This window comes from Panulirus ornatus, chromosome 8, assembly GCF_036320965.1.
Source record: "Panulirus ornatus isolate Po-2019 chromosome 8, ASM3632096v1, whole genome shotgun sequence".
In the NCBI taxonomy this organism is placed as follows: domain Eukaryota; kingdom Metazoa; phylum Arthropoda; class Malacostraca; order Decapoda; family Palinuridae; genus Panulirus; species Panulirus ornatus.
Genome location: NC_092231.1, coordinates 13064579 through 13208757, shown reverse-complemented (window position 1 = coordinate 13208757; position 144179 = coordinate 13064579).

Below are 144179 nucleotides of genomic sequence, written 5' to 3'. Positions count from 1 at the left end.
AATGTTTTTTTTTAAAGTGAAGATAAAGTGAAATGTCTAATGTGAAGGACCATTAACAACCTAGAGGGAAGTCTGAGAACGCTGGACGAAGATAAAGTGAAAACATGTGACTCTTTCTGAGTGACTGTATCTGGGGAAAGATACATTGATACATTGGTGTCAGTGTTATATTATTGTCAGGTCGAAACTGAATAAAATGATAGGTATACTAATGTCAAGGTTGTATTGTCAGGTCGGATGGCATATTCTTCAACGATACGGTAAATAGAGAAATAACATTCTATGTATCAAAAATACCTGAAAGTCGAAATAGATATCAGATTCTGCTATGACAACAGGCAGAGTTGATAGATGTGTTTCGGTAAATGATTTTCCTTTCCATTTACCCTTCGATATGAGTTGTGTTAGATAGTTTCAGATAGTTCTGTCCAGCAGAATAACTATGATAGTTAAATGTTTTGAATGGTGGTGGTGTCCTTGAACTCACGAAGGAGGGAGGGCAACAAATAAAAGCAACACCCAACCTTGTACAAGGCGTTGGTCACCAAAACATGGTGGATCGACATACGTATCTTGTATGGGTTCGATGCCGAGGAACCCACTGTAAACGGAATGGAATTCATTTCCCGACGTGGAACGACTCTTTTCCGTGGGTAATAGCTGTGCGGACGGGAGAGAGGAGAGTCATCTATAAAATACCAAAGTAATTCCAAGACAGATATGAGGGTGCGGGAGAGAGATCACCGTTATCGCACGAAATATTTGACTTTATCTGTTTGAAGGAGAAAATGGAAGGCAGTAGGTCGAGATGATATTACTTATGAGATCACTTAGAAACATCTTCGGATCTCTCTCTCTCTCTCTCTCTCTCTCTCTAAATATATATATATATATATATATATATATATATATATATATATATATATATATATAGTAAATTTGGAAAGAGTGCAAGTTGTGTAGAAGCCCATACGTCTAGGTTTCTGAAGTTTAAATTTTCTGTTACGACAGTGACGATAATAGAAAGATGTGAAGATAATGCTGATGTGTTCCTCGCAGTCTTCGTCAACGGTGACAGCGAGGTCAATGGAATGTGCAGCCTGGGATTGGCTGGGTTTTACTGAAGCGAGGTTTACGTACACAACGGTTGCGGGTGACGTGATTTCAGGATGTCCGTTGCTTGAGGCTAATAATGTTGTACTAGAAAGCTATTGGCCATCGTGGCCTGCCATTCCGGAAGTGGAACGAGGGCCTAGTGGGTAAGCAACTAAAGAGGGTGTTAGTGAAATCCTGGGGGCATGACATCCCAGAAGACTGGGGAGAGGAGGACCTGGTTACTTGACATTACAGAGGGGTGAGGTCTTAGTAGCATGACTCTCCAGAGGACTCTGGGAAGAACCTGGTTACTTGACGCTCTAGAAGACTATGGGAGGACCTGGTTACTTGACACTCCAGAGGGGCAAGGCCTTGGTGGCATGCCACCTCATACAATCCCTCCATGTCACACACATGACACTTTCCAACACGCACGTAGTTCACACGACTCGATGTTCGCAACTTTATATTTTCAATGTGATAAGCAATATGCTCGATCTTTGCCTCTTGACAAAAATGTCATCTCATGTACTCGTACACAAGTTATCTCCGCACCATGAAAGGTTTAAAAGAACTCGAACTTTTAAGTTTAGGAAGAGGAGGAGAAAGATGCAAGATATGCTATGCATGGCAGCAAGCAGAATACATCAAAGAGAACGTGCTTGAAGTAAACGCGTCTCAACGTGCGGAGACCCAGCTTAATCAGGTTTGCAAGTATGCCCCGGGATGTATGAAAGACATCGAACAAAAAAAACGTATGAGAATCCGGCGAGTATGATGGAGCGACTCTTTAATGTCCTGCCACGTGAAACAGAAACATAAACTGCTTGGCATAAGCGCAGAAGCTTCAGAAGAAGACTTGGGTGAATGGGGAACCTTGGATAGACCTATGCAATGCCTTTGGCAGTACTAAAACAACAGCACTTTGAAACGAACAAGATAGGATGCGAGCGTGTAAGGTCAGTCCTTCAGACAAAAATCTCGTCGTGGGTACTTGAGAGGGAAATCTCTCTCTCTCTCTCTCTCTCTCTCTCTCTCTCTCTCTCTCTCTCTCTCTCTCTCTCTCTCTGAGACGATAAACACCACACGAAAACGGGAGGAAAGAAAGAAAACATTATGATGATTATGATGACGTATACACCAACCATCTATACGGTCACTGGAGAACCCATCTTGAGTCAGCTACACATGGGTGATCCCAACACAAAGAAATCCCGCAGCGCTCATTCAAATTCTTGTGGAGGTCGTCAAACTAAATCTCTTACGCGACATTCTGTTGTTCCGCCTCGTAAGACACTCGTCATGGCAGAATGGATGGTTATAAAAGATCAATTTCTTTTTAAGCTTTTACGTTACTGTGATTAAAAAATAAGAAAAGAAATAAAAGCTCAGGATGTCCTTCTTGTTTCCCTTTAGATACAGGAGTGAGTGATTGCTTCTCCAGCTCTATGTCCCTGACGTATGGTAGAGGAAAATTAATAAAGGGGGAAACTAACAACAGTTTCTATCACACGGACGTGAGCTTAAGAACTAGCCATCTATACATCTATCATCGCTGACTCCGCTGCCAAAACCATGTGTATGAAGAAGAATGATCCAGGAATTTAAGATTTGAATTTATAAGCAAAACTGTTCCAGTTTTCCATGAAATTCCACTTAGCGTATGCGATACGTCGGAGAACTCTGATATTTTCTGTCAGATATCATTTTTTTTTTTTTTTTCCAAAAGAAGGAACAGAGGGGGCCAGGTGAGGATATTCCAAAAAAGGCCCAGTCCTCTGTTCTTAACGCTACCTCGCTAACGCGGAAATGGCGAATAGTTTAAAAGAAAGAAATATATATATATTATATATATATATATATATATATATATATATATGCAATATTTTCTTTAATTCATAGCATAACACATTTCTAGAGTAGCCATAAAACTTTAAAGAATGATTAGAAAATGATTCATGCAATATAACTTTTAATATCTCCCTGCTACATATGATTTGTTCACACTCATTATGTTTCATTAATGTGGCAACTCTGCTCACTTCGTGGAGGTTTATATCCTGGTAGATGATAGTATGACAGAGAAAACAAATTATATTTCATTTTTCTAATATTCCTGTGAAAGCAGACTGTTTACGAATCTCTATTTAATGTGGAAATAATGAGATGGTGGAGCAACACCTCATTATTTTCACATTTGTCATGAGGGTATTGAATCTCTGTTTAGACTTATGTTTGATATCGAAGGAGTTACGATATTCGGAGTGCTCCAGTTTACATTGCGAGGTTGTATCATTTTTTGGAGAACAGTCTCATCAAAGAAATTTGTACTCCAAAGGAGTCTACATCTTCCTGCTGCTGGAAGTAGCACAGCCTTTAAAGAGGTTCTGAGTAACGCTAGGACTATTTCATAGAGCTTGGTCCTGCGGTAATTACTGACAGAGAAATGAGTCCAATTTTGAAATAATCTGAATTCATTTTTTGATAATCTACTATAATTTGTTTAGGTTATATACGTAAATGTATAACATGAAAACGTACTAAAGCTGATGTTATTCATTGATGGTGAAAGATATCCTCGTATCGCAAAACGTTTAACTGTTAATAGTTTAGAAAATAATTCACATCGAGTGATTCTGTGCTATCACTGATAACTGTTATGCTGTATTTGCATTGCCAAACACACAGAAAATATTGCAAACATTTGTTGATAGCAATGCGAAAGGATGCCCAAATTGTAGTTGGTTCTATCTCTCTCTCTCTCTCTCTCTCTCTCTCTCTCTCTCTCTCTCTCTCTCTCTCTCTTTCTCTCTCTCTCTCTCTCTCCCGCGTGTTCTGTGAGCGCCCTACACCACAGAATCTCATCGACCTGCCCATAAAGAACCCAGTAGCTAAGATCACAACCAAGACATTTTACTGCCGGATGACTTTCCTGTTAATGAAACGTGTGCCGTGTACTCTGAAGTCAGTAACACCGAAGCAAGTTGGATTCAACCTGGCAAATCCCATGACTGAACCAAGTCCCACTCATCTTATACCAGATCCACACTTGACAGCGGTGACGGATATATTTCAGCTGCATCACTTTACGTCTACCAAGTCCAGGAACATTACCGATGGTGACCTGTGATTTCCTAACAGACATCAGACGTGGTATAAAAGTATCGCATGTCACTGTTATTACTACACTTAAAAAGCATCGCAAAGTAGGTCATTTTCTATCATAAGCGTATGTGTGGTCGTCTATTATGATATATCTTACTAAACAAGGGAATCTTATTTTGATTGGATTTTGCTTACTACAGTACCAGCTGTAAAGTCATCGTTTTGTGTTTGATATATTACAGTAACACAAGTGGTGCTACCATGTACAGTATAACGAGAATACGTTTAAGCTTATGAATACGTTTACTGAAAAAATAGGTATCTTTTTCTTTCCACTGTCCAGGTTTTCTGTGTCATGACACACAAGAAGACTGAGAAAAAAAATCCATTCTTTTTCATCGTTTTTCCTTGCTCTTGTCCCACATATTTTGAAACTCTTTACCTTCGCCTCTTTGGTAATTTTCATCATAAGATAACAACAGTTCTCTGTGACTTTTTTTATCTTTAAGATAATAACAGCTCCCTGCTCTTTCCTCACTCTGTGACTATTTGTTTCCATGATATTAGCAGCTCCTTGGCTTTTACCTCCGTGATGCCATTTTTTTTTTCCATGTACTGTTAACAAGTGCAGTTTTTTCCCTTACATTTAGTGTAGATGGAAAGGGAGCTCCAGTTATACCTTCCCTCAATATCTTACGAGAGTAAGAAAGAGGGAGAGGGGGAAAAAGGTGATACATATGATCAATGTGGATAGTGCGCGGCCTGCCTCATGGCTGTTGTCCAGGACTAGAAGAGAATCAGTGAACCCCTGTGTGGCGAGTCTTCACTGCTTCCCTGCTGAGCGCCGCGGCTTTCACTGTCACTCACCTCTGTCATCTTGGGGATTAATCCTCACGAGGACCTTTCATAACCACAAAATTTCCTTTCTTACTTAAACTGATTTTTCGGAGACATATGCGCTGGCTCTCATGAAGTCATGAAGGTTCTTTCTCTTTCATTATCATAAACTGGGGATTTTGGGCTTATATTTCTCGTCTGCTCTTATCCGTCGATTTCATTCTAATATCTATAACAATTTATAGCTTTTAGATTCATCAGACGTGTACCTACGTTACAACCATTTCCTAATAATTTTTACGAACATGCAATATTGATAAGAACCACAGAGCGCACACAAAAAATAGCTTTACATTTCAATGACTCAAATACATTCGCTTTAATTACGTTTCCGCCTATGCCTTGTTTTCCTGAAACTGCCAGCGAGACAATGTTCGTAAATAATATGCATGGAAAACACCAACATTTTACTCAACATTTAACCAACAAAATTATGCTGCAATTATTAATCACGTCTTCCCTTTTAGAAACAATGATTCCATGGAATAGTTCCTGCGTTGGAAGAGCTTCATGCATTATTCTTTTCTTGCTCTGTATCGAGCAGTTCTCTGTACGTTATTGGTGTTGATCCTGGTCATTGATGATCCCACCATTTCCCAACCCGCCATATATATCTTTTTTGTTTTATCCTTCTACTGCTATCACGGTCTTCATTTTCTTACTTATTCTCTTCCTACGGCCATTCTGCTGATATTTTCTCATCAAGACCTACGATATTGTCTCATCGATCATCACCGATGTCCTATCAGCTTCCTGATCACCTTCTGTGTTAAGCTTAGTTCTATATCCTTTCTCTCTGCCTCTACAAGTCATTGATACTGAAGAAGATGGCTTTGATGTTGAAGAATATCTCGTCTATGGGATTTGTGAGTATCAGAGATGAGAGACCTAAGGAAAGCCTTGGACGATTAGGTGTCTGTACGGTAGTAGTGAGACGTGTGTGTGTATGCAATGCACCTCAAACAAATGACCAAACTGGAGAAGACGACAGGGGACAGGTAGTCCATCCCTGGCCCTTACACCCCCCAAGGGTGGTTTCACCCCCGAGTCTTGAGCAGACCACGAATAGCTATTATACAGCCGTGCCCCCTGGCCTGCCACGGTCATTCTTACTGACAAGCCTCATAAAGCGAGCGCTCCTTTCTTTCTTCCCCGAGCCGTAAATAGGTTGAGAAATTCTATGGCTTTTCCCTCCCTTTTGTCTGCCACAGGCAGGGTTGGGAGGACTCGCGTGTGTGTGTGTGTGTGTGTGTGTGTGTCAAAAAATTAAGTGTGGACGGGCAGTAAATGTCAGAATTATGTTATTAACATTCAGTCGTTAAGCCTCACGTGTGAGATTATGTGATTATCCTCATCCTCCTCATTATCCTAGAGCGTCAGGTGTAGTTTGTTGGGCCTGGGCGTTCGGAGCTGCAGGGCGGGAGCTGTGCCATACAAGTTCCAAGTCTTTTCTCTAAAGAAAGAACACTGAGGTCTGGCAAGTAAAAAGGAACGAGTTGCCTTCACGAGAGGATCATCATATTCATGTAAACCTGTTTATGGTATACAAATGATGACATCCCTCATGTCGAACCTATTTTCAGAATGCAGCAATTTTTGTTCATATGCAAATCCAGTGTGAAGGAATGCTGGAGCAGACTACAGAAAGGTCTTCTGATTTGCCTGATCCGAGGTTCTTTCTCAGGATCTATCTTTAGTGTCTTCCCAGGAAATGTGAAGCTGAATTTCGTTTGCTTTTAAGTATGATATCATACAGTACAGGGGCCACGTCGTTTCATTTGTGACTTACTGAAGGAAAGTTCAGTGGTTGTGTCTTGAGGGAAAAGACAAGCAAAATTCTGATTCTCATAGTTGAACACACTCGCTCTTTTTTTTATGAAGTGCATCTTTTCTTCATGCGAAGAAATTCATTTCTGTTAACCCATTGTCTTTACCTTTTTGCGAGTTCATATGCAATGTTACATGACTTTTTGGAATTGAGTAAAAATATAGATATTTCATACACCATTTTAAAACTTATACAACATATGAACCTAAACTGTGATTAATTTTCTTTTTAAGATACGTTGAAGGCATCTTTTATATATAGATCCTTTGGGTGTAAGAGTTAAGTTCCATTTGAGAACTGCATGTAATGGTGAATCACATACAGATTTAGTGAGGTAGAAGTACTTTCTACGGTAATATTTGGATGCAAGAAATGAATTTCTCAAAGAATGTGCTTCTTTTCTTTCCATACTTGCGCCAATCTGGAAGGAGCACAGTACTGGCCATATCAATTGGGTCTCTTCATCCTGGCATCCCTCCAGTTAGATAGTCTATTCAGCCATACGACAACGGAATCTCATGACTTTGACATATTGAGGATGAAAGGCTTTCTACTTTACTGTGATGACATCTCTAGTTTTCGGCTGATGATATAAAATGGCAAAAATTATGAGTATCCATAGCATAAGTACAGTATAATGAATACGCATGTGTTATGAGAGACGAGCTGAACAGCGCAAAGTTAGCTGATTGGATTATGATACCTCTTGTGAATCACAGGGACGATACTCTAATCTTGTAGCGTTCGTGTTGTTGACCCGTGACACATTCAATGGCGGGCCAAGATCGAGTCCGTATAGGTTCGAATCCTGGTCGCGGCAGACGGTCCACAGTTAACCTAGTTGTTCTTCCTTCCCATGAAGCTGGTCAGTGTAATGGGTACGTGTCTTATTTTGGGATTTGTATAGATGATCTTACTTAGAATAATTTCACTTAGCGTTAAGCTTTTCAGAAATGAGTCTTAAACATGAGTGCTGTAAGTTTGATGACTGTAATTTTGGTACTAGAATTAGCTTGCATTTTCTGACCCTGTAATCTTAACTGTTAAACCATTAGAATCCTTGGAAATCTTCATTATCTGTACTTCGGAAACAAGGCTAGTTCGGCAACTGGTTAGTTCCAACCATACCGAACTGAAGATGTTGCTTTTCTCACCCTGTTTTACAGGTATCATTTACGAACACCACTCTCGTGAGGTGTTAATATGTGTTCTTGCTGTCAGAGGTTAGACTCTTGACTTCCTTTAGCTGGTGTTTCTCAATGTTTCTGTGTAAAGACCAGACTCATGTGGACTGACTTATGACACCTCCTTCTTTCCTTAAACAGCAAAGCTCTTGGACTCTCTTCCTTTTCTCATCATCCCCTCTTCCTTTACACCTTTTCCCAATTTAAGGGTAAGGTTTACGAGCACCCTAGGAGGTCTGATTGGTCGATTGTTCATTCGTTTACTTACCGAATTTTCCTTTCTCCCGAGATGACTATAACTGAGACATGTTTTGCCCATGCCACAAGTGTCAATATAGAACAAAGAGTACATTTCTCTGGCGTTCCTATTGCTTACAAGAAGCAATGGTAAAACCTAGTAATTCCTTATTCATAAGTACGACATTTAAAGCTTAAAAGATGTATCTATCTCCATGCCAGAATTCTGATCCAGGTGCCTTCATTTTCTTAACTTATAAAAAAAAAAAAACCCGATGAACATAATTCTGCCAGTACGTTAAGCTTTTTATATAGGATGCGGGTTTCTGTTGTTGGAGCCAACTGATGCTACTTCTGCACCGAGTCCCTGTAAGCTACTCACATGGGGGATTAGAGTATATATTTTGCTGACCTTAGTGAACCTGTGGGCATTGTTTAGCTTTTATCAGGCTCGGGAACTCTCATATTTTTCACCAGAATATAGGCAACCTTGACGTCGGTTCACTCAGTCAGGTATTCTGCCAAGTTTGTATATTGGTGGGATTGCCTCTCGTTTGTAATCTTGTATTCTTTCAAAGACCGACCTCCAGGGCTTTGTTCATACGCCAAGCCTTTCCGGTTCTTTCAGTATATCGAGTTTCAGTTATCAACTATCCAATACCTGCTCGTTGCCAATTACTTCCTGGATGCCAGAAGGTGAGGATTGCTGTATTGTTCTCCGTAAGATTTTTCTTTATCAGTCAAGCTCGGTATGTATCTGAACAGTAAGGAATGTCAGTGTTCAAAACTAAATTGATTTTGCGAAAATTGTCTAGTACACGAAATTATAAGAATTATTTAGTTTATATTCAGAAATCACGAATATTATATTAGTGATTCGCTGATCTAATTCTTCGCTGAACCCTGTCGTCGTCAGACATAATGTAATCTATCTGGTTGAGTCATGGGCAGTTCTGGCTTACGTGCCGATGTCCCGTAGTGAACGACATTACACAGGTTCTCTTTCTCTTACACACACACACACACACACACACACACACAAAGTATTTATATATATATATATATATATATATATATATATATATATTCTCCCGATGGTAATGTGATACATGAAACGCGTATTGGGATGGGTTCCCATGCTAATATATGCATTTGTTTGTCCAAAAATGCACAGGCGGGCTGCCCTCACACTTTTTAACACCCAAATTTTTGACAGGATCACCAAAAGAATCCAGAACAAATGAAAGAAAATGCAATACGAGATTAGGGGAGGATTATTTCCTTCTACAACTTCCAAGATTTGAGACTATACTTTGTCGATTGAGTTTCAAAGTTTCTTTCTAGTAAAAAGAGAGAGAGAGAGAGAGAGAGAGAGAGAGAGAGAGAGAGAGAGAGAGAGAGAGAGAGAGAGAGAGAGAGAGAGACGCTCTTTTTATGGAGATTCGAAATCGGGACTAACATTATGCGGCTCATCTGTAAAGCAGCTTCTGAAATATCATTGGAAGGTGAAGCATTATAATAATGATCATCCAATACTCCCATAGCCTCATGATAACCAGTCTGTTTCCTCAACTCATATGAGAGGAGGTAACACATCAGTCGCTTAATACTTGCAGCATATGTTTCCTAACACACCACTAGAATACACTTAAAGTACGAGACTAAAAGTGTGTAATTTTCTTTCTTTTTTTTTACACTGAGGGAAATGTTGTCGTCCCCTTGCTGCAGCCTGTTCTGTATTTCAGGAGCGACGCAACAAGGGAATATCGTCACGTCCCCCGGCCGTCTTGCTCCACGTATGTGAACAGTAAATTCTTTTTCTGTTTTGTTAAGAGAACAATTTGAGCAGTTCCTCTCCCATGTATCTTAATGGATATGATTATCTTTTTTTTTCAAGCTGATGTTAATTTCAGTGTTTGATGAAACAGTGGGAATGTCCATCTAGCATCAGCAGCTGCTGAGCCTGTAGGAGGCACCAGAGCTGTGGCACAACCACACGAAATAAGAGAGTCGCTAGGTGAATGGAACACACGTTTGTTTTTGTGGTCGTCTCCTACGCAAATTAAGCGACATGAAAAAGACTGGGCCATGAATATTTCTTTTGTCTGGAGAATGACGAGATGTGTAGACACACCTCGTGAGAGAGTCTCATACAAAACTGAAGAAACAGGAGGAAACGTGTCTACTCAAACTAGTAAAGAAATACAGACGTTCCACAGTACTTAGTCAATAATGACCAGATATTGGAAGACTCAAACAATTTCAAGCATCATTTGAGTTTAGAAAAAGACATCTTATACTCGGATTTCCTTTTAATCTAGGTTTAGCTACCTGAATTTCCAGTCCACTTGCACTGTCGAGCCTGGATGTATCACGAGCTTACATAAAATGGTCTTTCATCATAGTCTGCCCAATATCATTTCGCTTGGATTTTGTTGCTTTTCAGAAATAGAATTTGTTCCTCGTAGTTTGCCCCTAGACGTATTTAGCTACTTTACAGATCTCTGGCCATATTTCGTTTTATGAGAGAAATGTAGAATGCTATTAATGAGTGATACTAACCGAGATACTTTCAAGTAATATAATCACATTTATAAGTTTAGGTAAAGACCTGATTAACGAAAATCATTGTACAAAAATTATCGGTTTTATCAACACAAATTACCGTTTACACATCATTTCATGAACAGAGAAAAGTGCCACATCGTCCCATTTGTCTTCGAATGAACAAAAAGTATTTATTGGTAACCAATTACAATCGACATTACATTTATCATTATGCATTGATGCATTCAATGTAATTCTATTGGTGTTACTTCATCTGCGAGTTGCACTTTATGTAATGAAGTGTCTTGATTATATAAGAGGGAGCTTTTGAGAATGATGACCTCCCGGTTTATCGGGCACCTGATGTTTGTGAACTAGATTACCTAAGGAGTCCAATATGTTTCGTAATTATGTTGAAGGATGTACACACATACGGACACACTTAGATAAAGTAACCAGATGACATAACATGAAATTAGTAAGAAACTTGTTCCTCAAGGTTTTGTCTTTTTGTCTTTTTCTCAACGACTTCCTCTCCTCCACAGTTAATCAAAAAATATTCATATGCTGACGACTCAACACTACATTCATCCACATCCTTCAACTGTGACCCCTCTTCTCTCACTCGATCTACATCTCGTCTTGGCTCAACTTCCTTAATAAACTCGGACAGGATATTTCATGGAGGATAGAGAAAACCTTGTCAAGTCTAATGCCTCCAAGACCCAGTTTCTACCAATCACTTTATAGAAAACTTCTCACAACTCTCGTTTCTCCTTTGATATTTCTGTAGTTTCACCTCTTGACTCGAAGAAAACATATTTGGTATTACTGTAACATCCACTGTTTCTTGCAAACCCCAAATTACAGGAATAGCTAAGTCTGCCTCTAAGAAGCTAGGTGTCCCGTTTAAATGCCCAAACTTCTCTTCTGAACAGTTGCTCCGTTTATACAAGGTAATGCTCGAGTGTGAGGATGTGTCAAATGAGGACATAAAAGAAAGCAGATTTAAAACCACACAAGAGAGAAGAAATAATCGCGGAAACTAAGCAGATCCACACAATAGCTATGGGAACGTTATTCTGGAGAAGGTATTCAGCTGACACGATACGCTTGGTCATTATGGCTGAAGATTTTGTGATATTTCCAAGGCAGGGGTAGAATACCCTAGCTTGAAATACAGACCGAGGAAATAGAGAGAGAAATATGAGGTAGGAGTCAATAGCAAAAGCAAGATCTTTAAGGATACGCTGTGGTGATGCATAGGCGGAGCTGGAAAGGAGCGCAAAGCTAGAAGGATAAATCCTTTTAACATACATCACTCAAAGAACATGAAATAGATACAACAAGACTATAAAATGAATAACACAGTCCCGTCCCGTACACAGTCCATTCGACTTGTTAGACCATATTCTTCCATTACCCTAAACAACCTCTCTTCCAGATACATATGAATAGAGAGAGAGTGGCTTCATTACTCAACCTATATCCCTCTCCATCTAGAACGAGGAAGCTTCGTATTCTCTGCCTCTCGATACAGCCTCCAGTAAATGCATTAAGCATCGGAATTAAGATGTACTCACTCGTCTCAGGCAAGTTCCCAAGGGAGCATGAGAGTGAGTGAGATGAATGGCGCGTCTCTCGGAGCGAAGATATATGGAGGTTATTAGGTGTATGCTCTATCTTGTGAATGGCGACGTCTTCCTCATATATCATGCTGTGGCCAATATCGTTAAGAGCCGCTGCCTACATGATTCACTTGTTACAGGCATTTCCCTCCGACACACAGCGCAGACTTCCTAATTCATTCCTTTTCTTGACTCCATATAGGGACTCGTGTATGCTAATGGAAAGGTATGATACAGTCACGCTTTATCACACGCAGTAGCAATGACTGTGACTGACATAGTTACCTAATAACCGAAGCAATAAAGGTATGGCATCCACATTGCTCTCGATCCTTCTCTATTTACAGATCCTATTGTAAGATACAATGATGTACGTGTTAGAAGTGATTACAGAGTGAATAAAAACATGATCTACTATGTAAGGTTTCTTATCTTCTTTTATCGTTCACTCAAAGCAAGGCGCCGAACCAGGGCACTGATGCCCAAATGTGTGTTACAATAATGACCGACTTCTTGTTACGTACCTAATTACCTTTTTCTTTCAACTCTTCTTATTCACTCATAACACTACTTCATATAAGGACTCACGCCGTTGTCATCTTCACTTGTCGACTTCCACTGGTACCAAATTCTTCTCGAGAAATATCTCATATTCTTACTCCACTGGCTCCTTGCCTTTGTCCCATTCATGATGGGAAGAGCCATGAGATCATCACGAGGTGAGCCAACAGTATGTCCTGAGGATAAAACCCTTTTCAAACCTTCCGGTGAGAGGAAATTAGAATCTCCTCCTCGGTGAAGGATTTGCTTACGTAGAAAAGAAGCTTTCTTCCACAGTATGAGGGTTCGCTGTTCTTATATGATATAAAATGTCTCACTCATTTTTTTTTTTTTTTTTTTTTTTTTTTTTTTTTTTTTTTTTTTATACTTTGTCGCTGTCTCCCGCGTTTGCGAGGTAGCGCAAGGAAACAGACGAAAGAAATGGCCCAACCCCCCCCCCCCCATACACATGTACATACACACGTCCACACACGCAAATATTCATACCTACACAGCTTTCCATGGTTTACCCCAGACGCTTCACATGCCTTGATTCAATCCACTGACAGCACGTCAACCCCTGTATACCACATCGCTCCAATTCACTCTATTCCTTGCCCTCCTTTCACCCTCCTGCATGTTCAGGCCCCGATCACACAAAATCCTTTTCACTCCATCTTTCCACCTCCAATTTGGTCTCCCTCTTCTCCTCGTTCCCTCCACCTCCGACACATATATCCTCTTGGTCAATCTTTCCTCACTCATTCTCTCCATGTGCCCAAACCACTTCAAAACACCCTCTTCTGCTCTCTCAACCACGCTCTTTTTATTTCCACACATCTCTCTTACCCTTACGTTACTTACTCGATCAAACCACCTCACACCACACATTGTCCTCAAACATCTCATTTCCAGCACATCCATCCTCCTACGCACAACTCTATCCATAGCCCACGCCTCGCAACCATACAACATTGTTGGAACTACTATTCCTTCAAACATACCCATTTTTGCTTTCCGGGATAATGTTCTCGACTTCCACACATTTTTCAAGGCTCCCAAAATTTTCGCCCCCTCCCCCACCCTATGATCCACTTCCGCTTCCATGGTTCCATCCGCTGACAGATCCACTCCCAGATATCTAAAACACTTCACTTCCTCCAGCCTCTCACCATTCAAACTCACCTCCCAATTGACTTGACCCTCAACCCTACTGTACCTAATAACCTTGCTCTTATTGACACTTACTCTTAACTTTCTTCTTCCACACACTTTACCAAACTCCGTCACCAGCTTCTGCAGTTTCTCACATGAATCCGCCACCAGCGCTGTATCATCAGCGAACAACAACTGACTCACTTCCCAAGCTCTCTCATCCCCAACAGACTTCATACTTGCCCCTCTTTCCAAAACTCTTGCATTTACCTCCCTAACAACCCCATCCATAAACAAATTAAACAACCATGGAGACATCACACACCCCTGCCGCAAACCTACATTCACTGAGAACCAATCACTTTCCTCTCTTCCTACACGTACACATGCCTTACATCCTCGATAAAAACTTTTCACTGCTTCTAACAACTTTCCTCCCACACCATATATTCTTAATACCTTCCACAGAGCATCTCTATCAACTCTATCATATGCCTTCTCCAGATCCATAAATGCTACATACAAATCCATTTGCTTTTCTAAGTATTTCTCACATACATTCTTCAAAGCAAACACCTGATCCACACATCCTCTACCACTTCTGAAACCACACTGCTCTTCCCCAATCTGATGCTCTGTACATGCCTTCACCCTCTCAATCAATACCCTCCCATATAATTTACCAGGAATACTCAACAAACTTATACCTCTGTAATTTGAGCACTCACTCTTATCCCCTTTGCCTTTGTACAATGGCACTATGCAAGCATTCCGCCAATCCTCAGGCACCTCACCATGAGTCATACATACATTAAATAACCTTACCAACCAGTCAACAATACAGTCACCCCCTTTTTTAATAAATTCCACTGCAATACCATCCAAACCTGCTGCCTTGCCGGCTTTCATCTTCCGCAAAGCTTTTACTACCTCTTCTCTGTTTACCAAATCATTTTCCCTAACCCTCTCACTTTGCACACCACCTCGACCCAAACACCCTATATCTGCCACTCTGTCATCAGACACATTCAACAAACCTTCAAAATACTCATTCCATCTCCTTCTCACATCACCACTACTTGTTATCACCTCCCCATTTACGCCCTTCACTGAAGTTCCCATTTGCTCCCTTGTCTTACGCACCCTATTTACCTCCTTCCAGAACATCTTTTTATTCTCCCTAAAATTTACTGATAGTCTCTCACCCCAACTCTCATTTGCCCTTTTTTTCACCTCTTGCACCTTTCTCTTGACCTCCTGTCTCTTTCTTTTATACTTCTCCCACTCAATTGCATTTTTTCCCTGCAAAAATCGTCCAAATGCCTCTCTCTTCTCTTTCACTAATACTCTTACTTCTTCATCCCACCACTCACTACCCTTTCTAAACAGCCCACCTCCCACTCTTCTCATGCCACAAGCATCTTTTGCGCAATCCATCACTGATTCCCTAAATACATCCCATTCCTCCCCCACTCCCCTTACTTCCATTGTTCTCACCTTTTTCCATTCTGTACACAGTCTCTCTTGATACTTCTTCACACAGGTCTCCTTCCCAAGCTCACTTACTCTCACCACCTTCTTCACCCCAACATTCACTCTTCTTTTCTGAAAACCCATACTAATCTTCACCTTAGCCTCCACAAGATAATGATCAGACATCCCTCCAGTTGCACCTCTCAGCACATTGACATCCAGAAGTCTCTCTTTCGCACGCCTGTCCATTAACACGTAATCCAATAACGCTCTCTGGCCATCTCTCCTACTTACATAAGTATACTTATGTATATCTCGCTTTTTAAACCAGGTATTCCCGATCATCAGTCCTTTTTCACTCATGTGGGCCAAAATTCATGGTACGTATAAAGTTGCCGTACTGGCCTTATACATATGTTTACTTTAATAGCATATCGATGCCTTGATACAAATCTCTCTCTCTCTCTCTCTCTCTCTCTCTCTCTCTCTCTCTCTCTCTCTCTCTCTCTCTAAGTAACGTGTGTCGTGCATAGCTTCGCCGAGACCTTGTGAAATAGCAGAGCATCATCGAAAATGGCGCCAGCTTCCCACTGGCTTGTTAGGTGTATATTTCTTAAAGGAATTCTCCTCTCTGGCGGCACTGATCAAGGAGTCTCCTCTGCGAATCGAGTCGACGGGAGGAAAGGTGAGGTAAGGTGACAAAGGTCAGAAAACGGAAGATGACTAATGGCGAAACCACAGATAATGCCATAAATCCATATCACAAAGGGTAGCTTCGTGTCAGTTAGGAACAGAAAATGGGACAACCTTCCCTACACGAAAATAGGTGTCAGAATCTCTAACAGAGCCAAGGGCATTGGGACATTAACCTTAGTTCATATTATCCTGATATCATATGAAGGTTACTACCCCACTACGTGTGACATGCGACGTCATTGCTTCACTGACCTTGTGCTGCTCCTAGCATTGAATACGAAGATAAGAACGGGAAGTGACGAAAAAAAGACAAGAATCGTCTTACAAAAGAGCACTGCCATGATCTTCATTGCCGCTTCTCAAGAGCTGATTAAAAAGTCTCGGCTGAGAGCAATAGTGAGAAGTGGTTGCCTGTTTAGGTTGTTTGCTCTCTCAGCTCTCCCTTTCATCATGTTAATTGAAAATTCTGCTAATCAAGGGAAGTGTGGCTGCTGGTAAGGGGTCAGCCACCGGAGACCTACTGCACGACGACTTTCAATGGAAAGTGAAATGAGAGTCATGCTTTCAGCGGACAGTCAACATATTTTCTAATTTTGGTTCTCTTCATTCGTGTGTAAATATCAGAGTGAATGGGCATGCACGTGTGTGTGTGTGTGTGTGTGTGTGTGTGTCTGTCTGTCTGTCTGTCTGTCTGTCTGTCTGTCTGTCTGTATGTATGTATGTGTCTGTGTGCGTTACTATTTCCTTTCCATTAACCTTACACATACACACACACACACACACACACACACACACACACACACACACACACACACACACACACAAGCCTAAGCCAGGTACCCACGTATCGACCAGCTTTGCTCAAATGGTTTGAAGCGTTACATACTATCATCACCGTTATGCACCGTTTTTCCTATAGTTACCCATCCTATTACTTATCCTCTGAATGCGCCATCACCCAGCTTCTCCAGAAATTCAAGGTTGTCTTTTATCAAGTGTACCAATCCAACTCCTCTTACGTCCCCTCTTTCCTTTCTTGCAGCTATGGATCCCTCTCGACATAAGTGGGATCTTTTCCCCTCAAGGAAGTTTGGTCTTCACAACTTTAGTAATATCCGGTGTATTATTCGTAAAGTGTTCCTTGGATTCCGGTTCCTTCTCACTTACTACTCGTCGATCTGCATCTGTGTGTACATTTACTCTCAGTCTGGAATTTCCATCACTTGACGTTCATGAACTTTTAACGGCACTGACGGGGATGTTCCATCCCTTTGCTTTAGGTCACCATTTTTTCACCTTTTGACTCCTATGTGTTACGTTTGTCCGTCTGTGTGCATTATATCTGTATATGTACGTCTCTATGTATGTATATATTATGCATGTACGTAGATAATTCTTTCCCCAATTTCGTCGCGTGGATCAAGCACAAAGAACCTCTCAGCTCGCCCTTACACAACCATGACCCATGCCCAATTTATAGAAGTGAAGCAAGAACTTCCCTACTTATAAAGACGCATCCTATTACCCACTGGGTCACCTCAATTGTTTCGCAAACCTACACCATCGTCTTCATTCACACCCCCTTTGTAAACAAGGCGCTTCTGTTGTACCCGACTCCAACGTATTTCTCTTGCATTCCCAATTGAAATATATGAAACAACCTTAGGGTATTTTCCATCTTGATCATTTCAATATTCTTCCATTTTTCTTTTCCTGTGCATTTGACGGTACCACAATATTGTCACGGGACGTTTATATGTTGATGGTGTTGGGGATATATATAAATTGTGTCCTACTTTACGATATCTAAACGAGTTACAACTATCCTCCAACCTCTCTGTACACAGCAAGGAGGGGGAGGAAAGGGGGGAATGTTCCTAGTTTGGTGGCTGCAATTCTAACTCCTTCCGCTGGTATCTATCGTTACTGTTTCTCGAAGATAGATCAAGCAGCAATGTATCAGGTCTGACCCCTGTGTCCTTCCCAAAAGGACGAAAGTCTACTTTTCCAGCACAAATTCAGGCACTACGGTGTAGTGTAATTCACAAGCTATTTTTTTTTTCTTTTAAACCATTCGCCATTTCCCGCGTCAGCGAGGTAGCGTTAAGAACAGAGGACTGGGCCTTTTTTGGCATATCCTCACCTGGCCCCCTCTGTTCCTTCTTTTGGAAAATGAAAAAAAAAAACGAGAGGGGAGGATTTCCAGCCCCCCGCTCCCTTCCCTTTTAGTCGCCTTCTACGACACGCAGGGAATACGTGGGAAGTATTCTTAGTTCCCTATCCCAAGGGATAAAAGAGCTATATTTTATACAAATATATCCAATTCTTATTACCGTAAGAAAAACTATTTGTGAACTAGAGCAATCTTAGAACTGATTAAGATAATCTTATAAAGACATTATATTTCATTAGACATTCGTCAGCGTCATGACATGGGCGATACATATATATTAAGAGCGTATATATCCTTAACACCTGAAGTAAGTGTTCAAGATTTTTTGGTGGATGGGTATGAGCTTACGCTAAAGGCCTTTATGACCATACCAGTTGACAAGTCCAGAGCCCAGATAACCAATGAGTAGTGACGCAGTAACATTCGAATCAAACAATAGACTAAGACTAGTTACACAGTGATATAATGTATGATTACACAAATGAATGTGACGAATATATACGTCTGACTATCATATGCTGTGCGTTCTATGTGACCTGGTAATCCACGTGCCTTTCCCATGACTTTTTCACGCCACACATCTCTATGGCATCTTCACTTTGCACTCTGTTTCATTCTGTTCGTTCTAACTACACTGCATTGCTTAAGTTGTCCATCGCAACTGCTGTCTTTAACCCATATTGATCAAAATGAAGTTATGTTTTACATCCACACATCAGAGGTAGCACATGTACTTCCTCTTCCATGTTTGTTGCATGCAAGCACAATTCTTCTCCCCACCACACCTCCCAGCGCCTCTTAAGTCTCATCCCTCCCTTCTAGACTCCAATAAACTCACTTTCTATACCACTGTCATTACTAAACATTACTCTCAAACACTGACAAGGCTTCTGTTTCCTAAGCACCCAAGCTGCTGGTCATCCCATGCATTTCTAAAGCTAAAGTTCACTCTTACTTGCATTCACTCTTAACCTCCCTTTCAGCAAATGCATCATCAGTGCAGTCGACCATTCCGTCGAACTCGTTTTCTGACTCGGTTCACAACAAAGCATCCTCCGCACAAAGCATTTGTGGTGTGGTAATTTCCGCTATATTTCACCTCGGTGTAGCAGTACACCGCTACACCACATCTGCCTCTCATCGCTCTTATTTTCCCGTCAACAAAACCGTGAGACATTCTTGGCGGTTTTGGTGTTAAGACGCAGCCTTGACCAGCTTCCCTATCTGTTGTAAATGAATCGCTCTTGTCACCACCTACTTCATCCAATGCACTACCTCCATTTCAAAAGCTCATAACATTCAATTTTACCATACATACCATACAGCCTCATGCTCTCAAGGAGGATTTCTTACCCATTTTACAACATTCTCTAAACTCGTAGATATACATACACACACTTTCTTAAGGTAAGTGAACAAAAAAAGAAAATGGTTTAGGCTCCTTCCCTGTCTTCAACTCCTCTTGTTCTTCTTTACCACGATCCCTACCATATGATAAATCTTACCATCTTTTGTAATTCTTGCAGTGATCTGTATTTCGGTTACCATTACACAGCTTCTCTGTATCCAAACCATTCCAACATACTATCCTCCTGGAGCATTTCCTTTAGTACTGAAAGTTTATTAAATTCCAGCTAATATGTTTCTCACCGTTAAACATATGAAACATAAGCAATAGCCTTAATTTCGTATGAATATAAGATAAACATCATTATCAAACTTCCTCATGCGGAACGAGATATTTGTTGTTTGGAAAGACAGTAGCTTCATCTGTAATTCATTAGATATTTCTTCAGTGTTCCGGGTTTTAGACGCTTGTGACATGGTTTATCTAAGGAATTGGTTTGTAGAGGTAAGACAAGGTAAACACTCACTGATGCAAAATGTTGAAGTGGATTCACATCTGTTTGTATATATTGTAATTCATATGACATCAGTTTAAATACAGAGACACATGCACACGCCAGCAAGTTGTACTGACTGAGCTAGGCCACTGATTACAATTTTTCATATTCCTCCGCTAGCCACACCACCCAATGCATGGGACACCCAATACACATAGGGTCAGCAAGGCCAACATATTTTGGTGACACCTCTATCATCTCCCAGATTCCCAGTCTGTTCGGGTACTTTTTTTTTCTCCTCGGGGAAATTATTCTTTATCTCCCATTAGTTTTACATAGATACTGCAAAGCTTAGAAACCGTCAGCAATGTGGCATTACTGAGACACTTACAACCACCTGATTTATCATCTTACTAGACTTCTTCATAGCGTAGAGAAACGGCCAGCCTCTAAGGCCTTTGTCTACTTTGACTGTCCTAAGGCTTTCGACCTAATTATCCGCTACCTACTTTGACTTTATCAAGGCTTTCAACAGACACATCTACAATCAAGTCAACAATAAAGCAATCAACCTTGGCCTCAGTAAGGGGTCGTTATTCTGCACGCTTCGGGGGAGCGTTTGCAATCTTACAAACCTTTTACCTTTGACGTCACACGAGATAAAAAGAATGGACACTTGTGCAAGTTTCGTAGTCCCTATCACTAACACCATAATGGACGCACATGTTCGACTACGTCGATAACTATACCATCATCATCATCACGGTCTTTGCCCAATACTCAGGAATGACATCGATCCAGAGGCGTTGGAACTCTTAAAAGAAAAAGTATTCCGTTGTGGTACTACAAGAACTCACGCCTAGCTCCTAAATGACCATGTGCATTTCAAGTAGAGTTCTTGTTCTCAGGTCCCCGTTCAAGTTATAAGGCAGGAAAAATTTGTAGAAATAATACTCCTACTAAAGATAATTCTTGTAATGGAAATAACTATGTCGGTAAATACACTACCATTAGTGATAAGAACGGATATAATGTTTTATCATCAATATATAATGATAAAGAAAATGCCAGAAATGATTTAGATAATGACGAATAATAACGTCACTTTCCCGGGCGAGGCTGACCTACATCCTGCTCTTGGAAACCATCTGCAGGATGGATGGATTAGCTCGGCCATATCCACCATTCGCAGTGTCGTAACTGCAGAGGCTGGTTGCTCGCCACTGTTCACTCGCCATACTTTCTATTGTAAATCTATTTCTAAGTTTCCTATCGTCTACAAATTTTGATATCTTACAACGTTGCAGCGCAGCCTATTAACAGTCATCAACATATAGGAAAAAAAGGACCACTTAGAAGATTGATTCCCGTGGCACACCATTTGTTTGGCCTAAACATACTGATGCTCGCCCAGTATTCAGTTTTCTTTGTTTACAGACAGTTAATAGATTTCCTGATCATCTAAGTCCCCAACATTACCATATCAATGTTTGCAAATCATCTTTAAAAATCCTGACTCGCCAAAAAATAGCACACTCACCCGCTTTATTGAGAAACGTGACTTCAATTGCATCCACTCCCGCTGCTTTGCCGTACCTCATCATATGCAAGACTTTCACCACCTCCTCCCTTTCTTACTAAACCATTCGCCTTGCCTGTTCTGCTCTGCGTACAACCTTGTCCTAACACCCAAAATCCCTCAACACTGTCATCTACCATATTCAAGAATCCTTCAAAAGAATGACTATCTCTTTTTCACCCCTTCTTTCCCAGTAATCACTTACCGCCTGTTCCTCTCCTTGCTGCTCCCATTTCTTCTCTTGTTCTCCTCACATTATTCACTTTCCGAAATATTTCATCATCCTCCCTGAAGTTTATCGATACTCTCTCACCCCAACTCTCATTTGCTCTTTGTTCAACTTCTACATCTTCCTCTTGACCTGCGACATTCTCTTGTATATTTGCTAATTACATTCGCACTTGTATATACCGTCCGCACACGCACCTCCTCGTTTTCACTACCAAATTATCCTTCTCGTCTCACCACTCACAATCCTTTCTCATACACCCACATCCCACCACCTACAACATACCCCTCACGCCTCACTCGCACACCTCGGCCTTGCTTCTCCTAATACCCGACACACGTCGCCCACTCCCTTGTTTCTATCACTCTCATCTGATGCAGTCGTCATTCAATCTCTCTTGGAAATCTCAACACAAGAGCTCCTTTTCCAGGTTCACTCAATTTCACCATTTTCCCCACCAACGCCATTTTCTCGTTTCCCAGAACCTCTGCAAACTTTCACACTCGCCTTTACCAAGGAATGATCAGACATCCCACTTGCTGCTCCTTTGAGCACATTCACATCCTGATATATCCTTTGCACTCCTGTCATTTAGTATATTAGGACTTAAGTGATCATCATTACCAGTGCTGCTATATCGTTCACTACTAGAGCATGATTTATAGGAGGATTCATACAACTTTGAAATGTTATCTGTTCAGCTATTGATGTAATCTCTTTGACGTTTACGGGACAAGTTTTGTATCGATGCAAAGTCATGATATTTCTGCCTATTCATTCGTCATTTACGAAACAAAGACAAAATATACAGGAGCAAAGAAAACTGATATTTCTCTCTGAAATATAAGAGAAAAAGACAATTTCCACTGTGACCACATATACTCATATAACGAATGTAATCACGTCCTAAATCGATTTACATCTGAAGCATAAGGTGGCTCGTTTTCTTTTGACTGTCATAAGTACGATTTTTCTCAAATTTTCAATTACAGGTTTCAAATTACGAATTTTGAGTAAAAGAAGTTTACATCACGATAATTAACTTTCGATCATTTGTGTACGACGACGATTTATAATCATAATTAGTAATGTAATTTCCCGAACGTTCTGGAACTTGGTAACGAAACTAAATTTCATTTTTCCACCTCGATCTGACAACGAGTTAACGTAAAGTGTCCATCACGAACAGCACAATGTGTCAGTCAAGGATCGACTGTTCAACCGGGAGAAGTTATACATAAGAAACACGGTAATAATATTATTGGCTGGCTTATGAGTAATACAAGATGCATATCAGAATTACCACAATCCCAATGGATCTTTCTTCTCGTTCGTATAAACTACCGAGATCTGCTGTATGAATCCCTGACGAGGTAAATGATATTAGCAAACGGTAGTAGTTCGTTCCACACAATCATCCCACAGTAGGCCGGATATTATCTTTCCTATTGCACTGCTCAGCGGGTCTTCTTCCACTTAGGACCAAAGCAAATATTTACTTCAAATACTTGGATGATGCGTTTTCCTTCATGTGTGCCCTAGCAACGAAGCTGATTATTCTCCTCGGTTTTATGATATCAGGGGCATGAGGTTTAGCTCTGTCATTAAGCTAACGTTAAGCTCTTTGTCTTTTACTTTTTTTGCTCAGAGAAGGTGGCGCAGATAGATCTCTTGATTAAGTTGATTAGAGCATCGCTACAACGCTGCCTAGTATGAGCTATACGATTACAAAAAGCGAATTGTAGGAAAAAAAGAAAAATTGGGCTCTTTGCCAGATGTATCTGAGCACAACAACTACGATCACCTATGTTCGGTGAATGAAGAATACGAGTCCATGTTCAGGTGTATGAATGTGAGCATGTACTCCATTATCCATAGGCCTTGTATATGAATCACAACACCTCCTCTGTCATCCCTGTGGATGAAAATGAGATTAGTCAGACGATCTCTATGTTCGATGAATAACTTTGAGAACATCCCTAAATTTGGTAACAAAAAAAAAAGAATTTCATGGACCATATCTCAACAAAAATGTCAAACCATGAGAGGGGGAAAGTCTCGGATACAGCAAGAGAGGACAGTAATCACAACAGACAGGTTCATCAGGGAAGTACAATGCATCTACCCCCTGCCCTGTCCTGCTCTTTGATATCTCGTCGCTACCCTTCCCTCCTCTCCTACCCGCCAGCTGTGTTATGCGTCTAACAAATACCACGAAAAAAAAATGAGGAAAATATCACCCAACGGAAACTCTGTCATGGATTCTGGTATCAAGCCATCGGCTTTACATTTCCAGTTCCAGTCTCCAGCTATTAATCTTCAGAACTCTGAATTTCAATTTCGGGGACATGAGGTAAACAGTGAGTGATCGATAAAAAAAAAAAAAAAGAGATGAATATTGAGTACATCCCACAGAGGATCTATTTCACCGGGCAATCGTCCATTAATCTGGTTCTTTTTTCCCCAGCACAACCAAAACTGAAATTACCGGCTCCAGTGAGGCCAGGAATGGGATGATGGGCAGAGAACTCAACACGGTGTGGTAGGTGTTAGCATTCAGAGGACATCACTGGGGTTGAATACGAAAGATATCACTGATGGAAATGTTTTCGTATTTCGGATGAAAAGATCTTGGGTGATTTCTTTCGAAAGATATCACTGACGGAAATATTTTCGTATTTCGGATAAAAAGATCTTGGGTGATTTCTTTCGCTTTATCTCATTCCTTTTTTTCATTAGATGAATTGCTTGAAGATATTTTCTAACTTCTCTTGTTTAATCTTCCCTTGTGTTAAGATTTGCTGGAACAGCTGTCCCATAGCACTTTTCCGATCCCTTCACTTCATATTTTCACAGTCATGACTTTACATTTACGAATGATAATGTATCAAGATATTCTGCAATTTTTTTTTTCTTCTAGATATCCATCATTATTTTGCTGCTGCTTATTCTGCAATTTTTTTTCTTTTTAATTTCCAGCATGATTTTGCTGTTGCTTCTGTAAGATTTAGTAATACGTGCAAACGTGTGACTTTAGTATTGCATTAGCGAATGTTGGCGTGACGTGGGCTGCTCCAATAAATGTGTGTAGCCTACATCATTTCTGCTGCTTTGCTAAGCGCAGCTTAAGATCTATCATTTAAGTATTCATGATTGATTTTGCCTGGCGTCGCCTAAGATTTTATACTCGATCATTTGAGTGAGACATTAAACTCCGGGATAGGCTAAGGAGTTTAAGATTTAAGTAGAGAATCAGTTTCACCTTATTGTGTAGGGATGGGCCGTATGTAGATTCATGTCTCAAAATCTAAACTAAGGTCGAAAGGTAAACATCGATAAGCATTCGTCTTTTATCATAGATTGCTTTCATATCTTCTCCTCGACTGCTTTCATATCCATCATGAGTCAAAAACGGCAGTGAAGTCAGAAGCAGAGAACAAGCTAAGATCTGAACAAAAAGAATGTGTATGCCCATTTTTTTTTCCTCTCTTGACATAACTCATAGTTGAAATGGTCTCTAGCCATGATTCCAAACGACTAATCGCATGCCTTATACGTGTATATGAGCAGCAGTTCATCATTGTTTGAAACCCTTTGATGGTTAGATGAAGTAAGGCATTTTTAAGTAAGATATCCACTTACTATACTTCAACAAACAACAACCCTGATGATTCTTGCGCTCATGCCCATACTGAAGTTATGTGCAAGTCGTAACAACCGTTACTACATATAACTTCCTATCTTCATATCTAAAAACAATGAAACTTTTAGCTCAGGTAAAGTAATATCATTTCGTTTGAGAGAGTACTTTCCCCCACTTGACACACCATTTCCCAACTTGTCGCGCTTGTTATTGCCTGGAACACAGAGAATCCTCGTTTATTCTCAAGGTTTTCATTACCTCACGACCTAACGAAGGCACAGCCAGCTATGTCCCATGAATCTCGCTCCCATGAAAATGAAAAATAGTGAGTAATTTCCACAGTTCTCATCAACCGGTGGCAAAAGTGCGCGGTTCTCATAACACTGGCACAAACGCACGGTTTCCTCACAGACAGGCATTCAATGCACAGTGCTCACCACCCAGGAGCAAAACAACGTTCATCATCACCGAAGTTTTTATTAGTTAGTACTATCGTTATTATCATTATTGTCATAATCATTATCATCATTTCTTATCCGAAGACCCACTTTTTTTGTTTCGAAGAGTCTCCTGCAACTTGATGGCTACGCTTCTCCCAGTAGCAGGGAAAGAATGGTCTCCTGTGGAGTTAGAAGTTCAACGACGAGACTGAACTCTTGTCTCGTCATCAGACGATGATGACGTCTCGTCTAAGGTGGTTTGTCACTAGCGGTGTAAACTTCAGGCAAGCGGAAACTGCTACCTCCTGATACCCCCGTAATCCAGCATGCATCATACCCCGCCGTTGCTTTATCAGATACATAGATCAGGTTTATGAAACGAATACACTGTTAATGATATACAATAAGCACCCAATGATATCAAAATATATCTGCTGCACGAGCGGACACCATCTCATCAAATACAACTATAAAAATCTCAAACATTAGTCCTGTATACTAAGATGGTCATTTATTATCATTATTACACACACTAGATAATCATAATAGGAAAAAAATGCAGGAGTATTCCGAAATAAGTTTTGACTAGTGTTATCGTGTCATGCAGATGGAAACGCTTGTGCAGTTATTAGCCTGAAACTGTCAGTGCAATGCGAAATATATCAAAATGTTTTTAACAAATTTCACGTTTTAAAAATTTGGTAACGTACAGTTTTACTCAAGGGGTTGAGCACTTGACGTTGTATTTTCATTCACTTATTAGCTCATATATATAATTGGGTATGTATAAAGTGACTTAGAATACGCAAGTATAAATCAGGGAAAGCTTTAACGTTTTTCAGGAAAGTTCGTTGTTTAAGTGTGGTGAACATAGTTGTCGTTAAGTTGCATTTCAACTCATTCTACCTCGGTGAAAAATACAAAGGAGAGAAAGACCAGCAGTGTGGAGAAGTTACGAGCCATTAAAGTAAATCTGTATTTCATTAAAGCAGACACGTTCTGTAACGAGAATAACGTCATTTTTCTTGAATCATTCCCACAAAGCTGGAGAGTAACTGAATGAGCAATCTGTCTTGCACATGTGTAAATTCTTTTAGTCTAAAGAGTGGAACTGAACAAAAAAACATACAGGTTTTTTGTTCTTTGTTTCAAAAAGCGTAAACAGTGCCGTTTGCAGACCAACGTTGGTATATTATTTTTACAACTAAGCTACTGTTTTCTGGAATATTAGTTGTATAAAAGTGATGAGAAATCTGACATATCTCGTAGCCATAATTACGTGGCAACATTGACCTTCTTGATCTAACAAAGAGCCAGCTGGGCTGGACGTCCAGCCAAATCATAGATTTCTCTGCAGTTGCATCTGCTTCAAGTGGAGCTTTCTCTTGTGCGTGCTCAAACCAGAGTGATTCATATTAAGCTGACAAGGGCAGATGTGTCACTCAGTTAAGCATATCGTGTAATTATTGTAGGGAAACACTTGATCCTGGAACTTATGACTCCAGATGTATACGAGGTTCACCTTGCAAACAAACAACCCTCTTTTACCCTGCATGTCTGCTGAACAAGGTAGCAAAATAAGACAATGATATGCGATCCTGATACTAATATGGAAAATGGATACCATCTAGCCTTACCAGCGGCTTTCCCAACTCGACCTAACATTATCGCAATATACAATGGCCCTTGATTCACAATGTCTTTGACTAGACCGTATTGCACGATAACATAGTTAAGAAAGGTTATTGGAAATGATAGATAACACATTCCTTCCTGTATCATCAGCCGACCATTCCATGCAACATTCTAATCGCCTTCTTAACCAGCGCTAACCAAATTGGAGGCTTTGTGGGTCAAAAGATTTCACCTGCAACAGTTCCGTCCACGTAAAATCAGAGTTTCTGTTTATCTCTGCATGCACCAGTTGACCTTTGTACGATTGAGACGGGACTTTTAACCATGCAGACACAGTATCATAAATCAGATCATCTTGTGTTTCTCTAAACCGCGCGCAGTGGCACCGCTGCCCAAGACCTTAGTCGAACGCAACGCCAGAAGTGATGCGCCATCCCCGTTCCTGACAACTGATAGCGAAAACACTCCAACCAGAAAGGCTCCTTCAGAGTCCAGCGTCCTAGTTGCGTTCGTCGTAAAAGTGTCTCCTCTTTCCTGTGATGAAGCTTGCCTTTACGTGCCAACCATCAACCCATTTCGTGGCTATTTGCAGGGTGTTTCATCGAATTTTGATGGTAAACCATTTTCCGCCTTCGCAATGTACGAAAAACCAATTGGTTTTACATCATTCGCTTCAGATATCCAAGTGATGAATGTTCAGAAGTTTAATCTCTCTCTCTCTCACTCTCTCTCTCTCTCTCTCTCTCTCTCTCTCTCTCTCTCTCTCTCTCTCTCTCTCTCTTCGTGGCAGGTTTCAGGCAGCCACCAACCGAGGAGGCACTACCCGTAATATTCGCCTGGGTATCGCGAGGGTTAGTGATAGCTGAGCAGTGAGCCAGCACCTCAAAGGTAGTCAAGTTTCACTTCTTTGACCCAGGTAGCTGTCTTTTACTCTCAGCTTCAGCCACACGTGGGCAGCTGGCTTTCAGCTCACAAACATACAGTCACTACAGCTCGTACTTAACACAGTGATAGTGGCCAGTCTGATCACCTTTCGGCCACTATTGCATTCTCAAGACACAAAGTTCATCTTATATGTATACATCCTATGATATATGGATGGCCCAATTCTAGACAGCCCTGTCACAATACTTCAGCAACCATTTTCCACAATCATGGGATACAATCCATGTTCCCCTGTTAGTCAACGGTGTAAGGAAACTCTGTCGAGGACTAAAGAAGATCAGGAACGTCAAGACATTATGCACGCTGATGCCAGTGGATACAAATGATACCATTTATTGTTTGTGTGGGTGAGGGGGTTATGTGCGCGTATACTATGCTGGCTGTACAACTTGCTTGTGGGCGGAACGGTTCCCTTTTGGTTACCAGACTGTAATGGAAATCGTATGGAAATAATTACAAGATGGTTCTTACGTGAGTGTGTATATATATGTATGTATATATATATGTATATATATATATATATATATATATATATATATATATATATATATATATATATATATATATATATATTCACAAGAATACATTTCCTATATTTCACTACATATATTGAAAAGGATCACAATTTTGCGTGTGATCAAGTATATTCTTATGAATCCACGGGGAAAATGAAACACGATAAGTTCCCGAGTGCACTTTCGTGTAATAATCACACCAGGGGAGATACAAGAGAGAAATATAACAGTCAGTTGATACACAACGAAGAGACGTAGCTAGAACGCCATTTGGTAAACATGTGATTGTCCAAGACAGACAACGAGCGTATCATAAACTTATTACCATAAACAATTATTCTCCTTGTCCACATAATAAGTTTATGATACGCTCGTTGTCTGTCTTGGACAATAACATGTTTACCAAATGGCATCCTAGCTACGTATCTTCGTTGTATATCAACTGACTGTTATATTTCTCTCCTGTATCTCCCCTGATGTGATTATTACACGAAAGTGCACTTGGGAACTTAACGTGTTTCATTTTCCCCGTGGACTCATAGGAATATATATATATATATATATATATATATATATATATATATATATATATATATATATTCATTCTACAGTTCCACGGGCTTTAGTATTCAGAATGCTTACATACTCTGTGACAATAGTCATTTACTCATGGAAATATCTATCCATATTCTCCTCAGGGTGAGGAAATCATTACATATGACATTCTATCTTTAGTATGTGCCATCGACCACAACCGTCCTTGAAGAGGAAGACCATGTTTTACAAGTACCTCACTGGTAGCACTCACTTTGATTAATGTTACCTTGTGATTCTTTGGTTGGCCTTGACCTCTGAACTTTAATGCAACGAGAGATCCGTGCGCTCATTCCGCTAACAATCCTCTGAATACTGCTAATGACTAACATGCATTAGAGAGTGCGTGAGACTCAAAGGTGGCCACTGCTACTCCTCTTTGGTTAACTGAGGCAGCAGCAGAAATCCTGGAGGTTTCAATGAAACCCTTGCCCAACTCTTTGCTTGCAAGTGGACGGAATTGAGATTTTGTCAAGCTCTGTGGGATTTGTTAGCTTGGAGCCGTCTTTCACTATGCTGAATAGATCATCAAGCACATACAGAGAAGAAGAATATTCTCATAGTTATCCTCATTTTGTCTTTCCTACTTTGCTCATTCCAGTTACTACCTCCCACATTATGTCGTCAGGGGAACGAGGGAGCTGAATGTATCATGACAGTACATGAGAAAAAATAATACACTTTGTGCTGCACTCCATGATCTAGGGGCTTAGCGCTTGCATAAAGTGGATTCTAATCGTAACGATAATCAAGAGGTCCTTAATGATACATTTTTCATGCTTCGAAATATCTAAACATGTTGGGAAACAAAATATAACAAACTGTATATATGGACCCTTGGCACATGTAATGTGGAGCCAAGTGGCTATCTGGACACCATTATCAACGGGTATGTAGAAATATGTGGATAGAATTAGAGATATAATTCAAGCTATTTCATTAGTTAATGTAAACAAATCATGCGTAAGTGAATTTTCTGCATCTAGGCCCTCAAGCAAAATCACTCGCCAAAATATATATCTCGTAGGAAACTACTTTAATGGTTCTTTACGTAACAAAATCATTCTTGGAGAGCATCTTCGCATTAAGTGGCAAGCATAATGGTAGCGCAGACGACAGCCCTGGTTCAAATTACTGTCGCTTAAAATGTAAATTCTGACTAGGAAGTGAAGGTATATTTGAGAGGAAAATTCTTATAAACAGAAAAATACATAAGAGGCGGAAATGAATGCCCATGTTTGAGGATCAACATGTAGGAAGTGTTGCTGTAAAGTGTAAACTACTGGTATAACATCACACACGTTTTATTTCAGTTATAATTTCCCCGGCACGCATTTCTGTGAGAGAGTTCTGGTGTTACCTAGAACCTCTCTAACAGCTAGAGGATTAGAAGACAATATGTACCTAAGTGTTTGTGGTAATCCTGATCCTCTTATCGTCTTAAATGCCATATTTAAGATGTAGTAGAAAACCCGATTCTATGTGTGTGGTTAGTCTGTCTTTGGTTTCTGTGTAGAGGCTTCGGTGCTACATCGTTTACCTCAAAGATCCAACTGATAGTCTGGGTTCTAGAAATAAGGCAAACGCAGTAACCATATTAGTGGGTCTTTGGAAAGTAACACAGGAAAGGAGGATTTCCAGCAACCCACTGCCACTCCTCTGTGACACACGGGATACATATGCAGTATGCTTCCTCCCCTATATCATCAGGGATAAAAGTTTTAGAAAATCACATCCGAAATGGATAAGGAGGCTCCAGTACCCCTACCATCAAGGCAGTTCGATGGTGACTCGTATTTACCATCGAGAGAGCAGAAGGTGTGTGTGTGTGTGTGTGTGTGTGTGTGTGTGTGTGTGTGTGTGTGTGTGTGTGTATGTAGCGCATGTTTACACAGAAAATTTCCTCTATTTTTCATTGAAAAACATTACGAATATGAAAATGCCTTACATTTATGTTCTACACACACACATACACGTACATACAAGTTGGTGAATGAGTTTGAAAGTGTGTGTGAATGGAGAAAGTTGAGAGCGGATGTGAATAAAAGCAAGGTTATTAAGTCTAGCCGGGTTGAGGAACAAGCTAGTAGGGTGCGCGTTTAAATGGAGAAGTATTGCAGGAAGTGAAGTATTTTAGATATCTTGACATGAAAACGAATGCAACAATGGACATAGAAATGAGTTATAAGGTAGGAGAGGGGGCGAAGGTTCTGGGAGCGCTTAAGAATGTGTGGAAGGAATGTTTGAAGGAACAGCAGTGAGACATGGGCTATAGGTAAGGCTGTGCTGAGGAGGGTGGATGCTTTAGAAATAAAATGGGTGAGGACAATATGTGAGACGGTTTGATCGATTAAGTAATGAAAGGGTAAGAGAGAGGTGCGTTAATATAAATATATGTGGTCGAGAGAGCTGAAGAGGGTGTGTTGAAATGGATTGGACGTATGGAGAGAATGAGTGAGAAATGGTTGACGAGGAGGATTTGCGTTTCAGAAGTTGAGGGATCAAGGAGAACAAATTGGAGATGAAAAGATGGTGAGAAAAAGAATTTGAGCGACTGTGGCCTAAACATGCAAGAGGGGGAAAGGCGTGCACGAGGTAAAGCAAATTGGAACGATGTGGTATACTGGGGTCGATGTACTGTCAATGGAACGAACCAAAGCATGTGAAACGTCTGGGACCAACCATGGAAGAGTTAGAGAATGAATGTGAGTGGATGTGGCTTTTTTTCGTCTGTTGAAACTCTGGAAACTGCGATAAAGCACACACACACACACACACACACACACACACACACACATATATATATATATATATATATATATATATATATATATATATCTTTTCTTTTCTTTCAAACTATTCGCCATTTCCCGCATTAGCGAGGTAGCGTTAAGAACAGAGGACTGGGCCTTGAGGGAATACCCTCACCTGGCCCAATTCTCTGTTCCTTCTTTTGGAAAAAAAAAAAAAAAAAAAAAAAAAAAAATGGAATACGAATAGACACATTTTCGCAAAGGATTAGAAATTCAAACCTCAATGAGCGTAGAATGACAGCACTTCCATGGTTATCACCATTCGACTCATTAGAAGACTGACTAGATCTGTTGTACTGTTGGTTATGTGAATAGCTCAGTGATGCTTTCTTAAGCAATAGTAGAGGCCTGTTGGCCTTTACCTCTTGGTTTTTGCTATCAACATTGTACAAGCAGTCGTACAAAATAAAGGCATGCCTCGTCTTGATGTGTACAGAGAGGCAAATTGATGCAGACAAATCTTTTGATAGTGAGAGATTCTTAGAAAAAACAACGTTAGAGATAGTTGTACAAACACACACACACGAGAGAGAGAGAGAGAGAGAGAGAGAGAGAGAGAGAGAGAGAGAGAGAGAGAGAGAGAGAGGTCCAGGGAGAGTAACAAAAAAAAAGAAATTGTGGATTGGATATAGCGGTGTTAGGACGACAAATTGGATAGGAAACTGAGCGAGAAAACAAAGGGAATTTTGAAAGCCCTAGAGGAAGGGCGCGAAAGAAGGGGAGGGGGAGAGGGCAGGAATGGTGAGGGGGATGTGGGCAGGGAGATGGGAGGGAGAAACAAGGGGTTGGGGAAAACGGGAGAGGGAGAGAAGAGATGTGTGGAGGAGACGTTTGCGAACGTTTGCGAGTGGAAGATTCGGTATAAACAGATCAGTTTTCTCTAAACCAGAACAACAAAAAGGCAAGTGACTGGAATCATACACAACATGCAGAAAATGGAATATTCAAAAGAAAAAATAAGACTCCTTTTAAAGGCAATATAATCCAAAAAGTATCTAAACCACACCTACATAAAATAACTGCACGATGGGTATAGGAATTACAGTTCTATGTTTAAGCATAATCATGGCAGAAATGTGAAAACTCATGGCTGAACAAGGGGCACTTCCATGACATAAATGAAGGAAAAGACAGAACCATGAGGTGAAGGTGGGCTACAGGAATACTACCCATGTTGACCCACGCACAAGAATGAGAAGGCGCGTGGCGTCCCGAAATATACAGTCATTTCTATAACATACACTTAGCGTGATGAATGCATACATCAACTGTGATTTATAACATACACTTTGCGTGGTGAATATATACATCACTTGTGATTTATAACATACACTTTGCGTGGCGAATATACACATCACCTGTGATTTAAAAGGAGCTCATATTCTTTAGCATGAAAGTTCACGAATGGGACGTTTTACCAATTCTAGTACTGGCTAAAAGCAACACCATAGATACGCTTAAAATTATATTTGATGAGTACTTCAGCATGGCTGCAGAGATCTGCGCTGACCACCATGCACAATGGATTACAAAGGAAACACATTATGTGACCCAGGACTGTCTACTGCTTGTTGAACGTATCACTGTATATATCAAAATATATGATGTTCATATATATATAAGTAAACAAATTTAGTATTTTTCACACTGTCGTCCGCTTGTCGTTCTCAATAGCCTGGGTTCTATTCTCGGGTGCACAGTGGTCAAACTGTTTCAGTATCATTGTATTATCTACTAAGGTATTATTCATTCCTGATGAGCAAGCACTATCCAGTGCCTGATGTAGTTTAATTCTTCGCTTCCTCGAAGTGGAATAGGATCTGAGGCAATTACGCGAACAGTGATGATAATTGGATGTACCACAGGAGCTTGGCAGATGAGGTGGGTAATTAGAAATTCGCCAGTAAATCATGATTATCAATTGATTCCTGATACTCAATTAACAGCGTTGATTAATTCAAAGGGGTCGTTGACAAGCCTCCAGCGGATGGATGGAATGTATTTGTTGCGTCATTTATGTTGATGAATTGGTCGGTAACCACAAAATGACGAGGTGTGATAACAGTCTCTCTCTCTCTCTCTCTCTCTCTCTCTCTCTCTCTCTCTCTCTCTCTCTCTATCTATCTATTTATCTATCTATCTATCTATCTATCTATATCTCTATTACAAAACGTAATGGCGCATAAACAACTTTTCAACCCCAGATTCTTAATGAGCATGAAATACACCTGAACAGATGATTTGTGTCTACAGTTTATCAGTGTCTCGGCATGACTCTGTCTAGAAATTTGCCTGTTTCCGTGTTACTGTTCTTACGTCGACATATTTTCACATATCGCTTTGTTTATAACTCCACTGCTGCAACGCTCCGGATAACGCCTTTATATGACTGGGTACGAGTATCCGGACTACGTGGTATAGTTATATATATTTAGTCGTATATATATATATATGAACGAAATCATAAAGAATAACCTGTTTTCAGTTTCAAATACACTGATTTCATCACCACCACAGCTCTGTGATAGGCAGTGGTCACACAATGATAGCACTCAGACGATTTCATTATAATTCTGCTTTCACACCAAAAGCATCAAAACAAAGCTGAGGCTCCATGAAAATCTACTGCATCTTTATTTGCCATAATGACTGTGTGCTTGCGCAAGTAACCACCTGTTGTCGAGTGACAGCATCAAAGTTGTTGATACCTTGATTTAACGAAGGTAATACATTAAGATATAATGTCATCACTTGCAGTGTTTGAAACATCACTGGGTGAAATCTTCATGCTAACATCATTTGTCCGTGATGATAGTATGAAGGCAAAATCGCACTTCAGTAGGAGTTCATCCGATATTTAACTAAAATGTTCCTGGACAGAACTGCTGTTAGGGAGTCGTAAAATGTAGTTTTGCTATCCATCGTTATGCTAGAATTCATACGATAAAAACGCTGCTCTGCTATTAATAGCTCATCCTTAGTGTAGGTCATTGGAAGCCTCTTACAAAACCAATATGTGTGAGGAGTTCATTTACAAGCTTCAGACTACAGTGAAAAAGCTGGCAGATGTCCACAAAGGGCTTTTCAATTGTCAGTACACAAGGGATGTTTGCATATCATTGCGTACGCAGTTTTCTAAAATGGAAGAGGTTCTGGGTTTACGACCGACGAGAGTTCATATGCGACCAGAGTTATGTGTGGGAAGTAAAGTAGTTGGTTGAGGCCATGTACGATATGCGATTACCGTTGCCTAATCATCAGCGTCCTTAGCTTCCACACAAGAGATAGTGGTTCGAATCCTGCTATCTGGAGGATAATGAATATTCTATGCAAGTGGCTTTCGCAGCACTACAGTCTCGTTTCATGTAACTCCACGTCTGACAGAAAGTAGTTCAGTGAAAATGGTAACTACTATTTATTAACTTAACTGGATATGACCTATGGAAACCCCAATTTTTCGTGTATGTGAGACGAGGAGTATTTGATTACAAGTTATCAAACAGACTCTCCTAGCTTCCATATACATGGTAACAGTTCAAATGCTGCTATCTGGATGAGACAGATAGATAGACAGATAGATAGACGAAATATACTGAAATAAAGATACATATAAAACAGGAATTAGTAGCTTTTTGTAACAGAGGCAGAAGAAAAAGAAAGCAACTGATCAACTACATATTATAAGAGGCGAGAAAAGAAAGAGAGGTTCCCGGCATCCTAGTAGAACAGAGAGGCAGGAAGGAAGGGATTGTACTCGCTCCCTAATGCCCAGCACTAAGGAACGTTAGGGGGAAAGGGGGAAGGGAAGGGGGGGTAAAGAAAGCCATTTGTCGGGGGTCAGACGAGGCTTATTGACACTAACTGCCGTTGTCGATTACCCTTCCTGACAGCTTTTGTTGCGAATAAATAGTCTATTGAGGACCATTTTGAGCCTAATCACAGAGAGAGAGAGAGAGAGAGAGAGAGAGAGAGAGAGAGAGAGAGAGAGAGAGAGAGAGAGAGAATCATGCTTAGGCTTCTTTTTTTTTCTCAGTCGCCAGTTCTACGTACTAGATAATTAAGGACCATCAGGGATACTTGCAGGATTTGGCTATCGCTCCTGTGAACAGACATCATGATGATGCCTGCTGCTGGGACCAGAGATAAAGTAAGAGCTAACCTAACCAAACCTAACCTTATCAACAATGTGGCATTTCGCAGTAGACTTGCTAGTTCCATAGCTACTGCGAGAACTAGCCATGATACCGGCATAAAGAACATCACAGCCAAAAAACAGCGCCAGTGAAGGGGGATGATGTGCTTCGTCGTCTGAAAAACAACAGACATCGGAAAAAAAAAAAAATGTCTTGGGAACTGGTAAGAATTCTCAAAATCTTTTATCACATTAGATTTATTAGTGATACTGTGTAGACAGAAATCGCTGATCTTCATTTCTGTCTGAATTTAGGAGAGAGTTTGAAAGGAGTTTACAGAGGCAGTCTTAATAAAAGTTAGGTTTAGCGGGAGAGACGGTTTGGATGGGTTGGAAGTTTGAATGGAGAGAATCTGGAGTGTTTTAAACGCCTGGAAGTGGGCATTGCAAGGGACTAGACAACAGAAACTAAGTGAGCCGTTGGAAGAATAAGGAGGCTAAGGTCTTGAGGGCATTAAGGATTTTATGGAAGGAGAGTTCACTGCCTTTGAAGGAAGATGTGAGCACTCTTAATGGCACGGTAGTCCCGACGGTGTTTTATAGATGCGAATCGAGAGCCACAGTTACAAAGCAACTGGTGAGGTTGGCTGTGTTGGAAATGAAAGTCCTGATAATGGTCTGTGGTGTGGGGAAGGTTGATCGATAAGGTTGAGAGAGAAGTGTGGTAGTTTTACAAGGTATACTCGTAAAAAGCGAAGGAGACAAGGATAAGGAGAAAGCAGAGCTGGAAATGGATGGATGGAGTGAAAAAAGTTTTCACAGCTTGGTCCTTGAACCTACAGGACGGCGTGAAGCGTGCATGGGACACAGCGAATTAGAATGGTGCTGCCATAGGTCGGACCTGGACATATGATGCGGTCAGGGAAATCAACGGAGAGATCTGTGGGGTATGACTGTGATTAGGGGTCTCTTGGTGTAGCATCATGAAAGACATAACACACCAGCAAGTCACCGGATGCCGTACGAGGTATAACCCCAGCAAGACACTGGATGACCACAAGGCGATGTGCAAGTGAACACCAACAAAGTATCAGCTGACCGCCAGCTGGTATATGGGTTACCACACGTTATGCAGCAGCTGATCACCTAGTGTCATTCGGCGTGACACAACAACAGTACACTCTCAGGATATAAGACGTTATAATAGACCATGCTTAAAACAGACCGTTTAACACTCATATCCAGTTAAGATGCGAATATTAAGAATGAATAGACTGTAGACAAGGGAGCTATTATCTAACTGCCAGTTAAATGTCTTCCGTGAATTAATTTGTCTGGTTCTTGAATTCATGAGAAAACGTTCCTCCTACCGCTGGGTACGGGTTTGCGAGTGTTGAAAAATGGTCCTCTGGTTCAGCTGGTGGCAAGGGGACCACTTAGTTTAATGGCAATTAAGGATTTATTTTACGGAACATTGCGTTTAAACGCCACACAATTGGTGTTCGATATCGGCAGGAGAATTACCAGCTGCAAGTGCGGAACACCAAAACATATTGTAAAGACAAGAGCTCCAGCAATTACAGTTAACCGTTTGCATAAGTAGAGTGTTATGACTACGATACCAGGAATGAGAGAGAGTCCAAGTACTAAGGTTGTGTGTAAGAGCAAGAGCTCTGTCGGAGATTATCATCTACAGGTGCCCACGCAAGCTGCAGAAAACTTTCCCTACTTACAATGACCGAGACCCCAGGCAAAGTTTTAGAAATAACAGGTGCCCGAGGTCCAAATATGAATACTGAACCAAAAGGACCGCCAACTACGAGTCCCGGATGACGAGGTCTAGTACGGGAGTACAAGCTGTACAAGCTGGCAGTTATGAGTCCTGTTTCCTAAATACTTTATTGTGTAAAGACAACAGTGCAAGCAACTACAGTTATGATGCCGAGGCAGAAAGTAGCGACAGAAGCGATACCAATTACAGGTCTAGGGAGTAGAGACAAGTGAACCATCAGTTAACATTTCCCTGGCGCCCAGGCAAGTGGGCAGTCGTCTATAGTCCGAGCGTGATCATGCAGAGTCCAGACAGTTCCTGGGTGCCAAAGTTGGGAGCAAAAAAAAAAAGGAGTAAGAAATAGTGCCAGCATTTATGAGTCCCCTTGCCCAGGTCGAGTGTATATACTACGAGGGCCAGTAGTTGAATACCTCCTCTATATCTGAAGCCACATCGTTTCTCCTTAATCACAATTCTCCTAGACAACTCACCAGGAACACTTAACAGACATAGTCAGTCTAACCCGGGCAGTGACTTTCTCCCCCTAGCTTTTATACAGTGGCACTATACAAGCATTCTGCCAATCGTAAAGTATCTCACCATGCGTCATACATATATTAAAAATCTTAACTCATCAGTCGATTACGCATCACGTTCTTCCCTAAGAAATTCAGCCGCAGTTCCACCCACTCCGGTCCCCCTCTCGGCACACTTAGTCCGGTGCTAGGCTCTCTCTCCACCTCTGTCTTTTCACCAAACCAGGACACGACCAACACCACGATATCGCAATACGATTCTTTCGAAATCATTCGCCCATCTTCCAAGCCTGTCTCTCTTTCGCTGGTCTGTGGTTTTTGTTTACCCCAAAACCAAATTAATTCAATCAGACTTGGTCACCTTCTCAAGCTTGCTGGCCGCATATCACATATTTTGTGCGTCGTTTTCCCGTCCACATATCTAAAATTCCTGGCCGCCTACGGCCGGGAAAAAAGAAGGAAGAAAAGAGTGAGGATTGCGGGAGCGTGTTTTAGGTTATTCTTACCTTTTATGTCCAAAGTTCCACCCGTGGAGAAAAGTTGTCACCTCGACCATGTCTCATATGAAACGTAAGACCAAGAAAACCGAGAAGAAAGGAGGTACGAGGAACAATAACCAAAGAGCTTTTGAGAAGGAAGGAAACTTACATTTAAGAAAGAAAAGTCTTAGATGTAAGAAGAAACGTGAATGGGTAAAGAAATAGTGAGATATGAAAACTAGGCTTATGCCTCTGATGATGATTAGGAACGGGTGGGCAGAAGAATGCATGCGAAACTAAGTTGAAAAAGAAGATAGAGAAATGTATGGGTATATTGTCCAAGATCTTATGACCAGATCAGGAGCTTAGCTTTAATGAAACAGAAAGCAAAGACAAAACTGTCTTGTAAAGTATAAGTTGGAGCTGGGCACAATTTAAGCACTCTTAACTCAAGAAGATAGTACTTCCCCGGGTGGCTGCTGTATGCAACTTACTACTTACACGAGAGAGAGAGAGAGAGAGAGAGAGAGAGAGAGAGAGAGAGAGAGAGAGAGAGAGAGAAATATTCCTGTCGTCTTTCCTTTTTGAGTTACCCTTCGGAAATACGAAACAGAGTTGTACCTCCTAATCGTTTCCCTTCTCTAAAACCTCTGATACCTGGACTACTACGGCACATGTGATCCCTAAAATTGCCCATCGGGATGAACCATCTTCGCTGCCACGCCCTCCGATCATCAGAACCCTCCATTCTCTCCACGTAACTGCAACACACACTTGCAAGCCGGACCTGCTGGACTCCAGAGCCAACAGGAGAAAGCCTGACTGATCACCCTCCCACTGCAAGGTATTGGAGGTTTTGTCAGCGGCTGAGTGTGCCAACAGAAGCCTTCACGGCCACGAAGTCCCCCATAACTCTATCGGGAACAGCTGTGGGAGAAGCATCTGGAGCTATACTAAAACAACGGGTGCTTCCTCCACACACCAACTTCTCTGCACCAGTAATTACATTCTCCATTCCTGAGGTAACTCGGCTGTGATCTGCTGATATTGGTACTAACAAGGAGTAAAGAGTCTATAAAGCCACCGATAAATGGATCAAGGATCAGTATTAGGTGGCATGTTCCACGCTGACGTGATGGGACATTGACCTCAACGTCATGTGAAAGGGGAAGGCAGTGTGGGACCTTCAAACTTATGGGTGATAGACTCGAAGTCATTTACTGTATTAATCTTATCGCAGAAAATGGCGAATCTACTGTGCATCTCCGCCCATCTTGTCAGCGATAGCGCAAACCGGTATATTGAACGCATGAATGATCTTACAATTGGGCCACAATGATAGAATTATTCATCAAGATATGAATGACGAGTAAATCATTTACGGTGGAAAAGTTGAGCAGCTTCTTAAACATCTGGGGAACTGCATATCTCTAAATTTACTGATATCGCAATGGACAAGTCCAGTGCAAAATGCTGATATGGGTGTGTGAGTATTAGTGTTTTTGACGACATAGTCATTCACCCAAACTAGCACTAAGAGACTAATAATTGATAACACTGTAGAACATAACGACACAAAACGAAAGGAAAAATAAGGTACGACGGAATGATAGACACAGAACTCCTTGTTAGGTTGAGCAACTCAGAGAGTGAGCAACCTAATAAAGGAACTGTTGGAACAACGATGGAATATCATACTGAAGGAGGAGTAATAGAACAAGGATGATTTAACACAATAGCGGTGAAGTGACGTAGTAAGTACACATCTACATGCTAAGGACAGGATAATATACTAAAGAAACGGTTGCCTTCCTTAGGTGAAATTACAAATCAAAATATCAAGTAACCTAAAGTAGGTGGGGTAAAATGAAAAGGTAGAATGCGTTTCCCAACAGATGCGATCTGCCTCTTTAGAAAAGAGATATCTTTCATTTCCTCCAAAGCTTCTGGATTATCTTCTTCTATTTATCCACCTTCTTTGCTCTTTCTACATTTGATGGCGAGATTAAGAATTTTGTCTGGAGCCTTCGACATGAATTGAAAAAAGACAATTTCACATGCCACATTGTCTTGAATTATATGGCACAGGCCAGGAGTACGTTGCCTTGCAAACAATGCCCCGCACTCCTTTGAGAACATGAAGGTATCTACGGCTCATCTTTGCTCCTCGTTCTGTTCGATCATATTCACGTCATATATTTCGTTTCCACCGACCGTATCCCGGTGTTCTAAATATTCTAGTATTTTGCGAAGGACTGAATGTATGCATCTAGTTAAGTTTTGATTGCTGCGGAACGAACGACCTGCACCTCTACTACAAACATCAAACTTACCTGAATTGCTACCTAAGTGTTATCTCCAAGGGCTATCCACCTTATGGTTCTCAGGGTCCACTGTTTTCGGCACTGCTAGGTGCCACCGTCGGCCTAGCTCAAACATGCAACACTACCAAAACTCCATCTCATGGTACTCACCTCTGCTGCCTCTTTCACTGGAGAAACCGCGCCTGTCGTCAGAAATCTCGGAGCCCTGGCGCCCAGTCGGATCTCCTCAAACTGCGGCATCAGCCATCTCGAGTGACGTCTGTAAGGAATTAAAGACAATAATTAAAACATCTCGGTTACATGACTTACTGACTGGAATCCTTGTTTGAAAAATGAAACATGAAACTTTATAATATCCTCATAACTTTCTATGAAAGGCGCGAAAATAATACACAGGAGATATTTGGAGAGATGGACAGTATATATACACATCTGGATTTTACAAAATACATTTTCACGGTGCCACTAAACGTAAGAAGACTGGGTTTGAACGGAAGAAAACTGGCTTGAATGTAAACTCAGTCAGGGAAGTCAGTTTCACTTGGTTTCCTCCCTGGAAGGCATTCTAAACACTACATAGCTGAGAGCAACCACACGCAAAATTGTGGTTACTGAAAAGGAATCTCACATAGACTGAATCCCAAACGAAAATCTTTCATATTTGCTGCATAACAATATCATGTACAGGCTGTGCATGCACAATGACCGAACGATACCCAGTCTAGTCCAAAGTGCACTACAGCCTGTACAGTACTATATATCAATGCATCCCACAGTCCAACAAGTCCAAGCTTGGATTGTTAAAATTACCTGAGAGTAAGATTATATTGAGTGTCCAAGTGTCTTGGAAATCATAATCTCTGTCGTAATGAAGATTGTTAATGCTGCGGCTAAAGCTGCTATATATTTAGCTGTCTACATACGATTGTCCAATTCATTATTTCATACGACGAATAATTACGGTTGCCTTAAACTGCAAGCTAGATGTGACCTGAAAATCCAACTGCCCAAGAATATATGAAGTTTATGACTTTCTTACCTCTGCAGGAATCCCCATTTTCAGACAATTCTCCTTCGACTGAGTGTTGATCATATTTTGTTGACCCATGGTCACTTGAATGAGAGGAGACCTGCTCACATATGTGAAACTTGCGATTGCAATATCACCGCAAACTGTTTGCCAATGGAATGCCAGAGAAAATACGAATTATGAAACAACAATGGAAGAAACAGAAATATTGGAGATATGGAATAAAACATTTACTAATGTAAGTAGATTGACGACCTCTCAAAGGATGCTAAGATATCTAATTCAATATACATGGGTTTAAAAGTTTTCAGAGTTCTTTTCCACGTTAAATAGCGCTGAATAAGCAAGCACTAGGTCGTAGCACCGTTACAAATTCCACAAAGTCAATCAGTCAATCATAACACTCCCTTAGTGCTCGTACAACGGCTTTAGCTTAAATCATCCTTTGGACAGCTGTAATCTCTAGATTCGATCTGAGGCACACGGGTGGGGAGAGATATTGGTGGGGATAAAGAAGGGAAATGGAGAGAAGGGTGAGGGGAAAGTAACGAGGAAAATGTGTGAGGGTTAATAACAAGAGAAAACGGGGTAGGCCAAAAGTGGGTTTAGTAAGTGACGAAGGCACGAGGAAGGGAGTCGAGTGAAAGGCAGAATTTGAAGGTGATAAAGGCCAAAGTATGAGAGAAGGGATGTACAAGGGAAGAGACGGAGTGAAGAGAGTAATACAAGGCCAGGATCTTCAATGTTTCTGGAAAATAGATGAATCTGGCGCTATATATATATATATATATATATATATATATATATATATATATATATATATATATATATATGTCGGAAGGAAGTAATCATAAGAATGGTTACGAATGAACACGTCCATTACATCTATTAGAATATTCTAAGGCGAGTTTTACGAGGTCAGGCAGAGGACAATGATCAAGAGTGAGGGACGTAATCTCTCGCCTGTATTAACTCAGAAAAAGCCACCACCAGTTCTGTGGCATATGGGGGTTAGTCATCCCTCTCCTGTCGTCATCTCTAGTCTTTAGTACAGCTATGGCCAGTTTATGAAGAAAAATTAAGCCATACTGTAAATTTCTTTAATAAGGTGATATAACAAGCATATATCAACAGAAACAAGTATGATGAAAACTTCAGTATACAACGGCATCACTTAGACATTCTGCCTGGCGTTAACAGTAAATCCTACCGAGGATGGTTTCTAGAAAGACCGAGATAGATTTATTAATGCGTTTCCCAGACGTTAACTAACCTGGCCGGTTAAGTGGAGGCAGTCAGGATAGGACGTTGACAATAACATCGTCACTCGAAAGGGGTTCTCGAGAATAGGATATGCTGGAATAAGACTCTTTTAAAATTCCTGGATATGGTTATGGAAAGGATATCATCCTCAAACCTAAGTTGAGCATTACCACGTACAAGACAGCACCCAAGGGCTAGATTGCATACATAAAGGACTGAAGATTCAACTTTAAGCGAAAACTAAAGTCATTGAAGCATTATAAGCCTCGTAGTCACACAAATTTATGTGCACCGAAGAAATCATGGAGACATCATTTGGTCCAGAAATTCCGACAGCGGAGCAGTTCTTACTCGGGGTCTCTGGTACCGCTCTGGTAATCCACTCACCTAAGTTACGTTCAGAGATCTTAAGTCACAAACTGGGATCATGGGATTTTGAGGTCCAGCGACCAAATTTGAAAAGATTCCGATTGAAGAAGCTGCAAAAGGGTCATATGGTTAAGAGGCACGTGCCTACTATTGAAATAAATAAATTGATCATGTGTTGTGATTTTCGTAGCGATGAAAGATACAGCAGTTATCATGGACTATTTCTCAATACTAGCTCAGGTTCACGGAATATCCCGTTCATTAAGCAGTTCACATCAGCAATGTATCTATTGTACTGTTTACTCTGAAAGACGGTCCATTAAACCACGCGTTGGAACATAATTCATTTAGTAAGTTTAAACCTGCAAATGTTATTACAATATCAACGATATATATATATATATATATATATATATATATATATATATATATATATATATATATACATACTATAACTGGTAAGGTTTATCCATCAAACTTCAATAAATATGGTTCGCAGTTCTAGAAATCATTGGATGTAGTTTCTTAAATCCTAACAAACTGCACATCATGCAATATGGATGAATAAACCATCACCATGCCAATATTACCGCACTGTTCAGTGGTGCTATTATTGTTTTCATCCTAACTTCAATCCTAAAAGTAGTAACTTACTTCGTCCGCTCCTCCAGATGAATTTTACAGAGTCCAGTAATGAATCATAACTCATTCGCATCACTGATGGCCTCTATATTTGCTTCCACAGGTGGCACTCTACCGGCTACACACAACCAGGTATCGGAGGCGATGCCCTTCCTCCACTGCGTCCTATTGTCATCTAACACAAGAGGCGCTTGGTCGGTTATCCAAGCGAACCGATTGGTCTCCTCTTTGTATGGTGGTGTTGCTTCCTAATGGTTCCAGATTGCCATTGTCGTTAAATAGTTCAAGATATCACAACTGGCGTGATAGCACGTCTGCACACACTTAGAGTCACTGAGGAAATGGCCGATCACCGGCATGTGAAGCAGGAACGCTCGTGGAAGTCGAAACAACAAACCACACGCCCCGAATTCGCTTCGATCCGTTCAGACCACGATATGCGAAATGTACTACTATTTTTCCCCTTTTCTGACCAACTGCCGTTTACATTATCAGTTAATATATCATTCATCATATTGTTTCACTCAAAACAAATGATGCAGCTGAAGAATTAACTGTATAACTTAAAGTTCAATACAGCTTTCTGAAGTCGAATGTAACAGCTATGAATTACATAAATCCGTTCAAACTAAAGCATGAACTTCAAACATAAGCTCTAGAATTATGGACATAAGAGACAGTGAGTTTGTAGATACAACAGTCTTTCTCCTTTTTTACGTTCAAAATATCAATCGTATCAAAAGACTATATCTATCAATGATATTTTGAGTCGACAATTTCTGGTGTGCATAACCCTGATTTAACCCGGTTATTATCTACCCATTAAAACGAAGCGGTACGAACACACATTACAGCTCTAAGTCGTTACTTATTAAACCAGATTACACATCACTATCTCGTAATCAATGATATTTCTTTTTAAACCCCACACGAAAAAAACAACACACAACTTACTCGCAATATAGTTTCTCCTGAGCAATCACACAAGGATTACCTTTCAAATACATAGATTTATTGATTACAAATTCTATACAACAGACAATACAGTACTAAATTGACGTAGTAGGCTAAATTGCTCATACACAAAAATATCCTGTTCAGGTTTGGTCACACTATTTTCATAAAGACGTACCCAGCATGGAGAGCGTGCACTGGCAGCACACAAGATGATACCAGGAGAAAGTAGGACGTAATGTAATGCAAGTATTCAACATCATTAGAGGATTCAATAATCTCGATCTAATAAGCTACTTTAAGGATTTATTCGTCTGATTTCACTCGTAGTAATGGAAACAAATTAATGGGCAGACGTTTACCTCGAATGAGACGAAAGACTTATTCAGTAGTTGGATTTTAACACATGGAATGTTTCACCAATTAGAGTGTGGTTGAAAGTATGAACGTTTGATAATAGACTTGAAAAAGGACTTCGTCTCATTAAATGCATAAAAAGTTTCCAGTATATTTCTCTTTGAACATATGCATTTCTTTCTACTTTCTCCATACTAATCTATGAATTTCTGATCTCTTCCATTATGACAAACAGCTTCGTTAAGACTCATTGTCTTCGGATTCCTTTGCAAATTAAGAGGATGACAGCCATTTCGGTTTAGTGTTCGATCTGGAACACTTTCCAGTCCTCCTGGAGTGCACAATAATGTTTCAATTCAATTTTAGAGATAGACTTACTTATATAGCCCATCTTGAGAGCACGTGTGCGTTTCATTCATAAATGGACTGAAACGTTTTCATACTCGGATATAGATCTCACATTTCCTTACGTGTTCTTTTTTTTCATTCAAGATTGTCCCGTAGCTATGGGTGTATTTCAAGAAATATTCTCCCGTCCATTTTTCTGGCATCTCCCTTATCTCGTCAGGACCCTGAATCGCCACAGCGCCTCAGTTTTTCTTCTCACTGCCGACGGACCATCGAGTCCCCAAGCAAAAACGATTCCTTGGTGTTCTCTGGAAAGGCTCGGGGTCTTCCCTGTATCATGTGAAACTTCTCGCGCTTCTTGCTACGCTTACAAGCGCCTCCTGTCTCCCTGGTGTTGCGTGAAACACTGTTGGTCTCAGGATATCAAGTGAGGCTCCATTTTCTCCCGGTGTTGCTGAGGTTTCATCTGTTTCCGATATTACATATTTGCCTGTCTCTTTCGCAGCGTCTAGAGATGTCTCATTTGCCTCCTGGTTATACGTGAACTTCCAAACGTTTTAGCTGCGGTTGCTAAAACATTCATTCATCATTCCTTCCTGCCACTGGTAACTATGATATCATCCAGCTTAAATAAGCATCAAGTCAGCTCCTCTCCTCTGCGAGCGCCACTTGAAGTCTACTTACCGACTAGTGGGTGGGTCCGTTTCTTGGTATCTGCCGAGGTGTACGTGTCCACCAGTCATACCAGAAGGTCTGACTTTCATCTGATTATGACCTGAAGCTCCGTCTGTTCGCCAGTACCTCTTGAAGCCAAGTCTCTGTCCTGGTATTACCGAGGGTGGGGAGTAATGCTATGTGTGCTCCCCGGGATTACACAGAGGGAGCCGTCTGGGTCGGAGTATTATGGGAAGCTCCGTTCGCCTCGGTCATTGAGGAAGGCGACTCACAGATGCAGGAGGGAGGAGGTCGATGGCACTAATCTGTAGTGGAGAGGATGGTTCTCTGGGATACTGCCAGCCTCAGTGTGGAGGATCTTCGTATCCTGACTGTTGCCTGATGCTACTGATAGTAAGTGTTGACATCGTGATATGGTGTGTGTGTGTGTGTGTGTGTGTGTGTGTGTGTGTGTGTTCCTCTCAAGTTCCAAAGTGTTCTCATTCTGGAACTAAATCAAATTTGTTGTCATCTTCTCTATTTGGGTGATGTTATCTACTCAAGCATCCACAGAACGTTGCTATGCGTTTTTCTTTTAAATATTCTCTAAGCTGGAGAGAAACGTTATCGTACTCTCAAACTTGATAGAGACATTTTGTCATCCTCTCAAGATAGATTGTAAGCGTCATACTCTCATGCTGTATCTGCATGCTATCGCCCTCTCAGATCCCTACAAGTGAGTTTCTTAATGCAGAATGTGTGACAAGAACTCATGGCCGAAGAACATGGAAGGTCAAAAGGGCAGAATCAATTGCGAAAACTTCAGCAGTTCAACCACAGTTTAACTTCATCATGTATCATCAAGACACACTAACACTGTCAGTGCCATTGAAACCGTTTAGATTTCAATCGCCCGTAGCTCAACTTTGTTCACCTCTCAGGTCGTGCTACTTTTACCTAGACCTTCTTCCCTTGGCTGGCCACGTCGTCCTTGACTACACGCTTACTTCCTTCGTAGATAGGTCACACAGCCCTCTGCGAAGCAATCCATTAGTGGGGAGAACCTGGAGATCTTCCGGGATTTTCTTGCGATGGTAGGTGACACATATTTGTGCCCTCTTGTGTTTCAGGGCTACTTTGTCCTTCAGATACTTTAATCAACAAAAGACTCGTGAAATTTGTTGTGGATCTGACAAGATCGCTATGAGTGGGTAGAGGCGGCAGTCAGAAGCATTCATTTTTAAGAAATGGAAATAGTCTGATAATTGTGATGGTCAGTCAGTAGTGACCCTGACATATTCTGATGAAGGTAGCGCTTGACTAACCCATCGTTACTGGAAGATTAGGTTAGACAAAGAGGGAAAAATAACATATCAGGACGGACGATCTACCCTTTTTTCAGTACTGTGACTTCATCTCTGAATAGTAAACTTTTTGTTTCATTTTTTCATGAAGATGCTCACTGAACATTAACTATTTCCTCGTTTTCATTATATTTCTTTTCTAACATTCGATGTTTAATGTTTGAGTACAGTTGTCAAAAGTTCTATCGCGGGTATCATGATTGATCTTTATAGACCTTTCCATTTACTGATATATTTTTATATGTTTCATGAATCAGCAGTGATGTATATCAGATCTGTTTCACGGTGAGTGGCAACAGAAGACTGAGCATTACAGAGAAGGTGAGGAAATACCATGAAAGAATATCTTGATCTTTCTGGAAACAGAAAACGTAACACGGAAGTCAAAATATAATGTAGCTTGAGTCTCTGGCGTTGGTATCAGGCACAGTAGTTATCATTTCATTGAACCTCTGTATCCAAGTCTACTCACTAACATCTCATTATGTACTCGAATTATGCCAGCCTGAAGGCTTAGGTCTACAAATTACCAACAGATTTGCTAGAATGTTTCCGCCTGAAGGCTCAGGTCTAAAAGACTATCCCCCACACAAAGCACCGTGTTAAGTATATAGCACTTGAAGGCACTTACTAACACTGCACATATACGAAACAGTGAATGGAGCTCTCACTCAATTCATTCTTCGATGTCGGTCATGCCATATCTCAATAGCAAACGAGATTGATTATCCGGTTATTGATTCGGTGGATCCTTCATCATCTGGTCAGTAGACACAAACCTGTATAAGCTTCCGTGTGTTTCTCTAGTGGCTTCTGAGGAGATGATGTTTGCTTAGCTCCTGTGTCTGTGAACGTTGTGTTTGTTCATCTCACATCTCATTACGTGGAAACTGATGCTGGAGGCGAATATGGTGATTAGAAGCACCACAACTATGTACTAAGCATTACTAGATGTTTCAGTAAGTAAATATTTTATCAAAGAATAGAAAATGAAAAAGTATATACAGAAATACTCCCCAAGAAATCATTACAGTCCTCTGAAATAATGTTTTGCCTTAACACCAAGATTTGTTTAGGAACTTGCTTTTCAGGTCTTACTGATGTATGCACATTACGGTGCCTTACTGTTATTACTTTTATGTCATTAAACTGTTTAAAGTGAGTCAGGATCTGTCAATGACAGTATAGGGAGAAGGGCAGCCAACGGAAGACAGTGCATTAGGGAATACAGTGTCTAACAGTGCAACATGGTGTGGTGTACAGTTTTTAATCCTACAGTAGTGAGGACTTATACATGATGATTCTGAAGGGATTGAATTGAATTACAGTGAGGAAGTAATCAGAGTGTGTCAGAGCTGTATAGAGAACGTTGTGTGATAATGTAGTATGGAAGACAATGCAAGAGAGGTCCACATAGAGTATTGTTTATGACCATGTGGAATGTATGACTGTCGCGAGGATGACTGTGTATGAAGAGACAGCAGCGAAATAAGTACATAACAGTACATTACATACAACAGGAAAAGACAGTGCAAAATGGAAAACATCGAATGACAGAGTTGCTAGGGAGGACTGTGCTATCACAGGGAAGATATAAGAACAGTAATGACAGTGCAATAAGAAGAACATAACGCACTGCAAACAAAGGAGGATGTTTCATGACAGTGTATCAGGGCTGAGAGCGATTGATACTGTTGAAGATTAGAACGTATTTGACAGACAGCAGAAAGTATAAAGCAAGGCAGCGCTGCCGGGAAGACTGTGAGTGACATTGCCGAAGGAAGAGCACTGTAAGACAGTGCAACTGTTAGGAAAGCAGTGCAGTCTACTTCAGTGAAGCAGCGCAGTCTCTGAATGGTAGTGCAGCAAGAAAGACAGGAGGGGGTTTGTACGATCGTACAGTGTACTGAATAGCTGAAAAGTGTATGAAGGAGTTCCAGGATGAGCAATGAATAGCAGTTTAACAAGGAGGAGACTGTATGACACAGTAGGACGCAGAATTTACAATAGTGCATCTGAGAGGAGAGTGTATGACACAGTAGCAAGATGGACAGTCTATGATAGCGGAGCAAGGAGGGACCATATATGTATATGACATTAAAACAAGGCTATATGTGAGACATTGCATCAAGAATGATATTGTCCGAAACCGTGAAGGAAAAGATAAATCAAAACAGTGAACAGGAACGACTGTATGTAATAACTACAATAGTGGCGTATGAGAGAATAAAAGTGTAATCAAAAGTGTAACAGTACAACAAAGAGGAGAGTGTTTGAGAGACTGATGGGGAGGACAGTGTGTGAGAGTGCAGCAGAGAAGACAGTATATAACTGGGTAGGAATGGAGAAATATGGAACATGGAGGTAGTTTTGCTCCCTCTCCTACTTGTCAGTCTTGGCCTGTGTTGTGCTAAGGTCCCGACACCGAGGAATATACATCTCATGTGATTTGCTTTAGCTACAGTCACCTCCACACTAGTCTATCATGTGAATATATCACCTGTAAATACACATGCAAATGTTTGTATTTTCATTGGCGTCACTGCATCCATCATGGAACGGTTGTATGACATCTGTATAATGCCAGCCAAACAGTGACCAAATTGGTCTACTCTATTAACATCATCTACCACCTCACCGACCATCAGTCTAGTATAGCATGCGAATATATACTGCCAGCATATCGTCCGCCAGCCCTGGTATATTCCGAAGCTATATCAGCGCCACAGCCCCAGTCAAGCCGGAATGTGAAACAGTGAACGATCGTTCGGCATTATATGACTTAAGTGCTCACCACCATAAAATCTTCTGGTCGCTTGAAAAGTTTCGTTTACGGCGTCGTTGAAGCCCAAAGGGATCCTTACGAGACGTGGCACCAAGATAGTGAAATACTTCTTAGCTTAAGAAACACCAAGACGCGAAATCAATGTATCTGTTCTCTGGTAGAGATACAAAACATTCCCTCCAACACCTCGAACTTCACCTCAACAGCAAGCAGTGTAGGCGGGGGAACTTGTAACGTTAGAGCTGGACTATTGTCATTACATCAGCTGAGGCATAGCTTCTGCAGTATGCAACATCTGCTTTGACCATGAGGGGGGCGGCCTTATGCAGCCATCAACTGCATTAACTCGCATTGTAATTCAAAACATCTTTAAGACTACTTCCTTGAACACCTTTAGATAAGAGAGAGCTAGAGAATAAGTATGTGAGGCATGGGATTTATGATGTAAAGTGGAAGGAGGAGTAAAGTCGTGGGTGTTGATATTTGAAAAAAGTTAAAGTGAGTTAACGATGACTTATCATAGTCTCGGTAGACTTTGTATGCAAGGATGAAAAAGACGCCACAAATGTGTAGTATAAACATAGACAAAAAAAAAAATCGGATACAGCATTCTATGTTCGGCTGTTTTATCAACCCAGCAACCTAACTAAATTCATTATAGAAGCCACTTGAAAATCACATGATGTGTTGTAGCCATTTAGCTTCGTCTCCACGAGACCAGGCACAGAGAGAGGCAGGCTTTCATCCTTCCCCCGTTCTACTACAGGTATATAACGTCTCCTCGATCACATGTCTCTTGACAAGTTTTGTGAGGAGGTTTCCGTTGCTCAGGACTCTTTAAAAATGCTCGACAAAGTTTGGCTCGTAACCTCTCTTGCCGAATTTTCTTCATCTCTCTCTCTCTCTCTCTCTCTCTCTCTCTCTCTCTCTCTCTCTCTCTCTCTCTCTCTCTCTCTCTCTCTCTCTCTCTCTCTCTCTCTCTCTCTCTCCAACTTCCGTCATTTCCTGGGTCTCCTCTTTTTCACGAATGAGGAAGGGTCACTCCTGAGATTGCCGGCAAAGCCCTCATCAGGTCAGTCTGGACCGGTGGTTCCGATCAAAAAACGTGAAAATTGAAAAAGTCAGACCAAATAACATTTCTGAAATTCGTCCCCACTTCCTTCAAATCCATCATCCTCCTCGTCAACTATTTTTCAGGGGGTTCTTAGTCACGCTTGCGTCTAATGTGCTATAAATATATATATATATATATATATATATATATATATATATATATATATATATATATATATATATATATATATATATATATATATATATTTGTTTATTATTTTCTTTTTTGCTTTGTCGCTGTCTCCCGCGTTTGCGAGGTAGCGCAAGGAAACAGACGAAAGAAATGGCCCAACCCACCCCCATACACATGTATATACATACACGTCCACACACGCAAATATACATACCTATACATCTCAATGTACACATATATATACACACACAGACATATACATATATACACATGTACATAATTCATAGTCTGCCTTTATTTATTCCCATCGCCACCTCGCCACACATGGAATAACATCCCCCTCCCCCCTCATGTATATATATATATATATATATATATATATATATATATATATATATATATATATATATATATATATATATATCCATTTTCTCTTGTTGTTCGTAAACAACTTGCGATAATGGATGCTATTAAGGGAGCTTAGCGTAATTACTGACGCTCATTGCTATTCAGTTTTGACGACTGCGATAAATCAAGTGCTACGGAGACCGTGGTGAGGATTCGTCACACCTCGCAATAAAGAAAGAAACATAATGTAATATCCACACTCTAATTGCCTTCGACATCTCTTCCAAATTTGGACCTTTTCCATGACGGTGGCATTTTCATCCTGGTTCATTGAGACAGCCGGACGCGCCGTCGTATCTTAAAATTCTTCGGTTTCTTATGGGCTTCTTTCCCTCCACACATCGTTCGTGAAGTGCAGTTTATCATCACTGTAATTAAGCCGTTTCATGTACTTGAACAGTACTATTTCGGACTTGACTCTGAGTATGATTCTGATTGCGCTTGGAACGTTTGGACTAATTGTGATCCACTTAACTCTGATCAGTTCAAAAGCAATGTCGCAAATATACTTTCGTACTCCAACTTGCGTCACGGAGCGGCGGTGATCTCTCGTATCAATTGAAAGGGTGGCGACAGTTATTGATACAGGCACACAGAATCCCTTTATGTTTAGAGAATTTCTATCCTCTTACTGCTCTGCGCCAACACAATACTTCGCTCATTTCTTGTGTTTGGCCGATTCACTAAGATGGAGTAATCAGTGAAATATGATTGAAGATTTATATCAGATTCATCCTCTTAACATTAGAATATTCCAGATGTCTTTGAAATACGTCGACGATTCTCCTTCAGTCTAGCGTAGACATTGAAAAGAGATGTGTGTGTGTGTGTGTGTGTGTGTGTGTGTGTGTGTGTGTGTGTGTGTAACAGTCCTTGGTCCCTTGCTCCATATCATTCGTTCCAGAGCTGAAAGGCATTGAATCCTACAAACACACTTTCTCTGTATTCTTTTCCTAAAATCTGTCTGTAGCTGACGCGCTTGTATATAACGCACAATGCTCTATGTGCAGTTGTTTTTTTTTTTCCTTCAAATAATGTTTGATACCAAAACATTTCCTACAATGAAATAGAAATTTATGTTTCTGTCATTGAAAAATGTTGGAAGGCGGTCAGCTTCAATGGCTTTGCATATCATTCCTCCAGCTCATGTCACAGATCAAGCGCTTGACTGGCTACCAGACGCACCTTTCTCCCAGATAAAACTTTTACACGCTGGGTCACGGCCGATATCCTTCTCATTCTAGTCGTTAGTTACAGTCAATAGAAATACTGATCTCGTTGTAGGATCCCGCCGATTCGTCTGATCCAGGTCTACTAGACTGATGGAAAGATTGTGCAGCATGAAATTTCACGTCGATATATAGACGATGTTTGAAGAGCTCTTACAAGAGATGCACGAGGGAAAAAAAACAAATTATTTTCCTGAGATATTGACAGTCGAAGGAATAGTTATACTGGATTATTTGTATCAACTATATTCACTTCTCAGCCTTAGCATAAGTTGGACACTGCTTTCCCTTCAGGAGTGTGGCCTATACCATCTCCTGAGGATGTTTTAAGCTTTTTATCGATGCTTTACAGAGAGAGAGAGAGAGAGAGAGAGAGAGAGAGAGAGAGAGAGAGAGAGAGAGAGAGAGAGAGAGAGATTCACCTGACGTTGGTCTTGTAGCTAGAAAAAAATAAGTTGGGCTTTTCCTCAAGGTTCCGTCTGTCCACGTAAAACCTGCCAATCAAGAGCATCGCAAGATTATCATAAGACTGAACGCCGAACTTCCCACTGTAAACAGAACACTGTTAACCTGCTGGCATGCTGAAACAGGAAACTATATCGTTCGTCAGTGCCCCGGTGAAAGTGCTGGCATGAAGTTTTTTAGCAGCGCAATCTTTGACATTTAGTTCGCCACACTGCTCCCGGCTGGAATGAGGGAAAAGTCTTTTACCGAGCGCACAGTTCAAGCGAGTGACGAAGAAAAATACGTATGGCGTCGACCAACATCCTAAGGATTAATTCTCTACCAAAGATCCACAGTCTTCCTATGAATTCTAGTGAAATAAGCGCTCATGCCTGACACCTGCCATACACTTTTAAGGAACAAAATTTGCGTAATCTGTAATATTGTGACATCTGCACAGTTAGGTGTTATCGAACTCTGCCTGCCTGAGATTACAGAGTGAGTAAAAGTAACCTTTGGCGAAGCTATGTCAGTGAAGCACAGTTTCGTCAAAGAGCTTTTCACTCCAAAGGGGTTTACACTTCCGTGCTACTGAAAGTAATGCAGCTTTTAGGATGCAGGACTCTTTAGAAAGGTCCTGAGGTAATCGTAGATAGATGTATGAATAAATACTTCACAGTCATAAAGTTTCTTTCATGATATATTCATGATCAAAGACAATAACATGTGTATCATAATACTGTACCAAGCGGTAAAATGTACCGAGGAAGAGAATGTAGAAAACACTTTGGATTGAGCTTGGTAAGAAGTGTGTAGAACAGGAGAGTGGAGGGCGTTACCACAGAATCCCGGAAGCATTGTTAAGGAGCTGAATCCTAACACACCAGCTGCTGCACCTCTTGGTTACATGTGTTCACTTCGCCCAGTGTTGATAATGGAACGTAATGGAACATATGTCTTTACGCTGATTTCCTTCGTGCATGATTACTATCACTACACAACATCTAGTTGGTACAATTTTAGTTCCTCTTTACAACAGTTGTTCAAATGCTCAACCTAAGACTGTTCCAAAGGTGTTTAATGAAATCCTCAAATGAAAGCAATGAGCCTTGAAGAATGTGAAAGAATGTTACACAGATTCCAAAGGTCTGGGAACTGAAATGAACTGGCACTGAAATGGGGTGAATGAGGCTGAGTATTGGTATATCTCCCTAATCACAGTTGAGGCAAACTATGTGACACAGGTCAGAACGTAGCAAAAGTTGTCTTGATAGAAGCAAATACAACTGAATGAAGAGGAGAACACCGAGCAGACTCGAAAATGAGGGATCAAATATCCTCCGTTAGAAGAAAAGGGAATCAACTGCATAAATGATGATTTGTTATCAATATGTGTGTGAACATACTGAAGATTGACTATATGTATTTATTAGTGATTTTAACACTGCAAATCAAATTCTGAGCTCTAACTCTGGAATGAGAGGGAAGAGGGAAATTTCGCTCTCGTAGATGGGGTTCTGTTTTTAATAGGATAGTTAGAGGAGTGGAAGAAGAGGTGAGGCAGGGGAAAAGATAGCTTGAAACAGAAGAGAAGACTGAAGCGTGTACAAGTATATGGTATGATTTTTCTGTGCATATGCGTGATTTTTGTGGGAGCTTCCTTGTTTTTGGTGTCTTATTCATATATCCCCGACAGACATTAAAGTATGTATGTCGCTATGTTGCATCTTTGGGTCTTTGAAAAGACACTCACATTATTCGCTGTGTATATCATTGAACGACTGGAGTCTGCCTGAGTGCTTTGCGGCTTCGAGGGTACCTTGTTTTTATTGTATTTGAGATCTCGGATTTTCCGTAGTTTTATCATCGTTGTCTTCATGTCTCTCCTATACTTTCTGGGCTGCTCCTCTTAACTATAAACCGACTGGTTTAATCACCACCTTCTCTTTACCGTATCATTCGCCAAGGCTCTCGCACCGCACAGAGCTAAGATCTAAACACCCCACATGCGTCACCCTATCATCAATAAACCATCGTAATGGTCTGTTGTTGTTGTTTGAGATTAACCCTCCCTACAACTCAGGAGGTGCGGGCCCTATGCTCTAGGGCGGCCCGCCGTTGGTGAGGGACCTAAGCAGCGGGCCTATGTGGTTAGGCTTGTTATTCCACCCGACTCCCATGAGAGCCAGGCTTCCTCTGTCAAAATGGTTACTCATTTCTCGTTCACCTTTCCCTCACCTGTTATCGCATCCTCAATTGCCCTTCCACTGATGCTTCCATTTTTTTCTGTTCATCTCCTTTCAAAACATGTTTCTATTTTCCCTGAAGCGTTCAGACACTCTTTCACCCCATCTGTCGCTTGCCTTCCTTGTCAGCCTCTGTATCTTCTCTTGACGTCCACTCACTTTCTCCTGTACATCTCCCAGTCATTCTCCCGCCTTCCCTTCAGGCACCGCCCTTACTACACCACCATTTCCTTTTCTACAAGCAACTTAACTTACTCATTCCACCACTCACTGCACTTTATCACTCACCCACATCCCACCCTCTGTTTACTGTGCACATATCCGGACACGTAAGAGCTGCTTCCCTAGATGCCCTCCACTTCTTTACCACTCCTTCTGCTTCATCTACTCTCACCTGGTGCTACGTCTCTCATTCTGTACACAAGCTCTTTCCTCATTTCACCTTTTCCTAAAGCCACTACAACGTCTCACACCCACTTACCCCAGCTTTTATGCAAAAGATCGAGTCTTACTGTTGGAAGATTTGAACTTAAGCTTGATATAGCAGTTCAGGGGCGGGCTATCCAATGTAAGTGAAAATAGCGAACAGCTTGTCGAGTTGCGTGATGGAAAAGGATTGGTGATTGGGAATACATGGCCCAGACAGAGGTAAATACATATGCATACGTGGACGAATGGGGTTAGGATTCAACGGGTATTACTGGGATATGTACTAATGACAGGGGTGTATAGGAGAGATTAATGGATGTGAATATACGGGGCAGAGCAGCTGGTGGAATTTTTTATCGTAAAAAAAAGAAAATTAAATCATTAATGAAAATTATAAAGATAAGATATGATAGAAGTAGAAATGAAAATCAAAGAATATGGTAAGTCACACACACACACACACACACACACACACACACACACATACACACACACACACACACGCAACACACACACACACACACACGGTCGCTCAAATAGGTTTCGTTTTTGTGTAAAGAAGTAAACCTATTTAAGTGATATGTCTTGAAACTTTAAGTCATACCCTGACTTTCTGCTTTCTTACACTGACTCCAGAACGTGCGGCAACTTAAACTTACTAAGGCCAGTTATATAAGAAATGAAATTAGCGGTAAAGTGTTTGAAATGTCAGCGCTTATTTGTAAGGACTGCCAAAGAGAAAGGTTCATTTTACAGCAGAATAGAATTTAATCTAATCAGCAACAGACCGCTTGGTCCTAACGACACTATTTGTGACAGTGAAAGAGAACAGATCCATGGGTTATTGTGGTTGGTTTAGAGGGGCATATGGATTTGTATTTCAAAGAGGAAGACCTGCTAACGTATCGTGTAGATAAATAGATGCAAATAGCGGCAGTCGTGGATTTGAAGCGAAATACTTATCAAGTCTAAGCTTAAACTTATCTATGACACTGCTTTCAACTTCTCTAATGAGTGGATTATTCCAAATGTTAACAATGCTGTTAAGAAAAAAGCACCTCCCCCATTCGAGTCAAACCGTTTGTCCACGAGTTTGTATCCATTACTGAAAGTGAAATCAGACAACTCAAGTCTTAAGTAACTTGATAGATCAAGAATATCAAAGGCTTTGATATCAAATAAGCACTTAACTTTCTCTTGTCTAAGATGAATGGATCTAACTCGTTTAATCTGCTCTGGTAATATTTGTTTCTCAGCCAGGGAATCATCTTGGTAGATAAACGCTGCGCTCTCTCCATTTGGTATGTCCTTTTTAAGGTAGGGTGACCAAAACTAAGCATGATACCGAAGATGGGGGCGAAACAGCGAACTGTAAAGAGTAAGGATGATTTCCCCATACTTAAATTCGACGGCCTTAACTATGAATCCCGGAATTTTGTTTGCTCTTTCCACTGCATCTGTGCACTGCTTTATTGATTTTAGGTCGCTAAAGATTATCACGCCGAAGTCTTTTTCCTCATCACCTTGTAAACCACTCACTCTCCTCCCTTCCCACTCGTACACTTGCCTTACACTCTTAAACAAAATGCTCACTGCTTTTAAAAGCTTTCCTTCCACACAATATGTCGCTCATAACTTCCAAAGGGCTTCTCCATTCTCCAGGTCCATCTATGACTAATATAAATCCATATATTTCTCTAAGTATTTCTCACACACACACTCTTCAAAGCAAACGCCTGATTCACACGTCATTTGCCACTTCTGAAACCACACTGTTCCTCCCCAGTTTGATATCATGTCCATGTCTTCACACTCTTAGTCCATTTCCCGTTACTTCGTCACTATCTTTTGCTACATCCCCATTCGCCCCTTGGCAGATTTTCCCATTTGTTCTTTTGTTTTTCCCACGCTATTTACCTCTATCCAAAACACATTTCTATTTTCCCTAAATATTACTGATACTCGCTCACCCCAACTCTCATTTGCCCTCTTTTTCAACCCTTGCACATTCCGCTTGACCCACTGCCGCTTTCTTTTAAATCTATCTTGATCATTTGCATGATTTCCCTATAAACCCCAGCCATATACATATCTTCCCCCTTCACTAGCAACTTTACATCTTCATTCCACTACTCACTACCCTTTCTAATCTGCCCACTTCCCCCCTTACATGCCGCACATGACAGCACTACTTTCCTAAATATCTCTCATTCCTCACCTACCTCCCTACTTTCTCTAACTCTCACTTTGCCATTTTACACCCAATCTCTCCTGGTATTTCTTCATACAAGTCTCTTTTCTAAACTCATTTACTTTCCTCGCTCTCTTCACACACATAATGTTTCCTCTTCTCCAAAAGACTTTTACATCTGAAATCGTGTAACCGCTCCTCCTTCACAATGACATACATAAGGAAAGGGATAGATAATGCAAGTCAATATATGAGCAGGGGGCCGTCATTTCTCTCGACACATGCGCGCATACACATGTAACTCTGTATCTCGCTATTGACTTCCGTAATGGGCTGCAAACACTTACAGACTTGCTCACACTTGCTGGCAGCATGCGAGATCGCAGCAATACACTATGAGTTACACAGTTGTTTCAAGAGCTGCTCTGAAATGAAGCAATTCATGGCGAACGAATATGATAAATAACAACTGAATGTAAGGTTGCCAATATAACAATGATTTATGTTCACGGAATCTTAACTAATCTCTCTCTCTCTCTCTCTCTCTCTCTCTCTCTCTCTCTCTCTCTCTCTCTCTCTCTCTCTCTCTCTCTCTCTCTCTCTCTCCTCCCACAGGCCCTTGTTTTTTAAAGAAATTCTTCCCGCCATCTTTCCCCATAGACTTCCACCCTAATGTCTGTGTCCTCAAACGTCTCCCCTGCTCCCTTTGTTATTGAATTTCCCAAGAGCCATTAATCTTTCAAGTCCTCCTCTGCCGCTCGCTTGTGTCTTGACGTTCTTAAGTCGGTCTTCACGGACGCCGCCCACAACCATCTCATTCCCTTGATCGATTCACCCACAATGCTCACACTCATCTTTGATGTAGTGCGTTGGTACCAGTGTTCCATTCATATCCTAGCTTGTTTGATTCTGTGTCTGTTCTTGGCAGCTTTCCAGCAACAAGAGATATCTCTCTGAGAATGTATTCCTGTGACACGCTCGCCTTCTTGCGCTCACGTTCACTACAAATGTATTTGAAAATTGTTTACCCATTCATCTCTCTCTCTCTCTCTCTCTCTCTCTCTCTCTCTCTCTCTCTCTCTCTCTCTCTCTCTCTCTCTCTCTCTCTCTCTCTCTCTCTCTCTCTCTCTCTCTCCTTTCACGCCCTCTCTAGATCAAATACAGACATCAGCCTCTGCAGTCTCTCACTCAAATCTGACTCACTTAAGTGAGGTATCGCCGGAAACAAATGAAAAAACAGCTCATTCCATTTGCCAGCTGTCATGAATAATGCATAAAGCCCAAGCCCAACATCGACAGCAAAGCCCTAGCGACCAAGAAACGAATAAAGAGATAGCAAGAGAAATTTGTTATGCAGCATTAAGGTAGTGGCAGAGAAAACACGAACTCCATGAAATTCGACCGGAAATAGAAAATGAAGAAGACGAGAGCTATGGTAGAAAAGTGAAAGTAAATAGTGAGGTGCCATGAGTATGACACTCTCTTCACTTATGGAGAGATAAGTATTCATATCAGGGAAATTGTCTAAGAAGCATAATACACGATGAAGAGTGTAGAATTTTCCTTGAAATGGAGAAAGAAACATTTCATAAACATGAATCATAGTATCAGACCCAAATCAGTATATGGTGCACCGGTTTGGTCACCCTCCTAAATGAGGCATAAAGATTCGCTCGGAAAGGTGAAAGGAAGACAACAAAAACTGGACTTGAAAAAAAAAAGAAATAAGTTGTAAAAAGGTCAGTAGTGAACTTAACGCGAAGGATAAACGGACTGCTAACAAATATTGATTATTTTTACTGTCGTCAGTATAATTTGTGATGTAGTCATATGGAGCCGATCTTAAAAGTGAGAAGAGACTGATATATAGATTGATCGACGCCTCTTCCAGGGGCATCTGGAGCAGTTGATTTAATATTCAATACTTTATGTCACGAAAAATGCTTCGTGGAACACACGTGACGTAATGCTTTTAGAATAAACTCCATATCAACAAGAGTAGACGATGGGGGATCGCATATGGTGAGTGGAGACGTGAATATATAATGGCAATCAGATGAAGGATCTTCTTATTGTTATCATCTCACTAAAAGTTTAATACTTTACCACCTGTGGAACTGAGGGAAAACAGTTTGCTTGACATGTGGATGGTCAAAGTATGAATATCATCCACAAAGTACTGGGGTGTTGTACTGTTGAGTAGCTCCACTGTGGCTTGCACCATGCTGCTTCAGACGGAACTATAGTTCTCTCTCTTGTTAATGGAGTTGGTAGAGGATGGTTGTTTGGTTTTCTGGGTCTTAGACCCGTCGGCTATCAAGGTCTGACAGTAAGGCCGTTAGCGTCAAAAGGATCTCTGAGTGTTCTTGGTTAGGAGAAAACCTGCTGGGAAGCCATTGCCGCTATTGTTCCCCCGATGCCGATGGGGTAAAACACTTACCTGAATGTTTTCCAAGCCATCAGAATGTAGTTGAAGTGGACTGAGAGGCTCTCTGAACAGCTATGTTCGTTTACGCAGATGCCCTCTTGCAAGTTAGCATATAACCTTGCAGCACTCCTTACGCTACCGGGCGTCTCCTATCGTTCAATTCTATCCTCTAAATGCCTTTGTTGTTATTGTCAAACTGCTCTTCCCGAACTTCAACTTGCATCCTAGCTTACCTAATATTTCGTCTTACTTTGATTACCAAGAGCTATATATACAAATGGTGTTCTATGTTTGTCCTCTTTTTCAAGTTAAGATCCAATTATTTTTTGAGTTTTCTATGAATTCTATGATTTTTCTTTTTTTTTTGGGGGGGGGGGGAGATGCATATCAATATTCAGATAAACTCGATTTCAATGATGATGTATTGCTTCATTCCATGGGTTTATGTTGGAGTTTCAGGACAATATTAGGAATAGTTCTGTGGTATTTTATAGCTGTTGAATAAAAGTTGGTTATGGCTTGTTTTAGATAGGGAGCTTGTTATTGAGTCGTCACAAGTTTGCCTGAATTTGTTAGCGGTGAGAGGACTGGAAGAATTCAGTTTTCACAGTTTGTGGTCAGGGATTACAGGCTATTGTTAGCGCACATGATCATCACAATGTGGACTGCAAGTAACTCTCAGGATATTGCTAGTATAGCCTTGCTGTATGCTTAATTCTATGCCTCTGAGGGGCAGGGGTCACATCAGGAATTCTCATACTTGGCCTAGTTTACCAAATGCCGTGTCATGAGGGTTTGGTATATGAGAGAACACACAGTCAGCGACGATCCTAACACGTCACCGCTGTCACTGGTGTTCGCGAAGTGAATATCTCATGGCGGCTTCTGCCGAAGGGGAGACTCCGATCTTGCAACATCCTCTCTCCCTCAGTGTGCCTGCTGTCTGTGTTTCATATTTGATTCGAACACGTTTGAACGGGCCAGGGATCGTCTTATTTTGGCATACACACCAAGAAAAAATTAAAATCTGGTAGAACTTGCTCTAAACTCTTGTGTCTGGTTAAGCCAAATTCTAATACTTAATAATATATTTCATTGTCTAAACGGCATCACCAAACAGTGGCAGTGTTCTCTGAAAGACACTAATCTATTGGCCAACACAGACAGCTACGAAAGCTTTCGGAATGACAAGTTACCAGGCCACACACACTGGCAAACATGAGTGATACAAGATGAAAAACTGCGCTTGAGTATATAAGGAAGACTGTAATTCAGCCGGCGGAACGACTGATGACTAGAAGTAAGTCTATATGCACCAAGTCAATCCACTCTGACTCCAAAAGAAGGACCTGGCCGCGCAGGCCGCCTTGTGACGTCACGCGGCCCTGAACCCTCAGTTGCAAGGAAACTGTGAGGGAAGATATGGATACTGTGAGGAAAGGTATAGAAAGTGTGAGCAAAGTGCAGATGAAGCTACGTTTTCGTTAGTCCTGTACCAGCACGTTTTCTTTGTTTAGGGCCAATGACGTAGCATATAGGCTCCAGCCAAATGCGTATGGGTCGACTTGGATATAAGCTTTGGACTGGAAGGCAGGCGACACATGCCTCCGGCCTACATGTAATGATGTATCATATTTGGATTTAATTGGAGACACACGACATATGTCTCTGTCTTTCATATAATAACACGTTATATGATTTATCAGATGGAAACACTGTTTTCTCCCACTTTGCATTTACCGTTAAGCGGAAACATGCGCAAATTTTCTGTATCCTAGATGTTAGATTACTGATTATCATCATCATCTCGTCGGCGAAGTTCTTCATTGCTTCGAGGTATTAAAACATTTGTGGATTTCCCTCCTGTTTGTATTCATAATCCGCATAATAGTCACTCTTATGGTGAAGTTTTAACGTATCTCAAGATGACAGGTACTGTTGTGTTACGTCCACATTCATCTGTTTCCAGAATGTGCGTTGTAGTCACTCCTGTGTTGCGGTAAGAGAGAGAGAGAGAGAGAGAGAGAGAGAGAGAGAGAGAGAGAGAGAGAGAGAGAGAGAGAGAGAGAGAGAGAGAGAGAGAGAGAGAGAGAGAGAGAGAGAGAGAGAGAGAGAGAGAGAGAGAGATTCTGTTTACTTTGGGAGCTCATTCTTCCCCACTCCCCCCAATCTCTTCCTACTCTTGCGTAATTATTTCATTCTTATCTTTTTCTTTTTTCCCTTGGGTATTCTCTGTTCTTCCATTACATGTTTATTCTCTTCTACTTTAGATTTGTAGTCATATTCTTCATCTTTCCATCTATTTCTCTTTCATTATTTCTACTTTTCATATTTTTCTTTCCTCGTTCTCATTTTACATTTCTCGGTGATTAAGAACGTCTCTGCAGGATTCATAATTCTAACATTTAACAACTGCAACAAAGCAACAACTACAACAACAACTACAACAACAACAACAACAACAAAAATAGAGTGAGATACTGTCTTAAACTCGCTTTACTACCAAGGAACATCCTCCAGCTTCCATATTTTGCTACAACTTCAGTTTATCCTTTCTCTTTTTTCGGTGGGAAGCCTCTGAACCACGGAAAGTTTCCAAGAGAATCACACTTAAGAAAGAAAATACTGATTCTTAAAGAATGTTATGCGGGGGAAGACATAAGGAGGAAGAAAGACTGGTTGCTCTTATCTGAGGTGAGGCTTTGAACCAGACCACTGAACAACGCGAGAAACTTTTAAGATCTGAAAGTGCAGTGGTCTTCGCCTATGTTCTGTCCCCTTTCCATGAACGAGCAATGGCTGGTAATTTCTTTACTGTATCCAGAGAGTTATTTTGAGTTCCTCAAGACACATAGTCGTTTTACTGTAGCCAGAGTGTTAGTATGAGTTCCTCAATACATAGCAGCGGTTTCAGCCCTCATGGAGGGCGTAAATGAGAGGACGAGCAAAGGACAGATAACATGATCTTATGACGTTATAATCTGGAGGACGGTAATACAGCCTAAGTTCCTATCCTATAAAGACAGAGATAGGTTAGGAAACAAGGACTCATCCCAACCCATCAAAAGTTCCTGCAAGATTATATGCTGGAGGAGAGTGATATTGTCGCATCGAAGTCCCTAATGTTTATGGAGAGAGAGCAAACAAACAAACAAAAACAAAAAAACCTAACACCATCCCGACTCATCAGTCGGCAAGAAAATACCTACAATTGTACACTATGCCTGTATGAGGGAAGTGCACTGACTAACATTAAAGGTGTGATTGATATTTTTTTTTCTCTGAAAGGTGTGAAGAGAAAATTCATCCTGCTTTAAAGTTGGTAATAGGATAACGTAGGGAAAGCTCGATTATGAAAAGTATGAAAAAAGGGGGAAAGTTGATAAAAATGCATTTTATGTATTTATTTTCCTTTTTGAAGTTTAGTCACTGATAACTTACAGAATATGTGGTTACACGAAAAATCTAATGGTAGATTATTACAGTTTCCTCTAATTATTCAGTGTAAAGAAGGAAAACACCTTTACTCACGACTGAATCATTTCTCATCTCCTTTTATAACTTAACGTTGTATCTCGTCATATTATTCATCTAAGGCGAAAAAATTGTTGTGAGTCACAATGGCGAAACTATTTAATTGGTATTAAGGATACATCAGTCAAATATGCTCAGAGTTTGAATATTGAATAGAAAGAAAATGATTATAGATCTTTGCGACAATCAGAATTAGTTTTGTTCCTCTTCCTTGTATTCATTCTAGTTTTTCCTCGTTCTTGATCAAGTGTGGTAACCAGATCTAATAAGCATAATTTGAATGTCATTTGGTAAAGAATATAAATTTCAATATTCATTTATAGTTTGTATTTTTAGTTATGAAACTTATCATTCTGTTTACTAAATCATACACAGCTAGACAGTGCTTTTCATATTCTAGTTCAGTATGGATTATCATTCGAGCACATTTTTTTCTCCTACCTCTGAGAATAGTTTATTGAACATCTTACACCGATGTTTGCTGTTTCCTTTCGCTAACATGCATTACTTTACATTTGTCTTTGCTTGTCCACAACCACTGAATCACTTTGAATCATTTAGCTCTTTCTTTCTTCGTTTTTCATCTGATTTCGTATCATCGAAACATTTTCAGATTCCCCTGGTGACTTCCCTCTCAAGATTACTGTCAGAAGCCAAACGAAGGCCGTCCTGACAACGGTATCTCCATTAGTGAAACCTTCATCACCATAAATACCTTCCTTCCATCATCATCAGTACATCTAGCACCGCCAACATTGTGATCCCTCCCATTACCATCATCGCCACCTTCCCAGACACCACTATTACTGACTCACACCTTCAGGAAACACCATCAGCACAAGCTGTGCCTGTAATGCTACAATCAATACCACAACTCTACTACACGAACGTGCTCACTGCCTTCATTGTACCGTCAGTATCACCAGTTCCTCCAGTAACAACACTGTTATCAGCTACAACAATGTCTTCACTTCTACAAACACCAACAGTAGTGTCTCCACTAACACCCTCAGCGGCAACATCACCACCACTACCACCACCACCATCACAAGCACCATCACGTATGATAACATCACCAACCACCACCACCATCACAAGCACCATCACGTATGATAACATCACCAACCACCACCACCATCACAAGCACCATCACGTATGATAACATCACCAACCACCACCACCATCACAAGCACCATCACGTATGATAACATCGCCAACATCTTTAACATTTCCGACACTTTGGCCAACAAATCACGGAATAAGGAAAGACTTTGTACATCGGCGAGGCTGAGTGCGCTCATTACCAAGTTTAATGCCCCCCTCTGGTGTACTATCGCAAGTATTTACGACGGGATATTTTACCCCATAATTTGTTGAGATTGTTCACAAGCTGCTACCCTTCGTTGGTATGCCAAAAAATCTGTATTCGTGTCTGTGTACGAGAATGGCTTAGGGCTGGTTTACGGTTGTGTATATAACCAAGGAATTACAGGGAAAGGATTTGTTCATAAGGCGTATGCGGATCAAGGATTAAGAATGGTTTGATAATTGTTTGATGTTGCGGTGCTATATGGTTCATTAAAGCAGAGAAATAGGTAGCTGTCTGGATAATGGTGTCGTTATGAAGAGAATGATAGGGTGACCGGGTGTTACAATAAGCCGGGAGCAATGTGACTGACATGAAAAGGAACCTGTGAATGAACGCCTTCAGGTCTTTCTGGTAAGATTTACCAACTGTCACCCATTCCTCAAAGCTTCAAGTCTTCCTTGATCTCCATCCGTAACCTCTGAGGTAGCCTCCACTTCAGCGTCAGTAATCTAATCTCTACAATGAACTCTTTTCCCCCCCGTCGACGTTTCCCAGGATCAGTCACTATCAAAATCAGGTCACTTCCCCGACCCTCTGATAAAGTTTTCACTCATCATTTATCTCCCTGACCTCTGAAAATCTTTAGTTCTGTTCGACGCAAGTGTCCATCAACTCTTACACAGAAAGTGATGGATATGTACTCAAAGAGAAGCAAAACACATATGTAAGCGCATGCAAATGTACATGTACCCACACAGATTAGAGATCAGTTCAAACACTTAAGGCATTTAAGAACCGTATGTACTTACAAAATAAACACACACACACACACACACACACACCACACACACACACTCACACACACACACACACACACACACACACACACACACACACACACATATGCCTTTATGTTATCAAACTAGCTTGATGACGCAGACGGTGAACAGTATATCGAAAGATAGACAGAACAACCTGAAGCCACAACATGAGATTAAGAAAGGATGTACAGAGGTACTTTTGACAGTTTAAAGATACTGTATAACTGATGAATGCAGACAGCTTATAAAAGTTTGATAAGTTAACCTAGAACGTTCAAGAGATGAGAGCCCTCCTCGTTCAAGAGATGAAGGGCCCTCCTCGTTCAAGAGATGAAGGGCCCACCTCGTTTAAGAGATGAGAGCCCTCCTCGTTCAAGAGATGAAGGGCCCACCTCGTTCAAGAGATGAAGGGCCCACCTCGTTTAAGAGATGAAGGGCCCTCCTCGTCCAAGAGATGAGGGCCCTCCTCGTTTAAGAGATGAGGGCCCTCCTCGTCCAAGAGAGGAGGGGGCCCCTAATCGTTCAAGAGATGTAGGGCCCACCTCGTTTAAGAGATGAGAGCCCTCCTCGTTCAAGAGATGAGAGCTCTCCTCGTTCAAGAGATGAAGGGCCCTCCTCGTTTAAGAGATGAGAGCCCTCCTCGTTCAAGAGATGAGGGCCCTCCTCGTTCAAGAGATGAGGGCCCTCCTCGTTCAATACAAACACGTAATCACAAACATATGGAGGAAAAAATATGCTATGGACGGTGGTATATTTCCTCGCTATATCATATGGCAAGTGTTGGCGATATCCTATGGCCTCATTCATCACCTGATGTTTACTGTCCCGTGACTCGGGGATGAGATGGGTGTCAGAGAAGGATTTATCGGGGGAGCAGACGGAGCTCTAACCTTTAATCTCTCTCTCTCTCTCTCTCTCTCTCTCTCTCTCTCTCTCTCTCTCTCTCTCTCTCTCTCTTTATCTATCTACCTATCTATCTATCTATCTATCTATCTATCTATCTATCTATCTATATATATATATATATATATATATATATATATATATATATATATATATATATATATATATATATATATATATATATATATATATATATATATATATATATATATCCCCTGGGGATAGGGGAGAAAGAATACTTCCCACGTATTCCCTGCGTGTCGTAGAAGGCGACTAAAAGGGGAGGGAGCGGGGGGCTGGAAATCCTCCCCTCTCACTTTTTTTTTAATTTTCCAAAAGAGGGAACAGAGAAGGGGCCCAGGTGAGGATATTCCCTGAAGGGCCTAGTCCTCTGTTCTCAACGCTACCTCGCTAATGCGGGAAATGGCGAATAGTATGAAAAAAAAAAAAAAAAAAAAATATATATATATATATATGTATATATATATATATATATATATATATGTATATATATATATATATATATATATATATATATATATATATATATATATATATATATATATATATATATATATATATATATATATGTATATAGATATACATATATATATATATATATATATATATATATATATATATATATATATATATATATATATATATATATATATATATATATATGTTTTCTCTTACACCATATACTATCCATGTCATTGTTCGCTGTCATAAATAAGTGTCATATTATTATCAATTTTGTATTACACTATCTACAAGTATTTCTTTCATGGTCTCGTACTTAGATTGTCATTTTTTTATATTATCCCAAACACAGAAATCCCTATTATGCACCCGAAAAGAGCGATAAAGAATTTAACTCGAAGTGGCCAGTACACTGAAGAGTATCTAAGATGACTGTACTATAAAGCGCAATGTAAATTGTCGGCGCACAAGGTTTGAGTATGAGGGATGTCATTAGACATGCTGAACTGCCAAATGTCCTCAAGAACTGCCCAACACAAACGCTGCCACACGGAAATCGTTCGTCTCTTGCTCCAGTTCTGTTTAATTGATCATTCATGTATGCAAGGAGATATTTCGTTATCAGGATTAGGGAAATTCCAACGTTAGTAGGGGTTAGAGAGAGAGAGAGAGAGAGTGGAATAGGTTTCGCGACATACAGACTGGATAAGTGGGGGAAAGATTAACGTTGCATGTACCACTCTTCCCTTAATTTGAGTCGGGAGAAGGATTCCTCCTCTTTTCGCGTCAGGAATTCCTCGGAAGGTTCCCCTGGGAAACGAATCGGGGTGAAACTAAAGGAGAGAGAGAGAGAGAGAGAGAGAGAGAGAGAGAGAGAGAGAGAGAGAGAGAGAGAGAGAGAGAGAGAGAGAGAGAGAGAGAGAGCCACACCACTTGTCTCCGCAGGTGTAGTATTCGCAGTTCATTTTAAACTACAGCAACATTAAATCCTTAGGATTTGTTCACTTTCATATCTTTCAGCATTTAGACCATAGATACAACTGTACCATGTATTTCGTGAACACATACACAGAAAATAAAGAAAATGACCAAGCTTCTCTGATGAGAAGCTAAGCTGATAAGAAAAAGTCAGGACCTACATAAAATCTTTCCCTCTAATGTCTTGTAGATTCTCCGTACACTCAAGACACCTGGCCCTCAATAGGTCCTCCGTACACTCAAGACACCTGACCCTCAACTCAAGGACGTCTACAAGGACCTTCCTCTGAAACGGACCTATGCCAATCCGCCTAGTCTAACATCGTATACAATACACAAAAGAGACTAATAAAACGTGCGAAAAAATGACTTTCAAAATCGTCCTCCGTCCCTTCCTGTTGTGTCTGTCTAAGAGGAGTTTGACTCACTGCTTCCCCCTCGACTCTGTCCACCATCACTTGGACCTCATCTCACAGTCTAGGAGCTGCTGCACCAGTCTCGTCAGTGCTTCGAAACCATACGGCCTCATACTATACTGAGCTACTCGATCAGTCCCAACCGAATCATTTTAAGCAGAGTCAGTAAGTATTAGACTATGTTTCAAGCTCCTTTAGAAATATCATCTTGGTGCATAGTTTGAGCCTGACCATTTAGAAGAATGTGAGGAGAGTTTATGTATATCTGTGACCGTGCGAGCGTGCATGTGTCTTCATGTGTGTGTGTGAGCGCTGTGAGCGAGAATGGGTGAGACTAGCGGCAGAGTCACTGTACAGTAGTACTCAAAGGTCGATTTCCATAAATGCATGATGGCCAAGATGGCCGTTATATCAGCAGCATGACGGAGGTTCTGACGGTGTGATGGGGAATGAGTTGGCTGTAGATGATGATGATCACTGCTAGTCTGGGTGTGCTAACCTGGAGGGAAGGTCCTTTGGTTGTAATCCTTGGACCTAGTGATGCCAAAGGCAGTCCTACATGATGACCTGAATCATTTGTTTACCAACAAGTTCGTTTATTATCCTCTGGAATGAAATTAGACAATTTCTTACAACAATCGTGAAAATAATTGAGAAACTATTTCGCCCCTTCCAGAAAAAAAAGGAAGACATGATAACAGGCATTTGTGTCTTGATGCTGGTGTGATGAAGTCTATAAAATTCCTGCCACGTTACGGTTTACGAGACGCCATGAAGGAAATGGAACGAGACTCATCACAGTTTTCCCTTCCTCGGTGCTGGTGCGTGGAGCGAGTGCTGATAAGTAGGTTTTTATCAACACATTTCCAAGATTTTGACGTCTTTTTTTTCTGTTCTCGTTCGAAATGTTCTCTCAGCCTGTGAATGGTTCCTCCTGTAAATAGCTGGAGTAGAAATGGACTTCGGGAGTGTGTAAAGGTATTAATCGTGAATGGAAGTAAGAGGAAGTTGCTGTTTATCACATAGATCGGCGACATGGCAGACAGATGGTATAGAGGTTGCAATATTATATAGGTAGCTCATTCAGGAATCTTGGTGTAAGGCAGGTCAGACAATGACAGTGATGAAGGGGTGAGTTGAAGAGGGCAAGTGTTTTGCACATCCATGAAAAAAAATATCTAGAAAAGGCACTAAATTCCAGACCAGTCAGTTTCCTTAACAAATGTGGTCAGTAAAACGCTGGAAATGATGTACATAAAACGATTGGATGACTAAGTGCATAGGAATAATTACCCAAGCGAAAGAAAACGTGGAATCAGGGAGAGATCATGTGTGATAGATCTCATAGGCTTCTATGAGAAAGTGAACTCCATTCTAGGCAAACGAAATTGATGTATAGACTGTGTTTTTGGACTGCCAAAAAGAGTTTACTGCTATTTTTCGAGGGAATCGTAAAGAGGGTGAATCTTTAAAGTAGGATTAACGGGGAGAATTATTCACTTCACAGGGAAAACTAACTCAACAGAAGGGAAGAGAGGACACAAGTCAGAGGAATATGTCCGAAATGGACTAGCTGTAACCAGTGTAGGGACCACTGCTTATCTTGAACTTTGTAAGTGGGCTGTCAGAAGGATTAGACTTACATCTGAACTTACTTGCAGATGACATCAATTGTATGAGACTGGTAGAGAATGATGAGGATTGCACCATCTTACAAGAGGATCAATATACAAAAGTTGATTGGCAAATGTTTGACGAAACTCAACCCGGGAAGATTCTAAGTAATGAATATGTAACATTTGAGAGAGGTCACCAGTACGATTGCTATTCAGCAGGAAATAGGCCACCGAAAATTGTGGGTGAGAGAGATGGAACTCGACAATGTACCAAGTTTGCCACCATAAATCCTTATCAGGAGCGTTCTTTAAGAGTCAAACCTTTACCAACAAATCTTAGAATAGTCTGTGAGTGCACGCATTAGGAAATGTTCTGCAAGCTATTGACAACGTAAATCAGATCAAAGCTAGTATACATTTCTCATGCTTGGTCACCACACTTAAAGAAGCATAAAATCATAAATGGAAGGATGCAACGGAAAGCAATAAACATGGTGCCGGGATTAAGGTAACTGCGGTACAGAGAAGGGCTGGAGACCGTTGAGGAGAGAAGAGTAAGGGTGATTCGGTCATAGTTTATCAAAATTCTAAATCAGTTTGATAACGTCGATGGCAGTCAATTCTTCGTGAAATGCAGAGACAGAACTGTTTAAGATGGGTCACACCTTAGCAAGAAGCTAAGAAAGCTAAGGTGGGCTAAGAAAGAAGCTAAGAGAGTTAAAGTAACCTAAGAAAGAAGCTTGTTGGAGAGGATAAATGGATGAGCCGCCTCAATCTCAGAGTAGTGCATGACTGGAGTAAATTATGTAGAGAGATGATGAATGTGGGTAGCATACGTAATTTCATGAAGTCGACTAATTGGAAAAGAAAGCAAAAGAAATGGGGACCAACGAGTGCGAAACTCCCATCCCGTAGTTGCAAAGTGGTCGTTAACATACACCAACACACATACGCAGATGTAAGCATGTATGCTATGATATTCTCATGCAGGGTTATAATCTACTTGATAATTGTAAAATGTTTCAAAAGTGCATCACTGAATGATGGCTTTGAAGTGTATGTTGGTTGACGGCTGAGTGCTCAGGCTCTGTTCAGGAATGATTGATACAGGCTTGTCCAATATGATCAACTCTAGTGAGGCTTATGTAAAACAAGTCTTTGAAATGTGGAAATAAATCATGTTAATTGAAAAGTTATTCAGTTGTCATTGTAATGAATTTCATTAAAACTTGACATACAATATTCATTTCGGGGATATGACAGTTCAGATGGTGTAAGATATGGGTTAATGATACTTTGATTTTTATCAATTTTATAATAGAATCGTCCTTCGAGAGTATTTACTAAGACTGTGACAAAGAAATACAGTAAAGTTAAGCCTTTAGGTTTTTTTCCCAGGTTCAGTATCTTGAGATATCATGCGAGTACTAGATATATGATTGTGTAAGTTTACTTGCCTGTATGTGAGGTGAGTTTCAATACGTTAGTGTCCGTATCTTGGTGTGTGTGTGTGTGTGTGTGTGTGTGTAATTGCCTATTTTTCCTGTATGGGGAGGCAGTTTTACACAGTTTTACATCTCTTGACCATTTTCTACTCCCATGTAGCGTCTTGAATTTATGCATGCTGCCTGTATTAACCATGTCCTCAGTCACAGTGTTCCATTCATACACTACTCTTATACTATAAAAGTGCTTCTTTGCTACTCTTTTAACAAGCTTCTTGCACAGTTTCATGTTAGGTCATGTAGTTGCTATATTCCTACATATCTTGAATGACTGCCCACTGTCCACGTCTTCAGTATGTTTTGAAAACTTAAAGGCTCTGCTCAGGCCACTCCTCACTCCTCTCACCTAATGTCATCAAATTTTAAGCCTTTGATCTTTTTCTGTCAGCTACCTTCTTAATTCTGGTACCGTCTTTGTTGCCCTCTTCTGTACATTCTCTGTTAGCTCTTTGTGCTTCTTTAGGTGGCGTAACCAAACTTGATAAGCATATGCTAGTTTATGCTTCATCTTAGCATCGATATCTCGGTATCTTTGTCTCCCTTCTGGGAGATGATACAGCTGTTAACACTCATTCTCGTCTGAATTTCAACATTCTGATTAAGTTCCCTTCTTAGCCTAATACTTGTCTCGTTTCTATGTACCACATATTCAGAACAGTCAACCATTTTGGACTGGGAAAGGAAGAGAGGTTGATCCCTTAATAAATGCAGAGACAGATCGACCACAGAGGGAACATAGAGGAAAAAGGAAGCCGGAAGAGGAGAGCTAGAGATAAGATACCGATGCCATACCCTGTCAAAAGCTTTTGATACACCAAGGTCTACTTCATAGGATTTTCAGAGATCTTCCAGATATGATGACAATAATGAGATAGGAGAGGATATCACCAGTGGAGCTGGCCGTGTGGAGGCCATACTGGCCATACTGATCTATCAGAGATGACAGGGATTCAAGATGTATGGGGATATGGGAGTCAAGGAGAGATTCAAAGTCTTTGATATATCAGTAGATATGCTGCACACATTTTCCGAGGACGTGTGTTGCCTATGAGCTGCGTCTTTCCAGCTTTCAGTCCACCTGATCTTTATCTAATCTCCAGCAGGTATTGCGAGCTAAGGATCAGAAGGTGTCTTTGTGGGAACACCAGCCGCTAGAAAGCCAGCAATGAATTGTGTTTCTCAGAGCGCTTTGTTGGATCATAGAGTTATTGCACTGTCTGATTGCCTTTTGAGGTACCAGAAATATAAATCCTTTTCACCTGCTTTTGTCGAACGCAGATGTTAGCACCCCATGTACTCTTTTCTTCTGAATTGCTATGACGTAACAGAGAGGTAGCATTATAAATCTGGAGAAAGAAAATTACAGGATCATCATTTACTAAACCTTTGCCCATAGCACCCAGATGACGCGTTTGGCCTACGATATATATTTCATATCTGAAGTACTGGATTTTAACTTTACAAGAAAATGTAATTCCACTCAGCAGTTTTTTTAAGCTATCACCGATTTCTTGCTGCTGCATATTAGCTTTCTAGTGTCCCCGTTATCGCAGTCGTTTATACTTTTTATTTCTGGTGTTTTTCTCAGGGTATACCGGAGTTTATAAGATATTTGTCTACAGGACTTTTGAAGGTACTTATAGTCTAAGCAGTCACTATATTCTTTTAACTAAATTCACATTTCCCAGACCCATATTTCTTATTAAGCTCCTTTGGCCGCCCTTAAACTTTTTACACACACACACACACACACACACACACACACACACACACACACACACACACACACACACACACAAGGTAAAGTTTGATGATGACGAGGTTGTGACAAGCCTTACGATCATAGTTTTTATCTAGACTCAGTCATGGACACGAGAAGACGAGAGAATCTTCTTGCGAACCAAAAACGAAAAGAATGGAAGACTGATTTTATCGGAAGCAAGTTGGAGGCCGGATTGTATCGTGCATGTCCGTGCATCCACACTAAAGAGACACCCCCCAAGGACTCAACGATTTCCAACAGTTGCACACGGTTTTCACGGTTTTCCGTTCTCACTATATTTCTTTATCGGAATTTTCGGAATCCATTCATATCTGAAGACCTATAAAGTTTGGCCTCCGCTGCCGAGGAAACAAACTGTCACACAAAATTGTGTTCCCCCCCAAAAAAAAATTTCTCCATGTACATATTTGCAAATCGAAATATGATATTCCCTCTGAAATCGGTAATGCATCGATGAAACAGCTTTTCCCCTGTAGTCTGTATACCTGATGCAGCAATTAATGCTTCTGAAAACTTTATTTTATTTTTTCCGGCTTAACTCCATATGGTTCACGAGGTTCAGATTGGGAGCAAGCTTTACTACAGATGTAAGAACGTAGATGAATAACACGCACACGTTTGCTGAGACTCCAAACAAAAATCTTTTGAACATTTGCTATCGTCTTCCTTTTCATGTTCATTCCTCTGTATCATATGTTATTACATTTCTCTGTCACCTCCTACTTCTCTGTTACTTAATCTTTTATGCATATGAATTTATATACTCTGCCTATATATATGTATACATATATACTTTTTTTCCTGAGAAAGAAAAGTTCCCATGGCTTCAAGTTATTCGTTGGTCATACCAGTCTGGAAAAAATTTACCGTAAAATTTTCGCACGTCCGCTGTTGAGGTCTCAAAACTTGAAGGTATCCAGGCGTTCGGTCGTTGAAATGTTTGGGGAAAGATTCTTGCAGGCGGCGTTCTGGTATGGCTGCAGGGAAAGCGACGTGACAGAGATTGGAAATACGTTAAAGAGATCAGGCAAGCAAATATAAATCGTGAAATGTGAAAGAATATATTGTTATGACGGACGTGAGCACAAAAAAAAAGAAAAGAAATGCTGGTCGTAGGTAAAACCTTATATAACGAAGAAAATGGGGTCACTTTTCTCTCGAATACTATACGACGATTTACCCAAACGATCATTAACGATCATTATAACGTATGTTGAAAGTCACGGTACGGATTTCGGCTGATTAATCCTCCAACCTGTCTTAAGCCCTTAATCCAATTATAAACTTTCATGCTGTAAAAATACATGAACGGAAACATACGGCTGAATACAGTAAATCCACCTGTATCATGACCTATTCCAGGCCGGCGATCCAGGTCCATTCTGACTGTGGGTGTGACAAACCCCTGAGACTTTCAGTGGCACGTGTACTGGGGCAATGAATTATCTCCCTCCCTCCACTATGGGTGACATCGACCCATGACATGAAAAGGAAAGATTTTATGCTTCTATATTTCTCCATCTTTCCTTTTTCCAGACAAGTTGAGAGGCACACACGCATGATCAGAAAAAACTGGTGGAACCGACGTATGAAAAGAAAACGAGATCGTTTAGGTGGAGGCCCGTACGTTTGTGAGGTTATGGTTGGTCTCATAATAGCTCATATACCCCATCTCAGTGTCTAGGAAGCCTTTATGAATATAGAATTAGTGAGAGCAAAGTAAAGGAACTCCTTGTGAATATACATTTTCGAAGACGAGTCATATATGTATGTACGAATTTGATGGAGAACTGAATGAATTTCAAAGGTTAAACTTTATTTCTGTGTATTTCTTAGGTTATATCTCTTGTCCCGTTTCGTATTCTCTACGACTTGAATTCAGACTCAGAACATTACCAAGGATCTCGATGCATGATAACTTCTATACATGATATCTCTTCCGATATAATATCAGTAATGGATAGACAAAACAAACAACATACAGAGAGCATCAAATGGTGCATCTTCTTATTCTAATGCTCTCTCATCTCCTAAGCCACTATTCAGTAATCATATAGAGTTAGAAGCATCACAAATATTTGCTTTAAAATCTGAATAGAAGATACCTACTTATAATTCCCTTCAGTGCAACGTATTTGTGTCTTATATGTCCTGTACTAATCATAAGCATTTGTATAACTACGGTGATGATTGTTGTGTAGCATTATGTCATTACGAGTGAATCATCATCGTGAAATAAATAGAAATGAACTGGAATTTACTTTTTGTACTGGTTGTCGGATGTTCACATACGACGTATGTGGTTCAGACGGCATTTTGCATTTGTGTTTGCCTCTGCGACTTTACTATTTAAAAAAGGATGCCATTTGTCAGTATGAGAAAAAGAAGTCGGAGTTTGTTTAAAATTTGATATCATCAAGAGACCAACGAAGACTTTGGATATCAACCTGGCTCAGCAATGGACCTCAGCGAATGACCCTGTTAAATCAAAATGTTCAAGCAACAGCCAGATGGCAATGATGACTAGCTATTCAGTTAATCATTCAACTAACTGTTCACATACTCATCTTATTTTGTAACTGATAAAGTTAGAATAAGTTTGGAGAGTTTTTTTTTGTTTCAGAAAGTGAACTGTTTTATTTATCAGGATTTTTGTAAATAAGAGCTTGACATCAAAGCTAACCAACTGATCTCTATGTACAGAGGAAACTCTGGTTATCGATAATGCGTTTATAGTATTGATAATGCGCTTATACGTTCTGGTACGTAAGCTCTCAACAATAAAACAAATGCTGTGAGGTTGTCGTTCGATCATCACCTCGTCCATGATCAAACACTTCTACCGTGTGATTTACGTTGGCAGGACAGGTTCCCTCCCAACGTTCCAGGCTCAAGAATTTTGTATTCCTGCACGAGCACTCCTTGGTAATCAAGCGATGGCAAAGCAGTTTTGGCGGCGAACCGACGCTTCCCTGGTATAACTTTGTTGCCCAGGGGGAAACTCCGAATCTGATAACGGATATTCGATACTGCGTTGGCCATGATGGTCATTGGACCAGAATGCCAAGTTGAGGTGATAGATGGACCAGAATATTGCAGCCTGATGGTAGCTAAGCCATACTACTCGGTCGAGGCAGCAGTTGTGCCAGAGTGTTATGTCCTGGTAGTAGCTATCTGGGCTCACTGTGCATGAACCCTCACCCTCCTCCCCCCACACACATATAACTGAACAAATGTGTGCATTCGTAGTCATTTCTGGATCAGACTTTTCGGCTTTGTTGGTAACTATATACCTACCTTTCATATCGTAGAGGTAGTTCAGCCTCTCTACAAGTTTCTAAGTTCGGTAAACCGTTCCTTCATAGGATAAAGTTCTCTCTATGACGTGGATAGCAGCTTGACTATATATTTGGTTCTTGATTGTGGCTAAAAGTCTAATGGACCAATTGAAAACTGACACTGATAACTTGATCCTGGTTGCAGGAAGGCTCATCCCTTTGATTCCGTTTTAGATCAAAAAGACCAGTGTACGACTTTTTATAAGACCTTGACCTAGAAATTGGTCCCGTGGTAATGATAGATAACTGATAGATAGATATGGATAGGCATATACATATATGTGCAAGCATAAGCTTATCCAGACAATAATTTAACCCACTGATAGTGTGGTTGTTTCTCGTCTGTAAAAGCAGCATCTGCTCGAAAGGAAATTATGTGCACGGTAAACACACGAGTGACGTGAGACGAGATGAAAGGATCTGAAAGGTACATTAGCGCCGGGAAATGTGTTTCTGAGTGGAACAGTATCTCAAATGGGTCTGGGGTGAGCTGCTTTTCTTCCAGGGAAGGGTGCTTTGAATACAAATGCAGCGGTAGATTATGGACAGAGAGCACAGAAGTTGACGATACTTAAGAGGAAGGTGAGGATCGGCAAAAAAATTTTCTTCAAGTGACAAAGTGCAAGGCCATTAAGTATGATATTTAGGCAACTGATGATCCAAGTCTTTGTTTTCTCTTAGTGTGGCTGAGTAGTCAGGCGAACTGAATTCATACTTAAGTTCCAAGATGTAAGGGTTGAATTAGGATTCCAGCCCATGTTTGTCACTGGGAGAAGGCTGGATGTTGCCCCGACTTTTGAGAAATGTGTAATGAATGAGTTCCAGAAGATCTGAAAACTATAACGTTTCCCTAATTTGCGGCGCTGCGAGACTAGGTCTGATAGTGGGCGAAACGCTTGAACTCCATGTATGCAAAGAGGAGGTCCAATGAATGTAGCAGTAGGGAAGATACTGTGAAGACTGGGGTAATTTGCGCGAGAGTTCTTTGACGGGGATGAACTACAATCTCGTCGAGATTCTGACTCCAAGAGGGTCCATTCTTTCTACGCTATTCATGGTAACGAAGCTTTGAAGTTACAGGCACTCCTTGTGAAGGGATCGTTGGGGTTTGATGATAACCATAATAATGATGATACACACAAATGTATCTATAAATATAAATGCAGATAACCACGAGGGTAATGAAACACGATAAGCTCCCAAGTGCACTTTCGTGTGATGATCACATCGTCAGGAGAGATACAAGAATAAGATAGAAGACTTCGAAGACTCAGTTGATAGACAAGGAAGAGGCGAAGTTAAGACGCCATTGGCTAAATAAGTGTTTCACTTTACTTTCAATATTTGCCTTTGGCCATAATCTCATAGGTCAGGGTAAAGAGTACCACCACCACATACTCATCTTCACTCTACTGAATCTTTACAGTCATCTTCACTACACCCATGAAAACATTTGCCTTTGACTTGAATCTTAATTGTAGAACAAAGGCCATCTTCAGCACACCCTTTATCTGCATTACATGCTTGCGGCATTTGGCAAGCATATATATTTTTTTCCCAAACAGAATATAGACACATACATGCAAAGGTTATCTGAAGTATTGGTCGTAATGTGACGTCTACATATTCTTTCAAATTCTGTCTTACCTGGTACGAACAATATGAGAAACGCACCTGGAGAGCAGAATATTAGAAGAAAGCTGGACACCTGAATATTTCATTCTTCCCAAGAACTAGTCGTTTGCGGATGAGTTTAGACATCTAGGAGTAAAGTTGAATACGTATGGTGGTGGGGAAGGTGGAAGTTGAAATTAGAGTCATGCAAGGAAGAGATGAGAGGTACACACACCTGAGAGCTCTGGTAAATTAGAAAAAAAAAAAGAATTAGGAACAACGCATGCGAGAGGCATGTTAGAGTACTTCTTCCACATCTGACGTGGGGTTGTGAAACCCAAATCATATGTGGGTCACTTTAAATCACAATTAAGATCTGTAGAGGTGGACTTCTTGCCCATTGTAGTCCGTATCAAGAGGCGAGATGATGATACAGAATGAAGATGTGAGATGCGTAGTGAGGAAATGATCAGAGGAGCGTCTTGATGCCTGGATGAATGTGTATTAGGAAGTTATTAGTTATGAAGAACGTCTGGCAGATGTTCGGTTGGTCAGGGAGATAGACAAAAATATAGCGGAAGGTAGAAAGAGACGGGTTAGACAGTAGATGATAGGACAAAGAAAATATGGCGTAGTGCTAGGGATATCTTAGATGATGATGATTCGTGGTAAAAAAGTCGGGAATCAGGTGGGGGTGTATATAGGTATATGGATGTATGGGAAGGAGGGGGCGGGGTGAAGCTTGACAAATGCATACAGTCTGCAAAGTGAAGAGAAGATAAGGAAGAAGTCTAGGAAACAATCTAATGCACTTGATATGGATTGAGGTTGCATATGAGTGATTTCAGTGGTCAAGTGTATCGGAAACTGTGAATGGAGTTGATTTCCTTTTATGAAATGTTCTCGATTGTGTTGATATGCTCACTTCATGCAGCAGTGAAAATTTTATCAATAAATAAGCGAAAAGGCGTTTAAGGATATCCAAAAGAAAAAGAATGATTGATATATAAACAGGTTGTTTCAAGGTACAAAATACCCTGATAAGTCTGAACACATAAAAGCATGTTCCGTACATTAAGAACGGAAGTATCTAATAAGAGATGATGCTCTTGTCATGTCTGTTGGATATTCGTAATATGCTTGTCAACGTTGTCTTGTTTTTTCACTTCAGTGTCCACCAAGTCTAGCAGCTTGGGCTACATTAGTTGACAGACGTAATGTTTATATAAGCCCGGCATTGTTCATTATTCTGAATATCTTCGTGTCGCTCACACATTCGTATTTTTGCTAACTCTCTTTGGATGCAACTGGAGTCCTAGCTAAGACTGCCAACAGATCACAACACACAGTGAAATATTTGTAATATATGTAGTAATCATTCCTCACAAATCAAGTATCTGTTACTTTAATGCACCTCCATAAACATGATCACACAGAGATAGAACCTGAACAGTAGCTCGTTATGAGATGAAACACTTCTTAGTCAAGGTAAGTCACAGGTGATATCATAGGAGATATCATTAAAAATTATCATGAAATAAAGACTTACATGCTATAAAGATGATGAAAGTCAAACAGTTGTAGTTGTTTTTCTCCATCATAATAATGAAAGCCAAATACCATAAATATTCATTGCCTACAGACTCTACACTCGCCCACCTATGGGTTAATTAGTACTCTTCCTCAAGAATAAGCAAAAGTAGCGGGAAAGGCAAACGTTACCTTCTCCTTCAATGTGTTGGGTAAACATTTATCAGAGTCGAGATATTGTGGGTCTGACGTGGCTCTGTAGATACCAAGGCCAACATACGATGGTGTAAGACGCTAAACATTATAGTGACGGTCGTTTGCCTTTATTCCACGTAAGGACATAACCAGCATCAACGTTTCTGGGTAAAAGAGGAAGGTGACTCTGGGTGTCATCGCTTGCGTTGATGTTGGTACTGGTGCTGATGTCAACACTCCAGGGTAAGGCATGTGATGGTAACAGTGACGGCACGAGAGAGAGAGAGAGAGAGAGAGAGAGAGAGAGAGAGAGAGAGAGAGAGAGAGAGAGAGAGAGAGAGAGAGAGAGAGAGAGAGAGAGAGAGAGAGAATTGTGGGAGTGATGACAACAAACAAACGAATATGAATGTGGTGATGAAGTCAACCTTTTAGGTGAGGATTATTGATGGCCTTACGGAAGAATAGTGAACCACTTGGTTAAGGGGTAGTGTCAACACTTGGGTCAAAGGTAACAGAGTTCTGACGTTAACATACAGGTAAGTTGGAAGGTATCGGTATTATGGGTATTGAGGTGGAAAGAGGATTGGAATGCTGTGGACAAAACGGAGATAAGGAGTATGATGGTTTGGTCTGTCATCACATGAGTGAGAGATATTCTGGATATGGTGTCAGAACCTGGGTGTCAACACTTGGTGGCGCAAGTATTAATCAACATTTGGGTAAGAAGAATGGTGGAGTAAAAGCACACACACACACACACACACACACGTATATAATTCAAGGATCATATGAAAGTACCCCCGAGATCACGCATGCATACCACAGAGACTGAATAATTCGCTGCGACTTAATGAAGAACGTCAGAGGCATATTGATACATACGCTTTCCTCGAGAACTACAGCTCTGAGAATACTTGACTTGTTATCTTGCTGACGTCAAATTCAAACTCACTTGTTTTTATTTCTTGTGACTCGCTCATCTTATATACTCATTGCTTTCTTTTCTCTTTCTCCCTGTGTGTATATATATAAATATATATTTGTATATATATATATATATCATACAAATTTCCAACAGCCAGGATCGAACCCGGGACTCCTGTGCAACAGGCGGGAGCGCTACAACTGGGCTATGATCGGCCCTGTAGGGAAATGGCTATTCGAATACTATGTACTCGAATACCCTTCGTCTCATGCTGGTGAGCAAAGGGGTTTACACGTGTCATTTCCCATCATGCTCACACAGCCTGTTGCACAGGGGTCCCGTCTTTGATACTGGCTGTTGGAGGTTTGTATGTTCTATGAAGGTGTGCCTTCATATGCACTTTGTTAGTATTCATATACCTCCGCGTTGTACTGTTAGGTTTGGTAAAATGCTATCTGCCGGCTGTGTGATCCTGATGGGAAATGACTGGTGTAGACCCTGTTGCTCACCAACGTGAGACGAAGCGTATTCGAGTACATAGTATTCGAATAGTCATTTCTCCATACGGGCGATCATAGCCTAGCGGTAGCGCTCCCGCATGTTGTACGGGAGTCCCAGGCTTGATCCTGGCTGTTGGAGGTTTGTATGTTCTATGAAGTATATATCTTTTCAATTCAGAGATTCGAATATAGACCCTCTAAGATTCATTGGTCGCAAAGTTGCCATCTGCACCACAAAGGGCTACGCATCTCACCCATGCAAGTGTGTGTGTGTGTGTGTGTGTGTGTGTGTGTGTGTGTGTGTTTGTGTGAGTGTGTGTGTGTGTGTGATTGCCTATTTTTGCATCATGAGGACAGAGTCTCTCACTTTCTACACAATTCCTGTAGCTTATTTCCCGTTAAGTAATACTGACACTGGGGCCACCTCTCGCCGAGTCGCATATCTCATTACATTGGACATAATTGGACTGAAACCCATTATTCATCAACAGACCAATTCTTCGAGTTTTGTCAGAGCCTCATTGTAAGTTAATGCAATCATTTTCATTCCATATCGCTCTCACGGCTATGGCACCATCTGCAAGTATGTTTACACACAAGTCGAGTCCTTCTGGATGATTCTTTAAGGTATAAAGTCCAAGAACTACTGGAGGTCCAAGACCATACCCTGGGGCATTACTACTGTGATCTCAGCCCACTTGGAGATTAACGCTTTTACCTACAGCCTTTGATCCCCACGGCAGAGGTAATCTTCTGTTCAGCGAGGACGTTTGACCCCTCACACTCTTGTCTGTAGCTCTGGCTTCTTAATTAATCCACCTCCGCTGGAGAACATCGACAAAGGGTTTTTGTGGTGGCCTTGTTACGCAAAGTCTATCCAACCACCTCTTTGATCTGAGACTATGCTTCCCCCTATCACAGGAGTCTCAAAGGTTGTGAGGCAGCACGGCCGCTTTCCTGTATGATTACTATTTGTGTGTTAAGGGGAGAGAATTTTACACTCGTGTTGCCCCGTGTTATATCCGAGTTTAAATGTATCATGTCTTTGCTCCCATGAACACACACACACACACACACACACACACACACACACACACACACACACACAAAAAAGAAAAAAGAAAAAAGCGAGAAACCCACAAACTGATATAGTCGGACACAAATACAAGTTTAGTTTTATTTTCAGTTCTTTGTTTCTTCGCCAGAAGAAGCAGAGAAAGTACTCTTTAGTCTCTTGTATTTATTCTTTTAGGTCTAATATCTCAGCAAGCATTCGTTAGTTCTTTTCATATTCCATTATCCATTTTGTATCAATATAATTTTTGGTCATTAGAGTCGAGCTGGTTTAGCTTTTTCTATGCGCTCTGGTTGGTACAGGAATAATTCTTGTACTTACCCTTCCTTTCATTTTTCACATTCTAACACCAAGAAACTTGCAGCACGTCTCCTGGACCTTGAGTCTTCAAATTCTGATTATCATCTGGATTATGGTGTTTCTCCCAGCTACCTTCATTTTCCTATTTTTCATGACTTTTTCCTTGAAGTTACTGCATCGTGGGCGATGAATCTGTTACTTCTGACTGCACAGGAAACGCTACTGTCGTGATAATGGAGGTGTTTACCCCTTTCTCTTGTAAGATAAGCCCTTCATCTATCCCATAATTCATCCACTCCTGCTCTTAAGTCGTCTGATTTGGAAAGCCTTTCTCTTCTTTAGCGATCCTTGTAGTTTTCTTCAGTGTATGTGAATAGCCACTTAAGATTTCGTCCTGTGTAATGAGGGTTGGAGCTGTCTGACACTACAAAGAGAAAGGTTCTGGTAAGATTGTCGGCTGTGTTAAGTTTGCGTTTTGAAGTATTCCTTTGTTTGACGATTTATGTCTGGTAGGTAGGCGCTGTCCTCGTCAGGGTCACCGCGTTCCCGTTTAGGTCAGTCCTCTTCTGCTTCTTCTGGTAGGATGTAAACATCTCACAGGGGCTTTCATCCCACATGGGCTTTCATTTACAATGCAACATTTTCTCTTAGATGATAATGCCATCAAAATTCAGGAGGACGAAGGAGACGAAACGAACTTCCGACGGTAGCTGGAGCTTGTAAGGAGAGGTGCGGAGTAAGCTAAAGCGCCCAGTCTATGGACGAAGGGAACGATGAGGCTGTCAAAGATTTCAGTGAAAAATTACTGGGAGAGGAAAGAAGAAAACAAGAACACTTAACCTCATTAAAAAGTGCTAATTCCAGTAGACTGGATCAGAGAGTTTACACCACATTCGAGATCATTCCTCAAGATGTCGAAATCACCTTTAAGTTGTCAGCCAAGCACACAGCCGCCAGGGTAGGGTAAAATCAGCAAAACGATATTGAAAGGCAAGCTCAAAAAGCTTATCTTGCGTGTTGCTAACGTTTTGTGGAATATGTCTCGAATAAATCAAATGAAACTGTCGTGAAAAATAAGACAGAGAAAATACACGAATTGGACAGAACGTCATAGAAAAACATCAGGGAAATATCAGAAAAAATATTTAAAAAGTAAACTTAACTAAATAAGAAAACGAACCAAACCTGAACAATAAATGGCATCAAAGTGTTAGACCCCAACGAGGAACTAACACAGCCATTACCATATAAAAATTAGACATATCAGCTTACTTAGACATGCTACCCATCGACAGTACGTCATACATTATCGTTCAAATTCTCTCTGGTCTTTGCACGTCTCACACCCTCCTGCATATTCAGCCCCAGAATACTCAAAGTGTGCTTCACTCTATCCTTTCACTGCCTTCTTGGTTTCCCTATTTTCCCTGTTCCTTCCACTTCCAACTTGTATGCCATCTTAGTCATATTCTTATCACTCATCCTCTCCACATGTCCAAACCATTTGAACTCAACCTTTTCAGCTCTCTCAAACATACTCCTCTTACTTCCACGCCTCACACCAAATGTTGTCATATCTCAAAGCATCTCATTTCCAAAACATTCACCCTCATCTGAACTTTGGCATTTTGGGCCCAAACCTCACATCCACGTAACACCGTAGGAGCTTCTATAACATCAAACGTACCCATCTTTGACCTTACATACAATGACCTCTATTTCCACACCTTCATCAATGGGCCTATGACCTTCACCCCCTTGCCCAACCTATAATTCACATCAGCTGCAATGGTTCCATTATTTGCCATGTCCACTCCTGTGTATCTAAAACACTTCACTTCTTCTAGGTTCTCTTTGTTCAAAATCACAGCCCAACTAATCAGTCTCTCTCATCTGCTTTACCTATTTAAAGCTTAAATTCACATTTATTCCCGACTTTCTCCTTTCAAATACTCGCTCAAACATAGAAGCTATCCACTGCAGTTTCTCATTCGAATTTGCCAGCAGCGCCGTGTCATGAAAAAAACAGCAACTGACTCACCTTCTAGGCCCCCGCCTCACTCCTGACAGACTTTTGACATATACGTCTTCCTGACATCATTCTTACATTCACCTCCCTCACCATCCCACCATCACATCCATAAATACATCAAATATGGTGCCTTAGAGCCGTCACATCTGTAACCGCAGACCCAGCGGGAAATGGCGAATATGTAAGAAAGAATATATATATATATATATATATATATACATATATATATATATATATATATATATATATATATATATATATATATATATATATATATATATATATATATATATATATATATATATATATATATATATATATATATATATATATATATATATATATATATATATATATATATATATATTGGATAGAGATATAAGCAAAGGAACTGATCAACTGCTTTACAGATACACGTTCGAGTGTGATTCCTATGTGCGTGTGTGTGTGTGTGTGTGTGTGTGTGTGTGTGTGTGTGTGTGTGTGTGTGTGTGTGTGTGTGTGAGTTTGCTCGCCCACGTTTCCTTTTTTCAGCAGTGTGTTTGAGAAGTGAGGTGTGTGATGTGTGAAATATTAGGCAGATAAACATCAGGGGAATGTGGAACGATCTAGGTCAGACAGGGAGGAACTGAGATATGGGGAACACCAGACACGAAGTGGTGACGTGTAAGGAGAGAGAGGGAAGGAGGAGGGAAATATATGGACAGCTTTACTGGGGAAAGTCAAGACTCAGGTCTTCATGCGAACTTTACAGGGGATGTGTGCCTGGGATACTCGGGGAAGAACTCTCAATCTTCTTCCCCCACTGTCAAAAGCAAGTCTTGGACTGCCTGAAGGCAACGACCCAAAAGGTAAGCACATAAAGAACCTGCTTAAAAGAACTGATAAGCGAAACAACCGAGGCAAACGACCCCTAAACCGTAGACAAATTACACACACCCTCATAACAGCGGAGGCATGTCTAAGGACGCTGCTTGGGGATTTCTGTCTTACTGCTGAGGAAAAACACTAGACTTCTAACGGGCTTGACCTCTTTACTGTGTCGAGATATCAAAAGATTTTAGAACCCAGTAACCCCAACGCCTTTTTCTTTCTCCCATGCATCACTCTTCCTTTATATTATAACTGTTTAATCATCAGGTCCGTCACGTACTGGCTACTATTAACTAACTGCGTGAGGCGAAAGTGGACTATACTTTGGGAAATCGTCAGAAACGTTCCAATGATGAGCATCAGATTCAGGGACTGTTATACCATCCATGGTTTATATATATATATCCTGTGGAGACATACGTGGTTCTCAGTTCTTTATGCTGCGCGCTTTGCTTCTGCCACAAACTTGCTAAATAGAATAATCATTTCATGACATTCCAAAAATTCTCCATAAACATAGAATCGTTACATCACCGAACAAAGGACCATACAAAGCTATATTACAGATTACCAACTGTATTTTGAAGATATGTATTAAGTGCAGAACGAAACGCAACTTCGGACATTGCTGGAGAAATACGAATGATTGGCAAACATAAGTAAGAGAGACTTGCTCGAAACCAGTGTTATACCGGTGTTCTTCACATCAATACAAAGTCAGTTACGCAAGATTCCATGAAATCATGAACCTACTCGATTGAAGCAACCCGATGCCGTTTCGGTGCTTTGATTTCCACAATTGTATAACATGATCTTCTCTTTCTGTCCTTCTGTGTCCCCCTCTCTCTCTCTCTCTCTCTCTCTCTCTCTCTCTCTCTCTCTCTCTCTCTCTCTCTCTCTCTCTCTCTCTCTCTCTCTGGCACACACCATAAAAGCTAAATCAAAAGTATCGTCCGCTATGGAATACAAGAAGAGTTGTACCACCAGCCACACACACGGCAGTTTATAAGGTTAGAAAAACTGAACATTTTTTAGTCTTAGGATCCTTTGCTTTCAGTCCATAAGGGTGTTTTTCATTTCATTACAGTGATAGTCGGTCAAACGTTGCTGCTAGTTACTTCACAGTATTACCTTCTTGAGTAAAGTTCGAGACAGAGTTTCTTTTGAGGTGATGGATACGAAGAAGATGAAAACGAATGAACTTTGTGATTAAAGCAAGAAGCAGACAGAAAGGAGAAACTTGTAGATGTAAGATAAAAGGAATACTTGACTGTATTTAAGGAATCGAAAGAATGATGATTAATGTATACGATAAATCATGGAAGGAAGAATCAGTGAAGAGATGTACCTCGTCTTGGAATACCATATACTATTAACTTTTCATACTTCGCTCTACCACTCTCTCTTGGGTCCATTCTACGGAACTTTACAGTGATAAGAAAACTCTATCAGAGAGAAAAAGATTAATTCAAAAACGGAAAAGAAAACACTTCGTAGAGGTGACAATGTCTTTTGCAAGACTTTGAAAGCTCAATGTTCAGGTAAAGAATTTATGTTATTGAGAAGCATTCTGGAAGGGAAACACCATCGCTGGTGAGTGTAGCAGGGACTCTCCACGACCTTATTCTCTAGTATGACGTGGTATACAACACCCCGAAGTAGAGTTACATCCACCAAATGCGTTTCGGCAATCAGACCTCGACGTGTTCTGCATATCGCTCGGGACCAGAAGACCGCAGCACACACACACACACACACAGGAAAATACGGATGACAGAATGTATAACACTGTGAACACCATGCTGTTTACGCTTGCTACACTGTATTTCAACATACGGGAGGTGTCTTATTGTTATTCTTGATATAGGGTGAAGCTCAAGGCAGCGTGTGTGTGTGTAGAGGGCCTGTGGTTGACCCTCTGTACACTCACTTTATGTGAGGAGGTTGACCCACTAAGCTGATCTGACCTCGTGTTATCCTCCGAGGGAGGTGTGGCATTGTGTGTGCCTGTGTTAGTTTCTGTGGGTATATGAGTGTTCATTGTTGATCTGATTCTGTGTGTTAGGTTTGGTGTGTATTAGTGTGTATATCAGTGTTTATAGGTTAATCCGATATTGTGTGTTTGCATTTGCTTGTCTTTGTCTATGCTTGAGATGAAAATGATAGAAATAATCCGTAAATATATCATTAACGAAATCATTATTCATTTTCCTGCGTAAAATTCTATGATCACTCTACTGGTATGAGAAAATGGAAATTACCGGATGAAGAACATTTCTGAAGAGTTTAGTGCTCGCAGTACCGTGTTTATGAATGACAACGTATTATAGCTTTTTGTAACAGTGTCTTCAGAGGTCGACTTATCATCCCATCGTCCATTGTGTACAAATCTTTCAGCCCTGCAGTACCTGTTATTCTCATGCTTCCTTCATCTTTGGAACGAGTTCTTAAAGAACAACTATGATAAGATTTGAGTTACTCTCTCTTATTTTTCTATTGTAGGAATAACTACGCTGATAAAACTTGCTTCAAATGTGCCTCCTGACTAGTCAGCGCCACATAACTACTGAAACGAGGTCACTATGTCACGCCTCACTCCAGGATGGACTTTTGCCTGCGTGTCTTGGGCGTCGAGGAAAGTTAAGGTGTTTAATTCGATAATATGAGTGTGTGTCGTTTGACTTTTTGATAATGAGCAAACACTGAGTGAAAACATGACCATTTCCTGGATGTAAAAAATATAGGTTAGCTGCACAGCGTGGAATCACCTTCCAACAGATTTCCACGAAACGAAAGCCTAGTGAAATAATGGACTGCAAAAGACACGCATCAGAGATATAACAGTGTATATGAAATATAGGAAACTGGGGAAAATTTACGTATCAGAATTTACATATCTGTGAAGACTATCGTTTTCCTCCTTATACTTTTCATTCTTGTATGTTTCCGCACGCCATGTGTACTTTGTACAGTATCCACTAAATACTTAAAGAAAAAGTAGGTAAGTAGTTTTGTATTCTGTTTTCCATATGCTCCACGACCAAGAACATCGAATCGCGTTGACTATGGAATGGAAACATACTTGTTAGGCGTTTTGATCCAAGCGATTCTTTGGCATGTATAGATGTGGTGCGTGTTGAAGATCATCCATATAGCCACTTCCTACGAGAAGCCTCCTACGTCCAACAAAACTCCACAAAGGTTACATATTTCATATTCAGTGTTATATCATTGTTGCGCATATCCCTGTTCCAGTGTTTGCAAGTCTCGTCGTCACACGGAAATCTTCAAACAATATATAACACAGCTTTGCATCCAGCCCGAAGGTATTCTAACCTAGGATTGTATATTGCTTCGCCCAATGTTTGGCTACAGTCGAAATTCCTAGGAGAAGAAATTACAAATTACCGTATCACACACCAGGACTGTCACAGCACGCGCTATAACGCTTTCCAGTTCCAGTATAGCGTGGGTCGTGACGTCAAGGCCTGGTTTAGGTAATAAGCGGTGCTGGGTAACTGAGCTGTGAATCTGAAAAGGATTACATCACTAAATTTAATTGTACATTTGATAGTATTAATGAGTGGCTATGGTATGACTATAATTGTCCTCGTAATTCCAAATCGCAACTGTACTCATCCTAGTAACCCCATCTCTTTTCATTGCTTTCCTTACGTTTTCCCACATTTAACATTTAAACATCCCTACATGCCTTGCGTTTACAATCCTTACGAAATATCATTTAGGTGAGTCATTCTGTATCATATGAGTTTTCTTTAAATTCAAATCTCTCATTATAATTTTTCCTTACGAGTAATATCCGCAAGTTCAGTACGAGAATAAGACTCATTGGCACCCTCATAACGTTACCAATTCATCTGAGAAATCATCAAAAAGGAAAAAGAATCCCTTCTGAGAGTTATGGAATCATCAGTGTGAGTACAAACTACGAATGAATATTTTACACTTTCCTGAGAAAGTGCTTCTTGTATATCATCCCCCGCGGGCTAACTAACAACACCTCCTGCGTCACTGTTGTTTGTAATCCTGTAACCGTTCCACTTCTGTGGAATTCTGGGGACGTTTTCACGAACAGTCCTGAAAACATTCATCATGAAATATTCATAATCATGTCTTTCGATTCTATTGTGATGAAATTTTGATGCTTCATTTATGTCTGACGTAACTCCAGTTTTGTGTCTGAAATCTCCTTACTTTATCATTTTCTGCTATATGCAAATACCTCTTTTACAATGATGAATTCGTGAAATCCGCTTCCCAGTATTTGGTGCAAAATAAAGAAATCTTCGCAGCATTTGATCAGCACGTTAACTTTATCAACATCCCTTTTTTGCCTTGCAGATTTATGCAGCGTTTCAAATTTCGTTTTTTTTTCTTTTCTGTCTTGTTATGCCAGTTATCATATTAACATGCAAAAATTTACAAACCCATTTTTCTCTCCTTTTATCGCTTTGTCTCATTTCTTTCTACCTACCCTCCATCGCTCTCTGGTCTCCCTCTGACCTGTGTAGTTGTTTGCTTCCATCACCTCCCTTTAACCATTCCTTTCCGTCCCCCAAGACTTCTTCCACCTCCTCTCTCTCTCTCTCTCTCTCTCTCTCTCTCTCTCTCTCTCTCTCTCTCTCTCTCTCTCTCTCTCTCTCTCTCTCTGTAGGCGTAACCTCTTTCTTTCTCGGTGAATCATGTACCCTTTAATGAAATTTTGCCCACTTAGAAGAATCATTTTTTTCCCCTCTCCTCTCAAGTGAACTGTGCTCTGTCAGCGGATCGTACTGACAGTGTTATCGCTCTCAGTGGCCTTTGGCATGCGTTGCTGTGTTTATACCCCACTGGACGTATACAACCTCTGAGACTTGGAATTAAACTTCGATCACCTCACATAAGTGTGTGTATTGCTCCGTCCCCACTTATGTTAAGTTAGTTAAGCAGAGATTATATATAATTCACCACTTGCCAAACGCTGTGGCAGTTTACTAATGTCCTTTGAATTCCATTCAATATCTTCTTTTTTATCTTATCTTTGCTTTTTATGCCTATCATATGACTACTATGTGACATTCCTTATGACTATTATGTGATATTCCCCTGTGAAAAATCTGTATTCTTTCTACTCCTACCACAGTAATCCCTACGTTTCCGTTCTCTTCCGTTATCACCAACAGCCTCGTTAAGACCCAAATAGTCTGCTGCTTGCTGGTTGAATCCATATGCATTCATTTGTTTTTGTATTTCTGTTCATTTTCCTGCTAGCAGACACTCATTGACTTGATGAAATACTTTGAATGTCAGATGTTCCGGTCAAGCAGCAGATGTGGTCAGTAGCAGAGGTGCTGCCGGGCAACTGTTTATATATGTGACGAGCTCAGAGACGTGTCAGATAGGCACACTGTTGTAGTTAGATTTGGTATTTTGAATCTTTAATTTTCGTTCGAATGTTATTTGACTCCATCTCAGTGCAGCCGAAGTCTCTCATGAGTTCATGGCGAGGTAAAGTGATGCCAGATAGGCTCCATGTGTGAGCTCATGTTTGCTGGTGTGTTTGGTAGGTCCATATGTGTAAGTCAGGCGCTTTGTTGGATGTACGTCTCATGTTATCCTCGTGACTGGTGATTTAAGTTTTGTGATTCTCTTTCATAAATTCTATTTTTTCTTTCTGTTCCGTGTTGCCTGTTTTGCCTTACATGTGATGATTGTCTGTTTTTTTTTTCAGCTACATCAGAAAAATGAGATTTTCCTTCCATTGTCAGTCCAGTACTGAATTCATATTACTAAAATCTTATAAATGGCTCCAATATCGTATGTAATTCTATCTACTTTATAGACATTGTTCTTGCTTTGAGATTATGTACCGTCTGTTTTTTTTTTTTTTTCATTATTATTGTATTATCTATATCTAACGTTGAAAAGTTTAGATCTTGGGCATCGCTAAGGTATCCTTTAAGAAAGATCTTATCTCACTGTACCCATTTAAGTGTTCAGTCTTAATTCGCTCTTTCTCTCAGAAATCAATATGGTCTTTGTCTTCCTTTCTTTTTTTTTGACTTGTCACTCAACTTCCAACCAAAACATGGGTGAATATATTTCCCTTCAAATTTGCAAGTTTGCTAAAAGGACTCAAAAATTTTTTTTCAGTTTCGATTTCAGTACCCCAACTGCTGATGCCATTACCGTTAACATACATGTAAATATTAGGTATGAAAGTGTATTAACATTAAACATGACAAGATTCACAAATTATCTCAATACGTGCACAAATTTTACACCTATCTACAGCCAAATGACCTACCTGACCACCTGTAAGACTTACGTTGTGTTACCAGGGTCTTGAACAGTCAAAAGAAATGGAATATTATATCTTACCACAATACATGATAAATCTGCATGCTTTACCTATACCTAAAGTCCGCAAGAGTTTACGTTTACTGTAAATGAACGCTGACCGTTGCACAACCACGTCGTACTGACCTGCAGCTATTAAGTATACAGAGGAGAGGCTACTTGAAAAAGTGCAGAGAAGGGCATACAAACTCATACTCGTTCACTCTTACACTACCTATCGCGAGGTGCCACACTAGTCCTCTCAGCTCCCTCCATCTATCACTTGCACTTGGGGCTACCCAGGCAACTTGGGTGGAAACTACTGCACAATTCTCGCTACCATCGTTGAGTAATGATATAATGATAATAGTAATAATGATGATAATGATAATGATAATAACAATAATAGTAATAATGATAATGATAGATAATAATAATGATCAGCGTTAAACGAGGGAGGAAGTACTTTCTAGCGAATATGTATGAGGAAAAAAAAAAAGAATACACATGTATATCATTTCGGTGAATGTCTTGAACACAATATCATTTTACCAACCATTTGAAAAATTGTGAGCCAGTAGCTCCATGATATTCTATTCGATTCCCTTTTAATGAACCGTAATTAATTGAATTATGTTGACAATTAACAAGTGACGCTACGCTCTGAGTGCTTTCGACAAACGTCTCATTTCCTGACATATTCAGAAATATGTCAGCCAAGCATTTTGCATAATTTCGATAGTCAGTGGCAATCCATAGGATCTAAGAGGCTACGAACAACTTAAAAGGATCATATCATTCAGTATTACACCTTTAGGCATATTTTTCCTTGTAATCCTACACTCTTCAGTTATCTCTCCTTGAGGCTGAGCTCCTTATTGAAGGTGTTCCCGTTGCCAGAAACTGGGTAGCACTCCTGAATTCATAATGTTATTCATTGCGTTTCGAAAAACATCGAATGAACTGGCGTTATTTCTTCAACAGCTCCACCGATCTCTCCTTCCATACGTTATTAGTTCCTACATGACAAATAACAAGTGTATCTTCGTTAGCACCACGACAGACCTCCTCTACTACTTTGGTAGCATAATCTACCACGGCTCCTGGAAAGCAAGAAACGTTTACGGAGTGATGGGTTCCCGGCGCACAATTCCTCCAGCTCACCTGAAGTGATAGAGACAACAACTAGCCTTACTTCGTGTTCGTTGTCCACGGCATCATCGAAAGCATGATACCCATTTTCTTTTCATCGTTACAAGTAGAAAAGTCAAACTTTTCAGGAGTGTGGCATCACTCTGCTCTACTTCGAAGGGTCGGATTTCCTAAGTGAGAGGAACAATTTTTTAAGATGTCTTAACACCCACAGAGCTAGTTCCAGACGACCCCTGGCTCATACTTCCTGAAACGCTTAGCAAGCTGGTCTCGACCGTGTCCTGAATGACACCTACCCTTTGTGGGTTAGAGCAGTTACATCATCGGAAGCTTCCTACACTCAGCTATTCCTTCTGGGTCCGTCTAGTTACGCAAGACCCGCGAATCAAAGGCTTCGCAAGGTTATTGCAAAACTGGACGCCAGACTTCCCACTCCACACACAACCCTGCTGACCTGACGCCATGTTGGAATAGTAAAATGAAATCATTCCGTCGAGAATATGAGACGTATGAAACGCCCTGAAATCTAGGTTAACGAACCACTTGACCGTATGAGTACTGACCAAGTTCCTCGCATTTCAGGTCACATGTTTTCCCCACTTCAGGTGACCTGCAGGTGTATGTCTCCTTTCTTTTCACTTCTAGATTTATGGCCCTTCTCATTACCACAGTATGAAAAGCAGTTAACAAAAGTCCTAAGAAAAAGAAAAAAAGCTCCATATGAAAATACATAGTGATAACACACTGAAAAACCCTAAGAAAAAAAAATTACCTTGATCCTTAAGTTTTTGAGAACGTCCCACGTTTCCACAGAGCCGCGCAGAGTTTTCTAAGCATACGCGATATATAGGAATGATTATTCTCTTTCGCTCATGTTCCAATCTATAGACCACTTGAGCACTACATCATGAAACACAACTAGCTAAACAATTAGAAACACACACAAGAAAAGCTGTGCATGAAAAGAGGCAGTGATAAAACACAACAAAAAAGGGTATTAAATCCAAATTGGACCATCGCACTGCAGGAGTACAAACACGGTCGCTAGGAAGGATGTTTGTGTGTTACGGGAACAGGTTTTACACCCTTATTGCCCCGCCTCTTCACCTCATATACGTACCATGTCTTTACGCTTATATGTACGCACACAGACACACCAGCCTAAACAAGGTGGCCAATTATCAACTAGGTCCAAGAGGAGGATAAACAGCGAGGAATGCTTGTGGGACCATTATCTCATGCAAGATTTAAACCCAGGCTTGTTCTTTCGTGAATCATGGTCACTTACGTAAAACACTACACCATGGAAGCCCCGGCGTTCGTGTGTGTGTGTGTGTGTGTGTGTGTGTGTGTGTGTGTGTAACTATCTATATAGAACCCCACCTCTTACAGTTACTTTATTTGTGTCATTAAGTGGCCTGCGTGTAGCTCTCATGCAGAATTCACTGTTTCATTCTCCCTCCTTGGAGAGGCTTTTACCATACTACTCATACTGGTATTCACTTTCAACTTTTTCTTAACTTTTACACAACATGTATAAATCACCCACCTCCTTCTGTAATTCCTCTTCACTCTCAGCAAACAAACAGAGTTATCTGCAAATGAGCAAACCACCAAAAACCACGTCTTTCCACTGAAGTAAACTTGGTTCTTCCCCTCTCATCACCCGTCCATGCCCGTCCACATGCATACTGAAAAGCCAGTGTGACATCCTCCACCCCTACCGCACTCCACGTCCACCTCAAACCGTTCACAGAGCAAGCCATTCACTTTCACACTTCCGTTTGTAAATGATAACAGATTTTTTGATTCATTAAGGCAGATATCACCGGACTGCGTCTGTATGAGGCTACACCGCGAGTGAAAAGTACATTTGGCGAGTGCAGTCTCGTCAAAGAACTTTTAACTTCAAAGGTGGCCATCATTACCCTGCTAATGAAAGTAGCGTAGCTTTGGGCAACGGGAGTCACGGGAAAAGAGACTCCTAGATACCACAAGGACCCTGTCATAGAAAGAGGCTTTAGGGCAATTATAAACAAAACTAAAACTCTTAAAGGCAAGAATACAACAGCGAGATGACTGGATTACATTTCTCAGTAAATACGTGTCCGAAAAATCATCCGACACTTTTAACAGTGCACTTCTCCTTTTGTACCAAAGGTTCAAGGCGAGCAATGTAATCAGGAGGGCTCTGGTAATTCCAGAGGGTGAGAACTTCTGCCTCTTCTGAGAAGGAGTTGTCGATATTTTCCAGGTGATGGAACTGGGGATTTATGAAAAGGTTTTCTACTTTCCTTGTAAAGCCGTTGCCACAGGTGGAAACTCAAAGACGGCAGCCTCTTCATAATACACTATGATACGTTCTTACAATGATTTTTATAGATCTGGCGATTATATCTTAGAGGTAATCAATCACTTACTATAGATGGAGCCTTTAGGATTCAGATGACCGTATTCTTAATTCTCTTTTAAGGATCTTAATCAGTCTTGCCTCTAAATCTCTGCAGAAAAAAGTAGAAAGTTCCTGTCCTTTAACAAAAATGTAATACAGAAAATAGAATGATGCGTTCTCTGCGTTATCTATCCTCATATGTACACATTTTCCATGGTTGGATCTCATAAGGTATCTGTCCGACCATTGTTATATTTGAGTGTGTCCCTTTGCAGCATTTAGCAGTTCCTACAGCTCTTCACTTTCCTTGCGATTTGAGCATCATCAGCAAACGTGTATAAGCCCCTCTCCTCTGTCAAATCACTCACATACACCAGTAACAGTATTGGTCCCGGTGCTGAGCTCTGGGACACCCAATTTTCACCTTTGACCCGGGATTGAGGATTCTCTGACATGTGTTCCTTGTTTCGTCCCAGTTATGCTATTGTTAACCCACCTGAGCAGCCCTTCTCTGACTCCTGCGTGGGTACTTAGCTTTATTATCAGCCCTCTACGGGAGACGTTATCAATTATAGGCTACTAAGGAGGTCTTCCTCGAACGAGCTTCCGATTATCTTCTCTAGTATTTTGCAGGTTATGTTCTTTAGTGACATTATCCTATAATTCTTGACTACTGCCCCTTCATCTTTTATGAAAAGTGGCGCATCGTTGGCTATTTCGCGCTCCTTTGGAACATTTCCTCTATCACATTACGTTTTAAACAACATCAGCAATGGCCTTGACAGGGTCTCCGCGCACTTTCTTGCGTGTAAAGGGTGAGATGCCACCTGGATCATGGGCTTTGTACGGGTTTAGCTCCTTCATGAGCCTCATCATTTTCCACAAGAGTTACTTCAGTATTCTCTAAGATGTCTCCCTTTTCCATGGCTTGTGGTAATGGTTCCTCCAGGTACCTCTGTTCGTAACTGTTGGGTGCAGCTTAACTCCTGCGTTTCCTGTACCTCCTTCCTTTTTTTTTTCGTGTCCCTCTGATCCCTTGCTTTACTTTATCTCTGATACAAATTCTTTCATTTTTAACCCCCATTTCCTTTTCACTATGCCTTGCTGTTGGTACTTTCATCTCTGCTTTGTGCTTTGCTCTGTATCCAGGGGATTCAATCTCCCCATCCGTTTGCTCGAAGTAGGTGTTTCTAAGGAATCGCAGTTTCGTGATTTTTACCCTTTTTACGAGTTTTTGTCTTTAAACACTTCCTCTTCTGTAATAACAGACCATTTCAAGAACGAAGTGATCGCCTTTTCCTACTGGATATCCAGAAGTAATGTTTTCAATTATAAGACTACTCTCTCTCTCTCTCTCTCTCTCTCTCTCTCTCTCTCTCTCTCTCTCTCTCTCTCTCTCTCTCTCTCTCTCTCTCTCTCTCTCTCTCTCTCTCTCTCTCTCTCTCGTAGATGTTACTTCCGCCCTCATGGCCCTGGTGACTTTACACAAATGTTAGCACAAACTCTCCTGCATATATTGAAGTAACTTGAACCTCTCACAAGTCGGCAGTGTCTTAGCTTATGCTATAATATATACAGTCCCTTTCAATGAGAACTTTACTATCGCCAGTATAGCTACCCCTCGTGTCTTCCCTAGATTCCAGATCGTCAGCTCAATAATGTTTTCATTAGGCAGCTGATCAGGCTCTATCTGATTTCTGTGAGAAAGGAGAAAGTTGAGAGTAAATTTGAATCAAAGCAGTGTTGATGGAGAGGTTAGATGAGATGTGTAAATGAATGAAGTAAAACTGGGGAAGTGAAGTGTTCGAGATACCTGGAAGTGGAAATGGCAGCGAATGGTATTAAGGAAGCAGAAGCGACTCATAGGATGGGGGAGGGAGTGAAGGTTCTGGGGGCGCTGAAGAATGTGTGGAAAGAGAGAACGTTACCTCGGACGTTAGAAATGTGTATGTTTCAAGGAAAAGTAGTCCCAGCAATATCATGTAAAAGCGAGGAATGGGCTGCAAATAAGCCTGTTTGGAGGAGGGTGGATGTGTTGGAATTGTAATGTTTGAGGTTAATATGTTTGAGATGGTTTGATTGAACAAGTAAAGAAAGGGCAAGAGAGACATGTGGTTGTAAGAGCAGAAGAGGGTGTGCTGAAATGGTTTGGACATATGGACAGAATGAGTGAGGGAAGGTTGACAACAGGGATAATGTCTAAAGTGGAGGGAACAAGGAGGACGGGAAAACCAAATTGGAGATGAATGGAGGGAGCGAAAATTATTTCAAGCGAACGACGCTTGAACATGCTGGAGGGTGAAAGGCGTGCATGAGATAAAGTAAACTGAAACGATGTGGTATACTTGGGTCGACGTTGTATCAGTGGACTGAATCAGAGCATGGAAAGGCTGTAGTTCCTGGCTGTGGAAACGGAGTTGCGGTTTCGGTGCATTACACATGACAGCTAGAGAATGGATGTGAGCGGATGTGGCCTTTTTTCGTTTGTTCCTTCGCTTCCTCGCTGACACAGGAAATGTTTCTTACCTGATATATCGTGTCTTCACGTTAAACGAAAAATGCAAAATCCTTTTCGATTCAGACGTTTCAGTGTGTTTTGCGTTTTTGCTTCACTCCAGCTACATCTACATTGTGTATTAAGGTGGTTTCCAGAGGACTAGTGGCACGGAAATTAGAGGGAATGTGGTGAGTGCATTAGTGTTCTTCCTGGTCTATGTACCCCTGAAATTTTAAGGGGGATGGACACGGGATTGCTCTCTGAATATGGGAGAGAAAGAGGGTTTCAAAGTGCTGTTCTTTTGCTAAGGGGTTATTAAGGTTAATGCGTACACACATCTGCTGATGTGGGAAGGCATAAACGTTGTTAACATATGGAATATTAGGCTCATTTCATACAAAGTCACAGTATAACCGGCAAAGATTATTTATTAGGTTCGGGAAATTAGAACCTAGTGGTAAGTCATCGTTTTTTTTACTCGATGTTTATGGAGTGAACAATGCATTATTTATTTATTTCTCCTTTTTATGTCACATATGAAGCAGATGGGGAAAACCACGGAGAGGTCTGTGAGGCCTGGTTGTAGATAAGGGGCTGTGGTTTCCGCGAAATACACATGACAGCTAGAGAATATTTGTGGGTTAATGTCGCTGTCTCACAATGTGCGAAAGAAGATGAAAGCATGAAAGTAAAAGAAAGAATGATCATCTCAAAGTCAATACGCTGAGTAGAGCGTAAATGCACTCCTTGTCAATAGCACTTCATTTTAAATACTGTCTTAACATGGTGATTGAAGTATAAGGAAAATCTTCACCAAAGGGTCATATTGACACCTAAACTATCCTTCAACTAATTCATTATCCGTCGGTTCTGACAGTGAGTACGATGTTATGTCATCTTTTGTATCTGAAATGGACATGGTTGTTAGGAGCAGCCGAGTTTATTGTATTTGGGTCTGCAGTTATCTTCAACACTGCTGATTTTGCAGATTCCGTCAGACCCGCAAGGTTTAAGTTAACGCACACGCTGTCGCCGTATGTCTAACGTAATGCACTTAAACTCGTTTGTTAACATCTGTTTTTTTCCCGCAGCTGCGAAAACGGTTAGATCCTACAACATCCTCTGTCTTGATTATATCATGGTTTATGAACGTTACACATTTGGCGCTTTTTCGGTCTTGGTGGTTTACGGTAAGCTTTTGAAAGGAATGAGCTGCTTAGATCATGCTTTTTAGTACCCGCTTAATCTCTTGCGACCTATCTATACAACACCGTGTCTCATTTAGATCATAGCAGTTTGATTACTCATTTGTGTTTATACTTTGCATTTTTATATAAAACCAAAAACCCTGATATATTTGATAGAATTCTAGGACGAATTCAACGCTGCTGGTCTGTAATCTATTGCTCATGACGACTGTGTGAATTGTGGCAAGTTAAGCATAGGATAAAGCATCGTATATATGAGTGGTAATGTATGATACAACGTGTGAAAGCGAATGTGCTCAAGTTTAGAAAATGTGTGACCAGGGTATATGCTGTTGGCTGCTGAGGTGATACATTTTCGGGAAAATATGTTGCTGTATAGCGGGAAGGTTGTACCGGCATTATGGAAGGCATGTAAAGGAAAAATGGCAGGGGTGAGTTATCATACCATTGAATAATGCCATTCCGCCCATCTTGTCCACCGTAAACCTATTTAGTATGGTTTAGTACAGTTTAGTGTATAGTATTCTTAAATGACGCTTTAGAACTTACTTAGCCAAAACATCCGTAGAATGCACACTACACGCTATATCCAGAGAAAAAGATACAACAGTAAGAAGAATTGCAATAATGTGAAATGAATGGAAAAAAAAAAGAAGCGATGGATAAGCGATGAAGAAAAGATGGCTCTATTCAGTTGTGGCTTGGAAAACTGTTCCTCGTGAGTATTGCTGTTAAGGTATACTTCACACCTTGTTCTTTTAACACAAAAATTCCTTTTTGGCGGATAACAATAAAGTAAAATGATAAGATTAGAAAAAGAGGAAGAGAAAATACAAAAATAAAGTGTATAACACAGATAAGATGAAAACTTGATGAAATTCAGTGATGTTAAAATTTAGAGTACATAACTAGTAGAAATACTAACAGTAAGGCCAACATACAAAGCACCAATAGGGCAAGAGACTAATTGCAAAGTAAATCCTAAAGGTGAAGGATTAATCATAGATGAGAGGTTGGCAGATCATACTGAGAAAAATAAATGCAATTGAGAGTGACATAATGATTGACAACATAATGAAGAACTTTCATCACGGGTAATAGAAACCTAATGGCGATAATGTTCAGTGTATATATCGGAAGCTAAAGTGCACATGGTTGTATTGTATGATCACGGACAAGCGGAAATTGATGAAACGGGGAGACTTTAGAGGCACTTTACCATCAAACGACGAGGAATATTAGGAAAGACTCAGAGGAATAAAAAGTAGTTTAAGATGAAGAGAAACGTACTTGTTGTTTATGCATGGTGATACACCGAAAGACTATAAGCTGACGTGGCAAGTCTTTTAAGTTCTCAGCGAGGAAGAAAGTAATGAAAGCTACAGGGCTCACATGGAACTCATGAAAACAGGCACGAAACGAAATTACACGAGACAAAGGAAAGGGAAGTGCAGTGCTTCTAAAAGAAAGGCAGACAAATGGCTATAAAACGTCAGCAAGTCAAGTCTGAGGGTTAGCAATATGCGCTGCAGAAGATATTAGTAATATCATAAAACAAGCTGCATATGTGGTGAGCGCTCAGCGCTAAGTAACCCTTCCTCACGGCAAAATCTCGTCGTATGTCGTCATAGTCTCTCTCTCTCTCTCTCTCTCTCTCTCTCTCTCTCTCTCTCTCTCTCTCTCTCTCTCTCTCTCTCTCTCTCTCTCTCAATCCTCTCTTTCTCTTCCTTCTTCTTCTTCTTAGTGAGTATTCTGATCCAGAAGAACAAGAAAAGTCGATTTTATTTTCACGTGCTCCTCCATTAATGAAGAATTATAGAGGAGAGAAACGATTCCATTTACAAAGGGGCTTCTATCTCACGGCCAGTCTCCCCATCCCCTCTGTACCGTGTCGCTTGGAAGCGTGATATTAACAGCAATGTGTCAGTTTCGAAATATCACAAGCTGATACAACCCTCAAAAATATTCATACTATTGAGTAGATTATTCGCAATACACATTATGTGTGAGTATTAATAACAACCTGACTATGAACCACTCCCGTCCACCAAAAAACATATTTTTCCGAAGATATATTATCCCATGTCCCAACAGTTTCCATCCTTCCAAAGAAATAAATGAGCTATTGGCAACTGCGTGTGTGTGTGGGTTAATCATCGTGCGTCTGACATTTTCCTCAATGTGCCTACAGAAACAGCCACTCACCCCTGTCATTTTCCTCTTCATGCCTCTTATATCGCTGGCATAGCCCTCCTGCTCACCAGTATCATATTTTGCCAAAAATGTATCACCACTGCAGCTTGCAATTCTTTTTTCCAGCCAAATGATATGGATGAAATTTTTGGCAACTGTTGACTACTTCCCCGGCCCGCCTGCAGGCGTGAAACAAACAGAACCACCAATTTTGTTATGGATTATTATTATTATTATCATTATTATTATCATTATCATTATTATTATTATTACTATTATTATTATTATTATTATTATCATTATTATTATTATTATTATTGTTATCATTATTATTATCATTATTATCATCATCATTATAATTATTATTATCATTATTATTAACATTATTATTATTATCTTTATTATCATTATAATTATTATTACCACCATCATTGTTCTCATCATTATCATAATTACATGCACATCTTCGTTGATATGAAAGCAATAGTATGAATAACAGTAACAGAGATGATGATTGGAGCGAAATGATATATATATGACTCATACAGCAATGGTGTATCACACTTCATATCTGCATGAAAACACCTAAGATTATAATGACACAAGGTTGTATAAGAAATCTGAAAGTTATTTCATACTTACTGCGAAAGCTAAGATGCCCGATCTCTTGACCTGTATTCCTTTACATGTCTTTTAGGTATTTTCTTTCCCTTAACACGTGTGCCTCCTCAGTTCCTGTCGGAGTACTGTGGCACACCTTGTACGTAGACATTAGCATTAATGCTGCAGGGTACATACTTACCCCCTGAGCACTTGGAAACCTTAGGAGACAACTGTAAGGCAAGGACACAGCACGGAGGAGAGGAGTATTATGTCCTCCCTTGCCACCACCATGTGGCCTCACCCCCACGGGTCAATAATGCCAGAGGTCAGCGTTCCTATTTCTCCCACTGCCAGCAAAGAACTCGAGCTTCTCTTATCTTTTTCTTCTTCTAAACTATCTGTCATTCTTTTGTGAGTCTGTATTGGTCATGTAAACGATGTGTGATTCTCTCTCTCTCTCTCTCTCTCTCTCTCTCTCTCTCTCTCTCTCTCTCTCTCTCTCTCTCTCTCTCTCTCTCTCTCTCTCTCCCTCCCCATCCTCACTCAGAGTACGTAAAAAAATCTAATTTTTTTTTCCTCCCTGTACGCTTTCCTTTTGGCAGAAAAACTCCTCGTCCGAGTCTTTTTTGTGAGCCTCAAAACCCTAACAAAATCTAGGCGAGGGATACTTTGAGGGATAGTCACATTTCATGCCCGACTGTCTATATACCCAGCATGTGTGAAACGTACCAGTAAGCGTATAAACAGAGGGGTAAACAAAATTGTATTAGAGCCAGACTCTTCATCATCTTTTGAGAGGAATAATTCCATGGTTGGAAAGGTCTGTCTCTCACCATAGCTCAACCATGAACCACGTAGAAACGCAGTGTACCATTGTTCTCGTGATATCTGGTAGCAATATTCTAGAAGGCATTCTAAACCGACACAGCTTCATTCCAGTACGAAACGCCAAATTGAAGTTTGTAAAGATTAGTAACATTAAAGCTATTGCGAATATCAACTATATACTTCACATTATCCTACCCAGATATATAGAAAAGAAATAACAAAGTGACGTAGAAATTCAAATACTAACGTAAGTGCCCATGAATCAGGAGAAAAAGAGAAGAAATTAAATACAATACAGATACATGGGAAGCCATGAGATCTCAAAATTTATACAAACAAACTAATAAAGGAGCACAGCTCCCATGGTTACAGAACACCATCTGTTCATCCCCATGTCTTTACTTTTACATAATCTCGAGCTGTTTGCATCAGCCTACGACCATGATATTCTATCTTTTATTAAGTTAACAGCTATGAGGAAAGATCGTATATCATGTACACATGTAAACTTACAGGAAAAGTCGTATGTGATCATGAAAATCATATAGATGTTTCATCAATCATAATCTATCAATAAATAGAATGGATGATTAGAGTTACTATGTGAGCGCTTTATGTCACTCACAGATCCATACTTATTGATGACTGTGATGCGCTGACGAGTACATAACAAGAATCGATGGCTGTGAAAAAGGTGTAGGTTTTGAACTCTGAATCTGATTCTATTACCATGGCAAACACATCCCGCTCTTTTTCTTAAAGATTCTCCATATATTGTGACATTTCTGTCGCACACCTTTCCGCAGTTTCGCTTTTATTCTTTCTTGTTTCATTTTCGCCCACGGGGATTCCTGCACCAGTATATAAAACACGGAAATGTTCTGCCCACTATTACAGTGAGATCACGCAACGTATGTGTACAGAACTTGCATAGAAATGGGAAAGAAATGTTGTTTTACATCCACATATTTTTTCCCTTCTGGCTTTTATTCTACTTTTTGTCTTTAACATTAAATCTAAGTGTTATAATATAAATCTTATATGTGATAAGTAACACTGTGATGATACTTGGAAGACAGAAGGAAAGAGTACTGATGTAAGTTGCTGATAACTGGACCTTGGCTCATTTTATCAATTTCTTCTAATTCAGAATACAGAGTATAACTCAGATCTGTATATAACGGCAGGGATTCATGATGCTTAGAAACCACACTGAATTTTTTCCTGAACTGTATATACCCTTTTTCCTATATTTTAATGAAATATTTCTACCCTTTTCTCGACACCTCTAAATTATTCTAAACATCTTAATCAGTATTCATACAAGAATGGACGAATGAGCGGGAGATAATTTCTGTAGATTGGAAGAGGGTCTTACAAGCTAGACTATATTTTCCCCTTGGTTCATATCCTATTGTTTCCGCCACTTTGGGAAACATTCTTGCTACTCTTCTTTACAAAACCTTACATGATGTCTGAGGGAAATATTCATCATTGTATTTAAGGACTGGCGAGGATTGTCTATATTTGACCCCTCTTCATCTGAGGTCCTTTTTCTTCCTCGAGTATTTCTTTGGGGTCATTGGGTTTGCGATCCTTGGAGTCTGCTGTTATGCAGTATGGTCACTACATATTAGCCTGCTTTTGTAGGACGGTGATGAATTAAAGGGAGAAGATTGATGACGCAGAGAGGACTTGACAAGAAATTAAAGAAGATGCCTATAGGAGAGGACGCAAATTAGCACTTTTATAATACAAAAGTTGTGGATGGATGGAATGAATGAGAGTATGGCAGTTGTGGGCAGATATAAAAGTTTAAAAGTCGTTTGACGGTAGAGATGGTTCGATGAATGGGTACTCCACGAGTTTACTGTAAATCTCGCTCCCCAAAGCAACAAAGGGTTAATTTCACACACACACACACACACACACACACACACACACACACACACACACACACATATGTATACAATAACACACTCCAACAACTACCCAGACACCCATTTCCTCACTTTAACTCATCACCTACAGACCGAAAACCACCGCCATACACATCCACAGCAGTGTGCAACTTTCATGAAACCAGCACACGCATTATTCTTTTATTCAACAGACGGCATCCCACACACTCACACACACACACACACACACACACACACACACACACACACACACACACACACCGAAAACGATCGTCCACTTTCGCACTCTTAAGCAACGACACTTTCGCGTGGCAGTTCTTGAACCGGAGCCTCGCAACTACAAAAATACTCGAGTATGTGTGTCACCATAGCAGCCTTGACAGAGGCCAGTCCCAACGGTAGCAGACGTAGCTGGAGATAAGATGAATCCCAGAGCGGGAGAAGCTGGGGGTCCCTTTGGCAGGAGATGAAATGTTTCCCCTTGATAGGATGAGCGACTTGAGACAAGATTCCCCAAGCGGGAGGGGAAGTAGACCTCCGCCAACTGGGAAGGAAAAGGGAATCATAGAATGTGAGACATAAGTTAATATTCTATCATAAGGTTAGAAAAAAGTGACTCCACGTCGATTGTTCCGTCAAATTTTGCGCCAGATTCTCCTCCTCGAGACTCGTAGCTCATCGTAAATTTGCCTCGCATCCTTAATATTAGATCCTTCAGAAAAAAAAAAAGAGAATCGTAAAAAAAAGGGACATTATCTGCATTCGATGAAATATTTTCTTTCATCTTCGTGTATACGGTGAGTAACGTAGACCCTCTTGATCGCCTTCGTAGATTCTACGGGAAATGTGTTATAGATACTCCAGCTTCATTGTCTATCTCTCTAGAATGGCTATGAGCCCAGATCATTGCCCGCTCTCTCGCCTAAAACGCAAAATGTCTGCACCATATCCTCGACATAGGTTACATACATATGGTATACAGATGTACAAACTTTTTTCATGATCCGACGACCCAACATGACTAGATTCTGTAATATAGAAGATTTTTCCGTCGTGAAAGATGTCTTTTCGAAAACCTTAGCCACGAGGAAGAGGAAGAATTCCTCCAGATGAACGATGGTGTAAAAAGTGCCTCAATCTTTCTTCACAAGGAAAGTATGAGTGTCGAGCCAGGTAACGTGGACACTTACAAATCTCTCTCATTCTGCGTCGCGGGGATTTCAGCATGTGCAGGAGTTTTGTTTTGGCCTTGGTTTTTCTCTGTTCTTCTCTCGGGATTTATTTTCTCATTATGTGGTAAATATGTGAGACCATCATGCCTTACAGACAATGATGAAGGACGCTGGGACGTTCAGCACTTTTCCAGCCCCTGCGGTCTCATCGTCTTTGGATCTTGATCTACGAGTCTCTTGTAAGACTTATAGTAGCAACAGTACTAGAATTATTATCATTATCATTATCATTATTATTATTATTATTATCATTATTATTATCATTATTATAATTATTATTATCATTATTATTATTATTATCATTATCATTATTATCAGTAGTAGTAGTAGTAGCAGTAGTAATAGTAGTAGCAGCAGTAGTAATAGTAGTGGTAGTAGTAGTAGTAGTAGTAGTAGTAGTAGTAGTAGTAGTAGTAGTAGTAGTAGTAGTAGTAGTAGTAGTAGTAGTAGTAGTAGTAGTAGTAGTAGTAGTAGCATTGTTTACTTCTACCTCCAGGTAGACTCCAGGTAGATTTTCATCCTCTCAGTAGAACCATATTTGCTGCCATTTAACTTTGTCTTGGACACCTCCAGCCTCTCGCAGGCTGCTCAACCTTCCATGTCAGTATTTGGGCGGAAGCTTTCATGAATATTATCTATCTGTTCATACCTAAGTCTGCTTGCTGGTCTTCTTCCAAGTCATTACCCAATGAAATGCTATCTTGTATGTTCTTCATCCATATTCTTCTGCAAGTGTCCCAACATTGCTCGTTCCATTCTTGTCGTTTGTGGTATTACACTTAAGTTCTTTTCTGTATACTTAGCTTTATGTTTTATGCAGTTTTTTTTTTTTTTCTAGGGGGATTATTAATGACTTCATTTCTGCCGCTATTAGTCAGTCATAGTGGTAGTTAACGTCCATGTTTCAGCTTCATATGTTAATGTTGGCATGACTGTAGCAACTTCATAATCTTTATCCAATTCTTTATTTCATCTCTTTCAAACAACACACATGATCTTGTTCATTTTCCCTCCACTGTCATTTTATAATCCCCTCCATCATTTTCGTTCCTCTCTGAGGCGATCCCACACCCGTCTCCCAATGGCAAATATCATCTGCATATGCAAGAGTTGTGATTGGTAATTCTTGTTGCTGGTTTACATTTTTGATGTCCTTATCCAAGTAGGTTATGAATAGTAAGTGGGGACAGTTCGCTACCCAGTTTCACTCTGCAAGTTGTACCAAACCAAATTATTATATCCCAAAAGGTGTATTTTCGTATGTGGAGATTGTTCATACTCATATTATCATTACAATTATCATTATTATTATTATTATTATTATTATTATTATTATTATTATTATTATTATTATTATCATTATTATTATTATTATTATTATAATTACTATTATTATCATTATTATCATCATTATCATTATTATTATCATTTTTACCATTATTGGCATTATCTTAAATTTCTACTCTCATTTTTATCAGTATCATTGCTATTATTTTCATTTCTATTGACGTCATTAACATACGCAGTTTCTCACACAAACATCTACACCTTCCACACTCATTGCAGATCCATAGCTCAACTTTTCCTTCATAATTCCTCCAATCCTCCTCTGCTGCTGGCTGTGCTCGAGGGAGTTCCCTTACGGATCCAATTACCAGTCAATCCGGCCAGATGAGGTGTATAGCGTTCTCCTGTTATGGTAACTTCCAAGTCGCTTGAGAAATCTTGAGGTACTTATATGAGATGACATGGCTGAAAAAGTAAGTCACACAAATACACAGCAACGCGGCAGATGTCTGCCCTAAGAAGGACCTGGAAATACCCCTCTGGTGTCTACTGTGAGTCAAATAAAAGACAAAGGCTACACTACTGTAGTGTTCATTACCTAGAGAAGTGGGGATTCCTAAAGTGATTTACGAGCAAGGGAATTCACCTAAAGGGTATGTAGCAACCTAAGTCATTGTGAGGCGGGTCTCTGAGGCATTAGGTGCGCCGTACTGCACAGTGAGATTGCTGGAGGACTGGAATGACAAAGAGAGCTCAAGTTATGGGGGACGGAGAGGTAGCTGGGAATGAGTGACCGAGTGGCGTTGTGGAGAACAGCAGCAAGGAGAAGAGGAAGGTGGAGTTATGCAAGGAAAAGATAGGGAGGGAGAGGGATGAAGAGAAAGCAAGATGAAGGGCAGGAGAAGAGGAGAAGGGTTGATAGTGAAGGAGGAGTAGAGTTGCAAAGTGTTCGAGAATGAGGCAATTGAATGAAGTTTAAGAAAGGAAGACGGGTAGGATGAGGGAGTAGGATAGAGGCGGAGGGAAAGGAGAGAGAAGGGAGGGAGGAAGTCACTGGGGAGGAAGAAAATGGGAATTTGTGATTGGCAGTCTACGGGAGATGGGCTTCATACTCGGCAATTCCGCCAATACCTTGAGCCAGAGTGATGCGCCGTTAGCCAACTGGTCGGTCTCCAGGGTAGCTGCTCTTATGGCATCACTCTGAAGACTGTGTCAGTAACCTGCAATCCCTTAACTAAATACCAGAAGACCTGTGGTTTAAATCTCAGTCAAGCTATTGGGCTCGTGTTGGTCGATGAAATTTGACAAGAAATTTCAGCGTCAAGTGGACGATGGCGAGAATTCTGATTTGACGTTGTTCTTCAAGAGGGATTCTCTTATGCAAACATACTTGAAACACAGTCTCACAGTAAGACATTTAACATTCATATGATCATACTAATCTAATCAACCCATATATTGGGCGAGTTACCATACTTGATGCACTCAGTCATTATATCTTTGCCCCCTTACGTTTGTTCTATCATTGGTGTGGTTTATCTCCAGGCTCTGCTAAAGTGCTTTTACCAGTGTTATGATCCATTGGATGAATGATTCTTGCATCTTTAGGGTACTTCATCCATTAGATCCTGCATCATTAGGGTACTTCATCCATTAGATCCTGCATCTTTAGGGTACTTCATCCATTAGATCCTGCATCATTAGGGTACTTCATCCATCAGATCCCAACTTTCACTAATAAGTTACGAAGATTTTTCAAGGTGTTATTGAGTCGAAGCTTCTGCGGAGCTAATTAATGAACTCACATAGGATATCACCTTCCCATTCTGTGGAATCTGAGTAATATACGAGGCTCAGAAATTTTGAAGGTCCTTTTACATATTTTCTTTCTATCATTCTATCCGTAGGGAGACCTAATCTACATATATTACACACGAAGTCATACGCCTAAGGTGGGAGTTAATCAGAGTTAGACATCTTTGAATAGTGTTATCCAGCTGCCCCCGCTGGAAGTGGGATGTTGGATCGGATATGATTAAGCTTACAGAATATTCCTCCCTGACGAAAGATCTCAAGGCATAGGAAAAGAAAACTGAACCTAATCCTAAGCTTGGAAGTTCTATTTAGGTGTTGTAGGCGTAGTTACTGTTTACCCATAAGCTCAGGTACGAGAATGGAGTTCGGTAGACGTCAGCGGTGACATTAACAACGACCCTGTGAGAGGCTTATGACCTGGTATTTTGCCCTTGTGAGTCGCTGGGAGACGAGAACTCTCGCTCACACAAGCCTGTAGGTATTTTGGCTAGGTTCCTATGTTATCCCATGGGATCTTATGACTGTGACTTGGGTTTCGATGAATTTTTTCTATAGGCTCCATAAACACTCCATCAAAGCTTTTATAGCTCTTTTGTTTTGTCTCACTGATCCCTATCGTACTCTATTTGGGCTTCTACGACTCCCTGGGAACTTGGATGAGCATTCTGAGCTGCATCTGGCTTCCCAAGTGGTCCCAAGTGCGTGTTTTTGACTGTTGTGGTGACTATCAATTTCCAAATCATCTAAGGTTAGGTGTTTACTACAATCACCCCGATTGGCTTTCATTACGATCGCCACACCGTCAGAGTTTTCTTTTTTCCCAGAGTCACAATCATCTACATAATAAATCTCTTCCACTCGCTCGCCAAAATCACCACAAAAACCATTACATTTCTAACGTGACTCATTCAACTTTCGAAAATCACTAAAACACCAAACAAGGGACATTAGATTTACTGGACACAACAGTTCTCTATCGTTCTTGGAGACCCATCCAATATAAATATATGCTTGCACCACCTTAAGTAACACGCTACACCGCAAACCAACGCTCACCGGACTAGAAATAATTTCTTTAATCTCCTTTCCATCTCATCTGTTCATAAGTAATGTCATTATAACACGAACAGAAGCTATTAACCATTTTACTGAATAATCTGTCTTTTAATCAATAGTCAACCGAACACCCAGATGTAAAGATTAACCTCATCAAAATATTAAACTCACTCTTTGTAGTCACATTAGTGCCAACCTTCGCAAAAACAATATATGAAATTGTATGCGCAGGTATTATCCACAGATCATATTCATAATCATATTCCCAAATCCATACACAACAGCATCACTCGTCACAAACACGGACTCAGTATCCGGAAATTTCCTTTTTTTTAACCTTCGATATAATTCCTCACATTCTGACTCCAACGTCAGGTCTGCTGGTGGTGTATATGCCAACAGAAACATTAAAGTTCGTGAGCACCTGCATGGCCAAACAAGCCACTCATTAATACGAGAACACACTCATTAATTCAACAGTGGGCTAGCTGTTTCTTAATAACTTCTAAGTGATGCAGAAGTTGAGTGGTGGATTGCACATCTAAATATTTGAATCCCAGCACAAGCAGGTCGAACTAAGATTACAAAGGAAATTCATTTCATTCCCAGTATACACGTAAAAGGGACAACTCGGCCTAAAATGTTAGCTTTTATTAGAATTTAAGAACACGCAATCTATCATTTTGTAAATATAATCAACTATTTTGTAAATATGATTGAGGTAAATAAGGTGATTCTGCCAAGTGTATCATCCTTTATCTCTGCATGATACTGAAGCCAAGTGTCGCTCTCGTATGAACCGAAGACCGGGATTGTGTCGGCGTCTTTACTTCTCCAGATGGAAAATTGGGAAGAATGGTAATGACGAGGTTGCAATCAGGGGAAGGTGCAATGTTAAGGGAATCACCCTCTCATGTGAATCTTCTTAGTTCAACGCCCCGTTAATAACGGTAGAATTGTATTGAATTCTACGATTTACTGTAAATATGTATGGGGCATTGTAAAACCTGAGTTAGTGAGTATGGAAAAGAAATATGTCTCCTCCTGAGTGAATATTGCTTTATGAATAGAAATAATGAGCTTATGTTACGTTATCAGAATACTGTCGACAGATGAAATATATGGGGTTAACTTTTCTCGAGAGATTTATTCCTGAATGTAGACTCTAAAAGAGTCCGAAACCTTGAGCTTCTTTAAGGATGAGCGAATCAACGATCACTCTCAATGTAATGTAGTTCGTTGTCGCATTCATTTTATGGTATATTGTAATATACTGAATGTTGCTACCCAAGAAACCCGTTTCTGAAGCTCCTGCTGCCTCCAAGCTCCACTTCACGTGGGAGCAGAAAAAGAAGTAAGAGTAAAAGATAAGAAACTCAGGAAGTAATGGAGTCAAGGGATAAAAGTATAAGTATGATTCAAAATACCTTTAAACAGTACATGAAGCAAAGGAGGGAAAACTAAGCTTCCTACACTCCATTCTTCCCTCTCCTTCTCGGTCTACTATTCTCAACTCTTCTTCTAAGATATGGAATCTTTAATCAGTCTCTCTTCTTGAATCCTCTCTAATTGTCCAATCATTTCGATACATCTTCTCCTTTTCTCTCAGTCATGATCAACACATTACCACGTCTTTCTCTCTTACACAATCTTTCCTCACACGATTAACCCGAGTCACACAACGTGTTTTCTTCAAGCATTTCCTTTCCAACATCCAACATCTCCCTTTCTTTTGTAATTTTTGTAATGTCCTGCTCCTAAACTATACTATGGGAATAATGTACCATCACAATACCCATCTTTGCCCTCAGAGACAGTTACCTCTCTTTCCATGCAATAAACAATGCAACGCCTCAATTCGAAGTTGATCCTTTCCTTGCTACTGAATGTAGTGCAGCCTTGGAGATGCATGAATTCCGTAAAAGGGGCTCGTCCGGTTGCATGATTAGAACTAATTAATATATTCATGAACATTAAGCTCATTACAACAGGAGTGTATCAAGCGCCAGTGAGTATGTGGTCCCACCCAACTCTTTTCTTCCAAGGGTTTTGGCCGCCATGACCCCAAAAAGAATTCTGGTCCATTAATAGGCCATGCAAATGCTCCGCTCCCCTGAATATGATGTGGCTGAGTGGCTTAATTGGCTGGTAAATTATCCATTCAGTAAAGCTAATTGCACGTGGAGAAAAATTAAACCTGCAAATTTTAGTCCACTTTTTCTTCCGTGTCAGGATCTTTTTAGTTGGGTAGTGGACTGAAGGAAAGCAGCCTTCCAAGTAAGGCTGAGATGTGGAAGCGGTGTTCCAGGGTCGTGTCTCATTTGAATGACGAAAATACGAGAATGATAGATCACAGAGAGTCAGTCAGCAGTCGATCACACTTGAATTACCTGTAACTTGCCAACTTTGCTTTATTCTCTAAGCAAGACATGCTATCACCTGTACGTTCTCTACCATTTATCCTGGCAGATGTCAAGCATGCGGTGCTGGTTTCTTTTTTCTGTCTATTAAAACGACTTTACTTATCAGTCCTGTTTTTTTTCTGTCTATTAAAACGACTTTACTTATCACTCCTGAGTGAGGTAAACACCCAACTGAATGTGTATAAAGCCCTTTATGATCTCCTCCAACTTAGTTCAGATATCAGTACATTAAACAAATATCACCAAATCCATTCATAACTCACAACCTATTTGCCTGCGTACATTCAGTCGCTTATCAGTTACTGCGGCGCTGGTGAGTGTGTATACACTAGTCAAGGTAAACTCAAGTGGTAAGATAGACTAGACTGAACTCCCAGGTGTGTTGTCACACAGGCTATCAGTCGACTGTCACGTCTTTTCTGAGCGGGTATGTGGATTGGATGGTTAACTCTAAACTAACCATTGTGATATTACCTGTTCTGCTGAGCGGGAAACAGTTCGAAGCATTCTCTTTCTTCCACGTGAGATTCAAGATAGAAATAACACATATGCATCTGAGAGGCAAAGTACGTAGTAAATTGGACAAATTAGAACAAAGGTTACGGTTTTCAAATCCAAATTCACCTGTAATTGCATGAAAGTTCTTTCGTATCACAATTCTCTTTCGTGAATTAGTCATCAAATTTCTAGTTATTACGTTTCTTAGGGATGAACAAATAACCGTTACAGAGTCTGATTTCCAAATCAGATAAAGTAACGTAGTAACCTAATGGTATAGTAACAAGCCTACTACTATTGTTCGTTTCAATTGGGTAATAGATAAACTCGCTCTTGTGGCGAAAGATATGTGCTATTTTTGGGGGAAACCAACCTGAATCTATATATCATTCATGAGTTACTGTCTTCATCAGGATCGGGTATATGCTGTACGTAGCATAAGATGGTATGTCTGGGGAAACGTTTTGGAGATGCAGGAGGACTGAGTACAATAAACACTCTACGATTGCTGTGATTGTGGCTGGCAACATCCTCGTATAAACGAGTTATGATGATATTAAGATGAACACATAACGCACTCTTCTGCTACTTCTGTTAAACGCAAATGATTTGCCAAATCAAATTAGAGTCCTTCTAGTAACGTTTCCAGATGATGCCAGACTTCTAAAATGCATTACAGAGCAACGAGGAAGTGCATGAAGCAAAAAATGACCTGGTTGATTTGCAACAGTCGTTCAGCACCTGGCATGCCGACTACATTAGTCATTGTATGCCATTCATCTGCCACTCTTATACCATAACAGTGTGTGTGTGTGTGTGTGTGTGTGTGTGTGTGTGTGTGTGTGTGTGTGTGTGTGTGTGTGTGTGTGTGTATGTGTGTGTGTGTGTGTGTGTGTGTGTGTGTAATTGTTCATAATTACCTCCATATTTACAACCAGGCAGTAGCTTTGAATGGAGAGTCTAAAAATCTTATTCTTAACCAAGCGGAAAATCAAAATATAGAATACATGAGACCATCAGATTTGCGTCTTAGCACAGGAGTATGATATTATGTTTACAGTTCATATATAAAGACTGTGTATTGCTCCAGTGGTTAAAACAAAGGATAGAATTCTTACATGGTTTATCCCTTGAGGGTGAACGAGGCTGTGGAAGGAAGTTATGGGCCACGGTAGTGGATCTGAGTGAACTGAAGAGAGAGAGAGAGAGAGAGAGAGAGAGAGAGAGAGAGAGAGAGAGAGAGAGAGAGAGAGAGAGAGAGAGAGAGAAGTGAAGGGAGGACGACCCACGACTGGTGCGGGAGGACAGAGCGAAGTAATTTATGGCTGACAGGAGAGGTAGCTTAAAGGGCGTCCTGGGACGTGCTACCCTTCTGTAAACAGGGATCTCTTTTTCTTGTACAGATACGTCATCAAGTGGAGCTTTTTAGAAATGGAGGTTCGTTCTTGGGGAAACACCTTCGGTAGAAAGAAAAGGTTATTTTATATAAACACCTTTAAACCTTGAGATAAACTTCCCTATTGCTGACCTTGGTACATTCATCGACCGCCCATATTTGCACCTGCATAGTTTCGAGCCCTGGTCGCATATTGCAATATTTCCACCATAATGTTTGTTGATTAGCATAACCATTACACGTAGCAATTTGTCTATCATATTTTTCACCATTCACTATGTCAGTCCTTATTCGACCATATTTTTCACCATCACTCTGTTGCAAAAATTCTACAATATCGTTCCCTAGTCATTATAGTCATTATACGTCATAATAGTTCCCCTAATCACTCTGATTAGCAATTTTCAAATAAACTATTCAGTATTCTCTACATGATACGATGATTTCCCAACAATGTCTTACAGTTCCCTGGTTTTTATCCCTCTCTTTACGCACTTTTTCAAATGAGTTTGGGGAGGAAAGCGACATGCGTGAGTACAGCCATCATTAATAGTCCCCAGTTCTGAAACAGCTGCCATTTCCAAGGCTATGATCGCTTTGACCTTTGACCTTTCCCTAATAACTGTAAACTGAATTCACAAATGCATATTACTTGATTACATTTTTCTCTAAAGGCATATGTTTTTATCACATGAAGCGATTACTTTATTGATGTGTTACTAACGCCATTGGAAAGGATTGGTTAAAAATATATCAAATGCTCTGCACTTTGCCATTCGAACTCTCATTGGTTGGACACTAAAGAATTCTGAATTAATAACACATGATACGAATGTTACTCTTTCAATTAATTATCAGTCATATGTATCATTATACGTGAACCTTTTAAGGTAAATATCACACACACACACACACACACACACACACACACACACACACACACACACACAGCAACAACAGCAGTGTTATAAGGTGGAGGTACCTAGCAGAGAGTGCAGTTAACCACAGTATCTCCCACTGTGTAGGTGAAGGGAGGCAGCAGTACTCAGAGAAACCACAGGAGTGTTTTTTTTTTCTTTTTTGGCGCGTGAAAATCACGGGAGTCCTGGCAAGTTCATCAGACGAAGATGACAATATCTGCGAGAGGTGGTGACAGACCAAGGCAATGACAAGAACACGAACATTCGTCTCCCATGTTATATCAAAGCAATGACGAGAACACGAACATTCGTCTCCCATGTTATATCAAAGAATATCTGAAGCAGTCGACAGCGTGAATTAGGTGGTAAAATGAAATATAGGCAATAACTCTCTCGGGGCATAAAGGAAAATAACGAGAATCATCAAACGAAAAAAAAGTAAATAGGAACTTATCAAACTGGTAACCACGTTTTCATTTCGTTTACAAGGACACATCAACAAAATGGGTTTTCATCGACGAACTGAGCCGGTAACACAGGCATTTGATCTACCTGGTTAAAGGTGAGTGTAGAAAGACCGCTGGGCATATTTTGTGCCATGGAATTAGCGTACTCTGCCCCAAAGCTCGGTGAAACAGTCTAGTCAGACATGGCATCGATGGATTAGACTAGTGGGTCCCTAAAAGGTCGTTTTATACCTTCAGGGGTAGATGGAACTGTTCAGGAGGTCGACAAATGTCTAGGGGGTCGATAGAACTGTTTAGGTCGACGCAATCTCTAGGGGTCGACAGAGAGAGAGGAATGAGACTCGGTGGCATTCCCAAAAATCATTAAAAATCCGAGAATATAATAAGAGAAACTGATAACCTGAAAGAACATATAAAGAGGCAAGACAGGAAAATCAATGGATGAGGATACCTACAACGAAGGATTATGTGAGACTGTGCTAAGGGACGTTATAAACAATATGAAAACACTCTGTAGAGAAGCATCATTATAAAATAAACTAACCTATAGTGTGAGACAATGAATGCAGGGGGCCGTCAGGGAAAGCAGAGCTTTATTGTGGACATGTTTAGACCCGTAACTAAATCATGGATAAAGATAGCAAGCAATAAGGCGCAGGAACTAGGACAAATTTCTGAGATCAAGGGTGAAAGCCTTTGGTCAGAGACTGAAACAGTGAGGCAGCGATCGGATGACTCCGACTCAGGCAGTCAAAACCAGTTGTTGAATTACGCAATAGAGAGGGCAGTTCCCTCACACAGAGACAGGAGAATCAGGGGAAGTTTGTGGAGGAATTGGTGGAAGGCTTAAAAAAAAAATCGCAGACTGTTCGGGGAGAGATATGCGGTGATTAAAAGTTAGATCGTAGATATGAGAACAAACAAGAAGGAAGACGATTGCGACGTCAGGAAACAAGAGAGAAGTGGGCCATCCTCAACAGGGAGACGTAGGTTGGTGATGGTCTTTGGGCTGATAAAGCTAATTCTGAATAAGGAGAGAGGAATAGCTAAAGATGGGAATAAGGGTATATTATTAAGCATACTGGTTGCGATGCATCATTGCCTCTGATTCATGTATGCTCAGTGACGCGTTAGTAAAAGAAATATAGTCGTATACATTTCAGGAACTTGTGCTTCTGTGACTTCCTGTCTCCATGTAGATGTAAATTCTCCCTATTTATTTCCTTGTACTTGATGTCGCAAACCATTAGGGTCTTACAGTCTTAGAGGAGTGAGCGTCTCGCTCATTCCTTCACCATTTTGATTTTTTCCTTCCATGTGTTCTTTTTCCAAATGCATACATGTTTTTGGATAGTGCAGTTTCTTGATATCTATCACTACCGCTTTAGAGTATTTCTTTCCACTATAAACTGTTTGCACAGATCTTCCACTAATATTTCTACTTGGACTCTTTGTCATCTCTTATCCAAAAAGCTAGTTCTCCCCTCTCCATTAATCTCCCATTAATCCTTCGTTGTTGATGAGTACCTACCTCTCCGGACAGATTCATATGGACTTGGGTAGTTTGGTCTTTACTACAGTTAAATCAAGATTGTCCTTCCTTCTCTTCACCCCACATTTGTCCCGGACGGTCTGCGTCCTCTGAAGCTTTCTGTCATCTGCCCTACACAATTCCCTGATTGCCTTGTCTCTGACTGAGTGAACTGCCCTCTCTATTGTGTCTTTCAACATCTGGTTCTGATTACCAAAGTCTGAGTTATAAGGTCTCTGTATTACTTCTTCAGTCACTGACCTGCGGCATCATTCCCCTTTCAATTCAGAACTTTGTCCTCTTTTCTGCCCCGTATATCTAACACTATTCGTTGTTCCTTTCGTTACAGACAGACTGATGTCCCAAGCAATCCCCTATTTGCTCCGGGAGTCTCTAAATTGATTCACTGTGGGTATTCTCAAGATGTTCCATTTCATAATCATGTTCCTCTACAGTTTGTTTTCTTTTTCAGATTATCGTTGTTTTTAAAGTTTTCTGACACAATTCTTCATTATATGTATCCTCAATAATGCTGATCTTCCTATCACCTCTCCACAGAGTGTTTCGATATCATCAGCTTCTCTTGGTGCTTTCTTGCACTTTTCATGATCTTTAGCAATGCCTCTCTCTCTCTCTTCCAGCTAGTCTGCTCTAACCATATATTACTTCTTTTTTGTTAACCACCGATGCTGTCTTAAGTAAGCTCTTTTCATGTGCAATTCCACTTGATTCTACAGCTTCGATATCTTCTTTTCATATGTCTTTGCATATACTTCCACGTTCCTTCTTTTTCTGTTCAAGTTGTGTTGGTGCTTTAGGAGAGAATGGCTGACTAGGGGTTATGATGAAAATGTAGGCCAGCTAAGGTGACTGTGACTAGTGTATTTAACCTTGTTTTTGTGCAAGGTACGTTAATTCCTTGTCATGAATTTACCCAGCTGTCTGTATACATTCACCTTTAACAAGGAAGAATTAGCGCGAATGTCGTGTGTTTCAGAATATCAAAGAAAGTCCACTCTGTTCATTTGTACCTGGAAACGATTAAAAAAAGTTTAATTTAGTTACTAATTCAATTATAATCTGAGTAACAGTTTTCGTTTGATGATGTTTTCACTGTCTCTTAATGCGTTGGAAGTCACGGTAATTATTTCATATTACGACTATATTCACGTTGACTCTTATTAATCATACAGTTATATAGATATTCTATTGGGTGATGAAGTTTATATCAATCTTTCTCCTCCTCCTCCTCTTCCCGTAGATATTATCTTCTTGAGCATTTCCCTGCAAGAATGTTATTCTCGTGTGTTGTTACATAACAGATACTGTTTTAAACTGGATCTGCTCTGCTACCATCTCCTACTGCTGCTGCTCTGTGTGTGTGTGTGTGTGTGTGTGTGTGTGAGTGCAAGCATGTTTATGTCTGTGTCGTGTTCACCTTACGGTTCACGTGTGTAATCATCCACACACTGAGGATAATCGTCTTAGCAAGATCGATCATGCAAATATGCATGTGGTCGTGGCCCCTTCCATTCGTTTATTTGTTTTACGTCTGTCAAGATTTCCTCAATTTGAATTCGCAAATCAAACCCAATCAGCCTAACACAACGGCGGGAAGTCACAGAAAAATTTACGCCATTTGTTCATAGATTTACGACAGAAATCGAGACAATCAGAGCCAGGGTTTTACTCCTCATCCTGCCGTGTTAGGGTAACACCATGCCGGTACATCTGACGTCACCACTGCCGGCATGACCTCAGCTGACCCAGCGTGTAAGGGTCATGCCGCTCTCGTACACCGGCAGCGTTTGAGAGGAATATACAAAGCACCATTTCTCCACTCACTAGATAGCCATTGTTATGTCCGTAAGGGTCTATGTGCGCCTAACACACCTACGGATATATCATTAAAAATGGTAGGTTTTGCTAATCATTGGTAAGCATAAAAAGCTGACCATTTCATCGCTGTAGGAATCATAACATCGACATCAGCTGATTACATTCTAAATGTGACGCAACCAAAACAGGTTGTTCGATGGTCAAAGAGCTGGCGCTACCTGGCCTAACATGTTCCTCAACACCAGGTCAACACTTGGGCTGCCGTGTTGGAAAATATCGTCATCGTACGTCAGTTCAGAATAAATTCGTCACTATTCAGATGTGACACCTTCTATCCAAAAGAGATAGTAAACATCAACTGAAATCATAAATCGGGTGTTTCTATTCACTTTCTTTTTTTTTTAGCCGAGTTAGCATACATTCTATAATGGATCGTAGGAAGGAGCTATTTGAGGGACACTGGGTGGGTAATGACACGTAGAAAGTGCATCGACGAACACTATTCTGTTCTGTTCCAGAGAAAGTTTTAGGTAGTGTCACCGCATAATGCCTTAGATTGTTCCAGGATTTTCATCCCCTCAGCACGCATGGACTTGGCGGAGCCTGTACCTCGCATATAACAAGGAAATATAAAACACGTGGATGAAGTGTAAATAATTTTGGACTTTACCACACTGCCACAAGACCTCAAAGATGGTAATTACGGGATAACACAATTTTTATAAGAAATTAATGAAAATTCAAGATAATGATGGATTAAACCAATTTCCTGGTCTTTTACATTTCGCCTGACAGGTATTATCCTCACCAACATCAAATGCTGATGCAGGAAGGCTATTTTCAAAACTAAATCTAATGAAGGAAGGACATGCAACGCCCAGCAGCAGCTACCATCCCACAACGCCCAGGGTGGTTGTATGGTTGTCAGAAACCGGGGAAGTATTTCATTAATCATGGTAGGAGTTAGTATGGGCGAAATAGACATCTGTTTCTATTTTGTATATTCTCTTGTCCTTTAATATCACATCTATAATAGAAGGTGACCATGGACAACGTTAGTATTAATTCACAAGAAAAAGGAAAAGAAAATGAAAGTGATTCGTGGCTCGTCCTCCGCCTCTCTTCAACTTTCCCTTTCTGTAGGTGCGATGTTGCTGGTTTCTTTGTATTCTACAGGCAAAATTTTAGCCATTGTTCGCGTGAGCTGTCTGCATGTGTTCCCACCCACAAGGTTTGCACTCATAACACACGTTTGGCTGCTGCTTCCCACAGTTTCTGAGTGGAGATTGGCCACTCGAGGATTGGCTGTTATGATGCCTCCTTCTTTCCTCGAACAGTTAAGCTGCAGAAGTCTCTTCGTCCTTTTATCTTTCTGTCTTCACATAATCTTCTTTCAATGAGTCAGATTATAAACACTAACTGAACCCTAATTCATTTCTTTCTTCTTTTATTTCTTTTTTTTTTTTCCAGAGTTGGCCTTAACTAGGGCATAGTTTACCCGTGCCATGTCGGTCCTTTTGAATATTGGAATAGCATATCAAAAACCAAGGCATCTGATGGTTATCATTATACTCCCTAGAATACAGTGATATACGTTTTGCTCAGTAGAACTTGCATGAATAACAGAATAACTGAAATGCTATATGCCTATACCACATTTTCTATAAACTGCATTCACTAGAGAAAACGTGCGGAGTTCTGACGTCATATACTTCTGCAGCAAAACGGCAGCCCTGCCTTGTTCCAACACCCTCATTTCTCCTCTGGTCCCTCTTGAGTTCGGACGCGGGTTAAGTAGCATATAGTACAGTTGGTGCGTGAATTATCATCTCTATACGTGGTGACACATCTTTGTGGAAGTGAAACAGCAGAAAACATTAGCACAAATCAAGCTGTTAAAGTCGATTTTTGCCAACAATCGAGCGATCTATCATGGAAAAATCATAGTGTATTTGATGTAAGTGAAGTAAGCCGCACAAAAAATAATTACAAAGACGTTTGTCGCCTTGACTCACAGACAAGTTCTAGCTGGTATTACTACATGTTCAGTATTCAACCTGGGCGAGTAAGTGATTAGACACGAAGCTACTAATGATAGGATTGGTGGTTGCACAAAGGGTATTCCAGGGTACAGGAGGTCTCAGGGTGGCGGTTACAACGCTCAGTGAACCTTACTACCTGGAAAATCTTACTTTAAGTGGCATATATAGGCATTTCAGTGCTATGGAAATAGAAGTAGAAATTAGTGCAGTTTCTGTGTGTAAAATGAAGAAATTATGTATAGATACACAGTTTCACAGTGGAAACGCTAAATGGCAACTCGGTGACAAGAGTTCCAACGTTGGAGGTAATTAAAGAGGGATTCCAACCTCTTGCAGCACAATCACGGACACTATCACACTTCAACAGAAGAATGAAAAGCGAAGTTATGGTGTTAGCAGGACAATCAAAATGAAATGGATCAAATCGCTGTAACATAACAGCAACTCAAATTTTTAGTGACGCGTAATTTTAATGACACGTAATAGTTAAATACGAATGTCCAAAAACAATAATAATGCACTGGTAATAGATATCATAGAAAATCAGCCAGTGATGATAGCCGTAATAATTACTACAATAATGTCAATCATCAAATCACACGATGATAATCTGCATTAAATGTGATTACCAAAACCAGTTCTCTTCGGCAGTTTAGATATAGCTGGCTCGCTCACTGTCTGCCTATACTGTCTTAACGTAATTAGAAATGGAGGTCAATCACTCGATTGTTTTGTAGTAGCATGACTGTCAGTAATCACTGAATTGCAGGTTGTCATTGTTAAATACGAATAGCAATGTTTCACTGAGTCTAGCCCGGTACTCTCGACGTTGATGAGGTGCTGGGTGAGAGGCCAGAGACGTTGCGTCGTCCATGAGCTGGCTGTCGTCAAGCTCACGGTTGTGTGGTTGTTTAGACGATGCAGTAGCAGCCTTGGATGTATGTGAGCGTAGCTATGCAGAGTTTCATAGAGTGAAGTCTCGTGTTGCTGTAGGCGTATCCGTTAAGGCCTGTCTACACGAGCGGGCCTGATCGGCGGGTTTGCCCGTTAACGGGCAAATTCTGGCGGGCCTGCCCGTGAATGTTGTCCACACGACCGAAGTGATGAACAGCCAGGCCTGCCCGACGATGTTGCCAGTTGCTGGTGGAGTGCGGTACGAGAACCATGGTGCCTAGCATTGTCAAGAAAAAGATTTTGTGCTCTATGATAATAGCTTTGTGTCTCAAGAAGAAAAAGAAGAAAAGGATATGGTGTAAAGATTGGTTAAAGAAAAGAAGTATGTTTGGAAGCACTGCAACAATACTTCATGAACTACACAGTAGTGAGGAACACGACTTCAGAAATTACCTGAGGATGAGTGTAAGCACTTTTTACATCTTGTTATCAAAGGTGGAGCCATACATAGTGAAGAAAGACACAGTTACGAGAAACAGCATTACAGCAGAAGCTCGTCTGGAAGCAACTCTGCGATTTTTAGCAAGTGAGTCTACTTATTCGGAGTTGCAGTACAGTACATGCATATCAAAGCAAAGCTTGTCCCGCATAATACCAGAAACATGTAGGGCCATATACGAGGTGCTGAAGGCTGACTACTTACAGTTAAGTGAATCTGTTATAAACATGTTACGTATAAATAATGTTGTGACATTGTGATAAGTAACTATACCTATATAATGGGCTGCCTTCGTTAAATGGTAACTGTGCTACTATACCGTGGGATGTGGGATGAAGGCCCGCTGTGGGTTCACGATATCATCTTGCGTCTGGCAGGGTAGAAACTCCAGCTACCGGGCACCAGCTCAGTGATTTCGCTCGGCGGGCTTTCGGGCAATTTGATCGTTTGCCCGTCAAATATGCCCGTTAACGGGCAAGCCCGCCGATCAGGCCCGCTCGTGTAGACAGGACCTTTATGCAGTACGGGGAAGGCAGAGTTTGAGCCGAAGGAAATAAGCCAAGTCAATCTAGCTGGTTGGCTATTGAGCCTTAGATATGCACTTGTCTTTAAATAATAGTAAATATATATATTATTTATTATACTTTGTCGCTGTCTCCCGCGAGGTAGCGAGGTAGCGCAAGGAAACATACGAAAGAATGGCCCAACCCACCCACATACTCATGTATATACATACACGCCCACACACGCACATATACATACCTATACATCTCAACGTATACATACGTATACATACACAGACATTTACATGTATACACACGTACATATTCATATTTGCTGCCTTCATCTATTCGGGAAATCCTCTCCTCTCGTTTTCTTTTTTTCTATGATTTTCCAAAAGGAACAGAGAAGGGGGCCAGGTGAGGGTACTCCTTCAAAGGTCCAGTCCTCTGTTCTTAACGCTACCTCGCTAACGCGGGAGATGGCGAATAGTATGAAAAGATATACATATATATATATATATATATATATATATATATATATATATATATATACACACATAATGGCAGCGTTCACTCTCATATACGTCTAAACAGAAATAAATACATTTTCAGAAATGCATGTGTGGCTCTCCCACGGAGATTAGTAGTAACGAGAGGTTGAATATTCAAATATTCTAACATTTACTGTAACGGTAGAAAACAAGAGAAAAAAAAAGGATAATGATAGGCTAGGAATGACAAACTCCTTCCTTATAGCTCGTCTGAGGCTGGGCGACTCCAATATTCAAACTACATGTGGGTTGTTTCACGCAACGCGTGGCGCCGTTGTAATGAATACGGCGGGGTTAGGTCAGCACCGCTCACTTAGAAATGCAACACAGGTGCGACAAAAATATTTATACATTTCCAAGAGAGTAATGTGGTGAACAGTGTATGTTTATTAGGAAAATGTATATTCAAAACGAGTGTAACTTCTGCCACTCCCACTGGGGGTCAGGTGAGAGGGATTTGCATATGTTTGCTGTTCTAGCATTGTGTGTCCTCAACCATGACTGTATTAGGACATTCTACTCAGCTTTCAAAACTCGTGGTATGAGAATAGTGGAATAAAGTGTGTCAAAATGAAAAATTGATGACTGGAAGAGTACATGATATTACGGACAATGTGAGGAAAAATTTTTTGTATAATGCTGTGATTTGCGAACAATATGCTGGAAATATTGCTTCACAGAGTGAATCAGGAGCCATATGGTGGAAATATTGCTTTACAGAATTAATTGTGAGAAATATGCTGGAAATATTGCTTCACAGAGTGAATCAGGAGCAATATGGTGGAAATATTGCTTTACAGAATTAATTGTGAGAAATATGGTGGAAGTATTGCTTCACGTGATTATTACGATAACTGGAAAGAAAGTGAATAGAAAGTGTTCAACAGAAAGTGATTAGTGAAAATATGGTTGAAATATTGCAACGCATAATGACTGATGCACAATATTTTGAGAACTTTTCAGCATTTAGCGATTATGATGACTGGCGAGCAATACGTGTGAGATATTGTAATATATGGTGATTAGAGAACATAACTGGGGAGAATATCACAACTTAGAACGACTGATGAACAATATGGTAGAATCATTGCAACACAGTAATTGAGGTGAAAAACAATGCAGGAATATTGCTACGCGGATGTGTGGCAAGCAATTTGGTGAAAATGTTGCAATGTTTGGTGATTGATTTAAAATATGGTGATATATTGTAGGATACTGTTATTAGTAATTGATTGGTTGAAACATTGCTCGGTGTAACGGTTGGTTGTCAGTGCGTGGAAAAATTGCAACATAGCAGAGTAATTGGTTGAAAATGTAATGGTACTCTTGCAACATTGGAGTAATCAGTGAACAATGAAATGAGTATATCTCAACATAGAGTGATTAATGGACAATGTAATGGTACTCCTGCAACATTAGAGTAATCGGTGAACAATGAAATGAGTATATCTCAACATAGAGTGATTAATGGACAATGTAATGGAATATCGCAGCATATCAGTGTAATCATCGATCAGTATAATGAAAAGAATGAAACATACGGTGATGGAAATACTGCGAAACATAACAATAAGAAAAAAATTGATTGAAAAGACTATAACCTTCAGAACTGATACACTTAGTGAAGTTAGTGTGACTGAAAAAAAAAATGTTGAAAAAAGATAAAACCTGTGAAAGGTTTCAAGTTTCTGAAAGCCTCGTCACTTGTGACTGATGGCTTGAATGTACCAGCTGAGCGACGGAAGGTAAGTAACATAATTACTTCTTTATCGTTTTGTTTGGTGACCATGATATGTGATCTCAGGTTACAGTAGCCCTCAAGAGTTCCTACCAATTTCTTTTTTTCTTTTTTTGGTCATCATCTGTCATCGTCAGCTCACATTTTTTCTCAGTGCAATTCTGTGATGTGCAAAGACCACAAAGAGAAAAGAAATTGATGTGCTCTTCCTCCTACTTCCTGTGGAATTTGTATATTGGCCTCACGTGATGCAGTGCGTAGTGTAGCAATTTACAGATTTTCGTCAAAGGAATTTCAAGGTGTAATTTATGAACCCCACAAGGTATACCCATTTTGGTATTGACATGAACCTAGACATGATCGGAGTAGGGAAATTGAAGTCAAATTTAGAGAACTTTAAGTTCTATCTATTTTGTATTTTTGTTTCATCTGAAAAGTTTCACATTTCATCATGACAATTTTATGTTGTAAATATTTGGACAATTTGGTGAATCAAAAGTGTGGTTTCAGGGCGAATGAGGTTTCAATGATGTTATCTGCCACAGAAGTAGTATGTTTTCGTTTCGAACACAGGCATAGGCATTAGCAGGAAGGTTCAAGCGTTCCTTAACACATCGAAATGTTCTTGTAACAACACTCCGTAGCAGGAGAGTTTGATATTGTTCTACCACATATGGCTCGGCTATCGATAGATGAATTAAATAACTAAAAGAGATATAATCAGAGCAGAGAGTTACACACTTACAGTTCAGCTTGTGGCTGATGGCTTGAATGTACCAGTTGAGCGACGGAAGGTAAGTAACATAATTACTTCTTTATCGTTTTGTTTGGTGACCATGATATGTGATATCAGGTTACAGTAGCCCTCAAGAGTTCCTACCAATTTCTTTTTTTTTGTTTTTTGTCATCATTTGTCATCGTCAGCTCACATTTTTTCTCAGTGCAAATCTGTGATGTGTAAAGACCACAAAGAGAAAAAGAAATTGATGTGCTCTTCCTCCTACTTCCTGTAGAATTTGTATATTGGCCTCACGTGATGCAGTGCGTAGTGTAGCAATTACAGGTTTTCGTCAAAAGAATTTCAAGGTGTAAGTTATGAACCCCACAAGGTATACCCATTTTGGTATGACATGAACCTAGATATGATCGGAGTAGGGGAATTGAAGTCAAATTTAGAGAACTTTTAACTTTTATTTGTTTTTTATTTTTTTTAGTTATTTAGTTATTTTTTACAATATTTGGACTATTTGGTGAATCAATTGTGTGGTTTCAGGGCGAATGAGGTTTCGATGATGTTATCTGCCACAGAAGCAGTATGTTTTCGTTTCGAACACAGGCATAGGCATTAGTGGGAAGGTTCAAGCGTTTCTTAACACATCGAAATGTGTTAAGAAACACTATCTGTAGCAGGAGGGTTTGATATTGTTTACCACGTATGGCTCGGCTATCGACAAATGAATTACATAACTAACAGAGAGTTAGCGAGAGTTATACGCTAATAGTTCAGCTTTTGAAAGTGTTGCTGATTAGAGTTTCGTTCTTCAGCAGACATATCATGTCCCTCGAATTACTGAACTGATCACATTTACCGCAGCGATAACGAGGAACATTTCTGAAATTAAGGTAAACTTTACCTAAAAAGGAATTTCACCAAAAAAAAATTCATTACCTTAGGAAAACTTAATAATTACTTCCCAGGACCTGCGACAAAGATATTAAGATAAACAGAAAATCCATAGAATGTATTTAAAGACTAATTCCCAATTATGAGAAGACGGTTCGTAGTGTAGCATATTAGATCGTCTTATTTCCCTCTCGTGTATCGATGTTCTAGACCTGTTTATACTACAAGTGTCTTTGACCATGCGCATTATGCAAGTGTATATTTGTGATTAGGGAATCTCAGAAGAGGTGTTCTACACTGTTCGATGAATTCCAAGGGAGGGTAACTCTGGTAGAGAGGCCAAGGCATTGCATTTTCTCGTGTTGTACTTTATGATGAGTAACATAAACCTGAGAGCGTCTTCAGCCATGCATGTCGCGTGGTGCTTTCTCTCTCTCTCTCTCTCTCTCTCTCTCTCTCTCCTTCACTTTCACTGTGTGCAGTAGGGAGAAGATAGGACAGGTGGAGTGGGACCACTAAAGATGTACTGTATTTGCAAACTTATTCAAGAGAAGTTCTACCCGGAGCTCGAGCGTCCTGGTGGCCTGTCTTTACTGACGTAATAAAAGAATAGAAGTAAAATATCACGCGCTTCTCCCGCACGCTTATTCCCTTTTTTTCGCCCTCTTTGACCATCTTTCTTTAAACTTCTCTATTCTCCTTTTATGCCTAAGTTTTTATCAATATATATGAGGATCGTCTGAAAAAGAAAGAATTGGTGTTAGGTTCACGTTTCACTCTCACATTTCCTTTTTTCTTCTTCTCTCTCTCTCTCTCTCTCTCTCTCTCTCTCTCTCTCTACTCCGTTGCTGTTGTTGTTCTACCGCGGGGCAAGACAATATTCCGGAAAAAAAGATGGGAAGGGACTGAGTTACCCCTTCAGTTATTTCCAGTGTGTGGTAAGTAACGTGAAGCCATCACGGGGAGGAGGGAGAGAGAGAGAGAGAGGGGGGGTTTTAGATGGACAGAGGAGATGAGAAGTCTCTGACGTGACGGGAATCTAGAGAATTCGAGTTCCAGAGTTGAGAAGGTCAAGCTGGGTGGATGGAAGGAGAGTATGTACGAAAGGGCGACTGGAAGGACAAGTACTGGATAGCCTGTGCAAGAAGTGGGGAGAGCGTATATGGTAAAGGGGGGTGTGCGGATAACGTGGATGAATGGAGGTTTAATCTCTCTCATTTGTCAGCCTTGAAGACAAGGGGTATCGTTGCAATCCTCAGCTTCTCAGGAAATCCTGGAGATCGCTCTTATCCAAAACGCTTAATCAGCCATGTTCCTGTCACTTGAAACAAATTGGGATGACTAAGTCTCGTCATGATAAGCCATATAAATAGTTTGGTGATATTAAGATTTAAATGAGAACGTGTTATGTTCCACTGCCAGAAGAACAAGAGCGCATCGTACCTTACAAAACCAGTAATTTATACATTTATATGTTAAGATATAGTACTCTTTCTTTAAGGATAAACCCTCACTGCCATGTGTGCGTTTGTGTCCTCAATAATGGCATTAAACTCAAGTGCGTATTCGAAGACGGTGATATGGGAGGGTAGAGGAGGAGGAGGAAATTGCTGAAAATATAGTAAAAGAATTTCTTACCCAATACAAGATGACATGAAGGGTGTGAAGATCGAAGAGAAAATAGGAAAAGAAGAATGATAGCTTCATGGCATATAAAAGGTAACGGTATCAAGTTTTGCCCGACAGCTTACTAGTACTTATTTAAGTCACCCTTTTAGACAGTATGGCTTAGTCTTCACTTGGTGATGGTCCATGATATAGCCAAGCCCTCTGAAGACTGAAATAGATAGAGCCCATCCTCCCGTGATACTTATCTGTACCAGCTGTTGTCAGTCTTTAATCCCTTGACCAAAGAGTTAGACCACTGCCGGATTCATATCAGGACGGACACATGCAGGCTACCAAAACTGACTCTTATCCTTTCAACAGGTTTAGCAAAACGAGAGGCAAACGGATCAACTATCAATTCCAGAATACTGTTCAGTCAGGGAAGGCAATTCGAATATTCATGAAAGGTTTGGTGGTTCTGGCAATAACCTTTTTTCAATCTGCGTAAACCCCCCCCCCCCCCCCCCGAAAAAACTGATTTTTGATGACCTGACGGCAAAAAATATATAGCCAAGTCAGGGAGAGTTGATATGGTAATTCACAGTGAAGTTTCTAACCACAGCCTAACTTCTAGATAGACTATGTATGTGAACAACACACACACACACACACACACACACACACACACACACACACACACACACACAATGGTTCTCTAGGCTCTATCTGTTTCGAAATAATCACTCGTAAAGACAACTGGTAATGAATGAATACTCAGCCTTTGTCAAACGAGGGGATAACATGCAAGCGAAACCGTTATTAGGATACCACGTGAATCCTGGTTTTCTTGATATCTGTCTGTACCTCGTCATCTGCAGGATGCTCTCAGCTTTTTTTTTTAAGACACTAAGAAAAAAATTTGCTATGCGCATCGCCTCATGGTTTCAAAACAAATATCTATAGGTGCTCCGATCAGTTGCCGATGGGTGAAGGGACTGCCGATTACCCGATGGTCAACAATGTCTGATTTCCTCCTAAAGTCTGGAGGGGAAAACAGTGATAAGACGTAGGATAACATTCCGAAACCGTGGTTTCACCTCTACAGTGTTAAAGCAGCGTAGGTCGTTATGTCAAGCTCTGATGATTGAAATATCATCTTTAACATCATGTTATAAGAAATCTGTTGTCTCTCGTGCTTATGCACTATGGTAGTAAACAGTTTTTTTTTTTGCGCAATGGAAAGTGAATGGAAGAGTGATCTAGAGGCCAATGCTCTCACCATGAAATCGTTCAGTGTAAATTTGTATAATCGTGTGAATCATTAGCTTGTGAATAGGTGTGTAAATAGCGTCCTCTGTATTTTCCCTTTTATGCATGCAGTGATTGCAAGCCCTTTGATGTATATTCACCAAATAGGTTGTACAGTATTGCCGGTTACTGCACAGTCCAATTGGCTTCCATCCCTTCAGTTTACAATCAATGACTGAATCTACTGTGACGATGGGGGTGAGTGATGAAGTCAAAGAGTGCAGAGGATGAGGTCACTCTGGAGCATATTATTAATGGAACATATATATGAAAGTGACAAGCTAACGTTTGTGCCAATCATCAGGGAGCAGTTGGTGGGGTTGATTAGATAGCCAAGTCAGAAGGATAAGACATACATAGGTCAAGTTTTCATTAATATCATGATTTCACCATAAGACGTAATCACAAGATGGAACGGGAAGGGAAATAGACGCCTGAGGCGAGGCATAGTATGTTGAAAAGGTTGAATTAATGTAAGTGATTTTCTTTGATGCATCAGGCATGTAGGGTACAAAGTAACACGGGAAATATTAAAACTAGTGTCTAAGAGGGAAATCGGAGGTGTAAGGCCTTCACTTAACACACACGAGATGAAAGGGCAAACTGGAAATTTTGCTAGGTCCAGTTTTTTCTTCGTTTTTATGTGTGGTGCTGGTACGGGCGTGTGTAGCTGTGAAACTGATGGAAAGCTGCCACATAGTTAGAGGCAACAGAGATGTGAACTGGTACAGAAAATTATTCACCAGGGCGAAAATAGAGACTGTCAAAATTTGTTGAATAAAAAGGTTTCAGACATTAGAATGTTAAAAACTGTATGAAAAATGATCTATACATACCATGAAGGACACAGTTTAACGGTTCAGTGCCTTAATGAAAGCAGTGGTTGGATTATTGACGACATACGTGGGGAAATTGTCGCTAAACAAAAGAAGTATTACTACGATAATACAAAGTAAGAAAAGGAATGATCATTTGTTAAATATATATATATAGGCATCCACACACACAAAAGAATTCACCACTGGGTTCTTTCGAGGCGGTTTGTGATAGTGGAAGATATCAGAAAATCACAGATTCAAAGAGAATAACCTGCAAACTCTTCTTGTGACTATGCAGGTACAAATAATGTTAGTCACGGACCTGAGACGAAATACCTGTCATGTCTGTTCTTAAACGCAACTGCTGCCTTCAACCACTCTGACCGATGAAAATTCTTTTTTGCGTCAACAGTCTTTTGTAGTTAATACCTCGGCCCACGAGTTTAATTCCAGTAGTACAAGGGAAATCAAATTGAATAGGCCTTAAGTAGCTTGTTAGATCGAGTTTACCAAAGTCTTTGATTGTTTTGAATGCCTGTATTTGATCACCTCTTATGCGTCTCTTTTCTAAGTAGAATGAATCATTTAGTCAGTTCTTGTGGGATTTGCTTCTCATCCCAAGGATCATCTTGGTAGTTCGACACTGTATCTCTCCTTTCTGTTTGTCTTTTTTCAAGTAAAGTGATCAAAAGTGAACACCGTATGCAAAATGAAGACGCAGCACTGAACTGTAAAGAATGAGGATGGTTTCCTTAGACTAAGATAATTTGAAAGCCCTGAATATGAATCTGAGAATTTTGTTCGCCTCAAACAAATACAAAATTTATATTCGAATGGCATACCTCAGGTCCAAAAAAAACTGAATGAAAATTCAGGCTCAAAAGCTACATATGAACAGCAGAAGACATATCCAAGAATTAGAGGAAAAAGTTGAAGACAAAGTTGCAGAGAAAATTATAACTTTGGAACAAAGCAAGATATCACGCGGTAAGTTTTATGACGCATTTAATCAGCAGGTTTTATCAGCTAGATGGTGACACTAGAAAAGAATGTGATGCATGAAATAGGACTTGGAGGAAAAAGAAAAAGAAGTAAAGAAAGGTTGGCATATACGAGTGAATGAAATTTGTAATGGCGAGAACAAAGAAGAAATTGATAGTATATTGCAAAATTATCGTAAAATATAGGAAGATCATAGTAACACAAAGTTGATTATGATGATACTTTGAGTATAACTAGACAGATGATTCCATTGACTGAATCATACACGACTGGTGCGTTTTCATCTCTCAAATGAGTAATCTTGAAAAAAAACTTTCAGGAGATTTCAAAAGCATTTCTACAGTAGTTATTCTGAGAGCGAATTTTCATTCAAATCACAGCTTCTAGAGTACAATTATTTTTGTGTGGGTGTCTTTCGCACAGCGTTGCGCAGAAAATTTTCACTTACAAACCAAAGCGATGAAAGACGGTATAGTAGGTGTTATAGTTGTATAATTCTATAATACAAACAACTTCAGTTGCTCACCGAAAGATCTTAGCAAATAGGAAGTTGAAATGAAAGTAATGCGATAAGAAAACATGCAGTATGGGTTATCTAAGGGAGAGAGACGACACATGAGAAATCGCCAGAATATTAGTCATGTGTGGGGTGGGCAATTTGACGATGCTTGACCCGTGAGGGACAAGGGAATGCACTAGTAAACACTATGTAGACAAGACACGTGGGGAGAACCGGGAAAACTATCTGACGTGTGAATCTGTGACATATGAGGGGAAGAAACTGAACTCTAAGGATGCGAAGTGATATTTAAGGACACAACTAGATAGGAGTAGGAAAAAAAATAATCAGTTATATTAATGTATAAAAAGCTTGCGCCTCCATGAAGAATAATAATATCTCTTGACATTTACACTTCCATGAAGAGGAGAAACATATCTCCACAACGTGAAGAGGAGAGAAGAGAAGAGGATTGTAATTTTCTTCTATAAGTACGGGTAATTTCAAAGGTCAAGAGAGAAACTAAGATTTTACGTAACTAATTACCATGACGAATTCTTGGGAACAGCATTCATCCCTCCAGAGCACAAAGGGACTTTCATTTCCTGGAATGAAGAGATGCCCTCGACATGTTTTCAGGAACAGTAGAGAAAAACTCTGTCGTATGATCGCAAATCACACTATTTCAAAGGAATGCGAAGAAATACGAGCATAAGCAAACTAATGAGTCCTTTCGAGGGTGTTATTGATAGGAGAGGATGTCAGGAATTCGCAGATTAGTGTAGGAAGAGTAACAAGGCATACAGATGATCAAAAAACCTGGAAACTGTTCTTTTGACTTAGGTGGCGCAAATATCGTTAATTGTGGACTTGAAGCAGAATATCTATAATCCTTTCTTAAGGTTATCTACAGTACTGTTTCCAGCCGTTCTAATTGGTGAATCATTTCATTCAACACTGTTGAATAAAAAGTACCTAGCTTCATTCGAGGTGAAACTGTTGCCTATTACTACTACTGAAATCAAACGAATCAAACCTTAAGTAGCTTTAGATCGAAACTATAAAAGCCTTTGATAATTGTGAATGCCCGTGTTAGATCACCTATTCACCTTATCTTTCATAATCTAAATAGATTTAGATTTGCTTTAGATCGAAACTAAAAAAGCCTTGGACAATTCTGAATGCCTGTGTTAGATCACCTATTCACCTTATCTTTCATAATCTAAATAGATTTAGATTTGCCACATCATGGTGGTTACGTAAATTCTCATCGCGCCACATATTTGACTTTCTTGTATTGCATGATTCAAGCTCAGGGATTCTCATATATATATATATATATATATATATATATATATATATATATATATATATATATATATATTCTTTTTCTTTCATACTGTTCGCCATTTCCCGCATTAGCGAGATAGCGTTAAGAACAGAGGACTGGGCCTTTTAGGGAATATCCTCATCTGGCCCCCTTCTTTGTTCCTTCTTTTAGGAAAAAAAAAAAAAAAATATATATATATATATATATATATATATATATATATATATATATATATATATATATATATATATATATATATATTGAAGAGTTACAATGGTTGCACTCCTAACGATAATTGGTGAATGCACTGCCCACTATGACATTATAGAGACCCAGTAACTAGACCTGACTGACGAATGGACACTGATGATCCGGTAACGATTTTGATCATGACGACCACACTATTACTGATCCTTCCCTCACCCACGTTACTGTGCTCTGATGAACTCTACTAGGCCTTGGTCTCGTTCATGGACGTGTCACTAAGGACGACGAAGCAGAGGAGAAGGGAAGGAATTACACCATTTTCCTCCTTCCACGTCCTCTCTCTCTCTCTCTCTCTCTCTCTCTCTCATCCCGGCTTCGTGCTGTCTGGGAACACAACACACCGCCAGAGATTTTATGACCCTCCTTGATTCGTCTTATGATTAATGACGTATCGTCATATCAATTATCGGTCACCCTCTGAGAGGTACGAATGTGAATTCCTTTTGAAAGGTTTACGTCATACTGCCATTAATTCCTGTGTAGCTGCTCGTCATTGGAATCATAGCTTAGCGCAAAGGTGGATATGTTTCATAGTATTTTACTGTCAAAGCTTTGGTCACACGGGGCAGAAGCGTAGTCATTACGCACGAAAATTCTGTACACTTAATGCACGTCACACCATTAGCAGTTAATAACAATTTGATAAATTCTCGGTGTCAGGTATATCGTTAGTAAAGGCGATGATCACCATTAACAGTAGGTAAATGCAGGGAATCACTCAAATCCTCCCTAATAACATGAGATCTTATAATGGAATGTCCATACAAGCTGTTACACTTCTTATATAGGAAGGAGTCACGCATCAATGTCTTTCTCTAGACCGGTGTGGAATCCAGAATCAATTATGGTTACAGTTATTTCTACTAGCAATTATAGAGAATCAAAATCTTCTTCACAAAGAATACAGTCTCATGTAGCTGGTATTCTATTGATAGAATTATCAAGCTTATCCATATCAGTTACCTAATAAGTACTGCACGCTGATTCTAATTCCATGGAAAGTAGAATGTAGAATGCTTGCTAATTCGCAGAGTACATGAAGAAAGGTTTCTGGTGCTCATTTCAGAAACAGATTGAATACAGTTAAACAAAGTGATACTATGCAAGTCGACTATAAAGTCCTGACACCCTAGCAAGGACCCTGTACACAGTGAGTGATTGCAATCTTAGAATTTTTCTGCACACCTCAAAAATGTGTACAAAACTTCTTTCAATTTGTAATTATACCCTGACGTTGATGGCCATGACGCTTGATAGGATTAAAACCCAATAAACCAAACAACCAATAAGCCCAATACTCTACAGTGCGTTATGAAGATCACCCTTTGAAAATGCTTTTCACTCTTCGTCTCTGCTCTAAGGGCAGTAAGAGAAAAAAAACACGAACAAGTTCCAAGAAGAGGTACAAAACTAATCATAACTATAATAAGCTTACCGTTTGTAAAGAGACTAAGAAGATTAAATTTATCATTTTCTTATGAATCTTAGATTGCGTGGGTAGTTCAAATACGTTATCAAAATTCTGAATAAATATAAGATCGTAAATCATGAATACCTATCTGAAATGCAAAACAATACAGTTATTGGGGCAAATTCATGAACGTTAAAGAATAAAAGATGCTTTTAGTAGGAGAATTTTCTTTCCAAATAGAATTGTAGAACACTGGAAAAAGTTACCATCAAACGTTGTTAAAGAAAACTATTAATACTCGCAGAACCCAGCTGGACAAATATTTCATCAGTTCTTGTGTTTTATTCGGTGAAAATACAAACATTAACACTCCAGCATGTTTAAGTAAACCAGAGAAAAAAATGATATAGAATAGTATAAACAGTAGTTAACAACATCCATTTTCGTTCATTCCTGTAAAATCCTTAGCTTGTTTTCACTTCAACAGAGCATAATCATTTTTCCATTGCTTAACCTCCTGATTTTGCTAGAGGGAATGGAAGGTGAGGAGAGAACTTTCTTAGTATTCTCTGTTAACCTCATCCCTCACGAGTGCAGTCAGTATCAAAGTATCTCATAATGGATAGCCTTGTCATAGGCCGAGAGGCATTCTGTTATTTGCTTTCTGCAGCAGTTGAATTCCCACCTATAACTTATGGTATTTGATCCTGGATTGAGTAAAACCGAATGTGGCCTCTGCTGGCATTCCATACAGTTGTTACGCTTTTGTTAGTTTTTATATCCAGAGCTACACAGGAAGAGCGTATACATGCATTCTGTTGTGTATGAAAAAGGCTTTCTTTTTCTTTTTACGTGCGATGGTGCACAAGTGTGTGTGTGTGTGTGTGTGTGTGTGTGTGTGTGTGTGTGTGTTGCGATGTAACTAACCATGCTACCCGCATAAGCTTCCATATTTTGCGCATGAAACACATTCACGTTTTACGTTATACTCAGCCAAAGGACTGGAAGCCAGCAGATCTGCATTGTTGGGCACACAACTTGACTAAATCGATGGGAGTAATTAGAAATCAAACACACACAAATAACCACTTTAATCACCTGCTTCAAGGCTTCTGATTTACTGAATTGAGGCGAATTCCTTTAATCGCCAAACTAAAACATGCAAATTAAAACATTTTCATTTATATTTATTTTGTAGTTCGTCAAAACAAAATTCGGTGACTCTTCATTCACTGCTATTTTCATCTTTTCTTTTTAAGTGCAACTTTTAGCTCCGTCGCTTTAAATTCATAAGAGTTAGTTGGATATACATTTGTGAAAAGTAAAGCCATCACTGGATGTTGCATGATGTAAACTCGTTGGCTTCATTTCTGTGAGAAGAGTTCCATTCGTGGTGAGATACCCTCATTTAAGCCAGGCGTAAAAAAAGGAGGAGGGGAAAACTAAAAGAGGGGAAAACTAAAAGAGTGGTGATAAAAAAAAAAGAGTATGAGAGTGAAACGTCAAGAAAATATAAGAGTTTGGCATATATGAGAGGATATCACGCAAAGGAATTCAAACAATTACAGGCCTTGGGGTTCTCTCGAACATATAATCTGGACAAGTAGCTTAGTTTTAATGAGAAACCAAGTACGAGGCGATATGATAGAGAAAAAGATGCTCTGAAGATTCGGGGCCTGAACATGAAGGAGGATGTGAGATTTTCAAGGAGCACATTGAACTAGAGTGATGTGGTATACAGGGGTCGACGTGCTATCGATGGGCTGAACCAGCGCATACGAAGCCGGAAGGGGAAACCATGTAAAGGTCTGTGGTGGCCTGATTGTGGTTACTGTGCTCTAGTTTCGGTACACTATGCATGAGAGCTAAAGTGTGGATGTAAGTATGGATGTAAGCTAGACCTCGCAATACTCGGCAAGCTATTACTGCATCACATGATTACTGTATGGCCGATGTCAACTTAATGGTTGGCTGTTTTGATAATTACTTCTTACCCTACATTCTGTTGTGGTTACTGTGCTCTAGTTTCGGTACACTATGCATGAGAGCTAAAGTGTGGATGTAAGTATGGATGTAAGCTAGACCTCGCAATACTCTGTAAGCTATTACTGCATCACATGGTTACTGTATGGCCGATGTCAACTTAATGGTTGGCTGTTTTGATAATTACTTCTTACCCTACATTTCGGAGTACTGGAACTCTTTAACCTCTCACGCTCTTTCCCAATAACTATGAATTGGTCCTTTTTATATGACAGGTTTTTCACTTACTCCCAACTTCGTTAAATACTTCTCCTTGTCTATTCTTCCCTTTCACTGACCTCTTTACATTTCAATGAAAGCCCTGCCTTGATGTGGGCTTTTGTCCGTGACAGGAGCCTCCAACATAGAAGAAAAAAGAACGCTGCACTGAGATGCTGTTGTAAAATGCAACCTGTACATATTTCCTACACTGATGCAAGAGCGTCATATAGAAATTTCACTATTTGTAAGAATGGATTTCGCTTTGGAGAATTTCTCTCTCATTCCAGTGATGTGATTTGACTTCTGAATGTGCAGTTGTGAACCTGAACGACGAAAGTTTGCGGTGGGAATCCGGTCTGCTGTCCAAATTCATCATGTGAATTATTCCAGTCTCAGTGGATGTATTCAACAATTTCTGCCACGATACTAACCTTATGCGTTTGAGGATCTAGCAGCGAAATCCACAACGGTCTAGGCATTTATATTGATGCTTTTGATGGTCAAGTCTCCAATGGGTCCTAGAAAAAATCAACTGCACCTTGAGTAAAGAGTTCGCTATTAGACTTGCATCTTGCCGAATTCTGCTCTATTTACCAGTCCTCTGTCAACAGCGCGCTGGTACACATCAAAAGCACCACCGTATCTTATTACTTCCCGTGGAACCCCGGTCCATGTAAAATTCTCAGCGAACCTGTCTATTGCTCTCATCCATTCCCATGTGTCTTTGCATGACTCTATAATTTGTTACAGCTGTTGCAGCGGACATGATATTAAGACCAGCATGGTTACATGTTCTTTGTGATTCATCTTATATAGTCACACACATTTTTTTATGTTTATCTATTGATCTCTCGAATATTCGGTCACCTTGATATAACGACACTGTCTTCTGATGCCATGAAGGCTTGACGTCATTACGCATTGTAAACAAAAGTTGCATTTAGAATAATTTTCACTTTACTAACTCTCTGCTTTATCCTGCTGACTGAGAGCAATCATTGCACAGTTTTCTGAGTCGGTTGTTCCTCCAACGAGCGAGTTGCTTCAGGTGATTTGCGTGAGATGAGATCAAGTAACAGATTTTATAGATAAACCGTTGAAGTCATTTTTTTATGTATGATGAATCCTGAACACTGATATTGGCTTCTGTATTTATAAGATCTCAATTAGCCATATTTCCCTCACCATCACTTATTTAGAGTGTTGATGGTTTCATAGGTAAGGGTTTCGAGTTTAAGTGTGCGAAAATCATCCCCACTCTTTATTGTTCAGGTCTGTATCTTGAATATGGTGGTCAGTTTTGGTGTCCCTTCTTGAAAAAAGACATCGACAGAAGGAAGCGAGTAGAGTGTCGAGCTACCAAAAATGATTCCCGGACGAGTCCTATGAGAAATGAATGAACGACTTAAATCTATTTAGCTTAGAGAAGATGAAAAGATAATCTAAAAAAGGTATTCAAAATCATCAAAGGCTTCGATAATCTTAATGTAACAAGCTCCCAAAGGCTTGACTCCTGTAAGTTCACTCATTGTATGGCATACAAACTCGTTGGGAGCATCTTACCTGACTGAGGCAAAATCTTTCTTTCAAAAGGATTGTAAATACATAGAATGATTCACCAATTACAATGGCTGAAAGCAAAACTGCAGATACGTCTGATTAAGCAGAAACTATAAATGATTCGCTTCAAGTCCGCGATTAGAGTTGCTTGCATCTCCGTTGTCCAATTTGTAGGTTTCCCTCTCTTTAATCAACTGTGTGCCATTTTAGTCTTTCCACTCAAGTCTGTGGATCCCTGTTAACTCTCACTATCACAGACACCCTCAAAAGGACCCAGTGATCTGTCGTTTTTGGATATCATCAGTATTTCTTTATAACTATAGCGTTTCCGTATCTCTAATAGTTAATACTATGTCATATTAAACTTACTTGCACGGTCGAATAGAGTGGGCTCACATACCACTTTGAAACGATTAATATATAGCTGTCTTAAATTCTTCACACACAGTACATGGAGAAAAGCTGCTTTTCTTTTAGGTCATATCTATTGATTCGTAGCTAACATGTTTCCGAGTTCTATGATAAGGCTTGCGACATGAATTACATGTTACCTTTGTTGGCATGCAACTTTACAATTTCCTGACCCATTTGGTGTCTGCAGTGATTTAGTGAGTGCCAACCGTAGTTTTCAAGAAGAGCTGATACTAGCGTCTGTATGTATAGATTCGATAATGCTATCATGTAAGGCAAAGTCTTGAACTGACATTTAATTCTTCACATACAAAAGTACATATAGGGATCCACAAGGATAAATTCTTCATATGATTGACAGCTCCGAGAAAACTGTGGCGCATTAGAGAGGACTCAGCAAGCGTAGAATTTTTTCCCCTGTCAACTCCGAAAACACTTACCCTGTCTGCTCCGCCAGCGTTAAGTCACCCATCCCTCGTAATCCACAGTTATATTCACTCATTTCTACAACTCCACCTTCAGTAAAGGTGCCATCTTACCTTCCTTTTTAGCTTCACACCAACCCCTGACTTTCTACTTAGTGGAATCCCAAATTAATTTTTTTCCCTTCCCCTTGAGCTTTGTTTCACTCGGAACCAGAGCATTCAGGTCTGTCTCCCTTAATTTCCCTCACCCTCTGTCTCTCCCTTTTTCTTCTTCTGGTTATAATCACAAACACCACCCAGCATGAGCCTTCGAGGAAGAGGAACACTCCTCTTTGTTCCGTTTTCTATTCCTTATAGAACTGAAAAAATACAAGGGAGGTGAAGGCGGGTTTCAAGGCCCTACTTCCCTTCGCCTTAAGTCGTCTTCTGCAGCACACAGGTAATTCCATGGTACTATCTTCAGCAGCTAGACAAGATCAGTGCACGTCTATTACTGTGGTACTTCATTAGCTGATAACCACACAGCCAGCAAGCTAAAGATACGTGTGATATTAGATCCGTATATAGATGCCTGTTGAACAAGGTATCCCGGTAATGGAATGTAATTATTGGAAACGGATCCACATTCCTGACATTCTTCTTTTTTCAATCTTTAGCGAGTTGTCTATGAAGCGTTTTCGGTCAGTGGTATATCCGACTGTTACTGTGATGGTCATAGAGATGATCTCAGAGCAAAACCCATTGACGTACAGGGAATGATATACTGACGTGTGGATGATTATTATCAAATACCTCTCTACTTAACTGCAACCTACGGAAGGATACTTTCTCCAGGTGTAGACTTTACTGAGTGCTGCTAGAGCGATGTTATGGCCAGGACAGGTTTCGCCTTGCCGCCCTTTATTTACTCTGATAACCAGCGTATCTGCTGCGGAGTAGGTAGTGGCAGACCAATATTGCCAACATGCGCTGAGCCGCAAGAGTTTTTTTGCTTGGTCGCGCGCCAGGCACAGTGAGGTCAAAGAAATAATCCACATAATGCCTCAGCCTGCTTCCATCGATGGAAGCGGCAAGCGGCCGGACGGTTGTACGGTCACTCTCTGGAAGAGGCTCTCTCTCTCTCTCTCTCTCTCTCTCTCTCTCTCTCTCTCTCTCTCTCTCTCTCTCTCTCTCTGCTAACGTCCAATCTCCACAAATACACGTCTGGCGTCGCGACGTCTCTACGAATTTTACAGCTCTTGAGACGTGTAACCTGAAGTTCCCCATGGGAAATACTCACCTACCGTAGCTCTTATGTCCTGGAAAAATGACGAGAAGTAAAACAAAATACAAAGACCTGTCATCTGGATTCGTTGCCTCAGTAAGAATTAGTTTCCGCTGGGCCGCACTTTTCTTCCACTTTAGTGTAAATTGGATTTTTTACGCCCGGCTGCACTCGCGTTCGATATGGAATGGATCTGAGGGGCATAACCCTTTTTGCTCGTTCTCATGTTTCGTTGTATTCGAATATTAAAGTTAGGTTTGTCGTTGAACAATAGGAATATCGCTTTTAACGGATGTATGAATGAAGGACCAATTTCTTATAGTACGTCATTAATCCAACAGTGGTAAGAGGAGGAGTGACGTTTATGATCTTCTCTGGTAGATGGCGTGTATGTCGTGTACACCGGAGTAAAAGGCGGGAAAAAAAAAT